We start from the raw sequence: 144,179 nt of genomic DNA, 5'->3' as shown, positions 1-144,179 counted from the left end.
CTCCTTTCATTTGTTCTACCCGCGTTATCCTTTCTCCATGCATCATCCATACACATACGTCATCTTCACACTGCTCCTTTCATTCGTTCTACCCATGTTATCCTTACTCCATGCATCATCCATCCACATACATCATCTTCACACGTTCCATTCACTTAACTGACGCTATTAGGCACACTTCTATAACTCATATTGTCTGGGCAAAGCATCATGCATCCGTATAGGCCAGGTAACTTATTGAAGGAACCTCTACAGTGTTTGCATTCTAGGAAAATTGGTTCTGGGACAAATATACAATTGTATTGGGTGTTTCACCTGTAAAGGGTCTGATTTCTGAACACTAAGGCCATTACTTTGACTCACTCTCTTACTCTGCATATTCCTCTTGTCATGAGAACACGTTCTGTCCTGTCTAATGGTGTCTAGCACAATAGAAAATGCCCACATCCCAGGGTCAGTTGTCCTTACATTCAGAAATCAGTCATTAATACAAGAGAAACGTGACGTCTAAATATATTCTCTTCGAAAAGCACCACACAACTTACATTGGCCATTACAAGTGGGGATGGGCATGGGGTGGCACCATAGATGATTATGTCTGGAACACACTTTTAAACTCACTTGAAGGAAACTTGTCTCGAATAGCTATGGCCAAAACTGCTGTTCGGGGGATGGGGGGGGGAGCTTCCGGGAAGGGGCGGTACACTTGATGTATCATATGGCTTCTGTAATTATGTGCACACCCATCAGCCTGAGGTTGCAGTTATCGATGTCAACCATGATACCCTGACCAGACTGCGAGTGATAACAACACACACTGCCTAGTTCTATCCATTCTGTGCATGTACAGCGTTACCTCACAACAAAACATATAACAGGTGCAGAGGAGCATGGGCATGATCCCCAGAAAACTCATATAAGTTAAGAATGGCAAGGAGCTAATGAAGATGTAAGTTCCATATAATCTTGAATCGAAATGGGGGTGGTGATGCATGACAGCTGGCACTCAGGGGAAGTACCTGGCTAGCCCTCAAATACATTCATGGAACTGATTTAATCGAAGATGCGGGCATAGCCCATTGCCACCAGGGAATATCACTTGTATGAGAGTAGACTGTGATACAAGTCCATTAGCTGCCTTGCTTCATGCCCCGTAGAGTGTGTGCATGCAGGAGTATGGCATGTGTATTCTTCTATGTATGGGTATGTATATCCCTATCTCCATTCAGTTTAATGAATGGCACATGATGCACAGTAAATTCACCCATGGGCCCAACTCCTTACCTGACTTTATACATGTTTCCCTATGACACTGTGTAAAGGCAACCAGAGCATGTTCGTTACCCATGCACAGTCTGGCTTTCACTCACCCTGCTGGTCGTGAAGTTCTTGGATAGTGTTCAGGGTAGGCACAGACCGGAGAGGTCCAGACAAGCGGGACATCTGACATGGGTGTGCAGAAATCTCCTCGGCGGCTAACTCCTCTAAAGAATGATTCAATCTTCTGTGCACCCAAGAGAAAGGGCATGCTGCCACCACTGGCCCTTCGGCATCTCCGGAGCGGTGCAATAAACTAATGGATCCTTTTGTGCTTAAAATTCATGAGATCAGGGACACTATTGAAGACAAATTGTCAATTAGTCCTCCCCCTGAGACTTAAAAATATACTGAAAAACCACCAAAAACAGAACGGACTTGATCCCACAAGTAGAAAACGTTGTCCAGGGGCTTAAAGCTACCCATTGTGCAAGTGATATCTGCCATGGTGGAATTGTTAAAGAATGTTCCCTGTGCTTGGTCAATGCGATCACTGCCATTATAAATGGGACCTTTGCCACCGGTCCGATACCAAACTCACTCAAGGAAACATGTATTGCACCTCTCATCAAAAAGGCCTCACTTGATCCAGATGATCCAGTAAACTATCACCTCATTGCTAATCTGAGCTTCCTTCTAAAAATTCTAGACAAAATTGCGTATCTTCAAATGGAACATTTTGTTGCCATGCACAATTTACTTGGAACATATCAATCATGCTAGATACCCAATCAAATATTCTTAACACACTTGATGAAGGCAAGGCAGGGCTGCTAATGTTTCTAGATCTCTCAACCATCTTCGATATCCTTGATTACAATATCCTTATGGCGCACCTTGCCTCTGATCTTAACCTGAGTAAACATTCATACAATTGGGTTGACTCTTTTGTGTGAGGCAGATATGCCTTGGTAGTGCTGGGTCAATCATCATCTAAAACTCACTCTACCTTGCAAGGAATTCCACAGGGTGCATGTTTATCCCCGCTGTTTTTTTTAATTTGCATATCAAGCCACTAGATGATATGTTTCTGAAAAGGAAAATCTTACTCCAAAACGATGCCAATGATACCCAATTGTTGATCACATTGTATGGCAACAAGGCTTTGGACAACTGCCTGATTAAGGACACGTTCAATGTAGTCAGTGGCTGGATGAAAGCTAGCTGGCTCTGTTTGAATGACCAGAAAACTGAGCTTTTGCTGATGGCTACTCCAAATAGAATCTTACTCTATTCCACTTGTGAAAAGGGCCAAGTCATTAGGCCTTATCCTCCATCCATCCAGAGATGAGAAAGAAGGCTTATAGCTCTGCCCCAGTTAGTGTCACTATTCCCTTTGGTTGTTCCTATTAAGCCCTTCATCATGGATACCAATGCTGCCATCTTTGATAGAAAAATTATCAGGAGTAAACTAGACTATGGAAACACCCTGCTGTTAGGGGATCCAGCCTATGGGGTGGTTAGACTCCAAGTAGTGCACAACTCGGCTGCTAGGATAATGGCCAACGTTGCTAGATGCTCTCAAATCACTTCTGTACTAAAGACACTCCTTTGGCTGCCATTCGCACAGTGAATCAAGTTTAAGAATCTATCACCCGCAAATGCCTGTTTGGCGAAGCACCAGTTTATCTTAAAGAACGCATACAGTGGTACAGCCTCCCCCGTGTCATGCATTAAATGTTCCCAAGCAGATGGTAGGTCATTTCAATTTCTCGCACCTGCCTTATGGAATACACCACCAATGTGTGTCAGATCCGACACCATTCTGTCTTCTTTTAGGAAAAGCCTGAAAACCTTTCTCTTTCGCAAATCGTTCACATAGGTGTACTCTGGATCCTGCTGTTAGTCGTCTTATTTATTGACCTCTGGTGGATTGTCTTATGTTTTTGGTTGTGTCTTCTGTGTTATCACAGCGCCTTGATGCCTTTGGGTTTTAAGTACTGTATAAATAAAAAAAAATACATAAATAAATGTGGCCTGTTACCTAACCAATCCTAGCCTGATTGGAAGGAGAGGGCCTTACATGCAAATTTAAAAACAATGCGTTCTCAACATTTTTCATCAAGTGGGGCAGTTGTGGTTTGTTATGGAAAAGCCTGTAGATTGTGAATAGTTACACTCTCTTCATGGCAGATAAACACCGTTTGACATTTGAAAGGGGGCAGGGATATTGGGCTGCGAAATTGGGAGCTGTGCGTCTTGTGAGGCATGTGCAGGGCATGGGAGTAGGACTGGGATGAGGAGGAGTAACAAGGTGGAAATTAGTGATGATTCATGCTGCGGCAGAGAGATGATAGGATGTGTCCTTGGCATGTGACAATTAGAGGTGTCATGGCCCAAATTTCGAGTACGCGCCTCATATGCACTTAATTTATCAGGTGCGGCTCCATGCCATGGGGCTTGCATGGTATGCACATTAGACGGTTTATTGTATATGCATGGTTTTTGCATTGCATGGTTTTTGTGTGGTTATGGTGCAATGTTCATAGCTGCTATTCCCAAGCCAGAGATCCATATGCAATTGCATGAAGTAAAGTTGCATGGCAGAAGCATGTATGTAGCATATTTCGATGTTCTTCTGGAACATGATGTGCTCTGTGTAGATGCCCTATGGGATGGATATAGGATTGGTCCATTAGCCTGTTGCATGAACCGGTGGATTTTTGAGGTGCATTGAAGATGGATTGTGCCCTCTCTGGGTCAATGGCGTGTGGTTTCATATGAGGTGTGTGAGGAATCCCGAGCAGAGGAGTTGGGGACATGCCAATCTACCAGCACAAACTGCCATGCAGTGAATGATGAACATCCCAACAGCTTTTAGGCAATTGTGAGCAGGCATGATGATTCATCCACCTCAGACGATGTTGGAAGTGATGTATGAGCTGACCAACCTGGAGGAGGAGGGGTTGCTTCTATTGGTGCATGAGGCTAGTTCTGACAAAAACACCCAGGCCAGCTTGGCCTTGGTTGATGGTGCAATTCCACAAGAAATGGCATAGGTTGGCAGTACTCACTTTACTGGGGCACACGCGAGGCAAGACACAAATATGTCTTGTTCAAGTGTGTCCACATCTGCAGGGATACACACACCATCAGCCTCACAGCCTCACAGACTACCAGCAATAGCTGCTGAGGCTGCGGGTGGTGTGTGCCGTGCCACTGGACTCCTAAGTGTTGCGAGGCCCCTGTACATCTAGTACAGTGCAACATCCAAGCTCTGTTGGGCCATTACAACATTGCAAAGCATTTCCACTCAGGCGGCATATGCCCTGCAGAAGTAGGGGCTGCTTTGCTGCCAGGCAAGCTAACTGGAATGAGGAGTTGCAGCATGAAAGCAGCAGTCAACCAAGGCTCCTAAAGGAGTTGTCAGGGACTATCACCCAAATGCCACACAAGGAGGTACAGGGCATTTGTGATCTTCCGCAGGGCATTGACAACTGTTGGCAGGAGCTGCACACATTGAGGGAGGACATACACTATGACATGGTGGCAATTGGTGAGATTGTACATGTGTTTCTCTCTCACAAATAGCTGTATCACTGGAGGTTTAGGCATTGGTGCTGCATGCTTTAAGGGGTCACCCAGGCCAGCATGCAGAAGAGGAGGATGAGGACCAGAGACTGCACACATGATGTCTCTCCTCGGTTCAATTGCATGTGCCCTTTATGACATTTAGTGGGCCCAGGACGTTTGTTGTTTTTACATTGCTGTTGTTGAGCGAGATGGCTATTGTTGAGTTTTTGGTTTGGGCTGGCATTCCTCACTCTCTATGGTTTGGACTCCTCTATTCATTGTGTGTGGTCTGTATGCAATTAGTTCTGCTTGAGGTAATTTCACTCATACTTGTCATGCACTTCTGTACATCCTTGGAAGTGAAATGTTCTGTGTGACAGGCATGAGCCTAATCTGCACCCTGCTGCCAAAGGTACACATGCTATGTTACAGTAATGTTATTGTCAGACCACGAATAGGGGTCAACATGATGGGATTTTGCAACATCTGTTAGGATTGCAGGATCCTCCCAGTCATGATTAAATATTAGTATCTGACGAGGGTCAAAAAGCATGTTCATTGGCCCCTCGCCGGGTCGTTAGCAGCCAGCCAAAGCCTTTGTCAGGCCGGTTGCATCCGTGTCTTGGCCACAATGGAAAGTGAAAAGGACTACGTGTAGTCCCCTCTCTCCAACCTTTGGCATCCATCTTTTTGGTTTACTTTTTTCAATGACCACCATGGAAAGGGAGAAGGGACTACGTGTAGTCCCTTCACCCCTTCCATGGCCGCCATTGTGTTTGTTTGCTTTTAATTATATATTTTTCATGGCCGCTATGGAAAGGAAGAAGAGACTACATGGCGTTCCTTCTCCCCAATCCGTGGCACCCCTTTTTAAAAAAAAATTCTCTAGTTGAGAAACGGTTTCAACAGCGTTTCTCAAGTCGAGGAAAATGAGATTACCATGATTTAAACAAATTAGACATGTTCGAGGGAGAAAAAAATGAAAGTCATTTGAACGAAAATGACTTTCGGTTTTCACTCCCCCAAACATGTCTGATAACCCGCTTCCCGACCCGCTTAATTAACTGTGGAGAGCACACCTCCTTGTGTTCCACCGTCTCCGGCATCTCTCTGCGATGCCGGTTCCGTTCACTTCCATGCATGGGAACCAGCGTCGCAGGGTCCTCTTATTTTCTTTAATTATTATTATTTTTAACTTTTTTAAACTCCTGATGCCTTTATAGTGAACAAGGGTGTGGGGTACACCCCCGCAACCCCTGCTTCCCTTGTTCACTATAAAGGCAACGAATGGTACATTTATTGAACATTTTCGGGTGTTTTTTTTTCACACAGACGAAATTTGAACAAATATACAATTCTTTTTTTTTTGTGTGAATAAATCTGCGGAGACCGGAAAAATGCTATTACTACCCCAGTACGACATGCCAGGGTACTAATAGCAATAGAAACCTTGGAGGGGGCCCTAGATGTCATTCATGTGTTTTGAATGTTAGTGAAGGACTCATTCATGTGGTTTGGGGGTCACCTTTTTTTTGGGTTTGTTTCTGGCATGTAGTGGCAGGGGACCTTGCATTGTGTTCCTTTTCCAATTGTGCACACACTCTTTATCCCACTTGGACAGGCATTCTGAGGATGTTCTATTAGGCATACAGATATTGGTCTCTCCCATCATTGCAACCCGTTATCGATGGGGATGCTCACAACACACTGTGTGGTTCATGAGAAGAATGAATGTACCACATGGTTGCAGGTGACATCTCCCTGCATCCACTAGCCAGGTAGAGGTATGGTTAGAGCACATGGATTTGGCTGCAAACCCTCCTGCACTGCCACAGTTCAGCCATGTTGGGTTGCAATGTTATGCAAATCACAAATAGAGAGTATTATCTTGAACACCACTGTGGTGTGTAGAGGAGCAGACCACCTGAGAGAGCCAGGCACCAAAACCGTGATTTAAGCACACCCATCATGTGTTCAACTATGTCTCTAGTGGCAATGTGTGTAGCATTTGACATGTTTTTTGGAGGGAAGGAAGGATTCCAGTAGGGTGACGGTGGGAAAGGTGGGAGTGGGTATGAAATGCCCTTCCCCCCGATTCATATAAAAAAATATGTGATTCAAGCTCTCTCTCAGTATGTTTGTTACAGAAGCTGGATCTTAGGTGTGAGGAATACCGGGAGGAAATAAGACCAAAATGAATGTGGTTTTCACATATAAAATGCAAACTTAACTTAATGCACATGGTCTTCTGGTTACACAAGCAAAATGTCCAACTGTCCGACAAATGTACATACTGTAATAGAAGCGTTGAAGTAATGCTTAATGTTACTCTGCCCCCTATATCTAGACATCACGAAAATGTAATTAAATCCAAGGATCCATGCTCTCCGCATATGGACAGTCACCCAAGCAATTGACGTATGTGGAAAAACAGGAGATGGGTCCATGGAGTTTGAGGTGGCAAAACACTTGCATAGACTTTGGCTCTGAAGAACTACTTTTCTCAAAGAAATGATTGAATAAACACCATGCTTAGTCTGCAAAGAACTAGAAATATGGTAGCGGAGGTTGTCTTCCTGATATTAGTGACGTAACACAAAATGTGGAGGCCACCCTGCGAGCCATGCTGAGGGCCACCCCCAACTCAGCAACACATTTTGGATCGTGCCAGCCTAGATTATCACGCTTGCACAATACGCACGAACGTGCTGCTGAAGAGGTGAGCTGCGCGCTGTACTAAGAGAAAGATATAAATAAGTGTTTTCATGCAATATACAGCACACTTTATGGGAATAATTGGCTAAAAAGCCAGAATGTTTGCAATTGTTTTGTAAGGTAACACCAGTCCAATACATGCAAGTCACCAACACTGCCCAGGAACATTAATGCTTTGCTATTAAAAATGCCATGCCACATTGAAAACATGTCCCACTGGCTGCACAATGTAGACCAGTGTAGACACATAATAACATTATAGTAAAGCATGCTAGGTCACATTTAGACATACCTAGACTGGTTGCACCAAAATGCCAGTCAAGGCAATAACACTCGTCAAGAAGAGAGCGCACTTTCAAGCCCGCGTCTCTGCAGCCTCTAACAACACGGCTGAAACTCTTCAAAATCTGCAAGGAACTGGTCAATCCTGTTTCAGTCTCTACCTCTCCTGTGCCTTCCCAGGCCCCACTGTATGGCTCTGCCACTCACTTCTCTGCTAAAACTCACAACAGCCTGTCCTCTATCTCGTCTTCTTCTTCCTCTCCAGGCCCCCCTTTGGCCATCTCCTCCCCTCCTCCTCCTTTCTCCTCTTTCTCTCTGACAACACCAGACAAGGTTTCTAGACAAGTTCGATCTATGAAAGTGTTGCCCAACCAGGTGCTCCCCTGCTACTCCAGAACCATCAAGGACCATATTGACACCCTCGCTCCAGCCTTAGCTAATGTCTTCAATCACTCTTTCACCATTGGAATGTTCCCCTCTCTCCTTAAGCACTCCCTTGTGCATCTACTCTTAAAGAAGCCATCTGCCGATCCTACCTGACTGACAAACTATCGTCCAACTCCATCACCCCTTTCCTGGGCATTATCTGGAAAAGCTGGCCATCTCCCAGCTTAATCCCCACACTGAGGGCCTCATTACAACCCGGGCGTTGGACCATGGTGCTATTAGCACCATGGTCCATGCCGGATTCCGCCATGGTGGATGGCGGATTTACCGCCCCATTCCAAGGTTGGCGGGCCGGTAAATCCCCATTCACCATGGCCCCTTCCCCATTCCCATTTTTGGCCCATAGGGCTCAATGGGAATGGGGAAGGCGCTAATTACGGCACCATAAATTACGGTGCCGTTTTTAGCACCAAGGTCCCTTAGCGGGATGGACTTTAACGCCTGCAAAAAGCAGGCGTTAAAGTGTGAATCTGGCGTTAAGGGTTTAACGGCACCGTTAACCCCTTAACGCCAGGGTTGTAATGAGGCCCTGAATCTGTTGTCTACATTACCATTAGTCTGGCTCCAGAGCTGCCATGGGCACGGAAACTGCTCTCCTGAACACCCGTGAAGATCTGCTCTCTATCCTTGATTCCAGCATTCCCTCTGGCCTCCCTACCCTTCTAAAACTTGAGCGGCCAACCTGAAGTTTCAGAAGCAGTTCTTGGATGTACTTACTCAAAGCATTACTGCCCTGTTTACCCCTACCCTCTTCCTTGCACTTCCTCCTCCCTTTTCCCTTGAATTTCTCATTCTCGCACTTACACGATCTGAATGACACAAGGCGTAGTACGATAGTTTGTCTTGTCCTCCCTCTATCTTCCCTACCTTGTCTTGTTGCACCTAGAAACACCTGTGTACAGGCATTTTATTAATGACTTATATAATATCATATCATTTTATCACAGATTCCCAGAAAAATATGCAATGCAGCAGTAAGAACTGGCTAGACTGGCAGCCCCCAAATGCCAGTCTATCCAGGTAATTATTCTAAACAGAACGGCTTTATCAGAAATGTGCAGTTAAAAAAAAGTCACACTAAACTGAGGAATTACTAGACTGGCTGCACCAAAATGCCTCTCTAGCCACTAATACCACATATCATGCCTGCTTAGCCTGGACAAGGACAACCATGATGGTTTATCGCACAATTCCAGCCCCTCTCCCTCCTACCACCTACCCCAAACTCCAAAATCAGCTCTTTGGCCACCCAGAATTATCTTCATGTCCCTCTTCCTTTTCCCAGATATTACGTATGATATGATAGGTTATTTATAGCGCGCTTAATACCCAGAGGTTTCTAAGCGCGGACCCAGAGATCAAACCTGTGTGGCTGTGTGTCATCTTGCTTCCAAGGCGATCACGTTGCCCCTGAGCAATCCTCCTGAGACTCCTACATGGCTACACGACAAGAGGTAAGCAACCCCTTAGTTCACAGTACCTTTAGTTAGAAGAAAGTGGTTCCATCTGGCTTCTGTTCCTGTGTAGGTCTGCAGATCCTGGTGTTCCTGGGCCTCAGTCATGGGGACAAGAGGGAGGATGGCTGGGGGCTCCTGCACTACGAATGGAAGGTCAGCAGCAGCAATGGGCAAACTTCAGATCAGTGGCACTTCGCAGTTTCAGCTCCTCAATTCTCTCACAAATAGCACCACTGCGTTTCTCGGATACCACTCTGGACATTCCTTGTATCTGGGGTCCAGCACTCTGTTGTGGCTCAGGCTTGGTCAGTCCTGCTTCCTGAAAGTCCGGAGGATCTTCCTGGAGCTCGGGTCCAACTTAAAGACACTCACTCTATTCTGGTTTCCTCTCCGTGAAACTTGGTTCCTGCAGCACCAATGGAAGTTTAGCCAGCTCTGAGAGGATGTGAAGATGAGCTTGTCTTGAGGGCGATTGGTCCCACCAACCCAATGGGAGGAGCCGTCCTTTGCAGGTCTCCTCTAGTCGAGGCAAATTCAGAAGAGGAAGCACAGGGTGTTCCACAGAAGTACGATCAAATTTGGAATGCCATGCAAGGTGGTGTTTGCAGCATACATATTTCAGCTACCAGCAATATTGGACATGGTGAGGGACTGGGAGCCTGATTTAATGGCACACATCATGCACTCGACTGCCATAGACTACATGTGAAGGCCTTAGTAGCCTTGCATGTTTTCAACTCTCAACCCACACAATACACATGTCAACATCAGGTGCTGCAGTGCATCATTACAGGCCTCCACAACCACACTGACATGACCTGCATTGTGCAGGCAAGGCAAAAAGTCACCCAAGACATCTGTGCTGCTGCACACTTCCCCAGGGTCATTGAAGTGATTGATTGCACATATGTGCCACTACAACCCCTCCTCCCCCCACCAAACCAAGTACATCTAACCAAACAGGAACCATTATCATCTACTAGTGCACAAGTAATCTGTGATGCAAAGGGTCACATCATGCATGTCAATACAAATTACCTGGGATACACGTAAGCCATCCTTATCCTATGCCCCACATTCATGACATGTAGCCAACCAACACGTTCCCTCTCTGAACAATATTCCACATTCTTTCCCACACATTACGTTAATGTGTGTATGTAAGAATGCCAGGCGTTTGCAGAGATACATTATAATTTAAAAGAAGGATGCATTTTCAAAGACCTAATTAAAAATGCCACTGTAAAAAATGTAATCCGTATTTGATTGTGTCAGGCAATCTTAAAAAATGTCCTTGTCTTGATCTCATTCATCACATCTTAGATTGTGACACCTGATTTGCTGACAATGTGACTGATTACATTGTTTCTGACACACATATGTGTAGGTCAGAAATTGGAGGTGAGGAGAGTGTAAGTCTGAAGGCATTCCGTAGCAATGCTGATAAACTGGCCCACTGTTGCAGTGGTCAGTATTAGGACATTTTCCTACTGGTCTTTTTCTTTATTACAATCCCCTATGAAAGCAATGGATTCACCAAATCATATACAGTTAGAATTAATAAGGAGCCTTTTTAATTATACGATGCACAATAATTAATCCATGCCAAATATTGTATGTCTCAATTAATGCATTATCCACCATAGCTGAGTTAATCATAAGCATGACAATTTACCAATCTACTAATAGCAGCATACAAGCAAAGAGGAAGGGGGTGGGGGCCTAGGTTGATTGATAACTGAAGCAATCATATTATCTTATTCACTTTAACAACAAATAAGGGAATCATTTGGGGTCGGCAGTAAAACCCGCCAGTAGGTGGCGGGTACCACAGAACCTGTAACACTGTTTCCTCTTCCTGATATTCCGGTGCTGCCGGGATATCCTGGGCGGCGGCGGAAAATGTATTTCCCATTCCTATGGAGTAGGACTCCATGGGAATGGGAAACCTGAAGCACTGTCACCGTTAGTAGCGGTGCCAGTGCTTCAGTGCAAAGCCTGCCGGTAGGGGCCTGAACTCCCAGCAGGTACCATTATTTCCAGACCGCCAAACTTGTAATGAAGCCCTAAGTGTATGCATCTGTTAGACACTCTGGAACCAGTGCAGTGGCACATCCTAGAGGCTTATTAACTTAATGTATGCATGTGATGTTTTATAACATGCGACGTATGATAGTAAAATGACCGCACTGCTCCTGGGATCGGGCAACAATGGAAAAGCTAATAAATGAGGCAAGTTGGTGTCAGGACCATCCAAAGCTAAGCCTTACTGACATATGTCAGAATGCCGGGAACAAAAGACCGACGGTTCAAATTCCAGGCTGAGAAGGCGGCACCCACAAGGTTGGTCTTTTGACCTCAGACCCCACCACCCCCCACCCCAGACTCCATCGCTACTTTCATGATTCAGTCCAAAAGGAAAGAAAGGGCAGTCTGTTAATTGCCAGCTAAGCCTTGTGGCTGCATTCCAGATTCAGACCAATGAATGAAGAGGGTGGAGGAAACATAGGGTATTATGTATTTATTTGTGTATTTCTTTTTTTTTTTTTGCATTAAAATAATGGTAAATTGCTATAAATAAGTGATTCAGAGTGAGAGGAATGGAAAAGGAGGACCTTTACAACAAGGGCCTCATTAGATGTGTGCTGGTATCCTAGCTGTAATACTGACAGGATACCTGCCAAAAGTGATACCGTTACTGGTGCCTGATCTGCCACAATGACCCGCAGATTACAGGTGCCAGTAAGGGCATGGAAATGCCAATTCCGTGGAGTCATATAGGACTCCATGGGGGGATTGCCAGTATTACCGATACCAATAATACTGCTGCCGGTAATACTGGCTGTTTTTTGCCAGTGAGGTGCCTGACTTTCCTCCAGCTCATGGCTGGAGGTAAATCAGGCCACCCCACCGGCAAACTTGTGGAAACGTGCCGGTAAATGGAGTTACCAGCACATTTATTCCGGACTGGCAATTTTCTAATGGGGCCATAAGTGTTGTATTCCAGGTCGTGACATTGGAAGTAGAGTGAGAAGAGAGGACAAGATAAGGGTGAGGTCAAGAGACATTTTCAGCTAAGGTGTATGCATGCATTTATTTATTTACTATATTTATTTTCTGTTTTTATGCATCACATTCAAACAGGATTCTGCCCATTTCTTCATTAAAAATACACTAAACAAAGAAACTGGGTGGGAGAGAGGGAAGGAGAGTAGAAGGGCGACCCAGAGCGATACAAACATGCATTTCTGAAGAGGTACTATATGTTAAAAATCCTGTATGGAATGCTGGGGTGTATTCAAGCATCTGAGATATACTTTCAAAGATTTCTGTTAACTATAATGTCAGTATCCTCAGTGCAGAATTTAAAAATGCCACTGTAAAAAATGTAATCCGTATTTGATTGTGTCAGGCAATCTTAAAAAATGTCCTTGTCTTGATCTCATTCATCACATCTTAGATTGTGTCACCTGATTTGCTGACAATGTGACTGATTACATTGTTTCTGACACACATATGTGTAGGTCAGAAATTGGAGGTGAGGAGAGTGTAAGTCTGAAGGCATTCCGTAGCAATGCTGATAAACTGGCCCACTGTTGCAGTGGTCAGTATTAGGACATTTTCCTACTGGTCTTTTTCTTTATTACAATCCCCTATGAAAGCAATGGACTCACCAAATCATATACAGTTAGAATTAATAAGGAGCCTTTTTAATTATACGATGCACAATAATTAATCCATGCCAAATATTGTATGTCTCAATCAATGCATTATCCACCATAGCTGAGTTAATCATAAGCATGACAATTTACCAATCTACTAATAGCAGCATACAAGCAAAGAGGAAGGGGGTGGGGGCCTAGGTTGATTGGTAACTGAAGCAATCATATTATCTTATTCACTTTAACAACAAATAAGGGAATCATTTGGGGTCGGCAGTAAAACCCGCCAGTAGGTGGCGGGTACCACAGAACCTGTAACACTGTTTCCTCTTCCTGATATTCCGGTGCTGCCGGGATATCCTGGGCGGCGGCGGAAAATGTATTTCCCATTCCTATGGAGTAGGACTCCATGGGAATGGGAAACCTGAAGCACTGTCACCGTCAGTAGCGGTGCCAGTGCTTCAGTGCAAAGCCTGCCGGTAGGGGCCTGAACTCCCAGCAGGTACCATTATTTCCAGACCGCCAAACTTGTAATGAAGCCCTAAGTGTATGCATCTGTTAGACACTCTGGAACCAGTGCAGTGGCACATCCTAGAGGCTTATTAACTTAATGTATGCATGTGATGTTTTATAACATGCGACGTATGATAGTAAAATGACCGCACTGCTCCTGGGATCGGGCAACAATGGAAAAGCTAATAAATGAGGCAAGTTGGTGTCAGGACCATCCAAAGCTAAGCCTTACTGACATATGTCAGAATGCCGGGAACAAAAGACCGACGGTTCAAATTCCAGGCTGAGAAGGCGGCACCCGCAAGGTTGGTCTTTTGACCTCAGACCCCACCACCCCCCACCCCAGACTCCATCGCTACTTTCATGATTCAGTCCAAAAGGAAAGAAAGGGCAGTCTGTCAATTGCCAGCTAAGCCTTGTGGCTGCATTCCAGATTCAGACCAATGAATGAAGAGGGTGGAGGAAACATAGGGTATTATGTATTTATTTGTGTATTTCTTTTTTTTTTGCATTAAAATAATGGTAAATTGCTATAAATAAGTGATTCAGAGTGAGAGGAATGGAAAAGGAGGACCTTTACAACAAGGGCCTCATTAGATGTGTGCTGGTATCCTAGCTGTAATACTGACAGGATACCTGCCAAAAGTGATACCGTTACTGGTGCCTGATCTGCCACAATGACCCGCAGATTACAGGTGCCAGTAAGGGCATGGAAATGCCAATTCCGTGGAGTCATATAGGACTCCATGGGGGGATTGCCAGTATTACCGATACCAATAATACTGCTGCCGGTAATACTGGCTGTTTTTTGCCAGTGAGGTGCCTGACTTTCCTCCAGCTCATGGCTGGAGGTAAATCAGGCCACCCCACCGGCAAACTTGTGGAAACGTGCCGGTAAATGGAGTTACCAGCACATTTATTCCGGACTGGCAATTTTCTAATGGGGCCATAAGTGTTGTAGTCCAGGTCGTGAAATTGGAAGTAGAGTGAGAAGAGAGGACAAGATAAGGGTGAGGTCAAGAGACATTTTCAGCTAAGGTGTATGCATGCATTTATTTATTTACTATATTTATTTTCTGTTTTTATGCATCACATTCAAACAGGATTCTGCCCATTTCTTCATTAAAAATACACTAAACAAAGAAACTGGGTGGGAGAGAGGGAAGGAGAGTAGAAGGGCGACCCACAGCGATACAAACATGCATTTCTGAAGAGGTACTATATGTTAAAAATCCTGGATGGAATGCTGGGGTGTATTCAAGCATCTGATGTCAGTATCCTCAGTGCAGAATTTAAAGGGAATTCGAAGAAAACCCTGTAGTGAGAAGATTTCCCAAGACTGGAGGAAAGCTTTCCTCCGGAGAGATGTTTTTAGGAATATCCTGAATTAAAGTGGTTAGGTTCCAGACTTAGGGGGTAATTCATAGAATCCAGCGCACAAGTGGCGCACGCGACTGGGGCACAGTGTGCGCATGCGACAGTCTGCGCCAGCTGCGTGCGCCAAAATCCATTTCCGCGCACAGCATATTCATGGATTTCAACATCCATTACCACCTGTGGCGCAGTGGCGCAGCGACCCTGCAGCAGCTCCAGTCACGCCCCCAACCCCTCCCCATGCGCCATGCACAGCACCCAAATCCCGTACATGGCGCACAGGCCAGTGGACCAGCATACAGCCCCCCAACCAAGAAAATACCTGTAAAACTCCCTGCGCACCCCATCCGAATACATGTACACCCCTGCGTGGGGAGAATCACACGCGATTGGGCCTGTGCGAGTGGGGTACGTGTATTACTGGGGTTCGCAGGGAGTTTCACACGCGATTGGGCCTGTGTGAGTGGGGTATGTGTATCACTGGGGTTCGTGGGGAGTTTCGCACGCGATTGGCCCTGTGCGAACGGGGTACATGTATCACTGAGGTTCATGGGGAGTTTCACACGCGATTGGCCCTGTGCGAGCGGGGTACGTGTATCACTGGGGTTCGCAGGGAGTTTCCCATGCGATTGGCCCTGTGCGAGTGGGGTACGTGTATTACTGGGGTTCACAGGGAGTTTCACACGCGATTGGCCCTGTGCGAGCGGGGTACGTGTATTACTGGGGTTTGCGGGGAGTTTCACACGCGATTGGCCTTGTGCGAGCGGGGTACGTGTATTACTGGGGTTCACAGGGAGTTTCACACGCAATTGGCCATGTGCGAGCGGGGTACGTGTATCACTGGGGTTCGCGGGGAGTTTCACACGCGATTGGCCCTGTGAGAGCGGGTTACGTGTATCACTGGGGTTCGCGGGGAGTTTCACACGCGATTGGCCCTGTGCGAGCGGGGTAAGTGTATCACTGGGGTTTGCGGGGAGTTCCACACGCGATTGGCCCTTTGCAAGCGGGGTACGTGTATTACTGTGGTTCGGAGGAATTTCACACGCGATTTCACTGTCAGACCGGGGTACGTGTATCCAGTAGGGTGCGCGGGGAGTCCCACACGTGAATTGGCAGTGTGGGTCCTACCAGGTGTGTCCACTACCCCCTCCATGGCCCCTGCAGGCAGCCCACACCACAGGGGACTACCCTGCACCCATGGTCATGTCCCACACGCAGCCCATCCACCATGGGCATGCCCGCCAGCCAGCCCACATGTCACCTTGCATTAGTGATCACCAACTCATGTCCCCCAGCATCCCCACCCACCCAGCATTGACGGGCACCTGCCAGCAGGCCCCGACTCATGTCCCCCAGCACCCCCACCCACCAGCAGTGAGGCTCAGGCCCTGACTCATGTCCCCAGCACCCCCACCCACCCAGCAGTGAGGGGCACCTGCAAGCAGGCCCCGACTCATGTCCACCAGCACCCCCACCCCCAGCAGTGAGGCTCAGGCCCTGACTCATGTCCCCCAGCACCCCCACCTCCCAGCAGTGAGGCTCAGGCCCCGACTCATGTCCCCCAGGACCCCCACCCACCCAGCATTGACAGGCACCTGCCAGCAGGCCCCGACTCATGTCCCCCAGCACCCCAACCCCCCAGCAGTGAGGCTCAGGCCCCGACTCATGTCCCCCAGCACCCCCACCCCCCAGCAGTGAGGCTCAGGCCCCGACTCATGTCCCCCAGGACCCCCACCCACCCAGCATTGACGGGCACCTGCCAGCAGGCCCCGACTCATGTCCCCCAGCACCCCCACCCACCCAGCAGTGAGGGGCACCTGCAAGTGGGCCCCGACTCATGTCCCCCACCACCCCCACCCCCAAGCAGTGAGGCTCAGGCCCTGACTCATGTCCCCCAGCACCCCCACGCCCCAGCAGTGAGGCTCAGGCCCCCGACTCATGTCCCCCAGCACCCCCAACCCCCAGCAGTGAGGCTCAGGCCCTGACTCATGTCCCTCAGCACCCTCACCCACCCAGCAGTGAGGGGCACCTGTCAGCAGGCCCCAACTCATGTCCCCCAGCACCCTCACCCACCCAGCATTGACAGGCACCTACCAGCAAGCCCCAACTCATGTCCCCCCAACACGTCATCATGATCCACAATCATGGGCCTCATGGCCTCCCAAATTCCACCGCACGCCACCCCTGTGCAAAGACCCAACCAAGTATCCCATCCACCCCACATTGAGATGCCCATTACATGATACAACCCAAATGGCAAGAATGTGCATCGACACATGTCTGTCACACACACAATGGGTGCTGGTGATTGTGAAAACCTACACCATGAAATGCGTGAAACCCATGAGAGAATACCACACATCAAAGTAATAAACCAAAATGTATTGAAAACAAAAAGAATGTAATCAAATGAAAACATGAAAAAAATGTTTGAAAAAAAGATGAAATGCAGCATGTCCAAAACACAAAAAGAAAAACATGAAGTCTGAATCCAAATAAATCGAAATGAAAATGTGTCCAAAGTCTCCGGCCACCAAATCAAACCCAAAGGAAACAGAAACAGTAAAATCCATTGCTCCATGGTGAGAAAAATAATAATAGATAAATCCACTGTTCAACTATGTACAAAGAAGTAATCCAGGGTCCATGAGTCCAACGAATGAAATGAAACCTAACAAAAAAACGACCTAATAAAGAATTATATACAAAAAGGCGGGGCATAGTCCAAGCGCCCCAAATGAATGAAAAAGATAAAGGAAACCTAAAGCTACAAACTATATACAATGGCGGCGGGCTAGTCCGACGGCTCACTTCCCGATTTCCCGGTCCAGGGCATCATCGAACTCCTGCTCGATGTCCTGGAGGCGGTCCTCTTCCATGGCCCGAGGGTTCGCAGGAACGATGCCATGTTGGACTCCAACTCCCTGCGAATGGCCTCGAGGCACTCGGCCCACCTCAGTGCCCTCTGCATGGAGTTCTCGGCCCTGACCATTCTGTCCGCCGCCGCTTCGCATCTATACGCTGGCCCAACCGCAGCCACACGGAAGACACACCAATTCCAGGGTTCTCCTGCCCTCTGGCCGATGCCTGCCCCTCTGATGTCGATGGCCCCGAGCCATCATTGCTCCCACCTAGAGCCTGCTGCTGCTGCTGCTGTCCATGTGCCCTGTCCAATGATGCCTGCACATCCTCCATCAGCTGGTCTCCAGTTGTTGTGGTGTCCACCCCTGCTAGACCGCAGACTCCCGACTGTCGCAGGGATGGGATCTCCACAAAGCTGGCTGTGTTGGTCAGGCCATGTCCACAGGGGGCCCTGGTGGAATCTGGGCTGGAAGACGGCAGGGAGAACGACTTGCGCATAGTCTCCACAGAGGAGGAGAGGTCCGCCAGAGTGTGCGACACATGTAGGAACCCACTGACCAGGGCCCCTCCCAACAGTGCCACGTCGCGACGCTGCTGTTCGTGATGGCGTGTGTGCTCCACGCAGGAAGCATGCACGTCATCACGAATGTCATGCGTGCGCAACGCGACACCAACCAGGACGGAGCCCATACAGTCGTGGGACCCCTCGTCCGCATGTAGTGGAGAGGCAGATGACGTGGCACTCCCTCCTACCTGTGGACAGGCCTGGGACGGGGCATCCCTGCTAGTGCATGGTGGTGCAGTCACAGGGTCAGGGACAGCGACATGCACATGCCCCTCCGCGGTGACCTGTGCTGCCTCCTGACCCTGGCCCTGGACTGCACCACTTGCACCAGTGGTACTACTCCCACCAGGCCCCATGTGCGGCTCAGTAGCAGGCTCCTCCTCCTCTGTGGAGACCACCAACCTGGATGTCTCCACACCGTCTTCCGCCATTGCAAGCCCCTGTAGGGGCTCACCTGGCCCTTGCACTACAGCCGTAGTGGCAGACGCGGCACCAGTCCCCTCGCTCCCGGATGATGGCAATTCCTGGGAGGGTGGCAGTGCCTTGCGTCTCCGCCCGGTGGAAGCATCCCCACCGCTTGGCTCCATAGCGTCGTCTCCGCCCTCTTCTTCACTTGACGCTGCGTAGGAGACATAAAACACAAGCATCAGGGTACAGTACAATATTCCCCTAGACAGGAAGCAATAACACATGAGTGGCTCTGTCAAATCTCACTTCCATCCTGTCCCTCCACAATACATGGGTGAATGCACGCAACACACATGCAGAAACAGGCACGGCGCCTGCAATCAACATCAGCATCCATGTACAAGGGCCTCTTTTAACCAAAATGTTGCCTTCAAACTCACATGCATCATGGCTCACACTGATCCCATGCACACACATCACCGGAGGGTCATGCATCATGGCTTGTACACCACAGACACAGTGGATAGACACAGTGGATACAACGGTGACCGCACTGCATGAGTGAATCTACACATCATCACGGACATGTGTCATGCATCCATGGTGTTTCAAAGTCACACACACACTTCTCAGACACACACACATGTGCACCATACATGTACATTAGAGCAGCACCCATCCCTCACCCCCCTCCATGTCCAAGAACAGAGACTGGCATGCATTCATGTGTGCATTCCACATACAGTTCCCCATGTTGCACTGGAACACATGCACCATCCATGTGGTTCACACATTACTGGTCTCACATGCATGACTATGATGTCCCTGCACACACACATCCATACATGGCCTATGTCACACATACAGGCAAGTATCAGACTACCAGCACACTGCAACATGCCCTGTCTCACACAGCAATGCTTGCCCACTTACCGATCAACTCCAGAAGGATCTGCCTCCGAAGGATCTGGGTGTGGGGCGCTGGGCCTACGCGCTCCAGGACCCTCATCTGGATGTTGCTCATGCTGACCCAGCCCCCCTCCGCGAGGCGCCGGGCCTTGTAGAGGGTCCTGGACCTGAAGTCCTCCCAGCGCTTCTGGACGTGCTTGATGTCACGGGTTGCCACCCCCTGCACATTGATGGCAACCACTGGGTCCTCCCAGATCCTCTCCGGTCCTTCCTTGTTGGCGCGTGATGTTCCGAAGAAGGCATCATAATGCCCCAGGACTTGCTCCACCAGGACACCAACTTCCTTCTCACTGAAGCTGGTGGCCCTCTGCCTCTCTTGCTGGGGATCGCCAATGGTCTCAGATGGTGTTTGCCCCGAAATGGCGACCCCCGAGGCAGGCGTGGGTGGGCAACTGGGTCCTGGGGCTGGCTGTGGAGCGATGGTATCCCAGTCGGGAGTCTTCTGTTCCAGCAGGGGTGGACACAGCAACTGGACCCCTGCAGATGGCTGACGTGCAGGCAGCAAATAGCAGGGCACGTGGGCAGCAGGCAGCAGCAGATGGCTGGTGGGAGAGTGCTCGCGGCTCTTGGGGGCAGGAAAATGGCTTTTTGGGCAGGAGCGTGGTCTTCCGTGTGTTTTCGCGTGGCCAGCTTGATACGGAGTGATTTGGCACGTGAAAAAAGTGCATGTCAGTGTGAAATCCGAGGAAAGGCCCTTAGCGCATATGCGCGTATGTGACGTTATGCGTGCGGACGTTCCCCACAACACGGGTGCATTGTGATTCAGCATGTGAGAACACTGCACGTCACCCCTGTTATTGGAGGAAAGGGCCTTAGCGCGTAAGTGACGTTGCACGTGGGGGCTGGCTTAAAAGATACGAGTATCATGCTATTTTCTTGTATGTGCTTTTTGTGGAGAGCGAGCAGGTGTTTCTTGTACTTCTTGACGGTTCACACGCGATTACTTCACAACGTTTCCAGTTCGTACTCCCTGTTTCCTCAAACTGTGTTCTATTCTTCTTTTGGCGGGGGTGTTGCCAACGTGCACACGTGCGTCTTTTTCATGTTCTTTTTCAAGGCAGATGGTGAGTCGCGCATGTATATTCCAACTGTGATTGCCCTGTGCGTAACGTACCCCAGGCTGCGTGTAACACGCGTACGCTTATTTTTGTGTTTCGGGCTGCCACAGTGTAGTACGGGTTCATTTTTCCACGCACGTGGTCTACCAGGGATTGCGTGCACTTTTACTTTTGTTTTTGGGTTGCCTGTGTGTTGCGTGACCCGTCATCTTCCCCCAGGAGTTACATACAGCCTTGCTAGAGCACTAGGGTATGAATTCCATCTAGTACCCTACCCATTTCACCCCAATTGCCCAGGACAATTGTTTACTGCAACTCCCATACGCACAACAACATCAGTGCCATGGTTGGGAGGCGACCAAGCAGTAAGGGAGGCAAAGGTGGCCGACCTCCAAAAGGTGGGCATGGTGGGCGCGGTAGGGGACGTGGCCAGGATTTGCAGGGTGCCCCTAGAGCCCCGGGTGTGGAGGACCAATCAGTAACACCTATGCCCCTCCAATGGTTGTGGGAAACGTAGCTGACACCATCCCAGCTCAGCCCTTGTTGGACCGGCCCATTTTGTCACCTGAACCGGCACAGGATGACTACCAGGCTGATTTCCAGGTCAGCAAGTCTAATCCACGTGTGGTGGTGAAAGTTGCTGTCACCAGGCCACGTGGATCTGGGGCAGCAATGTCATCTGCCGCACCAAGTAGCCTGGGTGGGGAGGCTGCAGGGGCAGGTGCAGCTCAATCCACCCCAGCTCCGAGTCTCCCAGACGGGACAGTGTTGGTCCAGGTCCATCACACTGACGTTGGCCCTGCCGACATCACCCTGCAGCCAATGCCTGCACCAAGACCTATGGTCATTGTGCCTTTACAGGCTTCTAGTACCCAGTCCACCTGCGCTTCTGCCCCTACTGACCAGAGCGGCGTAAGCCACTCAGGATCCGCACCACCTTACTAGAAGAAGAAGAAGGGTGCTCTTGCACTACAGGCTGAGAACCCAGACACGGCTACACACTCCGGCACGTCAAGGAAGCCGAGCTTCAATGACGCCGAACTTGATGCACTTGTGGCCTATGTGTCGGCAAATAGCCACAAAATGTTGGTGTCTGCAGGCTGTAAGACTATGCCTGCTCAACGTAGGGCCGACTGGCAGACCATTACGGACCACATTAGTGCCCTTGGATTTGTGAGGTGCACAGCTGATGATTGCTACAAGCAGTGGAATGACCTGAAATGCAGAGCAAAGAACAAGCTGGCTTCCAATCATGCCTCTACTCTGGTGACTGGCGGTGGGTCTCCACCAGAGGACGACCAACTCACTGAACATGAGTCTGTTGCTGGAACCTTCATCACAGAGGAACAGATCCAAGGCATGGGAGACCTACCAGATTATGAGGCATTGTCCGGTGAGTGGCCATGCGTGTGTGTAATCCATGTGTATGTTTCTTTGGTGATTTGTAATGATTGAGTGCCAGGTGAGGGTGTGTACTCCTGAGTGGTATGGGTCCCCCATGTGCTTCCTCCAAAACATTCACCGGCCTTGGGTTTGGGTATGACAGTATCCCTTCTGACCAAAGTAGCAATTAGCACCACATTACTGCAGTTGCCCTTGAACTGCCATCTTGCAACAACATTGTTCTGATTTTTCAGTGTTCATTCAGCCTGATTGTTTCAATCCTCCTTTTTTTGCAATGCATTTTTGTGCCCTAATGCCACATATGTGACATGCTTCTGTCATAGATTACAACCCACATTGGCCCACATTTATTACCTTGTTATGGGAATGATTTGACCATTCAGGCTGATTGAGTAAGGGCCTGCTCACATTAATTTCTGGGCCCTGTTTGAATGTTGAACATGACTGGTGTGTTCTGTCATGTTGAAGTGACCAATCACTGATGTATCCATCTGCCTGCCATCACTGTATTATTGAACACTGGATGTGTTGCAGTGTGTGGCACATGCATATTTTGTCACACTATTTTGCATTTTTCATCTCATCATGTCCATCTCACATGGATGGCTGACAGTACTCATTCACTGACATATGGCTGTACTTGTCAAATGTACCATGGCTATGCTACGTGCCATCTATGTGCTGGCATGTGTCATGTGTGTGGATTGCCCATGCCACTCACAGGCTAATATGTGATGCCAGTGCTATCCAGCATGCAGCACATGTGTTGATTTTCCATCTTGGAGTCCTCAGTGTCTGCTTTTTGCCTCTCCTTCCAAATCATTGACAGTGCATGCATGCCAGGGTTATGGTCGTGTGGGACATGTGTTATTCATGTACTGGATCTCTGTCTTGTCAGGCCTATGTGTTTGCTATGGTGCTCATGCCTGTTTCCATTTGTTGTCTTTCATGTTTTTAGAGGTGATGACGCACTTGATGCTGTTGAGGTGGAGGAGATGGTGCAGACCCAGGAGGAATCTGAGCCACGACCAGGCACCAGTGGAGGATGTGGTGTGGTGGTGGGTGAAAACCATATCCTCCTGTAGACCATACTGTCCACGGGTGTCTCTGGGTGCACATCCCCAGACCTCTATGATACAGGTGCTGAATCGGACACTGGGATTTATGTGCTGTCGAAGGTGAGTGTTTCTGGCAGGGATGCTGTTCTGTCCAACCCACCTGCACAGGGGGTAAGCCCCTCTATGGGGATGTCAGTGTTGGTAACTCCGCCTTTGGTGGTTACGGATGCAGGGTCACACTCCACAACATCTGATCCTGTTCCTGGGCCAGCAGATCAGAGGGGGAATGCAGTCCTCCAGCCTCAGGCAGTGCCAGCACAGCAAGGTGCAGATCGCCTTGCCGCAAACAGGTGTGTTGCCCGCCAACGCGGTGGCCGTACACCACCAGGCAATACTGTATGGGAAAACTCCATGTACAGTATAGCAGCATAACAGGGAGCATTGGTTGAAATGATGGCTCAGGCAATCGAGAGCGTGGCCACTTCCATTCTCCCCCCTGAAAGGCAGATGGAGCAACAACAGCAGGCAACAGACTCCATTTTCCAATCACACAGGGAAGACATGTTGGTGTCCAACAGGGACCAACGGGCGGCATTGGAGACTCTGTGCAAAGCCATATCTGTAGAGTCCCAGGGCCACAGGGAAGCCCTGAGGTTAGATCTCCATTTTCTCAGGGAGACTCTGGGTGAACTTGAGGCTTTCATGAAATTTTAGGTCAGAACAACAGCTGGAGCTGCAGACAACTCGTGAGGAGATCCGGGCATCACGCGAGGCCATGCGTGCAGAAATGCAGGCAACCCGTGAGGTGCTGCATGGGGATCTCCGTACTATCACCCTCCAGAACCAGACCTTCAACACCTGCATGCTTGCTGCCATGGAGGACCATACCAGGGCTTTGCGTGGGCTGCCTCCCATAGCACTGCCACCTCCTGATGTAGCAGCAGAGGGCGAAGAGAGCGACAGCAGTTCTTCCACATTGGCGTAGCCGTGCAGGCCATGAGCCTATGGAGGTATTTTTTTTTCCGCAATATCCACGCAGGTGTGTGTTGGTGTGCACCCTGTCCTCGAACTTCCTGGGTGGCCTCCCCCCCCCCGGTCCACACATGGCCATTTTTGATATTTTCTTTTTTTTTTTTTTTTACAGTGTGTTGCCTTGTGTGGCTCCCATGGGCATCTACTGTGTATTCCAGCTGGGCACATGCAGGCTTGTCCTGTCTTTGGGTTAGATGCTTGCGTTCATGACACACACACCCCTCCTGCTTCCCCTTTCCATGGGCTTGCAAAGGGTTTGACCAAGTGACAGTGACTTACACAGTGACATTTGGCTCCCATGAGCTGTGTGGGCAGTCTGTAGTCAAAACTGTGTGGACATCCCTAGTGGGGAATGTTGTTGTATTGAACACTGCATGGTGTATTGATATGTGCTTGTGCATCCATGTCTTCCTCCTTATTCACAGGTACCTTCTTCATGTCTTCACAAGGCCGTCTCCTTTGCAGATGCAGTTCATGTTGTATGCAGTACACTGATGACACATTTGCCTGACAGCAACACTCTGCAGTTGGAAGGGGTCGATGTGCTGGCTTATTCAGGTTGTAAGACTTGCACTACTTTGATTTTGTACTGTCATATTTTGCCACTGTTTCATCCTGTGTTGCTGTATTGTGTTGCTGGTAAGTATTTGTTCATGTGTGCTGTTTGTTATTGATTACTGGGAGCATATTGTCTTTGACCTGTTTCCATATGGGACAGTGCACTTTGTATCACTTGTGTCATGTGTTGTGCATTCATTTGGTTGCTTTCACATTGCATGGCATGCCATGGTGTGTTGGGTAGCTGAGATGGGAGGGGTTTGGTGACATAACACTATTTTCATGTTGTATTTTGCAAGGGGCTAGTCATTCATGCAGCATAAATGTGTTTCTTTTTGTGACACAGCATTGGTTGTCTTTCAGTAGGTACGGATGCACAATGTAACACTTCCAGGTGACCAATCTCAGGCTGCTATGGTTGTCACAGTTGACTGTCCCTTATGTCATCATCAATGATTGTCAGCTGGTATGTGCCAGGGTGTGTGCACTCCACAGGGGTGTGATTTTAGGTAAAGTAATTAGCCACCAGCTGCGTACGGGCTGCCTCACCACGTGCCCTTTCCCCTCCCATGCACAGCGGCCGTGCATGTGGTTGGGGATGTGGGCGCACCACCATGTCCACCCGCAGGCCCCGGCGGGTTGTAACGTTGTGCAGGACACATGCTGCCACTATGAACGCTGCACACTACTGGGGGCGCGTATAGCAGCTGGCCACCAGAGCAGTCAAGGGAGCGAAAGCGTGACTTGAGCACTCCGAATGTGCGTTCCACTATGCCCTGGGTTGCAATATGGGCTGTGTTGTATCTTACCTCGGGTGGTGTGGTGTGGTTCCGAATTGGCGTCATCATGTGGGTGCTCAGATGGTAGGCACTGTCCCCTGGGGAGGTGATGATGGGTATCATTAGTGGGGTTGTGACATTATTCAGTATCTGACATGCATGCATGTGCAGAGGCATTTATACTCACCAAGCAGCCATGTAGCGCCATGCCGCCCAGCTTCTAGGTCCCGGTTTAGGGGTGATATTCTAAAAATGAAACTGTCATGGGTGGACCCTGCATAGTTGGCATATATTGAGGTGATGATTCCCTTGGCATCACATACTACCTGCACGTTGCGTTGATGGAATGCCAGTGCTTGCGGTTTCTATAGATGTGCTCAGTTGCCCTGGGAGGACATAGAGCCACATGGGTGCAATCAATGGCACCTAGCACTTTGGGGAAGTGTGCCACCCCGTAAAAGTCCTGGACGGCAGCCTGCCTTTCTGCAGGTGTTCTGGGCATGTATATGTGCCTGCGGACTGAAGAGCGTGCAGTCATGATGGCCAACACCTGGTGTAGGCAACGTGACTGCGTGGCCTGTGACACCCCCCCCCCACTATGGCACTTGTCCGCTGAAATGAACCAGTGGCCAATAAGTGCAGTACATTGAGCACCTTTTCTAAGGGGCTCAGTGCTTGGGACCACAGGGTGGGTGATGTGAGGTCATCCTCCCACTCACTCACCAGGTCGAGTATTATGTGTGGTGGGAACCTGTACCTCCCATACACCTGGTCATCAGGTATCCCAAAAAGGCTGGTCCTGGGTGTAAAAATGCTGGGCCTGGCTATCCTCCTCCATGGTATATTCATCGTAGCGTCTGAGCTTGTTTGTTGTTTGCGTGCACTTTTATGCTGCGTGGGGCCGTGTACGCCTGCTTCCTGCTGGCGTACGTGTTTCCGGATTAGCGCGTCTTTTTGCGTGCACGCGTTTCCCCTGTTCGATTCCATGAATATGTGTTGTAGGCGCGCATGTGGGCGTTCCGTGCATTTACCTCCTGTACTTCCCCCGTAACGCCCACATTTTCAGGCGTTGTTCCCCATTACGCGTGTTACGCCCCGTGTTCCGCCCACTTTTGTTGTGTGTGCCGCGCTGCGTGCGTATTCTCAGTGCGCGTAGCACACGCCATTTGATGACGTGTGCGCCCACGTGCGCCACGCAGGATTTTAGCACACCTCCCAGGATTTACACGCGCACGCACTTCCATGAATCGATGTGCGCGGCTTTCGCACACGTGCGTGGCAATTTTCTCGCTTGCGCTGCGATTCGCACGCTTTTGCATGCTTGTGCGGCGCACATTAATTCCATGAATCAGCCTGTTAGTTTCAGGGATAGGGTTTTTCATAATAAAGGACATTTGGTGATCAGTCTTTTCCTCACAATCTTTTTTCAGTCAGAAACGTGTTTGAATGACTCCACCTGTTGAACTCGATTGCAGGCCTCTTGTGTACATGGCACCAACTATCCAAATGGATTCCTGGGTGATGCATGGTATGTTGGCTACCTTGTGGTGTTGGATGTGCAGAAAATTGAGATTCTGAAGGACTCTGATAATTTTGCTGCATTCATCATAGAACCAATGTTACTGCTGATGGAGGAAATCACATTACCTTTTGGAGCTTGCTGTCCTATATTATGTGTATACTTCTTATGACTCTTCCCTATTATTTGCTAAACAAAAGTATTTTACTGATCTCTTAAATTCATCTTCTTCTCATCTGCGGCATCTGTTCCCTGTTGTTAACCGTATTCTCTTTCCCCCTATGCTGAGCCATGCATATCTTCTTCTTCTTTCTCTGCTGCTGATTCCGACACCTACTTGGACTCAAAATTGACTCTTCTATGCTTTCCCGTCTCATCTATGTCTTGTTTCATGAATCTGAATTCTCTCCCTCCGTAGTGTATACCATCATGTCCTCCTTCCACCCTTTCAGTATTCTGAGCTCTTGGTATTGCTCTCTAAAGCTCATCCTACTACTGTCCCTTTCACAATAATTCGTAAGATCTGTTCTTTTCTCATTCCTTATCTCACTTTGATACTTAACTCTTCTCTACTCACTGCTACTTTTGCTTTTTTTTTTCAACACGCCTCTATACTCCCTATTTTGAAGAAACAGGTTTTTTACTCTACTCTCCCCTTTAACTATAATTCTGTATCTCTTCTCCCTTTTCTCTCCAAACGCTTGGAATGTGTTGTCTACAACCAAGTCTCTACCTCCATAAATCACTCTGATCTTATTCGTCTTTATCAGTCGGTTTCTGTCCGCTCCATTACATGGAGATTTCTGTTTGTGATTCTCTTCTTTCTGCTACTTATATGAAACATCCATTCCCATACTTCTTGATTTGCCTGCCACTTTTGACAATGTTGATGGTGCTATTTTACTTAATTCTCTCAGCCTTCTTGGTTTTCAGGGTCCTGTAGTCGATTGATGTCACTCCTATTTGACTTACTTGCACTTACTTTGTCTCATGGGCTGGACACTCTTCTTCCATTTTCCCTCTTCACTTTGGTGTTCTGCAAGGTTGTATTCGTGGTCTCCTCCTTTTTTCCTCATACACTATTCCTAAGGTCTCTATTATTTCATCCGTTGGTCTTTCACGTCACATCTACGCAGATGATTCCCAAATCTATTTATCCACTTCCTCCTACTCTGACACAATTCAGTTAACTTTATCTACGTATCTTGGAAATATAATCACTGTCTTCATCTTAACCCATTCACGACTGAGGCTCTTTTCTTTCCTGAACGGTGTTATTCCTCTTCCACTTCCTCTATGTTCTATCTCTTTTCCACCTGCCTCTGCCCTTATTTCTACTATAGTCTGTAATTTCCGAGTCTTCTTTGACTCCTCATTATCTTTTGCCTCTCACATTTCCTCAGTGGCCACTTCCTGCTGCTTTCATCTCCATAACATCTCCTGGGCCCGTCCCTTTCTGTCCTGTCATTGTACTAAAATCCGTATTTCATCCCTTATCTGTTTTTGCTTAAGTTACTGCTCCTCACTTCTGGTTAGTCTCCCTGCATATCAGTGTGATGTTGCAGATGAGACCAATAATGTGAAGGGCATGCCCCCACCTGTTCCCAAGTGACAGCCAACATATAGAATAAGGGAACAAGAATAAAAGTGCCATTTTGTATATGCCGCCCCATGTAGAATGTAACACAAGTAGTAAAAACTTAGTTTGCCACAATATAAGCATATAGCTATACTGTAGCATTATAGGGAGGATTAGGTTGCTGAATACACAGAGAGGGAACATAGTGAATGGCAGTATGCAAAGTTAGGTATGGCACGTATAGGAAGCAACATTATAAACTTAACATTATAAATGACGAGAAACACAGTTTTTCCCATTGTAAAGCCAGCACAGCACATGGTTTTAAAGCACAGCATATTAGTTTAAGTAGCTTAATAGGGATTTCTTTTGGTGCATGATGGTGTCCAGACAGCTGAAAGCATCAAGGCTGAGAGAAAAAGGGAGGATAGCTGAAACTGCACAAATAGGCTTTTCCAATGTTTCCAGCTTAGATAAGCAACAATTGAGTTTGTTTTGTGCAAAGCAAACACAAATATATATGTTTCCATTGCCAGGTGTACAAAGTAATGTTGCGAATAGCACACTAGCAAGATACGTCCACAGCGCCTCCAGTTGAAAACTGTTCAACTGACGCACAAAGAACACATTAAAAGGTTGAATAAACTGATGGACCAAAGTCTCATACTCTGGCCTCACACTAGAATGAATAGGCTACGTACATCCAGTCTCAATTAGATCAAACACCTCCAAGCAGTAGTACGTGTCAAAGGCAGTACGAGATGAGCTGCAAGCTGCAAGTGAGTTTGATAGGTCTTTGGACAAGGCAGCATTTCAATCTCTCCTTTCCCACCAAATACATTGGACTGTTGTGGATACGGATAACATCAGTAACAGGCACCAGTATTTTAACAATGTCAGCATGATGTGGTGCCAACCAGTTAGGAAAAAATATGGGAGATAGAGGCGGGTCTCTTGGGTTAGGAAGGACTGAAAGGGGAGATTACTTCCAGTGGTTAAAAACAAATTTAATCATTAAGCGTTTCAACATTAAACTGAAGATATTAGATTTCACGAGAAATGGTCTAAAAACCAATACGTAAATCGGTTTCTCATTGGTTAAACACATTTCCAAATTACCACGTGTGTGGCCAGTGTAACTTAACAATATCATTTATACATTTAGTTGTGTCCTAGTTTTCAAGCATATTGAAACAACATAGGGTTTTTTGCATACACTTCTGTAGTTATTTGCAATTGTATTGTCTAATTTGAAGACAGTGTTCAACCAGATGCAATGAACTATCAACACTGAGTTGCACCGCGTGCCTCCCCTTCGCAGACCGTCCATGACCGATTATCTACGAGCACATCCAGGACCAAATCTGCTGCCTCGATGCCTTTGTTCCCCATTTCTTCGAGGGATGTTGACGATCCATGGCTCCTGCCTTAAAGGGAGCCGCTCAAGAAGGACCTGTCGATGACCCGACGTCCAACTCTGCTATTCCAGGTACATTGGGGTGGTAGAACTTTTATAGAAGGAAATAAGACTATTGTGAACAATATATGGACTGGGCTTGTATGATCTCTTTTTTTACAGGTTGCCCAGGTGGGGGGATCTCCACACAGAACAATGTCTAGAGGTAGGGGCCAGTATTCTGCCTATTGTTCTAACCAACTTCTTTTCCTCCTATGTCTTTTGTTGGTTTACTTTATTACGTGATTTGTGTGACATTTAAACTAAGTATATTTGATTCACTTTAATGAAATCTAATAGTAATTGTTATACATGTAGAACTGTGTATATACTTGCCATTGTAGATAAGTCTAAGCACAAAGTGTGTTATTGTGATTGTGTATATAACATTGAACCTTATTTATATAAAGACTGTGTTATCACTAACACAGTGTGTGGACATTCCTTTGTGGGTTCTTGGGGACTACACCGTACTTAAGAACCAGCCTGCATCACCTCCTGAGAGCTAGGCCTTCATTGCTCGACCACGTTTTACCAAATAGAGAATCTTGGCTGGGGTCCTCTGGGCCTCTCCTCTGCCATATAGAGGTCAGGAATACAGACACCCCCTCCAGTCTTTACACTGGTGGCAGCAGTGGGATGCTTATGGTTTTAAGAACCAGTGTGTAACCTTGCCACTTACAAAACATCCACACTTGGTTAAACTGAGATTTAGTTGTGTACAAGATAACTACATTACAAGCAATGTAGTCTATTGCAAATGGTAAATTGACTAGGATGATCTTAGAGGCTCTCCGGAGTGCTTGTGAATCTAGGGAGTTAGACTTTGAGGATAAGTCTAGGGCTGAGCTGATAGTTGCCCTGGTGGACTACCAGACTCATTGTGAAGCTCTTGAAAGGGGGAATGCAACCCATGAGGACTCTGCCTCTGGGGCTGCTATTGAATCTGATTCTGGGAATGCTACCACTCCTGCAGCCTCTGTTCCGACCTCCAGCAACGTTTCTTCAGGGAATTCCTTGGAACTTGAATTATTAAGGATGAAATTGGCCTTTGAATATAAAAAGTTGGAAACAGAAACTGAATTTAAGAAAAAGGAGTTGGCACAGCAAGTGATACTCAAAGATAAGGATCTTGAACTTAAAAACAAGGACACAGAATGTCAGAAAATCCAGAAAATCCAGCTAGAGAAAGCTCGAGTGGAGACTTCAGCAAAACCAGTTGAGAGTGTCAGGTCCCCAGCCACCAAGTTTATGAAAGATTTGGTTGGTGTGTATGTCGAGGGTTCTGATATCCTCCAGTGGATTGAAGTGTTTGAAATGGCTTGTGCAATTCATGATGTTGATAAAAGATATTGGGCTAATTGTTTGTTAAGCAGAGTGCCTCAGACTGGGTATGACTGGGTATGACTGTATTCTGAAATTGAGTGTGGAATAAAGGGGTCACTATAAGTGCATGAAGTCTGCTTTGATTGCCAAGTTTGGCAAGACACCTACCCAATACCTTAAAAGGTTCAGGGAATTTAAGAAAAGGGAGAATGAGTCTTGGATTGACTGGGTGAGTGTTGCACATATGAACACGATGGGGTCGATTGATGGTCACAAAGTGAAAATGTTTGTTGAATTGTCTCACCTTTTTTGAGCATTTTTCTGAAGCCTGTTCACCAGAGCTGCGTCAATGGGCCTCATTCCGACCCAGGCGGTAAGTTACCGCCTGGGTCGTACCTTTACCACCATGGCGTAAACTACGTTTACGCCATGGTGGTTGGTGGACTTACCGCCCCATTCCGAGGTTGGCGGGGCGGTAAGTCCCCAATCCCCATTTTCCCTTCCCCATTCCCATTTTTGCCCCATAGGGCATAATGGGAGTGGGGAAGGCGTTAATTACGCCACCGTAAATTACGGTGGCGTAATTAACAACAAGGTCCCTTAGCGCCATGGATTTTAACACCTGCTAAAAGCAGGTGTTAAATCCTCCATGGCGCTAAGGGACCTCGGAATCAGGGGGTAAGGGTCGGCGCTGTTTACGCTGCCGTAAACCCCTTACCGCCTGGGTCGGAATGAGGCCCAATATGTTGCTGACATTTTGGATCCCTTTAAGCTGGCCGACTGGCTGACAAGTGGGTCTCCCACCGGGTGTCCCCTAAGGACTCCAGTGGGAAGGACAAGGACAAAGAAAAGGGGACTTCTCAGAAGTCTGAAGAGTCCCAGAAGCAATCACAGTCGAATAAACCAAAACCTTCCTCTCATAAGACCCACAAATCTAGTGGGGATAAGTCCTATGCGGGTGGGAGTAAGAGTAGTGGTCCACCTGCTGCAAAGCAGTTTCCCAGTGGTTCCAGTACCATACCCCGCATTCCTGGCACTTGTTGGGACTGTGGGGCTCTGGATCACAAAAAGGGTGACCCCAAGTGTAAAGGTAAGGCACTTGGAGTCCAGGCTGTCAGCCAAACCTACCTTTACCCCATGCCTGAGGCGGAGGCCACTGTCCTCCCCTCCTTTACAGGGATCACATTTGGTGCTCCTGTTGATATTTCCCTAGTGTCCCTTGGGGCCTGGGACCAGTATGCAGAAGTACTGACTACTATCCCACAGAATACCAGTAGGTTTTTGAGAAGTGTCCTCTTGAATGGCCAGCCTTCTACTGGCTTGAGAGACATGGGGCGAGCATGACAGTGGTGGACAGGACTATGCTCAAGCCAAAGAACTATGCAGGTGCTCCTCTCTGAACCACCAGGTTAGCTGGTGGCTCCCAAATTATCACCTGTAGCCTTTGTCCACATTACAATTGGAGACAAGACAGCAAGGCTTCCTGTCCTGGTTCAGGACAATGTCCCTGCTAACATGTTGTTGGGTAATGATCTAGTAGAGTTGGGGTTGATCTGTGATGGTCTCCCCATGACTGCTGCTGCAGTCACTAGGTCATAGGTGACACTGGGTCTGATTGAGATTCAGATACTCCAGCCAAAGGCGAGGCCTAAGGCAAGAAGGTGGAACAAGAAGGCCACCTCTGTGAAGGGGGCTCCTTCTCCTCCTGCTGTTCCTGCAGCACCCATTGGGATTCATGCTCCGGAGGGGCTGGGTCCAGTGGTAAACCCAAACTCAACTCCTGAGGGTGAAGAGGCAGAAGGCCCTCCTGCGGGAGAGGTGCTCAACCCAGAAGACCACCCCAACCTTCAATGCCTGTTGGCTGAAGGGGGACCATCCCGGGCAGACTTCTGTAAGGGTCATAGAGAGTGCCACTCTCTCGAGGGTCTGAGGAATCAGGCCCTGTCCCAGGCACAGGGAGAAGTGCCTAGGACATTCCGGATATAATGGGAGGGTGAGCTCCTTGTTAGTGAGCCCACTAAGCCTGAACATGGTGCCCTCAAGAGGTTGGTGGTACCCCAGGTTTACAGACCCTTCCCACTGCAGTTGGCACATGAGGTGCCCTTGGTTGGTCATCATGGGACCAAGAAGACAAAGCAAAGGCTTGCTGCCCATTTCTACTGGCCCGGATGGGAGTAGAAGTGGAGTCCGCCTGCAGGACCTGCCCAACTTGTCAGTTGTCTGGCAAGACTGGAGGCAGTGTCATTGCCCCACTGCAGCCATTGCCAGTTGTTGGCAAACCATTTGGGAGGGTGGGCATCAACATTGTTGGTCCCCTTGACCTCCCACTTCAGGTGGACATCAGTTCATCCTGGTCTTGTAGATCATGCCACTAGGTACCTTGAGGTACTGTTGTAAAGTGACTTCCAGGCTTCTTGGGATTACTTATATGTTTATTACAAGTACTTAAGTCACAGTTACATGAAGTTATATACATAAGTGGACAGGACATAACACTGGCTCCCATCACCCAGGCTGGGGAGCTCTAACTGGCTGGGTGTGGAATCCTTGGGTAAACATTCCGACATTCACAAGGCAACACTCCACATGAGGAGCATGAAAGTATTTTGGAGGTAGCGCCTCCGCCAGAGTAATTGGAGGTAGCGCCTCTGCCAGAGTAATAGGAGGTAGCGCCTCCGCCAGAGTAGTTGGAGGTAGCGCCTCCACCAGTGTGATTGGAGGTAACGCCTCCGCCAGAGTATTTGGAGGTAGCGCCTCCGCCATTGTAATTGGAGGTAGTGCCCCTCCAGAGTATTTGGAGGTAAGACCTCCGCCAGTGGAATTGGGTAGCGCCCCGCCAGGGTCCCAGTGTAGTTGGAGGTAGCACCTCCACCTGTGTAATTGGGGGTAGGGCCCCACCAGATTATGTGTAGGTAGCGCTTCTGCTTGTGTTTTGGGGCAGTGTTGTCCTTCTTTTCCAACTTCTTCCTGCACCCCCAGCAGCAGGCTTCTTCCACTTTCTTCAGTTTCTTGCTCACATGTTCTTCTTTTTAAGACCAACTCGTCGCCAATGTTGTAAATTGACTTCCAGGCTTCTTGGGATTACTTATATGTTTATTACAAGTACTTAAGTCACAGTTACATGAAGTTATATACATAAGTGGACAGGACATAACACTGGCTCCCATCACCCAGGCTGGGGAGCTCTAACTGGCTGGGTGTGGAATCCTTGGGTAAACATTCCGACATTCACAAGGCAACACTCCACATGACATCACCAGCTTTCACATACAGAGACAAGCACATCACAGCATATACCCCTTCGGACTATTACTGCCAAGGTGGTTGCCAGGGCTCTCAGGGGCATGTTCACCCACGTTGGATTCCCTAAAGAGGTTGTCTCTGACAGAGGATTCAACTTCATGTCGAGTTACATGAAAACCATGTGGATAGAGTGTGGGATAATGTACAAGTTTACCAGCTCTTACCACCCCAGACCAATGGTCTGGTTGAGACATTTAACAAAACTCTCGAGGGCATGCTAGGTACTAAGGAGGAAATGGGGTCTCCTCCTGCCAGGCCTGCTGTCTGCTTACAAAGAGGTGCCTCAAGAGGGTGTTCGTTTCAGCCCCTTTGAGTTACTCTTTGGACTTCCCCTGAGGGGGCCTCTTGCCTTGATCAGAGAAAGTTTGGAAACCACCCCTCCCGGTCCTGCCAAGCAAGTTAGGGACTATGTGTTAGGCCTCAGACGGCGGATGACACAGATGATGGTTTAGGCGACAGGGAATCTCAAGGCCAGCCAGGAATGGAACAAGTATTGGCATGACCTTAAAGCATCACAAGTGGATTGGACTTCAGGACAGGAGATCCTTGTGATGGAGCTCACCAAGCCTAGGGCATTGCCAGATAAGTGGACTGGACCCTTCAGGATAATCTCCAAGATGGGCAAAGTCAATTATATGGTTGACATGGGAGTCCCTGGGGTAGCCCCTCAGGAATTCCATGTTAACAGGCTCAAGCCATCTCCATAGGTGAGCCGAAGTCTCATGTCTCTTGCTGGCTTCAGAGCAAGAAGAGGATGAGAGTGAGCCCCTTCCTGATTTTCTGGATAGCAACCCTCAGGATGGCTCAGTGGAGGGAGTGCATCTCTCTCCAGATCTTACATCAGAGCAGCAGAGGGCCTGCAGGGCTTAGCTCCAGCAGTATGCGCCTCTGTTCTTGCTGACACCAGGCTTCACTCCATGGTGCAGGCACACAATTGACACTGGTGACAGCGTACCTGTCAAAAGCAGATGCTACAGGATGTCAGACACTGTGAAGAACCACATCCAGGCTGGGGTCGCCAAGATGTTGTATCTGGGTGTTATTGAACCCTCAACCAGTCCCTGGTCCAGTCCAGTGGTCCTTGTCCCCAAGGCAAGCTCCCAGGCAGGTACCAAGGATTGACGATTCTGTGTGGACTACAGGGGGGTCAATGCTGTCACCAAAACGGACGCGCACCCATTGCCCAGGGCTGATGAGCTTGTGGACACCATAGGTGCTGCCAAATTTGTGAGCACCTTTGACCTTACCTCAGGCTATTGGTAAATAGCTCTGATGGACCATGCCAAGAGAAAGACTGCATTCTCAACACCTGAGGGTCTCTAGCAGTTTAGAGTCATGCCTTTTGGGTTGAAAAATGCACCTGCCACCTTCCAGAGATTGGTCAATCATGCGCTCAATGGGCTAGACGCCTTTTGTGTGGCCTACTTAGTTGACATTGCTGTCTACAGTTCCACCTGGAACAGCATTTGACACATCTGGATAAGGTGTTGCAGGCCTTGAAAAGGGCTAACCTCACTATCAAGGCCACCAAGTGCCAGATAGCTCAGGGGAAAGTCATGTATCTTGTTCATGAGGTAGGAAGGGGTCAAATCCAACCTCTCCCTAGTAAAGTACAGGATGTACATGACTGGGAGACTCCCACTACTCAAACCCAGCTGAGAGCCTTTTTGGGCCTCACTGGGTATTATCTCAACTTCATGGCGGACTATGGAACCATAGCTGCCCCTCTGACAGCTCTGACTTTGCCCAAACAAACAAGGAAGGTTAATTGGACAGAAGACTGTCTGATGGCCTTTGTTGGCTTGAAAGAAAGTCTGTGTAGGACACCTGTGTTGTGTGTGCCTGGTTACGGCAAACTCTTTATCATCCAGACGGATGCCTGCAACACCGGAATTAGAGCTGTCTTGTCCCAGTTAGATGACAAAGGGAGGGAACATCCGATCATATTCATCAGTAGACAACTCAGGGGTGGAGAACTTAGGTGGGCTACTGTTGAAAAGGAATGTTTCAGTATAGTTTGGAGCCTTAGGCAATTTAGGCTCTACCTTACGGGGTCTACCTTCATGGTCCAAACTGACCATAAGCCCCTGAAGTGTCTTATGCAGCTGGAGGGTGAGAATCCGAAACTGTTCAGGTGGTCCATTAGCCTGCAAGTGCTAGACTTCACCATAGAGCATAGACCAGGGAAGAGTCACCATAATGCAGCTGGCCTTTCCAGAAGGTATGTGGACCATCTGGATGAGGGTGTCAAGGACCCATGGGTGGGGGTACAACCCTGTGCCCCTAGTGTATGTTTTAAGGAACCTGTGTGTGTCCCACAGAGCAGGGTATGGGCTGGTGGCAGCTCCATGCTGAATTTGACAGGTGCTCTGAGTATCCTCCATTTTGGGAATAGCCAGGCTCTGCCTTTAGAATCAGTTGATTCCTGATAGGAAACTAGATGGCCCCTGTGGCCTCTTGCTTTCCATTGCCTGCTACCTTGTGTTTCCAAAGTCCTGTGAAGCCCTGACTCTGTCCCTTCCCACTGACTGGCTGTTGGGTGGAAGTTCCATATATGGTATTGTGGGGATGTCCAGGCCAGACTGGCTGGAGCCTTCCCAGTGAATGTATGTTGTGGGTACACCCTTGAGGTGGGACGTGGGTGAATCGAGTGTGTGACCAATATGCACTTCTTGTTATGGTTTGGTTTCTGGTATGTAATACAATGAATGAGACAGCCCTGCCTGAAACTGGTATGAATGCAGTGTGGACTGCTGAACGGCTTGGTACTTGTCCCAATACACATTCCTTGTTGTGGGTGTCTGGAGGGAAGAGAATGGCCTGAATGCCCTGTTAGTCTGATTGGCTGCCTGACTGCATGAATGGGACTATGAATGATTGGTTGCCTGAGTGTGACCCAGCAGAATGAATGAGAGACAAAACAGTATATCTGGAGGCCACTCACTGCTAGAATTTGTTCAGAAGCTGAAGTCGAAACTTGATGCTTGATTTTGACCACCAAGCCTGAAGAAGAAAGTTGACTGCTGTTACCTTCACCGCAATCTGAAATCCGCCATGACGCTGAGACTGATCCGAGAGAGGACCTGGCTAGGAGACCTCTTCCCAAGCTACTAGGGACCATCATGCACCGCTAATCTTCGACAAAGCTCCCTGGAAGTCAGACCCTCGACAGGCTGTCAACCACAGACAGGGACCACCGAGAACAAAGAGAAGCACCAGACAGCCATCCACCATCGCCAACCAGGGTTTGCAGGTTTGCTATATCCTCTGGAGGCCCATCGAAGCCGTGTTACCCAGAAGCAGGAACCATTTGACGCTGAGGCGCCGACGACCGGAGCTGCAACGCTCCATCGATTAAGACAATGTGAATCCAAGGATGCTCTCACCTGCATCGTCCACCGCTTTCCCCCACCGGAGAAAGTCGAGGCCGCAAACACACCGAGGAGCATCGGCCAGTGGGTTTCCCACCACTCGTAGACCACAGAGATGCCGGATGACTCGACGGCCTTGCTGTGCCAAAGTTCTTCATAGACTCTTTGCGGCAACAAACTATTGACGCCGAGGTGTACCGCACGCCTCATCTTCGCAGGACATCCACAAAGATGCTGCCACGATGCCGTTGTTCACCATTTCTTTGAGGGATCTCGATGATCCGTGGCACCTGATGTAAAGGGAGCCGCTCAAGAAGGATCTGTCAACGACCCGACGTCAAACTCTGCTATTCCAGGTACATTGGGGTGGTAGAACTTTTATAGAAGGAAATAAGACTCTTGTGAACAATATATGAACTGGGCTTGTATGATATCTTTATTTATGGGTTACCCAGGTGGGGGGATCTCCACACAGAACTGTATCTAGTTGTAGGGGCCAGTATTCTGCCTATTGTTCTAACCAACTGCTTTTCCTCCTATGTCTATTGTTGGTTTACTTTATTACCTGATTTGTGTGACATTTAAAATAATTACATTTGATGCAGTTTAATGAAATCTAATAGTAATTGTGATAGCACGGAGAACTGTGCATATATTTGCCATTGTAGATTAACCTGAGCACAAAGAGTGTTATTGTGATTGTGTATATAACCTTGAACCTTAGTTATAGAAACACTGTGTTATCACTAACATAGTGTGTGGACATTCCTTTGTGGGTGCCTGGGGACTGCACTGTACTAAAGAACCAGCCTGCATCACCTTCTGAGAGCAGAGCTAGGCCTTGATTGCCTGCCCACATTTTACCAAATAGAGAATCTTGTCTGGGGTCCTCTGTGCCTCTCCTCTGCCATATAGAGAGTAGAAGTACAGACACCCCCCTCCAATCTTTACAACAGGTGCTCACCTGGCTCTTCCTTGTATTACTTGCAGAATACGCACAGTATGCCTTTATTAGACCGTTTTCAGCGTGCATGCTTTGTTTTGTGTTTTTTTATGAAGGCTGGCAGGTAATTTTTCTATTGGGTGCTTCACTTTGATTGGATCGGGGCCTTTGGTTACACACCACATGCCCCTCCCCGGCCCTGTTCTTCCAATATTCCTTTGTGGAGAAGAGCACAGCAGAGTGGGGTTTCCATCTCAAGAGCCTTTTCTTATTATTCTCATATTTTTCTTTCGGTTGGAGCCCGACCAGCTCAATTTCCTTCATTAGGGAATGTCCACTCCAGACTATATTCCATATTTGGGTTGGGGGTGTAGAACGGCACCCCCTTTTTTCCTTCTTTCCTGGGTTCTGGGGGTCCTCCCTGGACTGCCCTCTTGCTTTCAGGCTGGAAGTGAAGGAAGCTAATTATCTAGCAAATAGAACAAATGAGAAGTTCAGTACTTTTTACACAACATATTTCCCCAGATTATTTATACAGAATTGACAAAAAAAGGCACACCATTATAACACGAGAAATGTTCACCATTTCACAAAACAGTATTTATTTATTTTCTTTTGTCTTTACAATGAGCACAACTCACTGTATGTATATGCATGTCTTAGTTTCCATCCAATTGTTCATCCTTCCTTTTCATTCCCCAGATGGTTCCTTTGCTCGACTTTCATTTGGTTCCTCAACCAGTCGTAAAGCTTGTCTGCGATGACAGCTTTTCAACTGATTGATGTGGACCCATTTTTCTTCTGTTCTCCTTTTAGGATGCTGATCTTGTAGGCAACAGGTGATATTTTATCTATAATTTGAAAGGCACCATGCCAAGGCGGGAGAAACATCCGCTCCTTCGTCTGATCCCTTGAAAACTGTACAGCTAAACCTTGTCCCCTACTTCATACTCTTTCTTGGTGGTCTTTAGATGAAAATGGGCCTCATTACGAGTCTGCCGGTCCGGGAACTACATACCTGTAAGTTTGCTGGTACCATAGTTTCGAGACCGGCAGATTGTGAGTTGTGCTTGCGGGTGCCTGTGTGCCTGCCAGGTCAGACCTGGCGGGCACACAGGTACCAGCGAGCACAACGCGTTGGATGCACCGGCACCATTCACGGATGGTGCCTGTGCATCCGGCTTCCCCATTCCCATTGGCTCAATGGGAATGAGGAAGAATTATTTCCGGCGCCCTGGAATGAGCAATTACCGGGTCCGCTAGGGTTGTAATACCCTGGAAATTACCCATTCCAGGGCACCAGAAAAAAAATGACTCCAGCGGCAGCCGGCCTGTATTACAGCCACACCTGTATTACAGGCACGTCTACCGCCAGGGTCGTAATGTGGCCCAATAGGTCTTCATTCCTGCAGTCAACTTTTCTAAATTGCGCTGAGTATAATTAAAAACATGCTGGTGGTGCTTTACTTAGATTTTCAATTTTCTCCTGAGTAGTGGACACATTTATCAGTGTCTCTTCCTGAATTCTGTAGAGCAGATGCTGAAGTAACACCATTTTTCATCCGGTCATGTGTTCAAATGGAGACATCTTTGTTGCAGAAGATAGTGTAGACCTAATAGCTACCAAGACAAGAGGTAATCGATTGTCCCAACTGGGTCCAAAGTCTGCCACAAACTTCTTTAAGATACTCAAGTGTTTTGTTGTATCTCTCTAACCGCCCGCTGGAGGCCAGGTGGAAGCACTGCGGAGTTTTCTTTTTACCCCTAGACTCTCCCACATCTTCACCATCACCTCACTGTGAAAACGGCTTCCTCGGTCTGACCCAATCCTTTGCTGGAGGTTGAAACAAGATTAGATGTGGTTGATAATTAGTGCAGCAGCTGTATCCACCTTACAATTCGGGACATGTTGACATTCTGAAAAAGCATGTCACAGTCAACATGTACTTTTTTCCTCTAGAGGAGCGAATCGCCGGCCTGATGAATTGAAATCTGACCAAGGCAGTGTCATTCTGTCACGCCGCCCGTCCTGGGGTCTCCTTACCCGCTACGGCGCTCCCCGTCCTGGAGGCTGTATCCTCGTTTTCGGCTTCGGGGTCCGGGGGTGTCCTGGGTCCCGGGCGCTTCCGGGTCTCCTACGCGCAATACTTTGCGCATGCGCGGGCGCCCGCTCTCCGCTCTTCGCGCATGCGCAGTGCGCAGGATGCTCGATTCTGGAGGGTATGCGGCTCAAGCCTCGTTGTGGGGTGTCCGATGCCTGGGAGACGGCACGGCTTGCGTTGCAAGCCTCCCAGGTGCTGGCGGGCCTATTTAAGGAGCCCTGATCCTTTTCCAAACCGCGTCTCAACGCGGTTTGTTCGGATCGTGTCTTTGCTGCCTTGCGTTGTATCCCCGTTGCCTGTTGCCTTCCACCTTCCCTTGTTCTGCTTGGGGGACCCCTGCCTTCCACCTTCCCTTGTTCTGCCTGGGGGACCCCTGCCTTCCACCATCTCCTGTCTCCCTCCTTCCTTCCTGCTCCAGAGGTTCCGCTCGCCCTCCTTGGTTCTGGTCCCAGCTCAGTCCTTCCTGTTTTCTATTCGCTCTGAGTCTACCCCCACAAGTTCCGTGCTCCTCTCCTTACCAGCCTGCTCTTCTTGCTTCCTTGTCTTCGTCCCTGGAGGGACCGTTCTGCTTCCAGTCCCCAGACCTGCCTTCCGTCGGAATCCTACTAGGACCCCGGACCATCTACTCAGAGGCTCCCCCTGCCAGTGCTTGCACTGTCCTGACGCCACTCAATCAGGGGTGAGCCAACCCGTGGCGTTGGGAGCCGGCTCACCTCCAATCCGGTTCCATTTGGGCTGGTGTTGGGCTGGTTCCCCGCGCCATCAGTCACGTCTATCCGGATCATCTGACAGCCTGGCCTCATCACCAAGGAACCCAACCGGACGAACAGGTATGCAGCGTTCTCGTGACGCTATTTACAACACATTCCCCTTTTTGTAGGGGAGCTCTGTGTGTGAGTGAATTGGGTTGAAATTGGGCACACACAAGACACCTGTTTAGGTAAATGTTGAGGGGTAAGTGTTGAGGTCCTGGCCCATGTGTTCAGAGTAGGCAACCTCGGGCAAGATTTCTAATGTTATGTGAAACCTCCTATGACCACAATGGTCGCTTCATGGGCGTGGTTCAACAACTGACTTCGGAATTAAGCAGGTACCACCCACTGGTCACAGCATAATAGGGCCCTCCTTACCAACAAACCGTCTTGGATCCGGAAAATCTTCATCAACACCCGTAGATCATCTTTACTGGTATAATCTGACTCTGTTAGAGGAAAACACACAGGGTTGTGTTTATAGAGCTGTACAATGATCGGGTCCTATTTCTGTGCAGTGATCAATTCGGCATTGTGGTATCTTTACACCACTGGGTAGTTGAGAGTTCACTATTCACACGTGTTTGTGACATGGTGACAGCGGGAACTTGGATTTCCCCCAGCAGGGAATCCATTTCTATGAAATCCCCCTGCAGGAGTCAGGTTTTTGACAGCTGGTCGGACAGGTCATTTGCAGTTTTATCTCGTCCCTCTATTTTGGAATGACTTCTTATCTTCTTCCAATAGATGGTCATCTCATTCGAGGTCACCAGCTCATCAATTGACTGGATCAGTTTGTCATGCTTTGAGGGTTTATTGTTGGCACAAAGCATGCCTCGATTCTTCCAGTTAATCAGGTGCTCCACAAACTCATTCCTGACATTGTCTGAGTCAGTGATGATTACCAGATCATTGAGTTGGTAGTCCACTGCAGTGAGGATGGCTTGCTGAACGGCCATGAACTCTGCAACCTGACTACTTTGTGGTCCTATTTTGTATCCAGAAGAGGGTTCCAGAGTATCATTCTCCCAGGCATTCCCAATGCCAGTCACTAGTTTATAATTGTTATTTTCCCCATTGTTATCAATATGGTGGGAGCACCCATCCACATAAACTGTGGGTATCCTCTGAAACGTGTCTTCTTCATAGACCTTATGTGAGAAGTTAAGAACGCCTCCCTGTTTTCGTTGGTCATTAGACTTTTGTCCTTGAGACAGTTTTCTTGAGCACAATCATGCAAGTCTGCCAACCCTTGCGCTAGGGGACTCTTCCTGTTTTGGCCACATCTGACCTCCACAGGGAAGCCTTGCATGGGCAGAATCCAAGAAGTAATTCTGGAATTACTGACATTCCCCACCAGGATTCTGTCACTTTGGAGATATTGCAAGGGTTAGTGAGGAGTCTCGACAATGATGTGCTCATTCTGGATGAGTGGGTAATCATTTTTCAACGCTCACACCATTGCCAGGAGTGCCTTCTCTCAGTCATTGAATTTTCCTGCAAAGAGGGCAAATTCCTTGCTCAAGTACGAGATTACTTTGTTGACCTTGTCATGCTTTTGGTAGAGCACCGCTATTGTGCAAGTATCTGAGAACCCTGTCTCCATTAAATTCTCCATTGGCTTTATGGGGTAAGCCAAACAAGTAGCCAGGGAAAGGCTTAGTTTCAGTTATTTAACTGCCTCTGCTTGTTCCGGACCCTACTCCCACTTGACCCGGGCCTTTAGTAAATGATCGAAGGGTCGAGTGACCTCTGCATAGTCTTCAATGAACTTATATCTATAATTAGTGAGTCCAAAAAGGCTCCTTAATTCTCACAGAGAAGTAGGGCCTTTTAATTTCATTAAGGCTGCCACCTTCTTCTGCCTGGGAGTTAAGATCCTCAGGCATGATCTTGTGCCCTTAAGAAGTTCACTTGGGTTTTACACAACTCTACCTTATGAAAGGACTGTTCAGCTCTGGCTTTCTGCAGCTGGTTTAGAACATAGCAGATCTCTACCACAGGTTTCCCCACAGTTGAGCTATTTATCAGAACATCATATATATAGGCCAGGTTTCTACTTTCCACAAAGTCAGCATGGCCTTATGTATAAAGATGTTGAACTCATTGCCGGAGTTTATGTATCAAAAGGGGGTTAGGGTCCATGTGTACTGCTGCCCCCAAAGTTGAAAAGTTTGTACTAGTCTTCCCTACTCATTGGTACTGTCCAGCAGCCATTGGTCAGGTCAATGACGATTTACAACTATGATCCTTGGATCTAGACCAGCCCTTGATCGATGTAGGGAAGTGGAAATCTTGACATATAGACCTGTTTGTGCAACTCCTTCAGGTCTGCTTATAGTGTCTATTGGCCATTTGGTTTGAGTATCCCAATACTGGATTGTTGAGGATCAGACAAATTATCCCACATGATTCTAAATTCTTAATATTCTCTGTAAGTGATCCCATGGATGCAAGAGGTATACAGTATTGTTTCACAAATACAGGAGACATCTCAGGGTTTTTTGGTATGCTGGTTGAATGAATAAAGGTACGTTCACAGTCATATTTGATTTGATTTCTCTTTTGATTTGATTTGATTTATTTCTTATAAAGCGCAACACTCCCCCATAGGCCTCAGTGTACTAACCTAAAACACAACATAACAAAAATCCACAGGATAACATAAAATACATGTTCTAATCAGGCAATATAAGAGTATCAGAGACAAAGAAGTTAACAAGAAGAAAAAAGAAAATATGCGTAATCATAAAGATCATCAGTTCAATATAATTTTTAACTTGGTAAAGGAAGACATGTTCTGCAGATTTATGCTTTTGTTCACAAATGAGGGTAGACTACTTAAACCACATCCAATAATAATACAGTTTGGAATTGTCCAGAAAGCACCAGTTATTGATCTGTATTCTTCGAAGGACTCTCAGATCTTGAGTTCTGATACAGTTATGACCCATTGTTTAATTGAGCCAGGTTAAATTTTTATTTTCAAGTGCCTCCCTGGATTCATATTCCCTCGGCTTGTCCACATCGGTCATAATGATGTTTTGGGGATCCATGGCAAAGTCCCTTAAGAGAGGGTCAACAATTCTTGTCATGGATGACTTTTTAAGACGAATATCCTTCAAGGGTGGGAAATCAGGTAAAATAACCGGTTTAGTGGATAAAAGAGTACCACCCATGAAAAGTTTATCAGATGAGTCAAAAACCGGTTTTGTTATAGCAACCAGAGGATGCATTCCTTTATGAATAGACCCTTCATGACACGTGTGTGGGCCTGGAAGATTCCAAAGCTGGGTATGCAAGGTTTGGCAATACTTTTCTTCACCACTGGGCTCAGATTGAGAGGATTTATCCACAGTTAGTGGATGTTGCAAAAAGGTTTTAGAGGCTAAGGAGACCCAATCATGGAAATCCTCGGCATTTAGACATGAAATGAGTTCCCGCATAATTTGTTCCTTGAGGAGCAACCAGTTTCCTTGAATGTTAGGATCACCGGACCCTTTGTCGGAACCTTCAGAGGAGACTTCTCCTGTCCATTTCCCTAACCTTGCCGACCGGGCTGGAGCTGTCGCGGCACACATAGACACCGGGTCTCCAAGTCAACAGGTCCCCCACCCTCCAATGAAACCCCATGCACCCCTGCATAGGCATCCAAAGGGGCTAGTGCCACATACAATGGCTGCATATATATGGGTATTTGGTGGGGGCACGTTTATGGCTACACTCTCATTTACTGTTTTTATAGAGGGGAAAGGGGCTTTATGAATTCTTTGTCTCCTTTTTCACTTAAGGCCAAAACTTCCGCCATGTGGCTGCTACTCCTGCAAGGAGACGTAATCTGTAAGGACTGTAGACATGATTCCACCCTTCCTGAGGCAATATGTGGGTTGGAAAACAGCAGTATCCCAAGGGCAGATCCCGTAGGCAGGTCTGAGTTATCTCCCATGTTATTCAGGGTGTAGGACCTTGTGAGATGAACAGCGTTGGAAAAGGCACCCGCTCCACTTACCAGCAGCAAAACGCAGCATTCACTTTTTTTCTTATAAAGGAGCTGCAGATTTTCGCTCCTGCTTGCCCAAGACTTAAGCAAGTACTCTGAAGCATCAGTTCCAGCATGCAGTGACGGACGTACCACATTTGTGGCCGGAGACATCCTACCATCGGAGGGTGGAGGCGCAATCGACCGCAATGGTAGGTCCAACACTGTTACTTTTGGTTACCTGTGTTTTTAATTGAGATAAGCTTCACTTAAATTGGGCCGCCGTCTGAAGGATTGTTCTTAAAGCACATTGGCTATCTGAACATTTTTGCAAAGGAAGTGAGAATCTTTTCTCTGGTGAGACAGCAAGCCATTGTCAGCCATCATATAACACAGTATGTCTACGCAGAAGGACAGGGAGAACGCACGTAAAGAGCAAGCAGTGTTTTTATTTTGTGAGACAGAAGCCTGTGTTGCTGCAGGCAAGCCGAACAACAAACCGCCAGACACCCATTGTAATGAGGAAGTGAGACTTCTCAGAGAGCTGGAAAAACTCCAGAAAAAGGAGATTAGTAAACGGTGGGAAGAATATTCGTTGCAAAATTATATCGATGTGGGACGCATTCCAAGAGGCTTAAGAATACTAACTACACCAACTTTTGAGGAGCAGGACCCGGCCATGCTGGAGGAGTGGGGTGAATCAAGTAACAGATGTTCTGTCACATTCCTTAACATTCTGATTAAATATGCAAAGATTGCAAAAAAAGCACTGACTAAATTAAATGAGATTGAAGAACAACTTAACAAGTCCAATCCAAGTGAAGAAGGCAAAACCATTCGAGCAAATATAGAAAAGGGACTGAAAACATTTGAGGAAGAGATAAAACAGCGTAAACAACGAAAATTTCTCTGTGACAAAGAGGACTATGAAAAGGGCAGAGTCCTCACATTTGCCAAAAGATTTGATACTTTGCGGAGAACATTTCCAACAACAACATCTCAGATTGAAAATGCAGCATTAAGTATACCATCTTCCTCTGATGTAGATTCCACGGAAAATGAACAGCCCCAAAGAAAATTAAATTTTTTAGAATAAATGAGACTCTTAGGGATGGATGGCAGGGGCGGAACCAACAAAAAGACAAGAGGACAAGGACGGGGAAAGTCAACAAAGTCGTGAGGCACAAGAAAACGAGGAGGAGCAACCGCCTCAGACACCGGAGCAGTGGACAAAACAGACAGACAGACACGCTCTGGGACAAAGAATTGATGATGACACAAAACACATCAACAGATATGTCAATTGTAAATTTAACATCACATACTTTTTCGTTAAAAGAACAAGAGGTGCTTAGACTTGGATCGAACTTTTGCCCTTCAATGTCATATAATTACGCCAAAACAAGAATAGATTTTGACAAATATATGCGTAAGATCCGCCTGAAGAAATTCTTTGCTGTCAATCCACCCAAGATCAAAGACGAGGAGCCCCGATCGGGATATACTCCATTGATAATAGAAGATATGAATGTTTTACGAGATCTCGTTCATCTAGAAACCGAGTAGCAGGACGACGAAGACATAAGCGACCCCCAATGGGAACTTATGAACATTAGCACTGACTGGCCTAGTAAGAGCAATTTGAGACTTAAATCACAATTTAATCCCATGTTCAATCCTGGTGGTAACATAGAGGCTTTTCAAGATCTGGTGATAACTGACCTCAAAAAGATAAGGACAACTAAAATCAACATTTCTAAAAATAACTTAACTCGACAAGAGCAAGAGATCCTTTCGAGTATTAAAAAACTGGATGATTATATCATCAAACCCTCTAACAAAGGTACCAACATTGTCATTATGAATAGGTCTGATTACATTACTGAGGCCAATAGACAACTGAGGGACCAGAAATGTTATAAATTGCTGGATAAGGATCCATCATTAGAAATCAATGATCAACTTTTTGAGTTGTTGATGAAATGGAAGGAAAAAGGTCTTTTGGAAGAAGATATTTGTAAATATTTGCATCCAAGATTTCCAATGACACCCACAATTTACTTCTTGCCAAAAGTTCATAAAAGCAAAACAAGACCTCTGGGGAGACCCATAGTGACTTTATGTGGGGCACTATTCGAAATGTGTCTAAACTAGTAGATGAAACATTGATAAAATTTGTCACAAGCTTGCCGTCATATCTACAAGACACAAAGGATTTCCTAAACAAAATAGACGGCATACCTTGGGAAAAGTCATATCTACTAGCCACATTAGATGTTGTCTCCCTGTACACTTCGATCAGACATACAGATGGATTAAAGTCCTGTGAGCATTTTTTAAACACCAGATCATTGAATTATCTCGAACATGGAAAGATGATTTTAGAAATGATCAATCTCTGCTTAACAAATAACAGCTTCTTATTTGACAATAAGTACAGTCATGGGCACTACGTTTGCTCCCACATATGCAAATCTAATGATGGGATGGTGGGAAAAATCTGCAGTGTGGGTCCCCTTCAACAGTCACCTAACAGATAAGGTGGTCTTGTGGCTGCATTATATAGATGACTTATTTGTAATATGGGACGGACCCGCAGACGAATGGTTGGAGTTTGTGAAGTTACTTAACATAAATGAATTTAATCTTCAGTTCACAGAGTGCCACAGTAAAACCACCATTGTCTATCTGGACATACTTGTCAATGTGAACAACACCAGTTTGGTGACCGAATTGTATAGAAAACCAACTAGCTCCAACACACCATTGCATGCGAAGAGCAACCACCCCACGTCATTGAAATGGAGCATTCCCTATGGTGAATTTATCCGCATCAGACGGAATTGCTCGCAATTGGAAACTTATGATAAGGAGTGTAGACTGATGGCACAACGATTCCAGCATAGAGGTTATCCAAAAAAAGTGTTGGAGAGAGCCTTTCATAAAGTACGGCAAAAGGATCGCTCGATTTTGCTAAGGCCCAAGGTTCATATTGAAAATGAAACAGAGGAACAAGACACATGTCTCATTTTGACATACAGCAAAACCTCCAAGAACATTCGCCAAATAATAAACAAACACTGGCATGTACTTAGGCAGGACGAGCATCTGGGCTGTACCTTGGGGCCCAAAATTAATATTACCTATAGGCGTTCAGCCTCTTTGAAAGATAATTTGGTATCGAGCTGTGTGAGCCCTAGAACTGCACCTGTGACTCTAAGATGGTTAAGTACCAACCCAGAGGGTTTTCAAAGATGCACTAAATGTAAGGCTTGCAAATTTGAAAAAAAATCAAACAATACCAACATCCTGTTCTGAAAAATAATGTGATCATAAAATCTAGAATCACTTGTGAAACAGAGTACGTTGTGTATGTCCTTACCTGCCCGTGCGATAAGTGGTAAGAAAGGGAGTACGATCGGCAAGTTAAAACTTAGAATTTTGCAACACATCAGAGCAATCAAAAATGTTGATCCAACATACCCAATGGCCCTACACTTCCAAGAAAAGCACGGAGGAAAACTTGACGGTTTTGGATATTTTGGAATACATGCTATCCAAAAAACAGCAAGGGGGGAAACCGAGAACTCCTCTTGCGACAAATGGAAACCAGATACATCTTGGACTATGAGACAAAGAAACCCCAGGGCCACAACCTAGATGAAGAATTATACACATTCCTAGGAACTTGATAGGGCTCAAGAGCAATCTAAGCAAAACATTGATCTGCCAAAGATGATCCCAGACTGAGGCATGCTTAGTTGGGTTCCTGTTACCTCAAATATTATGCGTATTCTAGACTTTCCTCTTTGTTTAAAATATATTGCTTTTTTATAATATATTGCGTCTATAGGATTGCGTTAACCCACATGTAAAATGTATCTGATTGTTATCGGTTTTTGGTCTGTTTCAAACATGGGTGTTATGTTTTCTCACAATCACAATGATTAGAGGGTCTATTTACTTTTTTACCATTCCGAGATCCACAAGAATTCTAGACCTCTCTAGTCTTTTAGTTTTTACTCTTTCACTTCTTTGTCTTGTAAGGGCAACCAACGGATATTCTTTGTTGAAGTATTAAAGCAACACAATGGAATAACAGTTACATGCACATTTTTCTTTATTTTCAATCTGTCTCTTACTTCTACTGGTCTATATTATTGTTTTAGGGTTATCTACATTATATGGGGCTTTTTGTAAGTGAGGTTTTATTATGTGTAGGCAATTGCCCTAACAAGGATTTGGGTTAATTGTTTTTCATTCATGCAAGTAACAAATGATTCAAGTGTAAAATACATCTGTTTTTAAGGATGCACTAAGCACTTTATCATGTTCCGATATAGATATAGATATAGAATTATGTCATGAGGCTGCTAAATGCACTAGGCACTTTATAAACTGTAAATTGAATTTTCATGTTATCAAATGCACATAGCACTTTAACAACATCTGTTGTACTTTGTTAAAGGGACGTTATGGTTAAGTTGCGCTACTAAAAACCTATGAAAATCAGTAAAAAAACTTTGTTGAAGGGACGTTATGGGTAAGTTGCGCTACTAAAAAACCTATCAGATTCAGTAAAAAAACTTTGTTAAAGGGACATTTTGGTTCCAAGTAAAACCCCTGAAATTCGCCAGTTATGGTAAACTAAGCAACCATAACTCGCACCACCACTGTGCACTGCTAAGACTAACAACCAGGACATCAAAGATGACATCACAAATGTCATTGATGACATCACTGATGACATCACATGTCTGGCTCCCCCTTTTTTCCTTTACTGACATATCTAGTCCACATGGTTTTCTTCAGTAACAGTCAGGAATTAAAAGTGGAAAAGGTAGTATATTTGTAGACTTATCCTTCAAGTATATTCTTACAATAATTCCCTTAGGGTCCAGTCATATCATATGAAACATATACATAGGGGAAGACACAAGCTTGAAAGACAGCAATCCTTTCTGTGCATTAAAATTATCAGTAGAGTTATCAACACTTTCTGATAGTTTTGATGTGTTTTTATTACTGTACTTTCCCTGTATATGCTCATATTTTTATATGTTGTACTCACACTATTTTCCTTAGGGTCCAGACACATCATGTGATATATATAGATAGGGTAAGTAACAGCTTTGAAACAGAGCAATCATTTCTCTACATAAATGTAATCAGGTTATGAACACTTTCTGCTACTATTGCTGTTTTTTTTCTTACTTCAATTCCCTTATATATATTCATATTTGTATGTGGTGTTGTTTCTTTGTGATTTGTCTGTAATAATGCAATTATGTAGTAAGTGGGTTTTATTACCTACTTATCACAAGTTTCACTGTACGTAAAACCCTAATATGAAAACAGTTATCATTTCACTATTCAACATGGCAAGCTTATGAATATTGCACCTCCATCATGTATGCTGCACACAATGCCTATGTTTCTACATGAGTACCTTAGTATACTGGATTGAAGTTAATAATAGAATGCTATTTATATCAATGCATATCTTAATGCACTGATTAGCACTTGATATTTATTCCAATAATCTTTGACACTTTTTTTATTAACATTACACTAAGAATCCCTTGTATAGACTTTTCATGAAAGGTAAATGCACATGTGATGTCATCAGTGATGTCATCAATGACATTTGTGATGTCATCTTTGATGTCCTAGGTGTTAGTCTTAGCAGTGCACGGTGGTGGCGCGAGTTATGGTTGCTTAGCTTACCATAACTGGCGAATTTCAAGGGTTTTCGGTTTTACTTGGAACCGAAATGTCCCTTTAACAAAGTTTTTTTACTGAATCTGATTGGTTTTTAGTAGCGCAACTTAACCATAACGTCCCTTTAACAAAGCTTTTTTACTGAATTTCATAGGTTTTTAGTAGCGCCACTTAACCATAATGTCCCTTTAACAAAGTTTTTCTACTGAATTTCATAGTTTTTTAGTAGTACAACTTAACAATAATAACTTTGACTTTATGTTCATGTAATATGGAACATACTGAACCCTTTCTACTGAATTTGACGGTCCGCGGACATGTTCGGACAACAGTACCACCACCTAAAAACTCTGGGGGGGTATGTGTAATTGTATATCATAACATAGGAACATTTAACAAATTCACAAAGCAGCACACATACAAAGTATATGTAGTAATACTTAAGACATGTAACCCATATATGTAACACACTAACCATTCATTTAAATACAATATTTTTTTAAATGGAATATACCAAAAGAAGATAACGTGGCTTCCAACATAATTACCTCACAGACATTCCACAACTAACAGCAACACCAGACGTACTGATTAAATATTTTACCAGAAATAGTAAGTGCACTTCATTTTACTCATATATTTAGAAACTTTCTATATTAGAAAAAAAACCACATACTACTTTTTTGTTTTCTCACAGAAATGTGTAGTACTCTGGACTGGCTAGAGGAGCACTTCCCACGAGACAAAATGTTAGAAGATAGTCCACCTAATGGTACACACTTTACTATATAAACCAATTAATAAATATTATTTTGTATACATTCAACATATACATTTTTTTTACAGACCATACAAAAATTGCAACTTCCAAAGAAAAAGAAGCGGTTGATAACACTCTTGAACACATTACCCACAAAATGGACCAATTTATGGCAAATTTTACGGATTTAAAGAACTTTGTGGAAGATCACCTAAAACCACCAACAACATACCATTGTCCCACCTAAACTTGTCCCCCCTCACCATATCCCATTCATTTAACCCCAAACTCTCTCCATGGACCACAAAGTTTTGATGAGATTTCCAACCCTTCTTCACCTGATCCCACTTATATTGAAAGCCCTAATTCTCCTGTTTTTGTTTCTGCCCCACCTTCTCAGTCATAAATTGTTTATATATGTTAAATAAAGTTACTTTTTTATATTGTGTTGTAATTACTTTCAGTTATTTGTGGTAAAACCAATTTAGGTGTTCACTGAAATGTAAATAAATATGTAAGTGTCCTGAGGACACTATATCTGTCCGTAATGTTCTCATGCAAGTTGAAAATGTTCTAAGAACACTCGTAGTGTCCTGAAATGTTCGTAAATAAACGAAAATGGGGATGTCCTTAAGAACAATATGCCTGTTCGTAGTGTTCGCTAGCAAGTTGAAACTGTTCTAAGAACGCTCGTGGTGTCCTGAATTGTTTGTAAATAAACAAAAATGGAGGTGTGCTTGAGACGCTATGTCTGTCCGTATTGTGCACAAGTAAATTAAACTGTGCTAAGAACAAACGGCTGTCCTTAACTGTTCGTTTTACGTGTGATGCACTTTTAATTAGTCAGGACCCGAACACTGTCCGTAAAACATCAACACGCATGCGCAAAACAATGTCCGTACATTGGGTGTCCTGCGGACGGCTGCTACCTTAGCGAACATGCTCATGAAACAATCATGTGACCGCGCCCACGCTGATCCTGTGTTCTGAATGCGGACACTGTTCGTGTCCCCGAACACTTTAAAAGTACATTTCCAAGTAATCCACAATATTTCTCATTAAAAACTCAACATACCACAAATCCCACATACTAATCCTAAGTTCCTAAGTTTCCACATAGTTTTTGTGACTTTTTGAACCTTTTTTGGTGTTCGATCTGTCTTGCAGACGGCGCGCATGTCCGCGAACCGCGCACAAGCACCCCTAATAAATACCACGCCCTAGAGCTCATTCTCATTGTGTTTCTGGCTATTCCACAGAGCACAATGCATTTTGCTGCATACTTTGCAGATTTTGAGATTTCCATCTCCAAGCCGATGACATCCATGGCTGCACTACTGCCACCTGGTGCTACATCTGCCTCAGCACCACCCCGACCCCCTCCACCACCACCATTTCCCCAAGGGCCTGAAGAGGGGAACAGGAGTGAGGATACAGAGGAGGAAGAAGAGCATGACGAGAATGAGGTAGAGGAAAACCCTACTACCCGCCCTCGGCGTGATTCTTGGGTGTGGCGGTTGTTTAACATTCATGGGAATGGTCCTAAGGCTCGTGCGAACCGTGTCATCTGCAATGAGTGCAAAATGGTACTCAGTCACGGGAGGCATGGTTCGTATAGCTTTGGGACTATGACCATGAAGCAACACCTGAACTCATTCCACACTGGGGCCATTCGCAAGGTTGTACCTTGTGAAGAGCGTAGTAGGTTGATTGCCTCTACTTCATCCTCCGTTTCTGATCCTGTCACCACAAGGAACACCTCTGTGGGACAGCGTCTTCCTCAAGCTGCCTCACAGGCCATACAGAATTCTGATGACCCTTACCTTTCGAGGGTCACAGTTGTATGTATGTACTGTGTCACAGTACTCTGCAGGGGGGAGCGACTTTGCAGTTCTTTTGAGACTATCGTCTCAGAGCACGAGAAGACCTGCTCACTACCCAAATAAAACCCACTCTACATCTTCCTCTCTCAGCTCGCCCTTTCTTATCCCTGTGGTTGGTGTGCTCCCCTTTACCCTCCTTTCCCCTTCTCTCCTAGTGTGTCGTGTGTAAAAAACCAAAAAAAATACAAAATAACAAAAATCAAAAAAAATAAGGTTCTTTTCAGAGCCGCCTTCCACAGTTAAAAAACAGAAGTAAAGATAAATAACGCAGGGCCCTTTGTATTTCTTGAAAGTCCGCAGACAGTTCGCGAACATAAAAAAAATTGGGATGCTACCCTATTGTAACCATTGCATTTTTCTCTGGGAGGAAGTGGTGGCTCTGAAAAGAGCCTTTGGGAGGTGTTTGTATGTCAAAAATTATAAATACTTAACATCTACTTCAAAATGGATGCTCATTTCTAAAAAAGGTCGCAATGCATTTTGTACATTTCTCAGAAAAATCTGATTGCCAGCATAGGTAAGATGGACTCCATCTCTGCGAAAAATGTATGTACTACGAAACATAATATTTTCATTGTGAAAAGAGGACATGCCAAAATCTCTTAGGAAGGCACAAACAGCCTTATTGACCATTACGCCTTGCTTTCTCCATTTGTGGACCACATGAGAAAGAATGAAGCCACATTTGTCTCTGTGCAATCCGTGAAAAAATTACTTTGGAGTTTGGAAACATGTCCATGATCTTTTGAAGTCCTTCTTTCATTGCAAATTGCAAAGAGATTCCAGACACATGTCTTAAACTGTTCCCTCCACAATGAATAATAATAATGTCTGCATGACGCTGGTTCACCAAAGTAGCACAGAGAGGTACCAAATCCAGCCACTCATTCCATGCACTCCATGCCAGTGCGCATCCACATGAGAGAATCCAAGATGTGCAGCCACTCCACAGCGATCTGCATAAACCTCTTACCAATTTATTGACAAATCTCCCAAAATCTAAACAATCTGCTTTCTGAAATACACAGCCATGGCTATCTGCTCTTCTCTCAGGAAGAAGACCTACTGACATACTCTCTCCTTACACAACCCAGTAAACCTTATTAACCAATCCCTTGCTCTACTCAGTCTCATTTGCATGCCTCTCAACCCCAAAATCTCTGTATGTAATACGCGCTGCCCGCGGACAACCGCGGTGTCCATGGACAAATCAAAAAATCTGAACTCGAGAATGAAAATTTAAATAGTGTGCCCCATTTCACCTTTGAGGTTGTCTCTGAAAAGAGCCTTTTTTTTTGCAGATGCTTCAGCAACACCTTTTATTTTCTATTTTTTGTGGCCGTTTTTCTCATGTCCTCCAAAAGCATTCACATTAGCTTCTCAAAGCAACCCTTATGTTCCAAAACAGCATGGCATTTCCCATAAAAGATAAATAAATGCCATCTTCTTTAAAATAAACAACATTACCAGAATCAATGTTCTCATTATTACAAAAGAACATACCAGCTCTAAGCATGAGAGCTAACATGCCTCGGTTGATTGCACATCTAGCAATATTTTTCTGAGGACAAAAAACAGAACTATTGTCCCATACTGCCCTAGGTAACAAAGCAGAAAAAAATAACCTTGGCATTTGGATGGACTTTCATGACTGCCTGAACCAAGTTTTGCAGATCTTGCAACAAAGTAGGGGCACTGACATAGCCCAAATGCACAACACCACAGTGCACGACAACTACATCTGGACTATTGAACCTAGCCATATCCTGACAAACTTCCAACATTGCCTGCAAATTAAAACCAGGCACAGTACTCCACACCACCTTCACTCCTTTTACATCAAAATTGTTTGCCACACTACATTTAGCATACTTCTACAAACTATCAAGAAACATATCTCTGCACACCAACACCCTGACTTTCTCCACCTCTGCCATCTTCACTACACACATCCTCTTTCAATACAAACCGCAACCTCAACACCTTATTGGCTGATCCCTACAGTCCTATTCCCATGCCAGATATGTTGAGAAGTCCCGGATGTGGCACGCCCTGCCCACGGACAGCTGCGGCATCCGCAGAGCACGTAACACTCGGGCAGTCCTTCTACCCTTTCCACTTCACTCTCTGCACCATTTCCTCATTGGCTACTGTTAAGCAGTCACACAATCATCCACCAATCACATCCAAGAACTCTACATCTAACTCTATCATCACAGATCAGCACTTTAGATGTACTATTGATCACTCTCAGTACAATTGTGCTGTGACTGCAAAGGACCTACAACAACAACTACTATAAAACTCCCCACAATTTCTACTTGCATATTCATGCACATCCACATGCATGAACACAGACTACAGGTATGAATATTTTCTACACAGTACATGTAAAGCTCTTCTAGGAATACATATAAACAGAGTAACAGCCACTTAACCTGTATAAACCGTCAAATGAACTTACTGTCATTTCTCCCATCTGCTATGATGAAGTGTCAATTGGAAACCTGTCTGCTCTCCAAATTTTTGTTTACACACGCAGCTACCTAAAAAAATGTTATTTCATATTATCATATTAAAAGATGGGAGAAATAACAGTATAATTATAATAAAGGCTGTCCAGTGTGTTATAAAATTACACACAGCCAGGATGAGTGCATGCATCTTCATTCAAGCACACACACAGACAATATCTTTAGAAAGGGTCCCAGCTCAAACAACACCACTGCCTCTATGTGAAATCGTTATGCTTTTTATTCCCCACACCTTCACAAATGCATACATTGCATGCTTTTCTGTACAATCACTGCCATTTACCATGTAAAAATAGCAAAACATGCATATGATTATTTCTTCTATCTCTTAACATCCAATAACATAATATTAAAAAAACAAGTGTGCTCTATATGTTTACTATTATACTCATTTGTAAAACATATTCAACTAACAGATTCTAAATAAAATATACAGAATGTGCATAGGCAAAGGAAAGTGCATGTGCATACTATGCTCAGTTATAAGAAAATACCTACTATAAAAACAACAAAAAATGTCTACATTAACGAAAGTGCTACAAACACACATATTCATTAACTTCTTTCTTTTACAATTGCAGTGAAGACCAATCTCCTGAAAAGCAGCAGTGTCTGAAGTACGAACAAGAACTTAGAGGAAACCTACTCTTTCCATACAAAAAGTAAGTACAATACTACCATAATGTTCTAATTGTTACTCAAACACACTAGCATTTTAGTATTTTGAACAAACATGTGTATTTAACCTCTACCATTAGATGTAGTATTAGTGCTTCCCCTCACCAGCTGCATACTTTATATTGTGATCTGAAGCCCAGCCAGTATTGTAACATACAAATACAAGAATAGCCATCCCAACTTGATGTAGCTGCCCATTGCACAATCACACACCTCCACAATCATCCTTACCATCATACTCAGACACTCATGCACAAAGCATGCATACACTGCATAACAGCCCAACCCACACTTTCTTTTTTTCTCCAACAGAGCCCAAAGAATGTCTACCAAAAAGCAACTCCGTAGAAAGTATGCAGAAGTAGAGCAAATCAAAATAAAATTGTCCAAAATAAGCATCCATCTCTAGCAGATTTTGTGCAAAAAGTTCAAACAAAAGTGCTAATACAGTCATTAAGCAAAACAAAACGAGGTTCCAGTCCAGAAACTTGCCTCCTCTATCAAAATGTAAAACGAAACAGAAAGTGATTAACAAGACTTCAGCTACCACTACTGCTAATTCTGCACCTATAAATCTTGATGTAGTGGCAAGTAACCATATCAAAAAAATATTTAACAAAACATTTTCCACCACAGAGTCCTTCAGAACCTTATAAAAACAGGAGAGCAATCATGCACAACCCTTAAAACCTACCGTAGAAAATTAATCCTAGAAGCTCTCATAGACAGTGCAATCCTTCTCAAAAGGAAGTTATTTATTTTAGTTTTAAACAGAATGAAACCACTAACAAAACTAACTACTAAACTACAAAAAAGACTTCTCAATAAACAGAATATCAACAAAAATAGCTTCTTAAACATCTGTGGAGGTGAATGGAGTCACACCACGAGCACAGAACCATATTTTAATGAGGAAGCATATAAACAAAAGCAAACAAACCGATTGCCATTCATAGCAGTGGACGAGGGTATGAAAAACTTAATAACACCATTATGGAACAAGAAACTCTGCTCACAAAAATATCCCCAGAAAACTCAGCATCACCTCTCCATTCTACTGAACCAAAATATCTAGTGACAAATGGCTGTGAACATCAATGTGTAACATTGCCAAATAATCTTTCAAATCTTTAGGCCAGTTCCTCAATCAGTATGTAAAAAGCAAAGACAAATTTGAAATGAAACTACTACGAAATAGGAATGCCTGTCCAGTGTGCAAATACACAGGACTACAAGAACATTCATTAGCCTGCATTTTAGGACCTATTTGCAAAAGCACCTTCCATCATATCAAAATGATATCAACACATCATTCAACTATAAGAAATCTGGTCCATAAGCTCTACTATGCTAAAAGTCCTGCTTTGGCACTAGCCAATTTAAATAACAATCTTCTACATGGTACAGCCAAACAACTGCTCCAACAAAACAGCATATCCAGAGAATTTATTTTGGAAGGGAAAGCCACTTACAAAATGCAATAGCTTTACAACAAACTAGCAACTACTGTACAAATAGCAACCTTCTATTAAACACATACAAAAAAGAAATACTAAAGTTTAAAAGTACCTCAGTTGAAGTACCAAACCATGTGTGTGTGTGTTGCCGCAGGACTTTTTATAAATGTAGCACAAAAACTGTAGACATAACATACAAAATAGAAGACAATGAAGATTCCAAATGGTTCCAATTAGCTTTCCCCCTTATAGCAGAAAACAAATACGAAATTACTGACCCTTAATACTTTGCAATTACTGCACTGAAAACTTGACAACAACCAAACACCTTCACGTGCTGTCACAAATAACTTGGAATTATTTCCACTACAAGATCCCCTGCAACAACTTACAGGCCGATTCATGGAATAATTAGCGCGGCGCAAGTGGGCAAAAACGTGCGAATCGCAGTGGAATAGCGAAAATCGCAGTGCAATTGCGAAAATCGCACGAAAAGCAGCGCACGTCGATTCATGGAAGGCCGTGCGCGAGAAAACCAGCGGATGTGCGATAAAAAAGTGCGCGGCGCACGTTGGCGCACAGGCCATCTAACAGCGTGCGCCAGGTCACAGCGAAAATCGCACAGGCCACAGCGAAATTCGCACATAGCGCGGCGCACGCAACAAAAGTAGGCGGAACACGGGCGTAACACTCGGAATGGGGAACAACTTGTCAAAACGTGGGCGTCACGGGGGAAGTACAGGGCACAAGTACGCGGAACGCCCACACGCTCGCCTACAACACGTATTCATGGAATAGAATAGGGCAAAAAAGCGCACGCTCAAACCAGCGCACAGGCACAAACACGACCGCCACAAGAAAGCAGGCGGTAGCGTCTCTGCGGCTGTAAGAAATGTGCGCCAAAAGGTGCGCCAACAAATAGCACCTATATACTGCCATGATGAATGTCCCATACTGTGGCCCTCCAGGAAAAATGACGTGCAAAGGGGTACCCACAAACACGGACACCCGCTGACAAAAAATACGTGTGCATGTATACCGGGGTGCGCGGGAAGTCTAACACGCGATTTCAGCAGGGTACGTGCATCACAGGGGTTCGCGTGAAGTTATTCACGCGATCGGGCCTGGGGGAGTGGGCTACGTATATTTCAGGGGTTCGCGTGAAGTTTCACATGCGATCGGGTCTGGGGGAGCGGGCTACGTGTATTACAGGGGTTCGCGTGAAGTTCCTCACGCGATCGGGCCTGGGGGAGCGTGCTACGTGTATTTCAGGGGTTCGCGTGAAGTATCACACGCGATCGGGCCTGGGGGAGCGGGCTACGTGTATTACAGGGGTTCGCGTGAAGTTCCTCACGCGATCGGGCCTGGGGTAGCGGGCTACGTGTATTACAGGGGTTCGCGTGAAGTTCCTCACGCGATCGGGCCTGGGGGAGCGGGCTACGTGTATTCCAGGGGTGCGCGTGAAGTCCCACACGCGAATAGCCTGGGCGCGTGTATTTCAGGGGTGCGCGGGAAGTTCCACACGCGAATAGCCTGGGGGCGCGTGTATTCCAGGGGTGCGCGGGAAGTTCCACACGCGAATAGCCTGGGCGCGTGTATTTCAGGGGTGCGCGGGAAGTTCCACACGCGAATAGCCTGGGCGCGTGTATTTCAGGGGTGCGCGTGAAGTTCCACACGCGAATAGCCTGGGCGCGTGTATTTCAGGGGTGCGCGGGAAGTTCCACACGCGAATAGCCTGGGCGCGTGTATTTCAGGGGTGCGCGGGAAGTTCCACACGCGAATAGCCTGGGCGCGTGTATTTCAGGGGTGCGCGGGAAGTTCCACACGCGAATAGCCTGGGCGCGTGTATTTCAGGGGTGCGCGGGAAGTTCCACACGCGAATAGCCTGGGCGCGTGTATTTCAGGGGTGCGCGGGAAGTTCCACACGCGAATAGCCTGGGTGCGTGTATTTCAGGGGTGCGCGGGAAGTTCCACACGCGAATAGCCTGGGGGCGCGTGTATTTCAGGGGTGCGCAGGAAGTTCCACACGCGAATAGCCTGGGCGCGTGTATTTCAGGGGTGTGCGGGAAGTTCCACACGCGAATAGCCTGGGCGCGTGTATTTCAGGGGTGCGCGGGAAGTTGCACACGCGAATAGCCTGGGCGCGTGTATTTCAGGGGTGCGCGGGAAGTCCCACACGCGAATAGCCTGGGCGCGTGTATTCCAGGGGTGCGCGGGAAGTTCCACATGTGATTTGACAGTGTGGGTCCTCCCAGGTGTACCCTGTACACCCTCCACGGCCCCTGCAGGCAGCCCACACCACAGGGGACTACCCTGCATCCCTGGTCATGTCCCGCAGGCAGCCCACCCACAATGGGCATGCCCCCCAGCAAAGGCACATGTCTCCTTGAACTAATAAACACCACCTCATGTCCCCTTGCACCCCCACCCCCCAGCACTGTGGGGCACCTGCCAGCAGGCCCCCACCCATGTCCAACTCATGTCCCCCACCACCCCCACCCCCCAGCCACCAGGGGCACCCTCCACCAGGCCCCCACTCATGTCTCCCATCACCCCCACACCCCAGCAGTGCAGGGTCACCCTCTACCAGGCCCCCACTCATGTCTCCCACCACCCCCAACCCCCAGCCACCAGGGGCACCCTCCACCAGGCCCCCACTCATGTCTCCCACCACCCCCACACCCCAGCAGTGCAGGGTCACCCTCCACCAGGCCCCCACTCATGTCTCCCACCACCCCCACACCCCAGCAGTGCAGGGTCACCCTCCACCAGGCCCCCACTCATGTCTCCCACCACCCCCACCCCCCAGCCACCAGGGGCACCCTCCACCAGGCCCCTACTCATGTCTCCCACCACCCCCACACCCCAGCAGTGCAGGGCCACCCTCCACCAGGCCCCCACTCATGTCTCCCACCACCCCCACACCCCAGCAGTGCAGGGGCAGCCTCCACCAGGCCCCCACCCATGACCCCTATCACCCCCAAACCCCAGCAGTGCAGGGGCAGCCTCCACCAGGCCACCACCCATGTCCCCTATCACCCCCACCCCCCCGCCACCAGGGGCACCCTCCACCAGGCCCCCACTCATGTCTCCCACCACCCCCACCCCCCAGCAGTGCAGGGGCAGCCTACACCAGGCCCCCACTCATGTCTCCCACCACCCCCACCCCCCAGCAGTGCAGGCTCAACCTCCACCAGGCCCCCACTCATGTCCCCCTGCACCCCCACCCCCCGGCAGTGCAGGGGCAGCCTCCACCAGGCCCCCACTCATGTCTCCCACCACCCCCACACCCCAGCAGTGCAGGGGCAGCCTCCACCAGGCCCCCACTCATGTCTCCCACCACCCCCACACCCCAGCAGTGCAGGGTCACCCTCCACCAGGCCCCCACTCATGTCTCCCACCACCCCCACCCCCCAGCAGTGCAGGGGCAGCCTCCACCAGGCCCCCACTCATGTCACACACCACCCCCACACCCCAGCCACCAGGGGCACCCTCCACCAGGCCCCCACTCATGTCTCCCACCACCCCCACCCCCCTGCCGCCATGTGCAGCCCCCACCAGGTCCTCACAATCCCCAATCATGTGCGTAATGGTCAGCCTCCACAGCCAAAAAGCCCTACCAAGTAACCCATTCACCCACATGGAAATGGAAATCACATGTTACACCCCCAATGTACATGAAGCAAATGAACCCATGTCCGTCACACACATATTTTCCAATTGAATGGGAAAACACACAACATGACATGCATGAAACCAATGAGATGAAACCACACAGTGAACAATGGAAAAAAAAATGTATTGAAAAAAATACGAATGCCAAAGAAAGAAAACTAACTACAATGTAAATGTGAAAAAATAAGCTGCATGTCCGCATAAAAACACAAAACTAGAAAATCAAATCAAAAATTTTTTGTCCAAAGTGAAATGTAAAAACTCTCCATGCAACAAAGAACTATGTACAAAAATAACAAGGGTCCATCATCACAACTGAACTAAGGAAACCTCCTAAAAAACCTACCTAAATATCAACTATATACAAAAAGTGGAGCAGTGTCCGTCGACTCCAAATCATAATAAGAACGAAAGGAAACCTAAAACTAAAGAACTATATACAAAGGCGGCGGGCAAGTCCAGCGACTCACTCTGTGGTGTCCCGGGCCAGGGCATCATCGAACTCCTGTTCGATGTCCCGGAGGCGGTCCAGTTCCATGGCCCCGAGGGTCCGCAGGGACGACGCTGTGTCCTCCTCCAACCCCCTGCGGATTGCCTCGAGGCACTCGGCCCGCCTCAGGGCCCTCCGCATGGAGTTCTCCGCCCTGACCATTGTGAGCCGCGCCTCTTCCGCCCGCCGCCGCTCCGCACCTATGGCGTGGCCCAACCGCTGCCACACGGAAGACACTCTCTGTCCTGGGTCCCCCTGCCCTGCGGCCGATGCCTGCCCCTCCGATGTTGAAAGCCCCGACCCTTCATGTCTCCCACCATCTTGCTGCTGCTCTGCCTCTGCCCGTGCACTGCCTCCTGCTGCCTGCACATCCTCCGCCGGCTGGGGTGCACCTGTTGATGTGGCCACCCCTGCTGGACCTCCGACTCCCGACTGTGGCAGGGATGCCTCCTCCACCAGCCTGGCCGCACTATCAGAGGCAGCTCCACAGGGCACCCAGGTGACTGATGGGTGGGAAGATGGCACAGAGGACGACTGGCGCGTAGGGGGTCCAGTTGAGGAGGGGGTCGGAGCAAGCCCCATCAGACAGCGGAATCCGGCCTGGGTGACCTGTCCCAGCAGGCTGACGTGGTCAACGAGCCATTCGAGATGACGTGCAGTCTCTCCATGAAAGGACTGCAGGTCACCTCGCATGGCCCGTTGACGCAACGCCACACCAGCCAGGACAGGCTCAACCCGGACCTGGATGGCCACGTCCGCAGGCAGAGGAAGGCCAGTTGACGTCAGCTCATCCCCTGCCTGAAAACGGGTCTGGACGTAGGCATCCCTGCTGGTGCAAGATGATGCAGGGACAGGATCGGGGACAGGATTGCAAACAGGCACCTCCGCGGCTGCCTGTGCTGCCTCCTGTCCCTGGTCCTGCACTGCACCACTAGCACCAGTGGGATCCCCACCTCCAGACCCTGTCTCTGGTGCTTGCGCGGCCCCCTCCTCCACCAAACCCCCCACCAACCTGGATGACTCTGTGCCATCTTCCCCTGTTGGGCCCTGTGGGGTCCCAGCTGCCCCTTCTGCTGCCGAGGAGTCCAACTGCAACCTCCGCCTCTTGGACCTCCCCCCAGCAGCTGCGGCCTGGGACGCGGCACCGGACTCCTCACTCCCCGACGAGATGACAACACGGGAGGGGAGCCGGGCCTTGCGTCTCCGGCTGGCGGTCGGATCCCCGCCGCTGTGCTCCACAGCACCTTCTCCGCCCTCTTCATCAGTTGACGCTGCAGACAGGGAGAAACAAAACACAGGCATCAGGGCACTGTACAATGGACACATACACGCATGGCAGTTGCACATGAGTGGCATTGGCAAACCTCAGACATGTCATCACAATCCCCAACACACATGTCATTGCAACTGGCACACATGAGCCATACCACAGCCATTTTGCAACTGCCACCACCATCCCTACACATACAACAGCATCAGCAGCCAAAGGGGAGCCAGACATCACATGCAACACAGGAAGTGCACCACACATGTACACACACTACCACACTTGCATGCATGTCTACACCTCTGCCAAGTGTTGCACTGTTCAGACGGGCATCCATGTCACATCTGCCAATCAGGCTTCCACATACCGCTGTCACATGCATCCATGTAGCATCACTGTTGCACCCTTGACAAATACACACACATGCACATGTACACAGTGCTCATACATGCAGCCGAAAACAACATACATGCCTGACATCACGGACATGTCTACTTACATACACATTCATCCAAACATGTGTGCACGCACAACTGCATTTGCCATGCAAGCCCACACACACAAGCACCATCCATGTCTCACACATTACAGCCCTCGCATGTGTCAGCCCCACGGCCCTGTACACCCCCACCCATACTCCACCCCATACAAACAGATGTGCAACCGGCACAATGGGGAATGATCACCACACGCCCTGCTCACAACCCGGATGCATGTACACTCACCGCTCGACTCCAGACGGCTCTGCTTCTCTAGGACCTGGACGTGGAGCGCTGGGGATATGCGTTCCAGGACCCCCATCTGTTCTTCCGACAAGTGGCCCCGGCGCCCCTTGGCATCCGCTGCCTTCAAGAGGCGCCGGGCCTTGTTCAGGGTCCTGGACCTGAAGTCCTCCCAGCGCTTCCTGACATGTTGTAAGTCCCGGACTGCCACCCCCTCCGCGTTGATGGCAGTCACGATGTCAGTCCAGATCCGAGTCCGTCCTTCCTTGTCGGCGCGGGAACTTCCAAAGAGGGCATCATACTGCCCCAGGACTTGCTCCACCAGGACACCAACTTCGGTGGCACTGAAGCTGGTGCCCCTCTGCCTCTCTGGCCGGGGGTTGTCAGTGGTCACAGATGGTGTTAGCCCCGACATGACAACCCCAGAGGCAGGAGTGGGTGGGCAACTGGGTCCTGGGGCTGGGCTGTGGAGCGATGGAATTCCAGTCGGGAGTCTTCTGTTCCAGCAGGGGTGGTCACAGCAACAGCACCCCTGGCTGATGTGCAGGCAGCAAATGGCAGTGCACGTGGGCAGCAGGCAGTCAGGCAGCAGCAGATAGCAGGTGGGAGCGTGCTCGGGGCTCTGGGGGGCAGTAATTCGGCCTTCTGGGCAGGAGCGTGGTCTCCCGTGTGCTCACGCGTGGCCAGCTTGGTACGGAGTGAATTGGCACGTGAAAATCCTGCACGTCAGCGTGAAAACCGAGGAAAGGCCCTTAGCGCGTAAGCGCGTCAGCACGCATACGCGATTCCATTGGACCAAAGGCCCTTAGCGCGTAAGCGCGTCTGTGACGTGACCCGCACGGGTGTTTCCCACACAGCACGTGATGACAGAGCACACGTGGAAAGACTGCACGTCACAGTCTCATCGCGTGTAATTGGACAAAAGTGCGTGTACACCCGATTGGCCTATGTACGTGTATATGAGGTGTGCGCGGACACTTACACACGCAAGTACGTCAGCGCACCTGTATCCCGGTGTACGCCCATTTCCACCAATCACACGCAATGAGACTCTGACGTGCAGTCTTTCCACGTGTGCTCTGTCATCACGTGCTGTGTGGGAAACACCCGTGCGGGTCACGTCACAGACGCGCTTACGCGCTGAGGGCCTTTGGTCCAATGGAATCGCGTATGCGTGCTGACGCGCTTACGCGCTAAGGGCCTTTCCTCGGTTTTCACGCTGACGTGCAGGATTTTCACGTGCCAATTCACTCCGTACCAAGCTGGCCACGCGTGAGCACACAGAAGACCACGCTCCTGCCCAGAAGGCCGAATTACTGCCCCCCAGAGCCCCGAGCACGCTCCCACCTGCTATCTGCTGCTGTCTGACTGCCTGCTGCCCACGTGCACTGCCATTTGCTGCCTGCACATCAGCCAGGGGTGCTGTTGCTGTGACCACCCCTGCTGGAACAGAAGATTCCCGACTGGAATTCCATCGCTCCACAGCCCAGCCCCATGACCCAGTTGCCCACCCACTCCTGCCTCTGGGGTTGTCATGTCGGGGCTAACACCATCTGTGACCACTGACAACCCCCGGCCAGAGAGGCAGAGGGGCACCAGCTTCAGTGCCACCGAAGTTGGTGTCCTGGTGGAGCAAGTCCTGGGGCAGTATGATGCCCTCTTTGGAAGTTCCCGCGCCGACAAGGAAGGACGGACTCGGATCTGGACTGACATCGTGACTGCCATCAACGCGGAGGGGGTGGCAGTCCGGGACTTACAACATGTCAGGAAGCGCTGGGAGGACTTCAGGTCCTGGACCCTGAACAAGGCCCGGCGCCTCTTGAAGGCAGCGGATGCCAAGGGGCGCCGGGGCCACTTGTCGGAAGAACAGATGGGGGTCCTGGAACGCATATCCCCAGCGCTCCACGTCCAGGTCCTAGAGAAGCAGAGCCGTCTGGAGTCGAGCGGTGAGTGTACATGCATCCTGGTTGTGAGCAGGGCGTGTGGTGATCATTCCCCATTGTGCCGGTTGCACATCTGTTTGTATGGGGTGGAGTATGGGTGGGGGTGTACAGGGCCGTGGGGCTGACACATGCGAGGGCTGTAATGTGTGAGACATGGATGGTGCTTGTGTGTGTGGGCTTGCATGGCAAATGCAGTTGTGCGTGCACACATGTTTGGATGAATGTGTATGTAAGTAGACATGTCCGTGATGTCAGGCATGTATGTTGTTTTCGGCTGCATGTATGAGCACTGTGTACATGTGCATGTGTGTGTATTTGTCAAGGGTGCAACAGTGATGCTACATGGATGCATGTGACAGCGGTATGTGGAAGCCTGATTTGCAGATGTGACATGGATGCCCGTCTGAACAGTGCGAAACTTGGCAGAGGTGTAGACATGCATGCAAGTGTGGTGGTGTGTGTACATGTGTGGTGCACTTTTTGTGTTGCATGTGATGTATGGCTCCCCTTTGGCTGCTGATGCTGTTGTATGTGTAGGGATGGTGGTGGCAGTTGCGATATGGCTGTGGTATGGCTCATGTGTGCCAGTTGCAATGACATGTGTGTTGGGGATTGTGATGACATGTCTGAGGTTTGCCAATGCCACTCATGTGCAACTGTCATGCGTGTATGTGTCCATTGTACCGTGCCCTGATGCCTGTGTTTTGTTTCTCCCTGTCTGCAGCGTCAACTGATGAAGAGGGCGGAGAAGTTGCTGTGGAGCACAGCGGCGGGGATCCGACCGCCAGCCGGAGACGCAAGGCCCGGCTCCCCTCCCGTGTTGTCATCTCGTCGGGGAGTGAGGAGTCTGGTGCCGCGTCCAAGGCCGCAGCTGCCGGGGGGAGGTCCAAGAGGCGGAGGTTGGAGTTGGACTCCTCGGCAGCAGAAGGGGCAGCTGGGACCCCACAGGGCCCAACAGGGGAAGATGGCACGGAGTCATCCAGGTTGGTGGGGGGTCTGGTGGAGGAGGAGGCCGTGCAAGCACCAGAGACGGGGTCTGGAGGTGGGGATCCCACTGGTGCTAGTGGTGCAGTCCAGGACCAGGGACAGGAGGCAGCACAGGCCGCCGCGGAGGTGCCTGTGTGCAATCCTGTCCCCGATCCTGTCCCTGCATCATCTTGCACCAGCAGGGATGCCTATGTCCAGACCCGTTTCCAGGAAGGGGATGAGCTGACGTCAACTGGCCTTCCTCTGCCTGCGGACGTGGCTATCCAGGTCCGGGTTGAGCCTGTCCTGGCTGGTGTGGCGTTGCATCAACGGGCCATACGAGGTGACCTGCAGTCTTTTCATGGAGAGACTGCACGTCATCTCGAATGGCTCGTTGACCACGTCAGCCTGCTGGGACAGGTCACCCAGACCGGATTCCTCCGTCTGATGGGGCTTGTTCCGACCCCCTCCTCAACTGGACCCCCTACGCGCCAGTCATCCTCTGTGCCATCTTCCCACCCATCAGTCACCTGGGTGCCCTGTGGAGCTGCCTCTGACAGTGCGGCCAGGCTGGTGGAGGAGGCATCCCTGCCACAGTCGGGAGTCGGACGTCCAGCAGGGGTGGCCACATCAACAACTGCACCCCAGCCGGCGGAGGATGTGCAGGCAGCAGGAGGCAGTGCACGGGCAGAGGCAGAGCAGCAGCAGCAACATGGTGGGAGCCATGAAGGCTCGGGGCATTCGACATCGGAGGGGCAGGCATCGGCCGGAGGGCAGGAGGACCCAGGACAGAGAGTGTCTTCCGTGTGGCAGCGGTTGGGCCATGCCATAGGTGCGGAGCGGCGGCGGGCGGAAGAGGCGCGGCTCACAATGGTCAGGGCAGAGAACTCCATGCGGAGGGCCCTGAGGCGGGCCGAGTGCCTCGAGGCAATCCGCAGGGGGTTGGAGGAGGACACGGCGTCGTCCCTGCGGACCCTCGGGGCCATGGAACTGGACCGCCTCCGGGACATCGAACAGGAGTTCGATGATGCCCTGGCCCGGAACACCACAGAGTGAGCCGCTGGACTTGCCCGCCGCCTTTGTATATAGTTCTTTAGTTTTAGGTTTCCTTTGTTTTTTCTTATGATTTGGAGTCGACGGACACTGCTCCACTTTTTGTATATAGTTGATATTTAGGTAGGTTTTTTAGGAGGTTTCCTTAGTTCAGTTGTGATGATGGACCCTTGTTATTTTTGTACATAGTTCTTTGTTGCACGGAGAGTTTTGACATTTCACTTTGGACAAAATTTTTTGGATTAGATTTTCTAGTTTTGTGTTTTTATGCGGACATGCAGCTTCTTTTTTCACATTTACATTGTAGTTAGTTTTCTTTCTTTAGCATTCGTAATTTTTTCAAATACATTTTTTTTTCCATTGTTCACTGTGTGGTTTCATCTCATTGGTTTCATGCATGTCATGTTGTGTGTTTTCCCATTCAATTGGAAAATATGTGTGTGATGGACATGGGTTCATTTGCTTCATGAACATTGGGGGTGTAACATGTGATTTCCATTTCCATGTGGGTGAATGGGTTACTTGGTAGGGCTTTTTGGCTGTGGAGGCTGACCATTACGCACATGATTGGGGATTGTGAGGACCTTTTGGGGGCTGCACATGGTGGCAGGGGGGTGGGGGTGGTGGGAGACATGAGTGGGGGCCTGGTGGTGGGTGCCCCTGCACTGCTGGGGGGTGGGGGTGGTGGGAGACATGAGTGGGGGCCTGGTGGAGGCTGCCCCTGCACTGCTGGGGGGTGGGGGTGGTGGGAGACATGAGTGGGGGCCTGGTGGAGGGTGACCCTGGTGGCTGGGGGCTGGGGGTGGTGGGTGACATGAGTGGGGGCCTGGTGGAGGCTGCCCCTGCACTGATGGGGGGTGGGGGTGGTGGGAGACATGAGTGGGGGCCTGGTGGAGGGTGCCCCTGCACTGCTGGGGTGTGGGGGTGGTGGGAGACATGAGTGGGGGCCTGGTGGAGGGTGCCCCTGCACTGCTGGGGTGTGGGGGTGGTGGGAGACATGAGTGGGGGCCTGGTGGAGGCTGCCCCTGCACTGCTGGGGTGTGGGGGTGGTGGGAGACATGAGTGGGGGCCTGGTGGAGGCTGCCCCTGCACTGCTGGGGGTTGGGGGTGGTGGGAGACATGAGTGGGGGCCTGGTGGAGGGTGCCCCTGCACTGCTGGGGTGTGGGGGTGGTGGGAGACATGAGTGGGGGCCTGGTGGAGGCTGCCCCTGCACTGCTGGGGTGTGGGGGTGGTGGGAGACATGAGTGGAGGCCTGGTGGAGGCTGCCCCGGCACTGCTGGGGGGTGGGGGTGGTGGGAGACATGAGTGGGGGCCTGGTGGAGGGTGCCCCTGCACTGCTGGGGGGTGGGGGTGGTGGGAGACATGAGTGGGGGCCTGGTGGAGGCTGCCCCTGCACTGCTGGGGGGTGGGGGTGGTGGGAGACATGAGTGGGGGCCTGGTGGAGGGTGACCCTGGTGGCTGGGGGGTGGGGGTGGTGGGAGACATGAGTGGGGGCCTGGTGGAGGGTGACCCTGCACTGCTGGGGTGTGGGGGTGGTTGGAGACATGAGTGGGGGCCTGGTGGAGGCTGCCCCTGCACTGCTGGGGTGTGGGGGTGGTGGGAGACATGAGTGGGGGCCTGGTGGAGGCTGCCCCTGCACTGCTGGGGGGTGGGGGTGGTGGGAGACATGAGTGGGGGCCTGGTGGAGGGTGACCCTGGTGGCTGGGGGGTGGGGGTGGTGGGAGACATGAGTGGGGGCCTGGTGGAGGGTGACCCTGCACTGCTGGGGGGTGGGGGTGGTGGGAGACATGAGTGGGGGCCTGGTGGGGGCTGCCCATGGTGGCAGGGGGGTGGGGGTGGTGGGAGACATGAGTGGGGGCCTGGTGGAGGCTGCCCCTGCACTGCTGGGGGGTGGGGGTGCAGGGGGACATGAGTGGGGGCCTGGTGGAGGTTGACCCTGCACTGCTGGGGGGTGGGGGGGTGGGAGACATGAGTGGGGGCCTGGTGGAGGGTGCCCCTGCACTGCTGGGGGGTGGGGGTGGTGGGAGACATGAGTGGGGGCCTGGTGGAGGCTGCCCCTGCACTGCTGGGGTGTGGGGGTGGTGGGAGACATGAGTGGGGGCCTGGTGGAGGGTGACCCTGGTGGCTGGGGGGTGGGGGTGGTGGGTGACATGAGTGGGGACCTGGTGGAGGCTGCCCCTGCACTGCTGGGGGGTGGGGGTGGTGGGAGACATGAGTGGGGGCCTGGTGGAGGCTGCCCCTGCACTGCTGGGGTGTGGGGGTGGTGGGAGACATGAGTGGGGGCCTGGTGGAGGCTGCCCCTGCACTGCTGGGTTGTGGGGGTGGTGGGAGACATGAGTGGGGGCCTGGTGGAGGCTGCCCCTGCACTGCTGGGGTGTGGGGGTGGTGGGAGACATGAGTGGGGGCCTGGTGGAGGGTGACCCTGGTGGCTGGGGTGTGGGGGTGGTGGGAGACATGAGTGGGGGCCTGGTGGAGGGTGATCCTGGTGGCTGGGGGGGTGGGGGTGGTGGGAGACATGAGTGGGGGCCTGGTGGAGGTTGACCCTGCACTGCTGGGGTGTGGGGGTGGTGGGAGACATGAGTGGGGGCCTGGTGGAGGGTGACCCTGGTGGCTGGGGGGTGGGGGTGGTGGGAGACATGAGTGGGGGCCTGGTGGAGGGTGACCCTGCACTGCTGGGGGGTGGGGGTGGTGGGAGACATGAGTGGGGGCCTGGTGGAGGCTGCCCCTGCACTGCTGGGGTGTGGGGGTGGTGGGAGACATGAGTGGGGGCCTGGTGGAGGGTGACCCTGGTGGCTGGGGGGTGGGGGTGGTGGGAGACATGAGTGGGGGCCTGGTGGAGGGTGACCCTGGTGGCTGGGGGGTGGGGGTGGTGGAAGACATGAGTGGGGGCCTGGTGGAGGGTGACCCTGCACTGCTGGGGGGTGGGGGTGGTGGGAGACATGAGTGGGGGCCTGGTGGGGGCTGCCCATGGTGGCAGGGGGGTGGGGGTGGTGGGAGACATGAGTGGGGGCCTGGTGGAGGCTGCCCCTGCACTGCTGGGGTGTGGGGGTGGTGGGAGACATGAGTGGGGGCCTGGTGGAGGGTGACCCTGGTGGCTGGGGGGTGGGGGTGGTGGGTGACATGAGTGGGGGCCTGGTGGAGGCTGCCCCTGCACTGCTGGGGGGTGGGGGTGGTGGGAGACATGGATGGGGGCCTGGTGGAGGGTTCCCCTGGTGGCGGGGGGATGGGGGTGATAGGGGACATGAGTGGGGGCCTGGTGGAGGCTGCCCCTGCACTGCTGGGGGGTGGGGGTGCAGGGGGACATGAGCAGGTGTGCAGGGTAGTCCCCTGTTTTGTGGGCTGCCTGCAGGGGCCGTGGAGGGTGTACAGGGAACACCTGTGAGGACCCACCCAGCCTAATTGCGTGTGATAATTCCCGCACACCCCTGTAATACACGTACCTGGCCAAATCGCATGTGAGAATTCCTGCGCACCCCTGTAATACACGTACCCAGCCGAATCGCGTGTAGAACTTCCCGTGTACCCCTGTAATACACGTACCCAGCCAAATCGCGTGTGATAATTCCCACATACCCCTGTAATACACGTACCCTGGCCAATCGCGTGTAGAACTTCCCACGCACCCCTGTAATACACGTACCAAGCCAAATCGCGTGTGATAATTCCCACGCACCCCTGTAATACACGTATCTGGCCAAATCGCATGTGAGAATTCCCGCGCACCCCTGTAATACACGTACCCAGCCGAATCGCGTGTAGAACTTCCCGTGTACCCCTGTAATACACCTACCCAGCCAAATTGCGTGTGATAATTCCCGCGCACCCCTGGAATACACGTACCCAGCCGAATCGCGTGTGATAATTCCAGGGCACCCCTGGAATACACGTACCAAGCCAAATCGCGTGTGATAATTCCCGCGCACCCCTGTAATACACGTACCCAGCCAAATCGCGTGTGATAATTCCTGCGTACCCCTGTGATACACGTGCCCTGGCTAATCGCGTGTAAAACTTCACGCGTACCCCTGTAATACACGTACCCTGGCTAATCGCGTGTAGAACTTCACGCGTACCCCTGATATGCACGTTACCCGCTTTGCGTTCCTTGTTTGGCAGCCCTGTGGACTGGTCCAGGGTTAGCGCTGCCCTTTGCGATGATTTAGCGATTTTGATGGCTTTTCCTTGCGCGAGGGCGTTCTTGGGGGCGTTACTGGCGCTGCTGCAGGGTCGCTGCGATACTCTGCACCACGGCTGGTTTGGGAGCCTGAAATCCATGAATACGCTGTGCACGGAAATCGGTTTTAGCGCACGTGCCTGGCGCAGACAATCGCACGCGGACACTCTGCGCCAGCCGCTTGCGACACTTTTCTGCGAAATTCTATGAATTACCCTGTTAATGTATATGAGAGCATCATAATGCAAACAATGCACCCATTTCAAGCAATAACACTCCTTCAACCAAAAACAGCAAAATTTCCTCCCTCTGAATTAGTGAAAGGCATTCGTGGCAAAGTAGTTTATTTAACATTAGATCTCAAAGAAAATGTACATACTCTAGGAGTGCAACGGCCAATAGATCAATCTTTAATTATCTTAGTAAATGAGGTACCTACAAAAGACAAAAACATATGGCAACAACTCATAGACTTACAAAAAGTAAGACAAGCCCTGCAACATCTAAAAAACACCAATGAAGGCTACAAAGAAATTAATATTGAAGAAAACCTGAGAGAAACCATTGAAATAATTCAAGAGTCACCAGAAACTGGTCAATTTGAACTTCTAAATCCTGCTACAGCATCCAATATTTTAGAACATTATACAATTCATTCTTAATACTCTAAAAACACTATACATGATGCACTGGAAACGTACCAAATGTGACAAGCCAAAGGATTTCCAATCAGCATATGGGAAAAAAGTATAGAAGCACGGGCCTTTCCTCTACTCTTTCCTACTGGAAAGGAGAAAGGTACGATAATAGACCCATACAGATAACAGCATCAGAATATCGCTCTTTACGAATGTATTCTGACAACCCCAGATTCAGACAAAACGTGGAATACATATTCCACCTTCTCTTTGAAAGTGAACTAGCAACTCTATGCTACGGAGTTGCACACACATTAAAATCAGGTACCCCTTTTCAAAATATGTCAGCTATGAACTTATTACAAAAAGTGCAAGAAAAAGATGAGGTTTTACAGTCAAGTATTACAAACTATTTAGCAAACATGCGCGTTACAAAAGAATACTGGTTCTGATGTCACAGAGATGTACGCTGTATGATAAGAAACCTTGGCCCACCCACTTGGTTTGTTACATTAAGTTGTGCAGAAAATGCATGGGAAGATTTACACAATTTCCTATGCATAGCAAACAAAAAGAAAACAAACATAGATATTAAAACACCAGGAGAACTCTGCTCTCTAGAATCTTTAAATGTATCAAATGAATCAAGATATTTCTATCATCGCTTCATTGCTATGCTATACTTTGTTTGTAATACGACTGTTCCTCCCCTCGGAGAAGTTCAACACTTCTTTTGGAGAAAAGAATACCAAGCCAGAGGAGCACCACACATCAACATGCTATTATGGATTAAAGATGCTCCTTAATTTGGTCAAGACAGTGATGCCACTGTTTTGCAGTTCATCTAAAAATATGTCACTTGTGGAATCCCTTCACAAACAACACATAGTGACCTTCATGCACAAATTTTACAATTTCAAAGACAGAAATGTGGGAAATATTGTTGACGCAAATATTTAAAAATAGGGAAATACTACACCAAATGCTGTTTTGGTTCCCTAAACCAGTTTCAGCAACAGGTCAAGTAAACAACTTCATGTCTTCAGTCAGACATAGGGCCTCATTATGACCCTGCTGGTCCGGAAAGAACAGTGGTGGTAAAACCGCTGCCACCATTCTTTTCGGACTGGCTGATTAAGAGTCCTGCAGGCGGGAGGTGTCACTCCCACCAGGTCTGACCTGGCGGGTTTAACACCACCCGCCTGCAGGCAGACATGGGAACACCGGCACCATTACAGCATGGTGCCGGTGTTTCCACTTCCCCATCCCTATGGGACTTCATGGGAATGGGGATTAACAGAATTCCGCCTCTGGAATTACCGGGTCACTGGGGTTGTAATGCCCCGGTGATTCAGGCAATCACAGAGGCGGAATGGTAATACGAGTCCAGCGGCAACCTACCGGAATTTCCGGCACAGTTACCGCCGACTCGTAATGAGGCCAAAAGGGTCAAAGGTAAATCACCTAAGAACACATATTGCATAAAAAGAACAGAAGAATAAAAATACATCGATCATTACAATGCAATCATTGCCCTCCTATGGAATGCAAAGATAGATGTGCAGTATATTGCAGACAATTCCACTGCATCTGCACGATATGTCACGCCTACTTAACCAAAGCAGAGAAAACAGAACTTCAGGACCTCTGGGATGACATATCATCTGACAAAACAAATTGTACAGTTTAGGCATAAAAATGCTCTCTCATAGAGAATGTGGCTGCTGTGAAGCTGCAGACCGTTTAACCGTTACTGCCTTGCAAGGAAAATCAGACAATATAGTATGGCTAAGTCTTTGTCCTGCTAAATCTAGAAAAAGAGTTCTCAAATCATATGAGGACATAGAAACAATTGCCAAAAATGATCCAAACAGCCAAGACATTTTGAAAAACAATTTACTAGACTCATACTACCCACCCAAACAGGAGTACCACTTTGAAAAACATGTGTCTCTACCACATAGCCCAAAACTTCACATACAAAAATAATATTAAACCAGATGAAAAGAAAGGTAGATACAGAGTTGTAAATTGTGAAGGCAGCTTAGTGAAACTTACCAAATGCAGCTTCATTACTCATATCAAATTGTCATTAAAAACTCCTCAACATAAAGAACTGCATTACATGTCCCTGCTACAACTGTTTAAACCATGGAGAAAAGGAGAAGACTTACTGGATACATATGACTCCTATGAAGATGCTTTCAAAGCAAATTAAAGCATTATAACAGACGTAAACTTTACACAGTACAAAGCAATGTTGCATAATGAACAGCAACTCGAAGAAGAACTCCAGGCCCAACTAGAAGTGCACACTCTCGACAGTAGTCAACCTTCTATAACAGGAAGCCAAGAACCACTTGGACAGCCACTAATAGCAAATGAGGCAGAATTAGCCATGACAGCAGTAGAAAACACCATGTGTCAGTATGAACAAGCTACAGAAGACTGTGCTGTACTGAAATCACAACTGAACAATGAACAGTGTAGCATTTTCCAAGAAGTAACAAAACAAACAAACAAACATGGTGTGCAACATGAAAATAAAAACTGTACCTGCCAAGACTACAAACTTATACTGCTATATGTGAGTGGTCAAGCTGATTCAGGAAAAAAACATTCTTAATCAAAATCATCAGCAAGTTCCTCCAACAATTGACAAACAACAAACTGTCAGCTGTTGAAATTGCCCCCACAGATTTAGCTGCCTACAACATAGGCAGTGTCACTTTACACCAATTACTACTCCTTCCAGTAGAACACCAAAACAAATTAGAAAATTACAAACTTTCTACAGAAGCTGAAATGGAACTACGCAGTTTTGAAACAAATGAAAATGCTACTAATAGATGAGGTGAGCATGGTCTCCAACCTAATGTTGGCTTTGATTCACCTCAGATTACAAGAGGTACTCAAAACAGACTACGAAGAGCTCATTGGAGGAAAACACATTATTGTTTTTGGTGACCTTCTTCAATTGACACCAGTGAAAGGTGAACCTATTTTTAAAGCCTTAGGGCACAAACTGTGCCATAAAACTCTTGGCAGCATAGGAAATGTCAACCTTTAGCAACATTTCCAATACAGAGAATTGACAGAAAACATACGACAGTCTGCAGACCTCACATACGCCTACATTTTAAAAAGTATTAGAGTTGGTGTACTATCTCAAGAAGCACAATCAATATTAAACACCAGGCACATCCATGCACTCTATGGCCATAACTCATGTGCTACTAATGTCATGGAACAATTAGCACACGAAAATGTCAATCGTATGTCCTTGATGCCACCTTTTGCAAGCTGTTCAAAGTTCAATGAAACAATGATGAAAAAAGAAATGCAACCAATAATTGAAATTTGCTCCACAGATATAATGGACATACATGGTATGACCCTACCCATGTGTTAACAAGCCACAACAAGACTAAACACCTTAGAAAACTCTATCTACAATACAGCTGGTTTGGAGAAAACATTAAAATGATCTTTAAACTGTAGAGTAATGCTTAAACGTAACCTTGATGTGGAGAAAGGACTAGTTAATGGAGCACTTGGTACAGTTGTTGGCTTTCAAACATACCCACGTGACAACAACGTTCAGTTTGTCAATATTCTCTTTGACAAACTATTAGAAGTTAAAAGGATAGGACACTCAATAGCCTGCTTCCTTCTTTTCAAAGATATGTATGTACGCAGAGAACAATTTTCACTAACTCTAGCATACGTAGTTACCATTCACAAATCACAAGGTCTTACCCTAGATAAAGCATTGATAGATATTGGTAGCACAGTCTTTAAAGAAGGCATGAGCTATGAAGCACTATCATGCTTACGTACACTTGACGGGCTATTTCTAATCAACTTTGATGCAAGTAAAGTAAATGCTGATATTCCTTGCACTCTAGCATATAATAGACTGCATTCACTCTACGCCCCATCTAAAAACCTATCCTGTTCCGCAAAAAGCAAAACGTTGTAATAGAAAACTAGTTCAAACAGAAATGATACAGGATCTCACTGCAATTACTCCAAAGAAAAAGAAGCAAATACTTCATCAAGTACCACAACTAAAGAAGAATCTACTTTTCAAAGTAACTCAACTACTTCTTCAAAGAAGCAACACACACTCTGAACAAATGACTTCAACACAGAACTGTCAGGTCGATTCAAATTTTCAAATACAACTGGTGAAAATTGCTACGCAAATGTTCTATTCTAATTGCCACCAATTTTTTACAACATTTATTTACACATTACAGACCGAATTGTGTTTGCAAATGTTGGTCCTTCATAGAAATGCAACCAACAATCCTTACAATACTTACAGTGTTCAGGGAATAAGACAAGAATTGGACTACTGTGCTGGAATGGTCAAATTCAATATACACTCACAAGAAGATCCACAGGACTGTCTAATGCACTTACAACAAGTAGTGGAAAACAAAAACATACCTATAAATGAAATCTTCCAGATTTCATACATGTGATAACATGCATGCACTGTCTGCAGCAATGTGGTACAGGAACAAGTCCCTAATGTACGCTTTGTGTATGTATCCGTACCTAACTGTGAATACATTCCATTTCAGCAACTAGTACAAAATGCAAACCATGGCAGATTATGTACTACCTGCAATTCAGATAATCTCTCCACCTTACAAATACAGAGACATAGTAAATACGTAATAGTAATGCTTTTACGTTACAATGCAGATGGTACCAAAAACAACTGTAAACTGACGGGATTCACAAATGGTCAAGTATCACTTGGTAAGAAAACCTTCACAACAATAGGTATAATCTACCACACAGGAGCCACAACCAATACAGGTCACTACACTGCATATATAAAAAAGAATTGTGGATGGTTCGAATGAGATTACCAGCAAATCTTGTAAACGCTTACTTAATATTCTTAAAACCAACATTTAATACGTAATCTGCATATGAACAAAAGCAAAACTTCAACTTCACAACTGTGCACAATTAGAGTACTCCAACATGCATCTAACTGCCCCAAGATTATGAAACAAGCAAACAGATAAATAAGTACCACTAAAATGTAACAAGAAATACACAGTGGGAATACGCCAACAGGTATCTAACTGCCCCAAAATTCTGCAAAAAGCAAACAGAAAAATAAATACCACTAAAATTAAACAAGAAAATTACAGTTAGAATATGCCAACAGGTATCTAACTTCCCCAAAAAATCTGCACAACCCAACAGATAGATGAATAGCACGAAAGTAGAAATAAACAATTAGAATACACCAACAGGTATCTAATTGCCCCAAAAATCTACAAGTCAACAAATAAAAGATTAGCAAAAAACAAGAAATAAACAGTAAAACAATTAAAGAAATATATTGTACCACAACATAGCAGGATTTTTTTGTTAATCCAGCATGGGTTTTTTTCCCCACAGACCCAATGATTTAGAAAACAAACTCAGAAACTGCGCAAATTGCGAAGTACACTGGTTTGAACGATAGTACTTGTAAAGTTCTAAATATGAGGGTCAAAAGAATACCAAAATGTCTATTATGCAGTGCAATAACTTCTTATGAACTACCTAATCTAACATATGATCTTTTCTTTTATCACAGAGATCGAAAAAGTATGTCTGGTCCAATTACCCATGTCATGAAACAACTGCATATAACCACAAACAATTCAGCGAGTAAATATAAAATAAATGGACTCACAAACACTGCTGCATAACACACCCATTAACCAAACATCTAACCATACACCACAATCCAAAATGTTTACTTCCATGGTATCTTATGACGCAGTCCTTGTTACAAACTCTACAATCTTAATTGCATAGCCTAGCCAAAACTTCACATACAAACTCTACAAATGAAGCAGTACTCAAACGTTTGGGTTGTGGCTATTTGATGCGTGTGTTATGCTGCGGGGGTTGTGGCCAGGGCCTAGAGTCTTGGGTGCATGGCCTACGCCTTTGGCCATGCGCCCAAGACTCTATGCCCTGGCCACAACCACTGCAGCATAACGCACCTATGCTACCAAACATTTTGACTGTGGTATGTGGGCTGCTTATAGGGGATATTAATTACCATCAATGCTCTACTAACAACCCAAAACCAACATCATACTAAAGTAAAATAGCTAGTAGTGCACTTATTATGTCCGCAGACAGCCGCGATGGCCGCGGACATGGCAAACACATCAGGGGTACCTGGCACCTAAATAAATACAGTATTTGACCCATCTGTTACTCCCCAACCCTCCCCAACCCTTCCCAAGCACTCTTGCACACCAACACACTCCCAAAAATTGCATTTTGCCTCTATTCTCCACCGCGAATCCAAGATGGTGGATGCATCGAAACAATGTGACGCACCTCACGCCTCACTCCAGCCAATCAGCGACCATGTTGCGTGTCTGCGGACATGATGCAAGCCGATTCACCAATCGGTGTCCTGTCCACAGAGCGAACAGGGAAGTGTGTCTGCGGAGCGGACATAGATATCAGTAAATTGTTTGCCTTATATTTTGGTCGTTTAAAAAAACTACTGGACAGATTTACACCAAATTAATAAAAGCACGCTTTCGAGACTAAGCCGCAGCTCCTGCCACAAATTTGGTGGAAATCCATCCAGCTAATCAGGGGGGTTTAATAATACAACAGCACATGTTACATGGCCATTTGGCAATTTTCTGCCATTTTTACAAAATGCATAATAGTTTAGGAACATGTATTTTACTCCCAACATTGCTAATTTTACCCTCCACCAGCATGTCAATTCTCAAATTTGGAACATGTTCAGAGTATACAGGAACACCATTTAGCTGGTCATTACAATTTTCTAAGTCGCAGGTGAAAGAATTACTCGGAAAATATCTAAAAAAAATGACACAAATATGAAGGAAGTACGACTTATGATTGCTGAGAAAAATGCCTAAATGATAACAGTTCTTTTTCATTAATAGCAAATCTTCCTGTTATGCACATTGTAGCTCTCTTGGCTCCAGGCCATTTTCCACTCGGGCCAGCCTGTGATCAGAGTTTTTAAATATCCGGGATGCACCGGCCAACACAGAGATCCCCCACTGCAGGCATCTGGCATACTGTCCTCTTACCAGAAGGGGACCACCATTTCGATCTAGAAAACTTCTATTTTCCTGTATTTATTTATTCAGAGTTCAGCCTTGATTACAGCCCCTGTTTTCACATGTCCCCCCTACATTCCAGTCATACACTGGCTAGGTCAACTGCCCCACAAAGAAATTAGCTTTCAGAGACTCCCAGTCTGGGAGAAGTTTGTTTTCAACACCTTTAGAGGCCACACTTTATTGCAGGAATAAACAGATGGGAATCAAGCCATGCTTTCAGTGGGGGAAGGTGGGGGTCCTTTGTGACATGTGGCCCACCACAAGCAAAAGGCTCTTCCTCTTGCCTACAGGAACTTTTCATGGAAACAAAGTGGGCTTTTCTTTTCAAATGTAGCTGGTATTTTGCATGCAAAACATGAGATACATTACATCGTGTCAATACACAGGGCCTCATTATGAGGTCGGCAGTAACCCGCTGGTGCTACCAGCGGGTTGCCACCAACCTCATAACACCATTTCTTCTGCATAATATCCCAGTGCCACCTGCATATAGTACGAGTCCCAGCGGCCCGGGATGTCAGGTGGCAGGAATTGTAAGTCCCCAGTCCCATGGAGTCCATTAGGACTCCATGGGAATGGGGAAAAGGAAGCACCGGCACTTTTGATAAGGCACTGTTGATAACGGTGCCAGTGCTTCCATTGAAAACCATGCCTGCAAGGGCCGTTGCTCCCGGCAGGTCAGACCTGCCGGGAGCACTGGCCCCTGCAGGCATTCTCGTAGTCGGGCGGTCTGGAAGGGGTGACAGTACATTGCTACCGGCACCCTTATTTCCAGACTGCTAGACTTGGAATTAGGCCCTGTGTCTTTTCTCTGACATTTTTATGTTAGAACGGGAACCATTTTTATGTCTTGCTTTAAACTGCGAAAACACATTCAAAGTAATTTTGGTGTCAATGTTTGAAACTCCTGCTTTTTATTTGAAAGGGGCCTTTGAATTTCTTCTGCCAATTGTGAATTTAAATGATGCTTTTTTTAATGACAGGTAGGCCTTTTTCACTTGGTGCTTCCTTGTATTACTTGTAGAAACCGCACAGTCTACCTTAATAGGCCTAATTTCAGCCTGCAGTCTTTGTTATTTTTTTTTATGAAGGCTGGCAGGTCATTTTTCCAGTGGGCCCATCAGTTCTGTTGGATTGACGCTTTTGATTACACCCGACAAATGTTTATTTATTTTTTTACATTGTTAAAGCGCTCACACAGCCTGTGAGCATCAAGGCGCTGTTATTGGAATTATTTGTTTTTAGTTGTGTAATTGTATTTGTTTTTGTCTTAGTTGTGTATTTATAGCATGCTTAAACACCCAGAGTTTTCTAAGTGCAGACCCGGGGATCTTACCTGTGTTGCTTTGTGTCATCTTGCTTCCAAGGCGCGCAAGTTGCCTTTGAGCTATCCTCTCGGGACATGTTGTCCTTGATAGTTCTGGAGGAGCAGGGGAGCACCAGTTTGGAGGAGACTTTCATAGAGAGGACTTGCCTAGAGAACTCTTTAGGTGCTCGGGCGAGAAAGAGGACAGTAGGACGGATGGGAAAAACTTGAACTGCCCCCCTCCCTTACATGAGCTTGGTACAGATGTCTAGTTTAGTAAGATGAATGTCTGTCTCTGATGTGAAGTTCTAACAGTTGTTCTCAAGCATCAGCAGCCCTTGGGGCAGATCAGTAGCAGCATCAAAATCAAATATTCCGAAGAACACAAGAATGACTCAAGTTGATGGCGTTGTACAATTGGAAACTGTGCATCGTTTACTTATTTTAAGAGTTACAAAAGGTGACTGAAAAATGAGTGAACAAAAATCAAAATAAGTGAACCGGAGCATATGCACTGTGTTGCCCTATCACTGTACTTTAAACACATTTTTGTTCAGCTCTCATTCAACAAACTGGGGTTCTTAATAACCTGAGCATGTGCAACTAACTGATTACAACAATTGAACCTCTATTTAAGAATAGAGGAACAAGTAGCGTGCAATTGATAACCAACAAATCTTTCAAGAGAACCACAAACAGTACAAGCGTTTGCATAATAAGAGCTAATACTCCACCATGTTCCAATGAGACGTACCTAAAGTATAGCGCAGGAAAAAGGAAGCTACCTTTTTTATGTCCAGGCACAATCTGGTATTGTATTATATTGTGACACATAGTATTTGTATTACATCATTGGAGAAATTGTGTTATATATATATATTGCAGAAGATTATCCAAGGGAGGTCATTTCATATGTTTATGTGTGATGTAAAGAGATGTTTTCAAAGTGTGAACATGCAGGAAAGGGATTATACGGAGGGTGTGTTAGTGCACTGAACAGCTTTACCCCACAAGAGAAGCAACATAACACCTGTTGGGTGCCCTTGCTTCATGTGTTACCATTATATAAAGTGCACTCTCTTAGTGTAGAGACCTCGGTGTGCCAAGGGCTCAGAGATATTGCTGGAAGGATTTGAGGAATGGATGAGGGAAATGACAAAATGAACACCCCAGAAAGACAGAGAAGCTTTCCTCAGCCACACACAGTCTTGGAAATTTAAGGGCCAGGCCAGAATCGCTCACAGAAGGGCTGTTGAATTTCCCATATTGACTGGAAATCTTAGGACTTCAATAACTTATATTTTATAACAAGGTTAGTCATTTGTTACGCCTGCACTGTTTCTCCTGTAAGATTTGCTTGAGAAAATTGCATTTCATACGCTTCCTTTGATTTCCATATATCCTTCATTTCAGAAGTGAATATAAGAATAATGATGATCTTAAATGTACAGGACAACAGTTTGGGGCTCATGAGACACGTAGCATTACTTTGCACATACAGATATGATTGGCCTGGAGAATGGAAGGAGACAGTGGGCCTCATTATGAATTTGGCAATCCGGTAATAACAGTGCCGGTAAGGCAATACCGGCATCCATTACTGGGTCGTAGCATTACGACCCTATACACCGGTCATACCGACATCGACAAGGACCCGCTGTGGCCGTGCACCACTGTACTGGCATGTGCGGATGCGTGTGGGTGCTGTGCCTGTAATACCGGATGCTGCAAGGAAGAAGACATCACGAGTTGCACGGACATGCACATACCGGCATCCAGATGCCGGTAAGAAGGGCCACCATGATGCCTTCAATACCGGCATCGCGGATCACCCAAAACTGCTGTGCACCCAACTGCCACAGGTGCTCACAGGTGCTCACAATCAGCACAGGTGGAGGCAATGGAGCCAGGCCCTGCAAAAAAGGAGCACACCCACACACCACACCCCTTCCAAGACCAAAATGATGCCACTTGCACACGCCATACTGGAGCTGGAGGACATACCTGCACTGCTACTCCATGAGCAGGCAGTACAACAGGCAACACAGAGGAGACACAGGAGGAGAAGGAGGGTGAGACTGGGCTAGCAAATCCCACCAGTGCAGGCAGTTGTACCCCACACGCAGCCACCAATTTCACGTATTAGGGCCAATCCATTCAACTTAACCCCAGCACAGATCCACACCCTGTACCGCATGGACAGGGACACCATCACCACCATAGTGGAATTAATACATAAGGACTTGGTCAGCCTGATCAACATCCTCACTGCCATCCCCCCTCTTCTGTAGGTGACATCTGTGCTCCACTTACTGGCCGCAGGCACCTACCAGTACACAGTGGGCCAGCTGCATGGCATCTCGCAACCATGTTTCTCTGGTGTGCTAAACCAAGTGATGGATGCACTCCTAAAGCGCACAAGGGCCTACATATTCCTACCACGGACAACACAGGAGTCGAATGACACCAAAATAGCATTTCATGCACTGGCAGGCATGCCCAATGTAATTGGTGCCCTTGACTGCACTCACATGGAGTTGGTAGTCCCACATGCCGTGGAGGTGGTGTACCGCAATCGGAAGCTATAGCACTCCATCATTGTGCAGATGGTGTGTGATGCCAGCAAGATAACACATTGCTGTGCCAGATACCCAGGATCCACGCATGATGCTATGGTGCTGCGGAACTCCTCACTACCCCGCTACATGGAAGGAGATATCGTACAACATGGTTGGCTGCTGGGTGAGTCTGCCCTCTGGGCTATGGGAGAGTGTTGGGGAGCGTACATGCATGTGCAAGGAGACTGCCCTTGGGCCATGGGAGAGTGTTGGGGAGATGTACAAGCATACACAAGGAGACTGCCCTCTGGCCCATGGGAGTGGCCTCAATGGGGTGTCTGGACACTGCGCATGCTGCCAAAGACCATTACCATAATCAACCAAATATGATGCATGACACAGACAATGGAGTCTGACGCACACTGGCCGCACACCAATGTGTAAATGTCACACACACAATCAGCACACACCCTTGAACGTGTCCACTGGACATCACCTGACCATGCCCTCAGCACCATAACACACTATCACATGTCCACGAAGCTGAATACACATGACCGCATTGACGCACCTTGCAGTACAAGCATCCACGAGTGTGCAGTGTCAATTCCACCTCAGGTATGTCCGCTGTCAATGCCCCTCCCGACAGCAACAGCATAAAACCATGGCAACATGTGCAGATGAAAACAAATATCAGTACACAAGCAACAAGTGTAAAAGCAAAGACAAATATCGAGGCTGAGTACCAAAAGGAAATACACCAATCACAGGCTTATAAAGATTCACAGATCTTTATTCAAATAACTGTACAGTTTACAAAGGAACAAAGTATCAGATAGCTATCTGGCCCTCCGTACATCACAGCGAATACCAGCTCTTTCTGTGTGAGAAGTGAGAGGTACTGGACGTCTCGACATTTACATCTTTTATACATTTTCCAATCGTAATGTCCAACCCCTCTGCAAGTTAATAATTCTCGGTCTAGGGTTTGTGCCGAGTTCATTTCTAGTTTGTCCAACTATATGCATGTGGATTATCTTCAGTTTGTACAACAAGTCACAATGGCAACAGTGTATCTTCGGATTTAACATTAAGCCTTAATACACATCCTATACAATGTAGTTCAACAAGTGTTCACATTTAGTATTTACACTAACACTAGTATTGTACCTCCCCTCTACTAAATTCATGTGAACACCTTTCCATCAAAATGCAAACTAACCCCAAGAACACTATCATCCTGGAACTTATATACAGACCCCCTGGCCCCACAGGTACCTTCGAGGAAGACATAACCTCCCTTATAGCAGAGAAATCCAAACCTCTCTCTCAGAATATCATTCTAGGTGTCTTTAACTTGGGATACAATGATCCATACGATATCCATGCAGCCTCCCTTGCCAATGCCCTCTGCGAACACAACTACACTCAACTTAACACACTACCTACACATCAGAAAGGCAGAACCCTAGACTGGCTCGCTGCCCACAACTGTAACATTACCTGTAAGGACCCACAACCACTTATATGGACCGACCACCTCCTACTATTATTAGACATCAGCACGAATAACCCGCACAACATACAGTGCCCCCCCGCACCAGCATGTCTGACTAGAAATAAGCGCAATATTAGCGCAGAAGCCCTCATCCCACTGGTTCTACCTACCCTAAACAGGATCCCTGACACATCGGACCTTAACCTACTAGTAGACACCTACAATAACGCCATGACTAAAGCGATTGACACAGTTGCCCCACTAAAATTACGTAAAGGTAAACCTAGAGCCCATCTTAACTCGTGGTACACACCTAAACATAAAATATTAAGAAATAAGAAAACAAAAATGGAAACCCTTTCGAAAATGAATCCATCAGAGGAACATAAAATTAATCTTACAAATGCATCCTCCCTCTATAAAAAAGAAATAATCCGAGCTAAAAAGGAAGCTTACAATGTAAGAATAAGCAATGCCAGTTCCAGTGCTAAAGAATTATTTACTATTTTGAAGGAGCTATAAAATCCTAATCCACCAAAGGACACGTCTGTGAAGGACCAACTATGGTGTACGAGCATCCAAGATTCCCTCGCGAATAAAATTACTGGCCTACAAACGAAAATTGAAAACAAAAGACTACAACTCTCTAGTAACAATCCCCCCCTACCACTAGCCTTCCCACTACCTCTAACACCAACCACGGCTTCACCTTCAAAAAGGTAACTACACTAGAAGTGCAAAACATTATAAACTCTCTCAAACCAGCTAACTGCAAAGGGGACAGCTGCCCCGCACAGATTATAAAAGATTCAGCAAGAGACCTCTCCCTATTCATTTCCAAGCTTATAAACGTGCATTCTCTACTAACTCAGTACCTAACAATTTGAGACAGTCTTCGGTCTTCCCACTTTTAAAAAAACAGACCCTAGACCCAGCCATTCCCACTAATTACAGGCCTATCACCACCGTTCCCTTCCTGCTAAAGATCCTCGACAGAGTTGCTTACTTGCAAATCCAGAATTACTTAAAGTCCAACCAATTACTTGGACTGCGTCAGTCTAGCTTTCGACCTCAACATGGAACAGAAACTACCCTTGTTGACCTCAAAAGTCAGATTGACGACATTAAAGACAAGGGCAAGGCTGCTATCCTACTCCTCCTAGATCTCTCAGCAGACTTCGACCTGGTTGACCATGAAATACTCTGTAACCACCTTTCTTCTGCCGCCCATTTCTCCTCTTCTGTTGTCATGTGAATACAGTCCTTCTTGGCCAACAGAACCCTGAGGGTTTTCTCCCCTGTGGCAGCAGCAGACCCTATCCCCATCACCTGTGGTGTCCCACAAGGCTCATGCATTTCCCCCACCCTCTACAATATCTTTACAAAGCCTCTCTTTGATAAATTGGATCGTCTGGGTGTCATCTACACAAAATATGCAGATGATACCCAGATACTCCTCACCATCTCTGGCAATTATAACACTGATGTTACCAGGATCAATGAAATCTTCTCCGTCATTCAGGCATGGATGGCCACACATGGCCTCTGCCTGAATGACGAGGAGACCGAACTGCTCATTGTCGGTTCACCGAACAACTTACAAAAACTAAGTTCCAATTACTCCAATATCATCATCGATGGCAACACCATCCCTGTCGCCAAAAACGTGAAAACACTTGGCTTTTATCTCGATGCCAATACCAACCTCACTAAACAAGTCAACTCTACCGCCTCAGCTACCGCCTATACAGGAAAATTAATTAGAGCCTGCAGACCATTTCTTTCCACTAACAACTGCCTTACGCTAGCTAGAGCTCTCATACTATCTAAATTAGACTACTGCAACAGCCTCTACCTAGGTGCCAACCAAGCGATAATCAGTAAACTCCAAGTCTTGCAAAATAATGCGCTACGAGCTGCACTAAACATTCCTAGGTGAGAGCACATTTCTGCCACCAGAATCATTTGTAAATGGCTCACTATCCAACAAACAATTGATCTAAAAACCCTCTGCCTCACCTATAAAGCTCCCAACCACTTAGCCCCCCCCACCTCACCAACAAATTCACCATGAATCCCTCCATCAGAACTACTAGATCCTCCAACACCCTTTGTCTCATGGTGCCCAGATTTACTTCCAAAAGAGCCGGAGGCTCGAGCGTCACTGTCCTCGCCTCTCAACTCTGGAACTCCCTGCCACTGAACATCAAATCGTCCAAATCCTTCCAGTCTTTCAGGAAACTCGCCATTGGGTGGCTACTGGCAAAAAGTCAACCTTTAAGTTAGACCTAGCTACTACCTGTATATATTGTACATGCCTCACCTATGTCACTACTGGATGTATTTACCTCCACTGTCTGTATATTCTGTATATAACCTTTGCTAAGGTATCACTGCTAATTACCATGTACTGTGCCTTGTAACTTGTACTAAGCGCCCTTTTACTCCCGGTCCGGAGCGCTATATAAATAAAATAAACAAACAAAACAAAACAAACAACATTGTATTTGATGTATGTCCGTGGATCGGACTTGTTGGCTTGGGTAATCCTCGATCTACAGGTCAAAAGTAGGACAAGGTCTCATCACACGACCCTAACATTTGGCCTATGGGCAGTTTAGACATTAACTTTTGTGCGAAGGTCAGGACGGCTAGGTTACACGCGGGAAACACTGTCCACCATTTTAGAACACAAAGTGACTTTGAAAGGGAAATCAAAATGCGGATTGTCATGGGTTTTGACCCATGTTGAATCAATAGACTGGGTAGATGTGGGGATGAGCTGTTGCTGCCCATTATTCTATCCCAGAACAAACTAAATCAATAGACTGGGTGGATGTGGGGATGAGCTATCGCCGCCCACATTCACGCCAGAATAGGAGAACTGCGCAGTTGGCACGAGACTACTTCAAAGATACAACCTTCTTGTGGGTAATTCATTTTCTTAATCCCAAAAATGGTTGCATTACCAGTACTCACCACTATCAGAAAGCCGGCGTTTTAAAACCACCAGACTTTTGTGTAAAACTGAACAAATGAAACAAAACCAGACCAAGGAAAGACTTGCTAAGAGGTGGATACAATGTAAAACTATATTCTGAAATGGCTTGAAGGGAGTAATTATGTAATGTATAGGTACAAATTGTCAGTTTGATTTGAATGTAGAAAACTGGGAACAAAAAGTGACATTTAGCTGAAACCTGGCTTAATGAAACTGAATTCTGCCTGACAACTACCCCCGACAGGAGTTGATACTGGATCAACAGCTGTGTTCCCAGGCCTGGCTGCCAGGCCTGGCTGCATCCTGAGGTCACATGGCCCTGTTGATTAGATTAGGGGTGGAGCAGCTGGGGACTACAGGGAGTTGAACAAAGGCCTGTCCTGGACTCAGGCAAATGTTATATTGGGGGCGTCGTAAAAGTGGCTTCCTCTTAGGGGAAACTGGGAGGGGCAGTGCCTCTGCTAGCAGCTGAGCTTGGGGGAAGTGGATAAACCAGTTATTCCCCCTGTGATGTGGGAAGAAACACCCCTGTTGGCCAGAATATGATTTTAAGAAAGATGTATAACTCATGGTGATACCATAATTCTTGTGATTTTTCTGCCCACATTTTAAGAGGCTTTAGGACCCGGTGGTATGATCTGGGGGGTTACGAGCGGAAAAGAGGTTGTCACTCCAAATGTCTGCATGTTAAAAATCTGACACTTCATCAATTAATGTCCATACTCCTTGCGCACATGTGTGTAATTTTGGGTAAAAGTCCGATATTGCAAAACCAGTTAAAAAGCGCCAAATGTTGTCATTTTTGAATGCAAGCCCCCAGGAAGATCAGAGGCGGACAAGCATGGACCATAAGGAATATATAATGTGCACATGTCATTTCAACAAATTGTATATCTGGAAAAGATGTATTTGGATCAAATATAGAGTTGTGTGTAAAGATGACAGGGGAGGGCCCTCTGGCCATAAAACCTACAGCATCACTCTGACTCACATTTCCTTCCCCCAATCATGGGAGAGGGGAGAATTGGGCCAATGACAAGTGAGAGGGGCAGGTTTAGTTATGACCAGCGCACACACCCACTTTCCAAAACACATAAAAAGAGACTGCTGGGACAGGTAGAAACATTCAATTCCTTTTGCTGCGGAGCATGCTGACTGACGACTTCACATCCAGAATCCAGAGAGGCTAGACCAGCAGAGCAGAGCTGACCCAGATCACTGTGAAGTGCCGAGACCAGACCCGGAGTCCAGTCCAAAACCTGACCAGATCCGTGGCGAGGCCTATTTCAAATTTATATTGTGAGTACCTAGCAGAACTGTGCAGAACCAATCTCTTAGTTAAAATAATCTATTCCAAACTATTTTAACCTAAGTAGAACTGGCTCCTAGAAATCGTATCATCTGTCATTTTTAAAGCTGCACAACTGTCACCTGTCAATTCTGCAGCTGCAAGCTGTCACCTGTCATTTTGAGTTTACTTTAAATCCGAAACAATACCTTTATTTAATCATCTGTATCTCTGGAACCGTTTGGGCTAGGAACTTGGTTTAACTTTCCTCTGAAAGCTTAGAATCTCGGCTTTCCAATACCTTATACTTTTGCTGTAAACGCGATTCACGCACTCGCGAATTTTACCGCGATTTGCGGTTTGGTTAAAAATCCAGCCACGTGTAACCATCAGCAGTCGTTTCTTTCCTTGCTAAAAATTTGTTTGCCTCTTAATCACCATCTCTGAATCATTGCTAAAGTGAGCCTGAACTCATCCCAAGTATCTCTCACTCACCCTGAACCTCCTAAAGGGAATTAAAAGCATTTTCAGCATATTTCTCACTTCATTGCCACCACATTCAAAGCACTTGGGCCTGTGTTTTAAAACTCATACCGGTTTTCTCTAAGCTTGCTGGGGTGGGAATTGAATTTCGTATTGTCTTTGATTGCATTCCTGAGAACTGTGTGCTCCTCTTTCCATCTCCTTCCATTTCTTAGATTGCATAGGGGAGGGGGGTGAATTGCCAGAGAAAAAGTGATTATTTTATCTTTTGCTAAAATCATATCAAGTATTTCTGTACTGCATTTTATTCCTCATTGCTTTTCCCTTGAAATCATAAAAGTATTTTTGCTACTTTATCCATCCTACACCAACTCCTCATTGATTATAAAGAAGTGTGCTAGTGTTAGATTACCCATTGTTGATTAACATTATATTTATAAGGGCGATATCGATTATTAATTTATTATAAAAGCGTGGTATCTATATTTTGTTTTATTTCTCAAATAAACCTTTTAAACTTGCAAAACAGAACTACTTCTTGGCTCAGTTCGGTCAGGGGGATTCTAAGAGAGGGGTGTTATATAGGGGTAGTCATCCAGAACTCATGAACTGGACATAACAATATATCAATAAGGGTTTCCATTCAGTATCCCAGACTAGGCATTGACTTAGCTGTAGTGTTGAATTGAATCCTCTTACAAATTGGGGGCTCATAGCCGGGGATTCCGGATTAGATCTATCACTTGTGCAGATTAATACAGTGTGCTAACTGACAAGATACATACATCTGGTCGGATCACCATGCTGTGTTACGCTGTAAAGCACTCCTCAAAGGAACGCTCTAAGGAAACGGTCTGTTTTGCAAAAATAAAATACAAACTTCTGTAAGTCAGGAAGGAACTCAAAGTCCAGAATGACAACACTGGTAGACATCAAAATAGCCAGAGAGCACTTCTTACATAAGCTATTTGTGAGAGGTGAGTGGACTCATCAGGACCAAACGGTCTGGTTGCAGGCAATCGCGCAACAGGTCACTGAAACAGGGTCAGATAAATGGGGAAATCAGGGTCCCCTACATGTGGCCCTGAGTGAACTATATATGGCCCCTAAAGCCAAAGATGAACATAATAAGATTGCCAGAATAGCGGCATATTTGTATCTATATATGGGAGCCATACAGGACAAATGTGCTGAAGACCAAGATCTGGCAAATAGGCAACAGATGGCGTTAGAGAAGGCCCAATCTGATCTGGACTCTTCTGAGCAGAGGCTGCTCAGGAGTCAGGATTCAGAAAAGGACAGCAGACAGTACATCACTAAAATAAAGGAGGATATGGATGTGCTGCAACAGGAAAAGGCGGACCAGGATACCAGATTTCTGGCCTTGCAGAAGGAGTACCAAGAAGTTTTGGACTCCCTACTGCAGAGCCAGAAAAAGCTGGAGCAACAGTTAGACTTCAATAGGGCATGTGCTGAGCAGGTAGTCACCCTGCAAAGCCACCTAGATAGGGAAAAAGAGGAAAGCAATAAATTGATTCTGAAGGACCTGGATACCCAAGCAGAGTTTGATCAGGAGCGCCAGAAAGCTGGTGCCTTCCAAAGGCAAAGGGACGACCTGGCGGCACAGATACAGGCTCTTAGTCAGGAAAGGGATACCTTAAGCCAGGAAGTCTGCCACTTAAAAAGGAAAATGGAAGAAAATCACCTAGCCCTCCAGGGACTGGGTGACCTCCAAAAAGAACACCAGAACTTGTTAGAGCACACCAGGAGGGTGGAGGAGGCTCTGGCAAGAAAGGAGCAGGCCAGTAGGGATGGGACTCAGGAGGTAACCCTCCTGCAGCAGAGACTGGCCCGGTACTCCAGGACCAATCAGGAGGCACAGAGAGAGAATGAGGCTCTCTGCCAGCACAATGATAGGCTCCAGCAACAGGTAGCGATGCAGGAGAGACTGATAGAGTCTAGTAAGGCCTTAACTGAGGAACTGAAAGCGCAGGCTCTTGCATTGCAACAGGGAACAGGGGCAGATACAGATGAGGTTCGCTGGGAAAGAGAAACTCCTGAGCATAACCTCAGGAGCCCTAATGCCAGAGGCCTTCACCTCTACCAGTCCCTGGACTCTGCCACCCCCATGTTCCCTGGCGCACGTGAGCACGGGGCCACAGGGATGGCAGATTACTATCCAGCTAAAAGTATGGGGCTCATAGGCCAGTACCACCCAGGAATGGAGGGGCGGGCATCCGGGTATGGGCACCCAAGCACAGTGCAATTTAGTGGGGAACCCCAGGAGAGTAGGCCCATTAAGGGAATCCTGAAAACCTCTGCCCAGTTAGGTCAGTGGGGGGGAGGTACCCATCAAATCCTGGCAGCAAGGAGGGATCTGAAGACTCCTCTGAGCATTACAGGAGACAGGAGACCAGGTCCCCACATTCTGCCAGCCTTTCCCAGGCTCGCAGAATCCGGGAAAACCTGGAAGATCAGACGGGCACCTCTGGGAGCAGTGCTTCTGAGTCGGAGGATGAATGGACCAGGGTCACCCAAACCAAAAAGGCCAATAAGGCCAAAAGGGCCTTGCTTAAGGACCCATTGAAACAAATAAAGGCAATCAGGAGTGTCATCACTCCTTATCATAAGAACGCCAAGTATTCCGTTTGGGAACACTTGGAGCTCTATGAGCAAATGATGGAGACTTTCCATTTGAAGGACAGCAGTAGCTGCATCCCGTACGTCAAATGGACTTTCTCCCCAGAATACTCCAGTTACTTTGCGAGGCTGGAGGACCAAAATAATTTAAGATGGTCCACCTACAGGGCGGCCATCTTGAAACATTTTTCTGTGCACAGAAATCCTCAAGAGGCTCGCAAGGCAGCCTACAATTTGCAATGTGGGGAGGATCAGGCCCCGGAAGAGTTTGTGCAAGAATTAAAGCGTGCTTTTCCGCTGACCACCAGAAGGGTGCGCACGGATAGCAGAGAATTTATCAATACGTTTTTCCATGCCTTACCCAAATACATAATGACCCAGCTTGTGAGAGATTTTCATGAGAAAAGATCTTTAGACTGGGTCATTGAACAGGCTACCCGGATCTATGAGGTGCAGAAGCCTATCGAAAATAAAAATAACGCGCCGAAAAACCCCCAAACCAACAGCACCCCTGCTGCTGCCAAGGTGGCAGAGGTAAAGTTTGCCCCTGTTTTAGATTTGGAAATGGGGGGGCCTAAAAACCTGCCTGCAGCAAATAATTCACAGCCCAGAAGGCCCTCGGGCCAGTCACAGACAGGGAGTCGAGGAGGTAGTCCCACAAATGGGGTCCCCCGCACCCCTGACTATGTAAGTCCCCGCTACAAGGGAAACCGACCAATCCTGGGTTATGTGTGTACTCCTCCAGCCCAAGTGGGGGGGGATCCAGCCAAGCACCTAACCCAGGGAACTTCCCTCCCAACTTCCCACAGGAGGGCAGAAATTCTCCAAATCCTGGGCAGAACTTTTTCCTCAGGTATCCACCCAATTTCCAGCCCCAAAATCATCCATCCTTCTTTCCCCAATTCCCTGAGCCCAGACAACCTAATCCGGGAGAGAGGAGGCCAAGGGTGGAGGGGTACCAAAATCTTCCCAACCAGGGGTACTACCAGAGAAGGGATAGCTACCCTTCCCGGGATCAGCCCAGGGGAGAAAATAGAGCCCCGTATCAGCCTGAGCGGGTTTCACAACTTGAGCGCCAGGTCCAAAATATGGCACGAGATCTGGGTCACATATTGAGGGCTCAACAGAACCCTCAGATGAGCATGCCACCGCAGAATGCCCCAAACTCGGACCTGGTGCTCCAGAACAATGGCGGGGGCAGCACCCCGATAACCCACCGGTTCCCAGGGAGGAGGCAAAAGGGGAAGGGGGGTGTAAAGCCTTGGAGGAAGCTTCCTTCCCAACTTGTAAACAGCCCCTGGAAAACCAGGAACCGGAAACATAATCTCCTGCCCCTGAAAGCCTGCCTCCCAAGGAGCAGAGGGGGTGTAGGAGAAACAAAGGACCCAAACAGACCCACTTTGTGGAGGAGGTACAGGTCTTCCAATTTGAGGGAGAGGGATCCTCAGAAGATCCTGGCAAAAGGATCTTCTCCTTCAGGGATGGGGGAACTCCTCCCAAGGAAAAATGGGTCCCAAGGGATGCCAATTCAGACTGGGGAGATGTGGAGACTGAGCTACCGCCGCCCATCATCTCATCCCAGAACCAACAATACCAAAATCCTGTGGGTCAAACCCATCCTGAGGACTGCCTCCAAAAAGGGGGAGGTGGCCCAGAACCTGAAACCATTTCCAGTTGCCAACTTTTTCTTTCAGATTCCCCAGGCTCTCCACAGAATTCTGCCCAAATCTCTTCGCTAGCAATGTCCAAAACCAGAAAGTTAGCCCACCAGTTGTCCAAAAATGTGCATTATCTGTGCCCCCTTGAGGAGAGGGAGGGAAGATACTATGCCCCGGTACAAGTACAGGGGCAGGGTACAATTTTGGCACTGGTGGACACTGGATCCCAAGATACCCTTCTGTCCAAAAGGGCCTTTGAGGAACTAAATGCAGGAAGGGGGGAGAATTACCGAATTCCTCTCACCTCTCTTCCTGGACAACTGCAGAACTTTGACGGGAAGGAAATTCCCGTCGAGGGGACTGCAGATTTGGACATTAAAATTGGGCGACACAAGGTGAAACACCCGGTCATAGTAGTGACTCCAGAGGGCACCCCTTGTTTACTAGGGAATGACCTCCTGAGAAGGTTGTCACCCCTAATAGATTGTGTAAACAAGGTCCTCTGGACCCAGACTAGCCGACCAATAAAATTAAAACAGAGTGTCAACCATGTTAGTTTAAATGGCACATGCAACATGGTTGAGCAAAAATCTGACCAAGTAGAATTTCACTTCCAGAACAACCAGATTCCAGATGTGACAGTAATAGCAGTAGGACAACAGACTGATGGGGGGTCCTCTCTATTTCTGAAAATCAACCTTCCTTCCAGTTTAAGGTGGTATTCCACACTGGAAGGAAACACCCTGAAATTCTTTACTAATCCACAATCAGAAACTCCCACTCCTATAGTCCAGAAATATGTGAAATCAGCTCAGAGCCTGGCTGATATTCAGCAAATTGGAGAGCAGTTGTTCATCCCTGTTCAGTTAAATGATGGGAAGGACTCTGTTCTCGCTCGAGTGTGTGTGTGAACAACGGTAAGAGCTTCATCAGCGAAGCCATGTTCCGCCAACTCCCAAAAGATCCAGCCATTCCCACATTCAAACTGATAGACAAATGGGAAATGGACCTGGAAGCACCTAATTCCAAACATCTCCTGCCAAGCAGGTCTATGCTCAAAATCTCCATTGGCAACAAGAGCATAGTCCATAATTGTTGGGTTGTGCGAGACGTCACTGCCGCCTTTTACTTAGGCAGTGACATTCTCAATCGCTTTGCCATTAGTTTGGACCTAATAAACCTCAAAGCTTGGTCCCGATTAGCGGATAATCCCATGGGCTTTGATGATCCAGAAAAAGCATTTAGGTCAGCTCAATTACTACCTTATGCAGTTGAAATTCAGATCAAAGAGGAAGTCACCATCCCAGAAAGGACCCGACAATTCTCCCTGGAAGTGAAAGTTAAAAGAGGACAACATTTGAAAAACCCTGATGCTTACATACATCTAAATGCTTCTCTCCAACAGCAAGGGTTAGGGGTAAACCCAACACCATTAGTCAACATAGAACATGACACCATTCCAATAGAGGTGGATAACAGCAACTTAAAGAGTATTACTCTAGCCGCAGGCACCATTATTGGAATCGCGGTTGATGACCAACATTTTTCCATTGATCTAGGAAATGAACTGTTAGGACCAATCCCCAAGGATTGTTTTGACAGTGACAGTGAGGACAATACAACACCAGACAGGATATTCACCCGACATGGGGGGAACTTCCTGGTGTACACTTCTTGCCCTTATGGTAAGGAAGATGTGACTTGTGACTTCAGGAGGGATGAGGTGATTTTCCAGGTCCATGAGGGCTGCCTTTCCCACCTGAAGCCTCCAGTCCAAATCAGCACTCTGACCAGGGACTTCTCCACCCAGCTGGAGGAGGCCGCTGAGATAGCCAAACCAGAAGTCTTTCCAGGCTTCAGGCAGATGGTGGAAGAGAGAGAGTCAACCTAGCTGATGCCTGTGTGACTCTGGAACAGAAGCAAAAGTTGAAACAAGTTTTCTTGGATTTCCAAGATCTCTTTGCGGTAGACTCATATGATTGTGGTCACACCGACATCCACACCACAACAATTCCCACGGACCCTGGAATGACTCCAGTGTTTGTGAAGCAATATCGCTTGCCTCTCGCATCCATGGAGTCCCTTACTGAAATAATTAAGAACCTTGAGTCCCGGGGAATAATCTGTCCAGTCCACAGCACTTTCAATAATCCAGTGCTGGGAATATTGAAGCCAAACTGCCAGTGGAGACTCTGCACTGACCTTAGGGAGCTCAACAAACGGGTCCATACTTCCCGATGGCCTCTGCCCTACATTGACCAAGGGCTGGCCCAGATTCAAGGGTCACAAGTATTCACTGCAATAGACCTGACCAATGGATACTGGACCGTGCCTGTCAGTAGGGAGGACCAATACAAACTGGATTTTACCTTTGGGGGCCAGCAGTACACCTGGACCCGGACTCCCTTCGGATACCTCAACTCCGGCAATGAATTCAACATTTTCTTACATAAGGCCATGCCCGACCTGGGTGCGAGGGGCAACCTGGCTTATGTAGATGATGTCCTCATCAAAAGTTCATCTGTGGAGGAACACATAGCGGAGATCCGTTATGTTCTGACACAGTTGAGGGCCGCCGGAGCAAAACTTTCCTTTCAGAAAGCACAGTGATGTAGAACCTGTATTAATTTCTTGGGGCATGAGATTACTCCTCAGGGTCTCTGTCCCCAAGAAAAGAAAGTGGAAGCACTCCAGAAACTGAAAGACCCCACAACTCTGCGGGAACTAAGGAGCTTCCTTGGACTGACTAATTACAGCAGAAAATTCATTGAAGGCTACGCAGAGATCACTAGACCCCTGATTCATCTCTTGAAGGGGGGGTCAACTGGGAATGGGGTCCAGAACAATCCGAGGCAGTAAGACAACTCAAAAGAAGCCTCTCACAAATGCCTTGCCTAGCTTACCCTGTCAGAAACAAGGAGTTCTTCCTGGAGACGGGGTTCTCTAATACGTGCTTGATGGCAGTATTATACCAAAAGCATGACAAGGTCAATACAGTAATCTCCTATGCGAGCAAAACTTTATCCTCTGTGGAGGAAAAATTCAACGATTGTGAGAAGGCACTCCTGGCAACGGTGTGGGCATTGAAGAATTACCGCCCGTTTATCCAGGGGGAACACATCATAGTGGAGACTCCACACCAGCCTCTGCAATATCTCCAAAGTGACAGAATCCGGGCCGGAAATGTGAGTAATTCCCGAATTACTTCCTGGATTCTGTCAATGCAAGGCTTTCCTGTGGAGGTCAGATATGGCCAAAACAAGAAGAGTCCCCTTGCGCAAGGTCTGGCTGACTTGCATGATTGTGCCAGAGAAAATTGTCTCGAGGACGAAAGTCTAAAAATCAAGGACAACATGGAGGCATACCTTAATTCCCCACACAAAGTCTTTGAAGAAGACAAGTGTGAGGGAATGCCCACTGTCTATGTGGATGGATGTTATTACCATGTTGACAACGACGGGGAGAAAGAACTGGTGGCTGGCGTAGGGAATGCATGGGTGAAGGAGTTCCCAGAACCCTCCGCTGGATACAAAATTGGTCCCCGAAGTAGTCAGGTGGCAGAGTTGATGGCTGTGCATCAGGCCATCCTCACTGCTGTCCAACATCAACTCCACGAACTGGTCATAATCACCGATTCAGATTATGTACGGAACGGGTTCGTGGAGCACCTGGTTAATTGGAAAACCAGAGGCATGTTATGTGCTAATAACAAACCCTTGAAACATGGGAAGGTAATCCAAAACATTGATGATCTGGTCACATCGAATGGGATGACCATCTACTGGAAAAAGATCAAGGGTCATTCCAAAGAAGAGGGACCAGACAAAACTGGAAATGACTTAGCTGATCAGCTGGCCAAAACCGGGGCCATCCAAGTGGATCTAATCGAAATAGAGTCCCTGTTGGGGGAAATCCAGGTCACCGCTATCACTAGGTCCCAGACAAGTGCTCACAATGATCTTTCAACTGCACAATGGAGTAAGGAGACCCCTGATGCTGATTTAATTACAGCTCAGAAGGGGAATCCAATTATTGGTAAGTTTTACCAACACCTTGAGGACCCTGAGAACTTTCCCCTGACGGATACCGATTACATTGGGAAAGAGGACCTAAGAGTGTTGATGAAATGTCCAAAAATGTTCCGAATCCATGACGGTTTGTTGGTAAGGAAATCCCAAGCTGACCATGATCAGTGGGTGGTTCCTACCTCATTCCGAAGACTGATGTTAAGTCACGCCCATGATGTGGCCACCGCGGGTCATAGGGGGTTTCACACAACACTGGAAATCTTAAGAAAGGTTGCATACTGGCCACACATGGGGCAGGACCTCGACCAATACTTGAAGGGGTGTCTTGTGTGTGCATAATTTCAGCCATCATCCCTCACACACCGTGCGCCTCTCCAAAAGAGGGGGATGACACTGCCATGGTCAGATTTGCAAATCGACTTTGTAGGCCCTGTGATTCGTTCGTCTAGAGGAAACAAGTACATGTTGACCGTTACATGCTTATTTACCAAGTGGGTGGAATGTCTCCCAGCCCCAAACTGCAAGGCAGAAACAGCAGCTGCCCTGATGATTAACCACATTTTTTCCCGTTTTGGTCTACCTCAAAGGATTGAGTCAGACAGGGGTAGCCACTTCACCAGTGAAGTAATGACAAAGATGTGGGAGATACTGGGGGTCAAAAGAAAGCTACATATTGCTTACCGACCAGCTTCTTCTGGAGCAGTGGAGAGATATAACCGAACCATTGTGAGCATCTTAAAAAAGTTTGTGGCAGATTCTGGGCCAAGTTGGGATATCCGATTACCTCTGGTCCTAATGGCCATCAGATCTACCCCTTCATCTGCAACCAAAAGTCACCATTTGAGTTGATGACTGGACGCAAGATGGTGCTTCCCCAGCATTTGCTCTACAGAACCCAAGAGCAAACGTTGATAAATGCCTCCACAACTCATGAGTATGTGGAGAATTTAAGGAAACACCTTCAGCATTCTTTTGCCTATGCTCAGCGGAATCTAGAAAGATCAGCCGAGAGCATGAAGACCCACTATGATTTAAAAACTACCCGAAAGGAATATAAGGTGGGTGATCGGGTCTATCTATACAATTTCCAAAGGAACCAGGCCAAACAGCGAAAGTTTTTGCCTACATGGAAGGGACCGTTTGAAATTATAGACAAAATCTCCCCTGTGGCCTACAAGATCCGCATCCCCAAAGGCGGTTTGGCAGAGGGGGAAGACAAGTGGGTCCATATTAACCAGCTAAAGTGTTGCCATCCCAGGCACACTTTGCAGCAACTGGAGGAGTCCTCTGCAATACCAGAGGGGACCGCTCCAGATTAATTCAGTTCCAACCCTAAAATATCCCACATATAATCTCTAAAATATTATACTCTTGTAAGCCACTGTCTTTGAATGATAACTTGTATCTCAAAAGTAAAGTGTTAGATATGTTAAAGTATAAAATGTATATGTCTGCTACACCATTAGTAGTGATGGAAAAATGTCTACGAATAGGTATTGCCGCTTTTCCTTTGTCGTCCTAGGAGAAAGAAAACCTGGAGACTGACCAAGGAGGACGACCGGGGACCGGGAGCAGAGAACCAAGGGGCCCAGGGTACCGCCCAATCCTCCCATCAGGACCAGCAAGGAGAACTGATTGATCGACTGGAGGGAGGAAAAGATGCTGAACTGTGCCACCTACAGGATTGGAAGAAGATAATGGGGACATACCAGTGCAAGGGCTCAAAACCTCCTTTGCACCCGACTTCCCCTCGACTTGAATCAAAGGGCAGTCGGGCGGGGGGATTTGTCATGGGTTTTGACCCATGTTGAATCAATAGACTGGGTAGATGTGGGGATGAGCTGTCGCCGCCCATTATTCTATCCCAGAACAAACTAAATCAATAGACTGGGTGGATGTGGGGATGAGCTATCGCCGCCCACATTCACGCAAGAATAGGAGAACTGCGCAGTTGGCACAAGACCACTCCAAAGATACAACCTTCTTGTGGGGAATTAATTTTCTTAATCCCAAAAATGGTTGCATTACCAGTACTCACCACTATCAGAAAGCCGGCGTTTTAAAACCACCAGAATTTTGTGTAAAACTGAACAAATTAAACAAAACCAGACCAAGGAAAGACTTGCTAAGAGGTGGATACAATGTAAAACTATATTCTGAAATGACTTGAAGGGAGTAATTATGTAATGTATAGGTAAAAATTGTCAGTTTGATTTGAATGTAGAAAACTGGGAACAAAAAGTGACATTTAGCTGAAACCTGGCTTAATGAAACTGAATTCTGTCTGACAACTACCCCCGACAGGAGTTGATACTGGATCAACAGCTGTGTTCCCAGGCCTGGCTGCCAGGCCTGGCTGCATCCTGAGGTCACATGACCCTGTTGATTAGATTAGGGGTGGAGCAGCTGGGGACTACAGGGAGTTGAACAAAGGCATGTCCTGGACTCAGGCAAATGTTATATTGGGGGTGTCGTAAAAGTGGCTTCCTCTTAGGGGAAACGGGGAGGGGCAGTGCCTCTGCTAGCAGTTGAGCTTGGGGGAAGTGGATAAACCAGTTATTCCACCCTGTGATGTGGGAAGACACACCCCTGTTGGCCAGAATATGATTTTAAGAAAGATGCATAACTCATGGTGCGGACTTGTCAAAATTATCTAAATGATACCATAATTCTTGTGATTTTTCTGCCCACATTTTAAGAGGTTTTAGGACCGGTGGTATGATCTGGGGGGTTACGAGCGGAAAAGAGGTTGTCACTCCAAATGTCTGCATGTTAAAAATCTGACACGTCATCAATTAATGTCCATACTCCTTGCGCACATGTGTGTAATTTTGGGTAAATGTCCGATATTGCAAAACCAGTTAAAAAGCACAAAATGTTGTCATTTTTGAATGCAAGACCCCAGGAAGATCAGAGGCGGACAAGCATGGACCATAAGGAATATATAATGTGCAGATGTCATTTCAACAAATTGTATATCTGGAAAAGATTTATTTGGATCAAATATAGAGTTGTGTGTAAAGATGACAGGGGAGGGCCCTCTGGCCATAAAACCTACAACATCACTCTGACTCACATTTCCTTCCCCCAATCATGGGAGACGGGAGAATTGGGCCAATGACAAGTGAGAGGGGCAGGTTTAGTTATGAGCAACGCACACACCCACTTTCCAAAACACATAAAAAGAGACTGCTGGGACAGGTAGAGACATTCCATTTGCTGCGGAGCATGCTGATCGATGACTTCACATCCAGAATCCAGAGAGGCTAGACCAGCAGAGCAGAGCTGACCCAGATCACTGTGAAGTGCCGAGACCAGAACCGGAGTCCAGTCCAAAACCTGACCAGATCCGTGGCGAGGCCTATTTCAAATTTATATTGTGAGTACCTACCAGAACTGTGCAGAACCAATCTCTTAGTTAAAATAATCAAATCCATACTATTTTAACTTAAGTAGAACTGCTTCCTAGAAATCATATCATCTGTCATTTTTAAAGCTGCACAACTGTCACCTGTCAATTCTGCAGCTGCAAGCTGTCACCTGTCATTTTGAGTTTACTTTAAATCCGAAAAACTACCTTTATTTAATCGTCCGTATCTCTGGAACCGTTTGGGCTAGGAACTTGGTTTAACTTCCCTCTGGAAGCTTAGAATCTCAGCTTTCCAACGATCCTAGAACCGACTTGCTACTTTTGCCGTAATCGCGATTCACGCACTCGCGAATTTTACCGCGATTTGCGGTTTGGTTAAAAATCCAGCCACGTGTAACCATCAGCAGTCGTTTCTTTCCTTGCTAAAAATTTGTTTGCTTCTTAATCACCATCTCTGAATCATTGCTAAAGTGAGCCTGAACTCATCCCAAGTATCTCTCACTCACCCTGAACCTCCTAAAGGGAATTAAAGCATTTTCAGCATATTTCTCACTTCATTGCCACCACATTCAAAGCACTTGGGCCTGTGTTTTAAAACTCATACCGGTTTTCTCTAAGCTTGCTGGGGTGGGAATTGAATTTCGTATTGTCTTTGATTGCATTCCTGAGAACTCTGTGCTCCTCTTTCCATCTCCTTCCATTTCTTACATTGCATAGGGGAGGGGATGAATTGCCAGAGAAAAAGTGATTATTTTATCTTTTGCTAAAATCATATCAAGTATTTCCGTACTGCATTTTATTCCTCATTGCTTTTCCCTTGAAATCATAAAAGTATTTTTGCTACTTTATCCATCCTACACCAACTCCTCATTGATTATAAAGAAGTGTGCTAGTGTCAGATTACCCATTGTTGATTAACATTATATTTATAAGGGCGATATCGATTATTAATTTATTATAAAAGCGTGGTATCTATATTTTGTTTTATTTCTCAAATAAACCTTTTAAACTTGCAAAACAGAACTACTTCTTGGCTCAGTGTGGTCAGGGGGATTCTAAGAGAGGGGTGTTATATAGGGGTAGTCATCCAGAACTCATGAACTGGACATAAAGATATATCAATAAGGGTTTCCATTCAGTATCCCAGACCAGGCATTGACTTAGCTGTAGTGTTGAATTGAATCCTCTTACAGGATGGACCTAAAATGGCGGCTAAGTCAATCTAAGATTGGAACTTTGCAACGCGGTTTTCTTCGCAGAGCGGCAGGGCTTGGGCCAATATATACAATAAAGGAGGCACAATATCATATCCCGTTTAACAAACCCTCCTTTTGGCCTAAGCCAATCGCTAAACTACTTCTAGTCACTTTATGAGCAACTCCACGTCTCAATGTCCATACATCCTGAATCACTATCGGAGATATCAATTGCCATGAGGTCAGAAACTGAGATTTCCTTTAGCACAAATTTGTTAGATATTTTCTCTGGGCCGTATACCTTGTGCCCTAATGTATTCATCGCTTGTGCACAACATCCTCCTAACATCGAACACATACCAGGAAGACATTGTATACAACAACAGAAAAACAACAGAATACCTAAAATAATCAGCAAGACTGAAAATAGCTTCCATCCCCATTCTCGTAGGAGGTCCCAGAACCAAGCACTAAGATCCCTGTTTCCCATGGGAACATGCACTTCTGAACTGAGACCATGCAGATTTTGAGTCGCCCTAAAGATAGTTGGGGAGGAATCTGGCACAAAAACACAGCAAGCAGACCCCACTAATTTACATACCCCACCAAGCTCAGCCAGGATGACATCTAATGCCATCCGGTTCTGAAGTTCCACTAACCTTATTGCTTTCTGTTCTAACGTCATATTATAAAGCATGTCAGTGGTCCGGTTGATGGTCTTTTCCAATACTCTCGCTAGTCTCCTGATATCTTCTGAGTTTAGTATTTGTCCCCAAAATGGCACAACAGATTTAGCTACATTGCCCAGAATTTGCGCAGAGGTATCGCCCTTCTCGTCCCGCCATGGACAGGCCTTTGAAACTTCTATAGTGCTAGCAATGAATACCCCGGGTAACAGAATCCCTAAATAACAAGTTCCCTGTCAATCCCTGGGTAACCATGGAAATGCTACATTACCGCTAACAAAGTAGACAGGTTCGCCTACATACAAAGGTCTGTCCTCACTAGTCAAATTCGCAACATTGGTGCAACCCTTGAAGTCAGCCATTGACTGAGTACCATTCCTCTGTATGCAGAAAGAAACTGAATCGGGGCTGTGGTTGACAGTATAAGAAGGTGGTGTGGCATCCCTATTGCCTATAGGAGCCATCTTGAAAGAGATCAAAGATTGAAAAGGACGGGACAGTCTGTCAGAAGGACTAATAGAAGCAACATTAGGGTTGCTCCTATTTGCAAAGAGTGAGCATCCCAGGGGCGTTAGAACACGTTTCTCAAAATCATTCAGGTTAGTTCCATCAAAGTTCCCTGAGACGCTATCGTTCCATTTGCCAAAGAATAGTGCTCTAAGAGAAGCATAGCAAGCAGTTGTCAAAGGTAAAGGGTGAATATACCAACCCAGCCCCTTATCCCTTTGTTGCAGTAAATGCGAACAGACCCAACAATAGGACTTGTTAAAAATGGCATGTGTAGCATTCATAATGAGTAGTAGCGTGTTGTTGTGGTTGCTGCTTCGTGATCGTTGGTTACAGCATTAGTGAGGGGTTCTGTGTCTTCTGTAGCCTGTGGCAAAGGGTAAGGAATTCTCTTTATGTGGGACGCGTGGATCCAGTGCTTCTTTCCTGTTACCCGCACCGCCGTCTGTGTGACCAGGAGAACCTGATGGGGGCCCCACCAACGAGGTGCGAGGCAAAAGATTGCTCAAATGATTTTGTGAGGACCCAGTCTCCTGGCCGTATGCTGTGACCGGGGCCCTCGAACCTGACAGGTCAAGCCTCTTGCACCTAGTGATAAATAAAATACAGATTTTTAGTAAACTGGCCACAGTAATCAGAAAGAATACATTTTTGACATCTCGTAAAGAAAGGGGCTCAGGGACATTCCAAATGTTAGCTGGCCTGCCCATGACCAGCTCAATGGGAGAGAGCCCAGTCTTAGTTTGAGGGGTCATCCTCATGGACAATAACACGATCGGGAAGGCGTCCGGGCATTTTAGCTTGGTGCCGGCACACGTTTTAGCAAGCTTGTTCTTAATGATGCCGTTGTGTCTTTCTACTAGTCCAGCACTCTGTGCGTGTGTGGCTGAATGGAACCGTTTATCGATCTGTAATCCTGTGCATATCTGCAGAATTACAGCAGCGATAAAATGTGGACCATTGTCCACCAGATGACTCTTGGCAAACCAAATCTTGGAAAATATTCCTTCAGCATGGTTTTTGCCGTGGTCATGGCTGTGGCATCTTTGACGGAAAAAGCTTCGACCCATTTGCTAAAGGCACAGATAACAACTAGTACGCATTTGAAGTTATTACAACGCTCCATTTCTATGAAGTCAAAATTAATTACTTCAAAGGGGACAGAAAGTGGGCCAAAACTACCTCTAGGACTTGGTGTACCCTTTCCCACATTATGTTGCAGGCAAATCATACACCCTTGAATGAAACGCCAGCTACCTTCGGGATTTTATCATTTACCCACACATTTTGCAACATTGGGGTGACCTTAGGAGCACAAATATGGGTGGGACCATGAGCCATAACAACAATCATCATAATATACGCGTCAGGCAGTAACTATTTCCCTTCAACTTTGTCCACCCGACAACCGTCATCATCCAATTTCGCCAAACCATCAGCCCACTTCTTAGATTCCTCTAATGTGGCATCGGCTTGAATGTTCTTTATGGATTCGATACCCTCATTCAAAGTACAGGCAATTGTGGCTTCCCTTGAAGTATACATTTCTGAAGAGAGATCAGTGGCAGTCTGTTTGGCTATCTGGTCAGTGAAAGCTTTCCCTTTTCCTACATTATCTACGATCTTCTGATGTGCTGCAAATTTTACAATTGCTAGCTGAGTAGGGAGTGCAAGCTCTGAGCGTAACCATACTATCAAGGTGCCATGTTGGATTTTAGTGCAATGTGAGGTCAAGAAACCTAGTTCTGCCCAAAGTCTATGGAAGTTGTGAACCACCCCAAAGGCATACTGGCTGTCAGTATATATGTTTTATGGTAAGCCCTTCAGAAAGTTCACAAGCTTGGGTCAATGCTATTATCTCTGTGGCCTGCGCAGAGCTATGCGTGATTCTTTAGGCTCCACGACCGTGCTCAATGTGGTGATTGCATAAGCAGCTGTGGATGTACCATCCGGAAGTTTGAAACAGGAGCCATCACAAAACAGCTTCCCTTGTGGATTGTTCAAAGGAATGTCTCTTAGATCGATTCTGCCTCTGGTCTCTTGTTCTGTAGTGTATAGGCAGTCATGTGGCTCTTTGTCACTGCAAACAGTACCTTGCAGGAAAGGTAAAAGTTCAGCCGGATTCAATACACAACACCTCTTTATTTGAATATGTGGTGCAAACAAGATCAATTCATATCTTGTTAATTGTGCGGAAGTGAGGTGTTGTGTTTGTGTTCTGTTTAATAGAACATCTACAGAATGAGGTACCATCAGGGTTAAAGCATGGCCTAAGACCATTCCCTTGCTCTGTTTTACGGACACAGCAGCAGCAGCGACAGCTCTCAAACATCTTGGCAAAGCCCATGCTACAGGATCAAGGGCGGAAGAAAAGTAGCTGCACAGCTTATTCTTCCCTCCATGTTCCTGCATTACTACAGCCAAAGCACATCCATCACATTCATGTACATACAACACAAAGGCCTTTTCATAGTTTGGTGTGCCCAAAACTGGTGCCGAGCACAATGCAGTCTTGAGCAGATCAAATGCTCGCTGGTGTTCCAAGTTCCACGGCAATGGCAAAGAAATGCCCTTCTTCGTCAAAGCCAACATTGGTTTAATCAAAGCTTTGTGTCCATGTTGTGTTAGGTGGATAAGCAACAACACGGTGCCCTCCTTACAAGCACTCTCTGAGTCAGCAGCTAAGAGAAGATCATCTACATACTGGAGCAGTGTACAAGTAGTGGGCAACTCAAGTGTGTGAATCTGCTCTTTCAAAGCCCTACTAGATGCTAGGATTCTCTGAGTAACCTTGCAGTGCACGGGTAAAGGTAAATGAGCGTCCCCCTAAGGTGAACGCGAACAAGTATCTACTGTCTTTACGTATATGGATACTAAAGAAGGCATTCTTTAGATCCACCACACTAAAGTGAGAAGCTGAAGCCAGAATCATGTTTAATATTGTCGTTACATCAGGCACAATGGGAAATTGTGGAGCAACGATCTTATTAATGGCCGGAAGGGAATCGCATTATCGCCTTTTTTGTACACGGGCAAAATCGGACTATTGCACAAACTACCTGCAATTTCCTCAATCACCCCACGGTGCACAAAATCGGAGACGATGCATTTCAAAGCTTGCTCAACATCGACCATGATCTTATACTGGGGGATACGTGGCAATTTTACTCCATGTTTCAGAATAATCTTAATGGGCTCAATTTGAAAAACACCAACATCATTGTCTTCAATTGCCCACAAACACATCCAGAACATTACTTAATTCCGGCGGCAAAGGTCTGGTTAAGAATTGGGAGACAGAAAGTTGCTGTGGTGAAATCGTCAAATGCACTCCATCAGAAGAATAATGAATTACTGCATTTAATTCTTTCAAGAGATTCAACCCCAACAAATTCTCTCCGCAATTCGTGGTCAAAAGGAATGGACAGTGGTCCGTAAATGGACCCAAAGTAATAGGTACCGGCGAAGAAACCAGACAGACGACTGGTGTGCCAGAAAACCCCACAGAAACATTGGTATGTCCTGACAATGAAATGTTTGGAACACGTGAATGATCAATGGAACACTTCTGTGCCCCTGTATCTATCAAGAATAGTTGTTTCCTATTTCCCACTATCATTTCAACATAGGGACCTTTCTGATTAACGGCAATAGGTGTTGGTTCCAAACCCTGCTTCGGGCAATCCTAGCGAAACAGAATGTCATTGAAAGGAAGTTCTTCAGAGAGGTAAGCGGCAGAAGGATGATGAAAAATGTTTGAATTGTCCACACTTGGTACCTGATTGTCCTGTGAAAAAGGTTGCTGTGAATCCTGTGAAAACTGACTTCTACCAGGACCCCCTGACCCTGGGCGGCCTCTGGATTGTCCACCCATATTCCCAATTGCGTTATTCGACTTCTGCTGGAGGATTGGCATTGTGCACGCCAATGACCCTCTTGTCTGCAATAAGCACACTGGTTTATGTTTACAGGACCCAATGGTGCATTTCCCTGTGGAACATACTGACCTCTAAATTGTGAAGTACCCCCTCTAGGGCCTCTAACATTTTGCTGCAATAATACTTTTGTCTTTAAGTCACCTTTTCTCTTTTCAACTCTTTCCTTTTCGTTATTGACATGATTCTCATAGTACTGAGCCATATGCAGTACTTCTGACTAAGACTTTGCTTGCCAAGCGTTCTCTGAGGACATAATTTGTGACTGGATGTCAGACAGCAATCCACGCACAAATTTGTCCATGAATAGTCGTTTCCCAGAATCTGTGCTTAAGTCTTGCCCACTGAAATCTGAAAATACTTGTTCGAACCGGTTAAAGAACTCGGTAGCACCAACAGACTTCCCTTGGACACAGGCCATCAGCTTGTCCCAAATAATCCTTCTTTCAGGAATTATAGCTTTGAATTTTGTAACTATTCTATCAGGCAAAGTTAGTATTACCTATGGTGGTCTCTCACCAGCTGGCCTTTCTCTATCGAGTCTAGCCATAGTATCCCATGTATCTCCTAACCCTGGTACATCATCTACAGTCCTAATCTGTTTCCATAGATCAACAGGCAGGAGTACTGGAAATAACAAATCAATATCACTTAAGGTGAATACTGACAACTGTAAAACAGACTCTATTTCTTTGCAGAACCCTGTCGGATTCTTCCTAATATCGGGAATAGATTGTTTAATAGTGTTCACTTCCTGTCTCCAGAACGGGACGTGAACGAACTGCGACAAATAATGTGCAGGAATATCTTGAGCAGGTGTACCTGCTGCAGGGTCAGCGGGAATCTCTACTTTTGGGAAAATGTCGGAGGACGCTCTCTCATAGGCAACTGAGATGTAGGCAACTCCGAACGCTTACTAAGAAAAAGAGCTAGATCGAGCGCTAAAGCAGCCAAAGAAGTGTCAAACAAAAAAGCCCTCTTATAAATACTCAATAACTCTGCGGAACAAAAAATCTTTCTTTTTATGCATTCATCCTGTAGGTACTCTACCATTACCTGTATCACTTTCCTCTGCATTTCGGGCGTACTTACTATACATGTCATATACTTCAACGGGAATTATCGACATGTCTGAGATCCACCTAATCGCATCTTTTGTACATATTCGTGTTTCCTCATTAATCGATTTACGACAAGGAAATAATCGTTCCTGTACAAACATACCGTCCAAACTATTATCATCTACATCTTCGTTCCTTAACCTTTCCAACTCCCTTCTATGCACAAAAACCCTCTTGACATGCTCTTGTACTTTCTCTGCAGTATCTCTAGAGATTTCTAAAGTATTCAGATCCCTTAACCCTTCTGGGAGATCTATATCATTTAGCCTGTTCCACATTACACATACATGAATTCCTAATCCTTCAATAAAAACGTTTTTCTCAGGAAAATTGTCCAAATTACGAAGTGTGGCAAGAACATCAGCTTGTTCACCCTTCTCCATGAAATGTTTAGCCCATGCAGTCAATTCATGCTTTCTCTCCGAAGACACAGTATTACTAGTTACAACCCTTGATCCCGCTCCCCGATCTACTACAAGCGGTGTAGAACCACTTGGAAGAGGGAGAGTAAGCAAATTTTGTACATTCGGAAACAGAGGTACTATCACTGGCACGGCAGGCAAACCCACCCGACCCGTAAAAGCGGAAAAAGGTGGAGGAGCAGGTGGAGGAGCGACAACAAGAGGAGGAACAACAACCGGAGGAAGAGGAACATTAAGAGGAGCAATAGGAGGAGCAGGAGGAGCTACGGGAGGAGGAATAACAGCAGGAAGAGGCACACACGGAGGTGGTGCAGAGGCACCAGGCCTTCATTCATTTAGAAGTTTGTCAATAAGTTCATCAGATACATGAAATTCTTTGGAAGGATAGATTTTCTGGATACCAAGTGAAAAAGCCCTATCCATATTCCTAACTGACTCAGACTGTTTATTCTGGTCATATAACAACGCTTTTTCGGCATTCGTCATATGATGGTGCAATGCTTTTCTCTACTCTTAAGCTGCTGCATAGCTTCTTTCCTCCAATTCTGTAATACATCGAATGCCACAGGTCTAGCCTTTTTCTTCAATAATATGGATTCTAAGTATTCAATACGAGGAATTTCAAAACTACCATTGATTGGCCACTGAAGTTCGGAATCGGAAACATGTCTAGTTTGTCTGTGCCAAATATCATTAAATACTATACTACCAATGCTGTGCTTATAGTACATAGTACACGCCGGCGACCCCTCCATTGCCGCCTGTCGGCCAAATTCCAAAGATTGTCCTTGAGGAATAATGCCCTGAAGCAGGCAGACAATTTCACAGGCATATCAGAATACTGGTGTTACTTGGTCAATAATTGTACTCGCGAGTGCAATACGCCAAAACAAATTATAAGGATACTTAAGAATCGGGTCACGACTCACCTGATCAAATCCTAACGAGGTCCGATCGGATTGCAAAGTTCTAACTAAGGTCCCATGTGGTTGGTGATTTCGGCAAATCTGCCCGCCTTGATATATGGACCCTCGTCAAGATGCTGACTAGGACCGCGTGCTTACCGTCCAGGGATCGGGTCATGCAGCGCTGCTGAGGTGTCACGTCTCATCAAAGAAAGGGGCCCCCTTTTACACCGTCCATCCCGGTCCGATAGCCGCATCAACTTTCAACGAGCTGGCATCAATCCTGAGGGTCCCTATTTGGGCGCCATCTGTAAAAGCAAAGAAAAATATTGAGGCTTAGTACCCCAAAAGCAAATACACCAAACACTGGCTTATAAAGATTCACAGATCTTTATTCAAATAACTGTACAGTTTACAAAGAAACAAAGTAAACAAGAAAAGTGGCAGAAAAAAGACCCTGGAGGGTACAGCGCATGGGTGGCAAGTACAGGTGCTTGCTGGTGGGCTGCGGATGAGAGCGATAGTGGGAACCTGCCAAATTACCCACAAAGTAAACAATGAAGGAAGACTGGGTTTGCTCTCACACGGCACACACAAGATCAAAATAGAAGCATGATTTGCTGATTATATTGAGTGATTTTAATCAACAACGTTGCAGCCTGACACGTGTTTCGAGCTTCATGCTCTTCTGCTGAAGCTTAATCCTGGTCAATCTGCAAGTCTCGTGCAGGTATTGAACCTTAAATAGATTTAAATAGTGTTACGTGGGCTCCCAATAACTTGCAGTTGCACGGAGAACATTTTTGGTCAATCAGAGCAATGCAGCGTGTCCGCTGCTAAATGAAATTAATGGAGCCGGTTCAGGCTGCAACGTTGTTGATTAAAATCACTCAATATAATCAGTAAATCATGCTTCTATTTTGATCTTGTGTGCGCAGTGTGAGAGCAAACCCAGTCTTCCTTCAAAGAAACAAAGTATCAGATAGCTATCTGGCCCTCAGTACATCACAGCGAATACCAGCCCTTTCAGTGTGAGAAGTGAGAGGTACTGGATGTCTCGACATTTACATCTTTTATGCATTTTCCAATCATAATGTCCAACCCCTCTGCAAGTTAATAATTCTCGTTCTAGGGTTCGTGCCGAGTTCACTTCTAGTTTGTCCAACTATATGCATGTGGATTATCTACAGTTTGTACAACAAGTCACAATGGCAACAGTGTATCTTCGGATTTAACATTAAGCCTTAATACATGTCCTATGCAATGTAGTTCAACATGTGTTCACATTTAGTATTTACACAACATTGTATTTAATGTATGTCTGAGGATCGGACTTGTTGGCGCGGGTAATCCTCGATCTACAGGTCAAACGTAGTACAAGGTCTCATCACACTACCCTAACATTTGGCCTACGGGCAGTTTAGACATTAACTTTTGTGCAAAGGTCAGGACAGCTAGGTTACAAGCGGGAAACACTGTCCACCATTTTAGAACACAGAATGACTTTGAAATGGAAATCAAAATGGCAGATGGACCTAAAATGGCGGCTAAGTCGTTCTAAGATCGGAACTTTGCAGAGCGACTGGGCTTAGGCCAATATATACAATATAGGAGGTACAATATCATATCCCGTTTAACACAAGGATGCAACAAAATGAACACATCAAGTAGCGAGCAACACCTACATTGGTGCAATAGGCATGGACATTGCCCACAGCACATGAGTACCAGCATGCAAACTGACACCATGCGTCATCTAAGGTACTCTACCCAACACTGGCGGACACTACCATCATTCACATTGTGCCATTTAATGTGACAAGTGTGTAGACGTCAAGAGTCACGTGCATAGCATCTACAATGACCCATATGCATCATAGTCTGAACAAGTAGTACAGCAGCTTAATGCATCAAACATTGCCCAACATGCATCTGGAGTCATCCCCTGCCACACAGCCCTCACATGTGTGTACATCATGGACCTTGTCAATCCATCTGGGTGGCTGGTGGTTCCAATGTCAAAGCCCCTAAATCATGTACGTCACCCAACGCCAGCACCATGGATTGGCAAGTACTGTACAGGACAGATAGTTTTGCAGATGTGAAGTCAATAGGTGCCATCGATACTGCATGTGAATATGAAAGATGTATGGGCTGAGCACATATGAAAACTGAGCAGTATCCTTAAACATACCTTCTTCTGCTCCCATGCAGGTGATGCTGGCTATCCCCTGAATGCGTGGCGCCTCACCCCTGTCAGGAATCCAGGGTGGCATCCTCATTTACGGGCCTGAGAAGGTGGGTTAGATCATCATGGTATGTGCCATGTTGCACAACATGTGCATCCGGCTGGAACATACCCCTGCCACTTGACATGAAACAACCACCAACAGGTGAAGTTGAAGGAGGGGAAGGTGTAGATGTTGGACATCGGCCATGATGCAATACACTTGAGGGATGTGCTGTGCGCCAATCGGTCATGGACTAATCATTCTGATGTACTGGGATGCAGAGGGTGCCATGTATTTGGGACTCTGGGCACTGGGCGTGGGGGTATATGGGCACAGTGCACTGTAAAGCAATAAATTGACACACACCAAAGAAGCAATGTCCACTAATGTGAGGTTTTTTACATAACGGGTGTATTTAAGTGATGATTGGTACAATGTGAATGAACCCCCACCCACCCTCCCCAACAGCCCCCAAAAACCCCCACATACCTCCACATACCCTCCACCCCTTCACCCTCCCTCCAACACCCCCCAGCATCCCCCACACACCCTTCACCCCCCTCTGCCCTCCCCATCCCCCAACAACCCCCAAAACCCCCCATACAACAACTCCCCCCTCCACCCTCCCCCCTCCACCCAACACCCCAGAAATCAATGGCACACCCTGTGTCTGGATGCGGTGTAACTCAACATGTGCAGAGTGCCCCTTCTACTGTGGACCCCCCATCGGAGGAGGGGGTTGCATCTCTGAGCGCCGTGCACTGCACAGGGACCTACGCACAGGGCTGGTCCGAGTGGAACTTGCTGGCATGGTAGATGCAGATGATGTGGATGGTTGTGTCCCCGAAGCCGCTGTTTGCCACTGCTCCATACTGTTTGCAATCCTGGTGAGGATCGGGCCCACAGCAGCAAATCCATCGTGGACGCGCTTTATGTTCCGGTTGATGGCCTTGATAATGGCCACAGTGGTGTCTTGCATTGCACAGTGTGTTGCTTCACCTTCTGCAAGGTACTGTTTCACATATCCATGCATCTCCTCCTGTCGGCCCTCCGTCCTGGACAGACGTCCTTCGAGGTCCCGTATTGTGGTGGTGAAGGTGGATGGTAGGTTTGGTGGTGTGTCTGCAGCCAATACAGGGCTGTGCAATGTTGGAGACCACTCTCCATGGCTACCCTGTCCTACAGATTCCTGGTGAGGGGTGCCCTGTGGGGTGACCTGGGGCCTTGCGGTTCGACCAACATCCTCTGCGTGGAAGACTCCTGCATTAGTGTCATTGTCATGGACCCCTTCCTCATCGGCACTATGCAGTGCCGATGCTGCCATCTCCCCTATGGACCTTGTGGCAGCGGACTGTGAGCCCTCATGGTCATTTTCTGCATATGTGGCCTCAGCCTGTGTGGGTTGTGTCTCCAGGGGTGCTGGGGTAGGTGTCTGCTGGTCCTGTGTAGGTGGCTGCTTGGCTGGTTGGTCACTGGTTGCTGACTTGCATGGCACTTGAACCATCCTTGATCCCCTCGACGTGGATGGCCTGGTGCCATCATCTTGGCCCCTGGTCCTTTTGGCTGGTGTTGTGGCTTGTGCTGTTCCATCACATTCTTCAGTGTCTGCACCTGCACCTGTGTGGTACAGAGAGAGGCAGGGCATCAGTTTGTTTGTTTGTTTGGTTGTTTATTCATTTGTTAAGCGCACCAGACTCGTGAGTAAAAGGGCGCAGTTATATGGAGATGCAAGACTTACAAAGTTGCGTATACACAGGTTACAAAAATTTACATAATAGCAAAATATACCGTTTTTTACATGAATACAGGATATATACAATGTACAAAATAAGACAAAGAAAGAATAACCAATGAAATAAATAATCAGTAGACACTGTACAGAGGATAAATGTGCCACGTGGGGCCCTTTGCAGGATACTAAGCTCCCGAGTGGATCACAATGCGCAAGGTCTTCAGAAATTAATGCAAAAGTCAAAATTAGTACAGTAGTCCGCTGTTGCTGCAGGATGACCAAGTCACTAGGGAAGTGAGCAAGTCCTCTGAGGGTGGTGGGAGACTAAGGATCCGTAGCAGTGATATATTTTATTAAATTTTTCCTGAAATGTAAGTAGGGTTGGTCTGCTCTCAGCTCCTGAGGCAATGAGTTCCAAGTTTTAGCTGCCTTAACAGTGAAGCTGTTACCCCCAATGGTGGTGAGCTTATATTTAGGTATAGTCAGACAATTAGTATTCCCAGTTCTAGTAGGTCTGAGAGATGATCAGTGATGGTGGTGCTTGCATTATGCATGCACTGGTCTTTGTGCAGTTGGCGCCATGTGATTAGCTGCATGCCTGTTTTTGTGGTGGGCTGGCTACGTGCAAGGTTTGGGGGGTATTGCCATCCCTCAGGTGTTCACATGTTCACCATGGTGTCTGCTGCGGGGCCTATGGGTGTGTTGTGTCTTGCGTGCTGTGTGACATGTGCAGTTCATCTGTGTGTCAGGTGTGTATTTGTGTATGGGAGTGGCATGCAGCATGCATTTGCATGTGACAGTGATGGAGCCAGCATCTGGACAGGGATATGTGTATGTGTGTATAATGGGCCATGTCTTGGCTCCCATTACTGTCACATGCGTTGGTCAACTGTGTTCATTGGTTGTCAGGTGTTTGTAGTGACACTCACCCTCATCCGCCGATGATGGCACTCCAAACTCTGCTCCACCGACTCCTTCGATGGACTCGGCATCTATCAATGTGCTGCATGTTTCCTCCCGCCTTGCCAATTTAATAGGTGAGTGGGCACCACCACCTGTTGCCGATCCCTGTTCCGATTGCCCGACAGGCTATTCCTCACTCTTAGCCTCAGGTCATCCCAGCGCTTTTTGCAGTCTCGCACTGTGCGTGGGGTGGTGCCAACTGCCTTAACTTTCCTTGCCACTTCCTCCCAGATCTCCTTCTTCCTGAGCTGTGCTGGACGCCTGAGGTCAGCACAGAAGACCACGTCCGCATTCTCTACAAGGGTATCTGCTAGCATGTTGAGTTCCTAATCCCTAAATCTTGGTTTCCGCAGGCAGGCAGTGCCTTTCTGGTTTGCCTTTGACATTTTCTCTGGGGTGTGTTTGGAGTTTAGCCTGAGAAGGTCCAGTCTTTGGAAAATGGCAATGGATTGTGTTTTTATAGATGGCTGCCGGAGCATTTCTCATTCCGACGCAATGACGTTACTTCCGGGTCCGGTAATAACGGACAAGTTTATACCACTATGTTAATACTGGTACCGCTATTTGGGGGTTGCCGATGGTGGAGGTGTTATGTGCGCATTACATGATGCCGCTATCTGCCGGTTTGAGGGTCGTTACCGGCATGCCGCTATGGCCGTTATCAGCATGCAGGTATGCGCATGCTCGCACATTCATGATCAGCCGCTGTTTGCGAGATCGAGGCTACAAGGAGGGTTTAAGTGACAGTATTACTTTTTCCATCTCAGGAATGGAGACTTTGGAAAAGCTGAAGCGAGTTAAGGGGTTGGATGGGGACATAGGGGGAAGTAGGGGAGGGTGCATGGTAGAGAGAGGCTTTTTTTTTGCAATTTTGTCTTGAAGGGTGTTTATTTTGTTGGCTAAGGCAGACTGAATGTTGGTTCACCATGGTTTATCCTTTATGCAGGTGTCTTATACTGGGATTGGGGTTTATAATTCTTTGAGAATTATAAAGAGTTCCTTCATGCTAGATTTGGCCTGTGATATTCGGTTGTTGTAAGATTCACGTTTCGCCAGACAGATTTTTTTTTTTAGAGAACTGATATCTTATTGAGATTAGTTCTGTTTTCTGGGGAAGGGAGTAGTCTCCAAGTTGTTTCACATCTTCTTTTCTACAAGCATAAAGCTTTCAACTGTGGTCTAAACCTGGAGTTAAGGTGTGCTTTAGCTTTGCTATGTCTCATTTTAAGGGGGGCAATGGAATGAAGAGATGCTGTCATAATTTGATTGTATTCTGCAACTAGCGTGTTGGGGGTCCAAATTGTCTGGTAGGGCATTAAGGGTAGGAAGAATCAGAGGCATAACAGTGTCCGTAGTGATATTCTTTTTATTCCTTGTTAAAGTTGGAGGGGCAATGATCCCATTTTTGGGTGTGGGTTTGGTGGTGGCGAGGTTAAAGGATATTAGGTGGTGGTCCATCCAGATGTGTGGGTTGATGGCAGCAATAGTGGCCTTGTAATTATAGTCCACCACCCAATCCAGTATTCTGCCTTTGTCGAGGGTTGGTACATTAACTTTCTCTGTCAGTCCTAGTTCTGACAAAGTGAGGGCCATGCTTGATGCATGCGTATAAAGGGGGTCATCAAAGCCCAAGTTAAAGTCTCCTAGTAGGAGAATTTGTGATGTACTTTTTAGGTTGTTTGAGAGCATGGAGTATAGGTCTTCCTCGAAGGACCTGATTGGGCCTGGAGGACCGTATAGGAGGTGAATTGTCAGAGTCTTTGAATTAGTAATGGGGAGTTTGGCTGTGAGGGCCTCGCAGGAATTAGAATTGTGGGGATGAGTCAATTCTTATAGACAGGCTAACTTTGGCAATGAGGGCAATACCTCCTCCTTGCGTCGTGCATCTATCAGCCCGTAGGATGGTATAACCATCTGGAACAGCCAACATGATGGCTGGGCCTGCTGCATCATGTAGCCAGGTTTCGGTTATGGCCAAGAAGTCATAGTCTTCGACCAGAATCAGCTCAGATATCTCTACAGGGTGTACGACTAAGGATCTTGCATTGATTAATGCTCTTTTAAGATCTGAAGTGGGATGGTCTGATGGGTGTGGAGAAGCAGGGTTGGTCGTCACATCAGGTGACTGTGGGTCAGTGCTAGGGTGTTTGTTTTGTGGGTGGTTGTGCATATGTGAGTTATACTTACTTTGCTGAGGTACACAGTTGTGGGTGTATTTGTCACTAGACGTAGTGAGGGGAAGAGCTGAATTAGTTCTGTTGGTCTAACATCTGATGGAGGATCTAGCTGGGGTATCGAACAATTTGGCTAATTTTGAGCGAATCCTAATGTTCCTGGCAGCTGAGTCGCACGGCCTAGTAAGATAGGCTGGAATTATGATGTTAGGGCTTCTTAGCGCCAGAGTACAAAGCGAGTTGCTAGGGTCATGTAGCATTGTATTCTGGTTTCTGTTCATGTTAGTGGAGTTAGAATGAGAGGGCATAGGAATATTGGAGGTAGACAAGAGTTTAGCTCAGAATCCTACTATAAGTATAGTGCCTAGGGTGGCCATAACGGGTGCAAGGGAAGGCATAATGTTGGTACGAGCCGTTGTAAGGATAGCATGTGAGCTTAGGGCATGGTCAGGTGAGCAGCAGTTCTGAATCAGGTGATCAGGGTGCAGGTGCACACAGTGCCTCGAAAATGTAATGGATGCATGTATGTTTCTATGCTCTGTGTGGTCATTCCTGCCATATTTTGCTCACACAGTGGTTATCGTCACTGCCCCTTCTTAGGGTATATTTGCAATATTGGACCATGGTGGGGCAAGAGCTCTGAGTGACATGTGCATCTGTCCATTAGCAGGGGGAAGGGCAGTACCTATTTGACTACCCCTTAACATGCTCCCTCTGATCATAGTTTTGGACCACACCCTCCTTATTTACCCTCCCCCACATGAGGTATTTTATGTATCCCTATCTTAGTCACCCCCCTATCTTTCATAGTACCTTGCTTGATATGGGAGCTGATATGACAAGCACTCCTACAGATCTATAGCATCTCCTATCATTGTATTTTCTTGTATTTTAGTACATCAGTATATCTTATTACGTTTGAGATGTTGCATCATTTGCCTTCTTTTATTATTTACATATCATTTATTTATTATTATAGTTATTTCTACTTTCCCATACCCCTTACATAAGTAAACCCCAGTTACCATGCAAAATGAGTGACGCCTGCCACCACAAGTATCACAACTGTCTTTAAATGACATTTAATCACTTTAGTGGTGACCCAACAGCCCATTGTTAATTCCTCTTCTATTTCATCATCTCTCACCCTCTTGTCTTCCATTGTATTTGACTTTAACTTGAAAAGTTGTTTTTTAAAGAGGTATCTTCTCCTCACCCCCAACATTCCTTTCCTTGTCCATGTCCACTTCGCCATCTGCCTGGATGCTAGGCATATTTTTGTAAAACACATCTGACTGCCAATTTTGCAGGAAACTCTGTTGGACCATCTCCAAGTAGCTTCAAGTCGAGGAGCCTTTCATCAGTCCAATGCTCCTTCAACAAATTCAGGGACCTCGTTATTTGTTTGAGAGCCCTACTTTGAGAAGTTGGATGCTGGGCAGCAGGATATTCAGTCAAGGGGACAATGCTTTGATGAGTGACACAAGGGGTGGGGAGTACCAACAGAGCAGCATGTCTTTTTTGGCAGCAGTTAGGTGACATTTGGGTGTTAGCATGTGCCCCACAGTCCCACAGGCCATATTATCGATGCAGGCCCTTCTATCCCTGCCCACCATTTCGGGGTTGCGTTTTCAGCCAATGCACATTCCTCCCTCAAGTGGTTGTTAAAAGTCCCCTTGTATCTGAAACACAAAGAACATTGGGTGAGTTTCTCGAAATGTAAATACATTTTATTATTTTCACTCTCTGATAAGGCCTTGATACTTCTCATCCATACTACTACCTCTTTAACAACTACTACTAATGTTCTTTCTTTTCATTTAGTTACTCCTTCAATCTAATTTGTATTGTACGTGTGCTTACTCTTTATTCATTATGGCAATACATACTCTTCCTACTTAACACATAAACCTGTAGGCCCATTGGCGAACAGCTGTTCCTCCTCTTACTGTTACCTATTTTAATGCTACTTTCTTGTAACATGCTTGTGTGCTTCTGCGATTTGTGAGGCGGGAGAGCACACACATCATACGTTGTGTTCCCACTCCTTCCCCACCCTCTTCACACGCCGACACTGCACTTTTCCTTACTTAGCACTGTACCAGACCAGCCTTGACTGTCATCTCCAGGCAAACATATCCTTCAAAATCCTCTCTCCTGTTCCTTTTTTTCCCACAATATCATTGTAATGTGTCACATTATTAATTCTACTGGGGATTAATTGTCCCCCTTTCCTTTTAAAAATGTGGGAAGAGAGACAAAGAACGAAACACAAGCAACAATAATATGTATTTTATTTAATCGTTCCTTCTTCGCCACTTCTGCCCCTTCCTTCCTTGTATCTCCAGGGGGAAATTTTATGTGTTTTCTGTGGAGACCAAATAGGAACAACAAGTGATGGTAAAATGATAGGTCAGACATTATGAGCTTTCTTTTCCTCTTCCGCATGTGGGGCACTGGCCTTGTCGCTGTGGATTTCTTTGAAGTAGCGGAGCTGGCAACATCTACGCTCTTGTGTCCAGTAGCTGAAAGTGGTGGCTTAACTGTTGTTTCCATTCTCTCGAACAACACTGAACTTTCTTTCTCTGTTTATGTGTTGGTAGGCCTGTGTGGATGATCTTCTCTTTTGTTTTCCTCTTGTTGCTCTATATTACGCGGCATTGGCCCCAACCGTTGTTGTTTTCTGCTGTGATTGTCCTGGTAAAACATAACTTACAATTTCTGTTATTCCCCTAACTTTTACCTACTCTGACACACCTACCCGTGATGCTGAAACAAGCGTATGTGATGTATGTGTCCATGCGGGTGTGACATATGAGCATACAAGTTTGCCTATCACTTTTATAATATAACACATTCTGTCCCTTTTTCTAAGACACAATCAATACATTTTCCCCTCATCAAGCATTTATATATTTTAAAGATCTAATATAAACATGTCATGCCATACCAAAACATATTACTACACTTTTTCTCCCAATGTCTCCTTAATTTTCTGCATCTGATAGAAATAATTCACCTATAATGTTGGATGGCCACCTTCTAAATAGCATACTTTACCTGTGTAAATTGTAATATACTAAACATACTATTAATTTAAAACCACTATACTCCTCATTAGCCTTTTACCTTTATTCACTTGTGTCTCCCTTCCTTCAATAGAGATTCATAATTATTCATTAATTATTATCATTAATTAAAATAATTAATAGAGACCAAAAGAGAAATGCTCACACTCCCATTGTTTTCACTATTAACTACCTTTTATCTCAATTCACTTCTCCTTCGCATCTACAAGTACTTATTTTTTCTTATGTTGTTCCTTCCAAATACATTAATAAACTATATTTTAATAAGGCCATGTAAGAATATAGTACCCTTTAATCCAGGATAGAAAACATTGTTTCTTCATGTATACAAAATATTTTGTTACTTACTCTTATATGTTGCTTCCTTGTGCTAGCAGATGTATCTCCAACCTGAATATTGCTTTTTCACACAGCCCCTCATTGCAGGCCCTAACAACTGAATATTATACTGTGTGCATTTTGTTTCTTGTATCCCCTACTCTGTGATTTCGAAATGCTTCAAATATACTATATGTGTCACATTTATTCTCTCTCCATGTGCCCTTATGTTGTGCTAGCAAGGCATCTGGTTACTGTTACTTAATATGGTGCTATGCTTGTATTGTAGTACTATTGTCTGATATTGTGGTAATATATATATGTGTGCATTTGGTGTTGCCTCCCCCATCTGTGGTCATAACCTTGCTAAACCATAGCATTATATCCCTCTGCGTCCATATATTCAATCATGCTTCCCTCTCTTTGCACATACCCAACATTATCTCTACTCACTCTGGGTTTACTTCTCTTCACTCTTTCTTCATATTACATGGCCTGCGGTAGCGGCCATGTAGTTATGGTTAAGTTGCTCATCCCATAGGAAGAACACTTTTTGGGCTGCTTATTGCTTCGCTCCCCCTGGAGGAATCCTCACCAGACTTTGCAAAAAAAAAGTATATGGCCCACTCTGAATTTGTTTGCAAAGTTTGGTGAGGTTTGGTCAAAGGGGGGCAAAGTTATAGGGGGTCCAAATATTTCTTTTTTCCCCATAGACTGAATGGAGAAAAGGTTCTGTCGCGCTTACAGCCCAAACCGCTAGATGGATTTTCACCAAATTTGCGGTAGGAACCGCGTCTTGGTCCCAAAATGGTGCTTTTATAAATTTGGTGAAAATCCGTCCAGTCGTTTTTTTTTAAAACAACCAAAAAGTAGGTCTAAAAAAATGTGTGATATCTATGTCCGCTTGGATAATCGGATTGTGTCATGTCCGCAGACACACGACGTGTTCGCTGATTGGTTGGAGTGAAGTGTGAGGTGCATCAGATTTTTGGAACCACCCGCCATCTTGGAGTCGTAGACAGCGCCGGTGTCCGCACACATCGCGGCAAAAACATATTAAAAAACACAACATTGCACTTGTCAAAGTTATCAAATAATCTCGGGGGAGGTGAGGGGTGATGCGGATGGGATGGAATATGGCTGCAAGAAGCAAAAAATAGGTATGTTTTTGCTGTGAAAATCTGTGAACAGTCTGGATGTTCTCAAACGGTCCTGTGAAGTTTGCAGACACCTCTGCATTACAGGGTTGGTGAAAAGCAGTTCTTGGATGGCTTATAACTTTGGCGTCACTTAATGAAACTGCGTGGAATTTTACAATTTTATTTCTGACCTGACCCCGAATGTGTTTGCAAAGTTTGGTGGGATTCTGTCAAGAGGGGGCAAAATTAGAGGGGGGTCTCAAAATAAATTAAAGGCTTATAAATGAGGTGCCATTTGACGAATCTGCACTTGATTTGGCAAACTGATAATACACATAGATATAAATGTTTTTGCAAAGTTTGGTGGGATTCTGTCAAGAGGGGGCAAAATTAGAGGGGGGTCTCAAAATAAATTAAAGGCTTGTAAATGAGGTGCCATTTGACGAATCTACACTTAATTTGGCAAACTGATAATAGATCTGGATATAGATGTTTTTGCAACGTTTGGTGGGATTTTGTCAAGAGGGGGCAGAATTAGAGGGGTATCAAAATATTGTAAAAGCTTATAAATGTGGTGCCATTTGACAAATCTACACAAAGGTTTTCAAAAAGATCATAGATCTAGATATAAATGTTTTCGTAAAGTCTGAATGGATTTTGCCAAGTGGGGGCTAGTTTATATGATGATTGTATGTGCATACATTTGACACTTTTGAAAAAATGAAACATGGGTAGATTTCCAGAAAACTTGTGTAAGGAGCATTGAGAAGGACCTGAAAGCATGGTTTTGCAAATGTGCCAGTGTGTTGATTTTTGACAGGTGTCATAATGTAGGGACATAAAATAGTGATATACCTTTGGTGACTGAGGGGTAGCCTGTAGCCATGGGCAGTGGCCAGATTGTGTGGGTCATGGAATAAGGTCATGATCCGGAAAATCTGGCTACTGGCCATGACCACGAGGGACAAAACATGGTGATAAAGTGGCCATGTCTACCTGGGACTGGCTTTGTGGTAAAGTTATTCGAAATTGGGATCGTTTTGAAAAGGAAGAAAAATTTGCTTGTGGTAATATGGTCATAAAGTTCTCTTTTTGCCTTCTGCAGGCTCCCATGGAAAGTGAAGAGGGGCCCTGTATGGAACCCCGCCTTCCGTTTCCATGGTGGCCATCTTGGAAAAGGATTTTCCTCCCTACACTGGGACGTTGCAGGCGTCCCGGTGTAGGAAGGAAAATTATATTTTTTAGCACCCCGGATTCCCGCTTTGGGAACCTAGGGTGCTAAAAGCCTTCATCACCCATTACAGGGGCTGGAATGGGGGGATAATGGTCCAGCGACCTCATTATCCACCCTTGCTTCGCTTGGGCTGATAACTTGGGCTGCCGGGCTAGTTTCCACTTTTCCAGTCCCTGGAATGGAGGATGAAGGCCACAATATTCCCATTAGTATAACACAAAATGCAAATGGAAATGTTAGAAAAGCTTATTGAGTCTATGTACTTTACTGAGAAATATAAAGTAGATGGGGTCTATACGTTTTTTTCAGTTCTATTTTTTAACTGTGAAAGGTGGTTCCTAAAGGAACATTTCTTTTGTTGTTTTTGGATGTTTGTTTTTTTTTTGGCAGGAGAGATAAGAACAAAAGGTGGGGAGGAAAATGAGGGAAAAGGAACCAAACACTAATATGGAGGGCTAGGTGGACATGGGAAAATGTTGCCTGAGTGTTATTTTTAAGGTAGGGGGCAGTGTTTCTCATGCTCCTTGATTAAAGCAGTGGTGGTGGCTCTTGGGGAGGAGGGATGGCATTAGCTGATGCCATTTTAAGATAAATAGCAGTTTTGCTAAAAGTATGTTCTGTGTACTAGATTGTTAATGGATAATGAGTAGGAATAGGAGTTGGAGCTGTGCAATGGACATTTTGAAGTTAAAAGTTCCTAGATCAGCAGAAAATGCAGTTCTGAACTTCCCGCAAGGCATGGATCTTATTGTGAAGTGAAAACCGGTTCTTGGACACGCCATCATTTCGCGTGCCAGTGTATGGTCATGTGGCACTGTCAGGAAGGTCCGCAATGAAGTCAGATCGTAGACATCTACAGATGCAAAACTAGTTTAAATAGTTGCAAAACGTGTATAGAAGTGTTAAAAATGATTCTAGAAGGTTGGAAATGGCAGTGTTTTAAGGTGACACTTTGTAAATTGGACACAAATATTGCTATATTCGTTAAGTATGATATTAGTACGTTGTAGGAAAATATCATGCACTGGTAAAAACCCATGAAAGGCATGGAAAAAACTTTGTTAAAGGGACGTTATGGGTAAGTTGGACTAATACAAACCTATGAAATTCAATGAAAAAACTTTGTTAAAGGGACATTATGGTTAAGTTGCACTAATAAAAACCTTTGAAATTCACTGAAAAACTTTGTTAATGGGACGTTATGGTTAAGTTGGTCTAATAAAAACTTATGAAATTCAATGAAAAAACTTTGTTAAAGGGACATTATGGTTAAGTTGTACTAATAAAAACCTATGAAATTCAATGAAAAACTTTGTTAAGGGGATGTTATGGTTAAGTTGTACTGATAATAACCTATGAAATTCACTAAAAAAAACTTTGTTAAAGGGACATTATGGTTAAGTTGGACTAATAAAACTCTATGAAATTCAATGAAAAAACTTTATTAAAGGGACGTTATGATTAAGTTGCACTAATAAAAACCTATGAAATTCAATGAAAAACCGTTGTTAAAGGGACGTTGTGGTTACAAGTAAAACCGAAAGACCCCAGAAATTTGCCAGTTATGGTAAACTAAGCAACCATAACTCGCGCCAACATCGTGCACTGCTAAGACTAACACCCAGGACATCAAAGATGACATCACAAATGTCATTGATGACATCACATGTGAAATACATTTTTATGAAAAGTCCCCACAAGGAGTTGTGTTTATATTGTTTGTAACAAGATGTCAGGGGTGATCGGGAGACCTATCATGAACTACTTAATCTATTAAAGAATGTGCTCATCTAAAACCATTGTAATGGAGTGTTGTTGTTAATACAGAAACCTAATCATATATAAACATAGGCAAGGACTGCAACATGCACCATAGAAGTACACTATGTATAATCTTGTAATTTTGGATAGTACACTAATGACTGCTACCTTATCAGAGTTTTGAGTAATGTCAAACATTTAATAACTAGCTAACAATTCAAGATGATCCGCTGCTCAAAAGGAGGGTGGTAGGGCACCCCAAAAATCCACAGCCCTTAACTGAACTCTGATACCAAATGAAACCAGAGGTCACAGGCCAAATAGCCCTCTTACTGGTATTTTTCAAAAAAGAGACAACACAGAGTGAGAGTAGTATGCCAAATGCAAGGTAACCTGTTAACTACAATAGACTGGGGAAAAAGCAAGATAAAAGCTAAGCTCTCACTCCAACATTCTCCAAAGTTTGAACAGAAAACAGGAGTTTAGTTATGAAAACCTATTGCTCCTGGTAATTGGCTCCCTCTACTAAGCTACATATGGAATCTTATATGTGTACAACTACGGAGTGGACAATCCGTATCCAAAATCCCACCCATGGACCTTCCCCTAAAAGGTGCTACCTCATCATATCTGGCAATTAAATGTAGGCCCTAAATTACTTCTGCAGTGAAAAAAGAAATATGTGCTTCATCGGTCAGAATGTGGTCACACTATCCAGGACCTGGCTGCATGATGACACATTTATGAAGGTGAGAGAGCGAGAGAGACAAGTCCATCGCCTTTTTGTATTAAATCTAATAGTTCATATTACCTCCCGTGCCATGAGTCGCCGAGGTTAAAGGCCTTGTTCGCAATCTGTTATCGCCATCCTGCTCTTGACATATTTATGAATAATTATTTTGTCGGTCATCCTGCTTTTTCCCTGCTAAGATCTTATCACTGCAATTAGTTGTTTTTTTCTTTAGTCACTTCTTGCTTCTTCTGTCATGCCTTAATCTGCCAACTCCTTCTAACTTCCTGGCATGCCCAGTTCATTCCATGAACTTGAAACAGTTAGCTGTTTCTCTGCAAATCCATTTATCTGACAGCTGACCACACACAATAATGTCTTGTTCCAACGCCCTTGGGCTGTTGACATTGCTTTTAATGTAGCTACCATTTAGCCGGCTACAGCATTTTCCCCGATTTGTTCAAGCGTGCTTAACTGGGTTTTTCTGAAAGTAGCAGCACTCAATTCTCTGCTGCTGGTGCAATTTAATATGGCAACTTCTGTTCCTCTGCAGGACCCATTTGTTCTGCATTTATTTGCTGCCTACCGATGGCTGGTGCATGCCTGGCACATAACATTTTGACATATGGGTACGCTGCAACATCATCACTAGCTACAGAAATACTGCCCTACCAGTGTCTTGAGTCCCTCCTCCTTGGTACACACTAAGATGCCACCTAGTCTATTCTATTTTCAAAGACACACTAATTGTGAAAGCTAATGCCTCTTCTGTCCCTAATTGTGTAGCAAAACCAACTATTCTTTGTGCCAGCTGCGTTTCCAGGAGATTTTAAGGTGCAGTTTCAAATGTATTCTTTCTGATTGCGTAATTGTGTTTATTCTTGGGAAGGCAGGGGGGCACCTGCTCTATATGTCAAACTGGATATTAAATTATGCCTCCTAGTGTGAACAATTGTATGTATATTGGCCTACGCCAAGTCGCATAAAACTGTACGCAAATAACTCTCTACGGCAAGGTCTTGACCTTAGAAATTGATGTAAGTCGCCATCCTGAATCAAACCGCCATTTTAGGTTCTCTTGCTGTGTAAAAGTCACCCTGAACATCAAAATGGTGGACGATGCCATTCCGAATAGAACCTGGTCGGCATGACCTCCGTACAGCTAATGTATAACTTGCCTGCAGGCCACTTGTTAGGGTCGTGAACTGAGACCTTGTCCTTCTGTTGACCTGCGTGTAAATGGATTACCTGTATCAACGGAACTGATCTATGCACATACTAATGAATGAATTAGAGTTGACCTGGCAGAGACCCTAGACCTGTTACACATGGTTAACCCATGAAGGGATTAGACAACAGGCTGGAGAAATGTATAAAAGCCTAAATGTCCCAATGTACAGTCTCTCACTGAATACATTGAACCCCGTTGAAGTTCGTTGTGTTGCACTGAGGGCCGATAGCTATCTGACCTGTCATTTGACTTTGTTACTGCTTGACCTTAAAATTAAGTACTTTGTATGTTCCTTTGTAACCAGTGTTTGGTGTGTTTCCTTTGGGTTCCCCGGCCTCATATTATTTTTCTCTTTTCACAGTTGGCGCCCGAATAGGGACCCTCAAGATTGATGCTGGAACATTGAAGGTTGACGCATGCTATCGGACCGGGATCGGAGGTGTGATACTACGCGCCCGACTGAACGAGACGCGACACCTCTACAGCGCTGCACGATCCGAACCCTGGATGATAGTAGTGCGGTCTGGGACGGCATCTTGACGAGGGTCCACTTTTGAGGCGGGCAGATTTGCCGAAATCACCAAACACAAGGTAAAACTTTTTAGGTAAGTTCTTTGATAAACCGTACGGTCCTCCTTAGGTGTGGTCAGGTGATTTGTGACCCAACTCTTAATTTAACCCTGACAATTTGAATTTGGCGCATTTTATCTGCAGACACAATTATTGACCAGGTTACACCAAGTTTTTGAGAAATGCCCTGGATATTGTTTAGCTGCTTTAGGGCATTTTTTCGCAGCGATCGACAATCTTTGGAATTTAGCCGCCCGGCACCACAGGAGGGGTCGCCGGCGTTTACTATGTATTGGAAACATGGCATTGGAAGTGTAGTATTTAATGATATTTGGCACAGACAAACCAGACATGCCTCCGAACTTCAGTGGCCAATCAATGGTGGTTTTGAGATCCCTCGTATTGAATATTTAGAGTCGTCTTGTTAAAGAAAAAGGCCAGACCTGCGGCATTTGATGTTCTACAGAATTGGAACAAAAAAGCGTTGCAGCAGCTTAAGACTAGGGAAAAAATGTGCGCCGTCATAAAACGAACGCTGAAAAGGCGTTGTTATATGATCAGGACAAACAGTCTGAGTCAGTTAAGAATATGGATAGGGCTTTCTCACTCGGTATTCAGAAAATCTATCCTTCTAAAGACCTTCATGTTTCTGATGAGTTTCTCGACAAATTGTTAAATGAGCGAAGGCCTGGTGCCTCTGCACCACCTCCGTATGATCCTCTTCCTGTTGCTTTGCCTCTTCCTGCTGTTATTCCTGCTCTCCCTGCTCAACCTGTTGTTCCTATTATTCCAGCTGTTGTTCCTCCGCCTGCTCTACTACCTCTTCCCATTGCACCAGTAATAACACCTCCATTGAATCTGCCTGCACCTCCACTCCCGAGTGGTTCTGTACCGACTATAGTTGATCGGGGTGTGGGGTCAAAGGTTGTTACTCGTAATACTGTCCCTACAGATAAAAAGCGGTATTTGTTTGCATGGGCTAAGCATTGTATGGAGAGAGATGATTGAGCTAATGTTTTTGCCACACTGTCTAATATGGATAACTTTCCTGAGAAAAATGTTTTTATTGAAGATTTAGGGATTCATTTGTGTGTAATGTGGGATAAATTAAATAATGTGGATCTCCCACAAGGGCTGAGGGATCTGAATACTTTAGCACTATCCAGAGATACTGTGGAGAAAGTACATGAGCATGTCGACAGGTTGTTTGAGCATAGGAGAGATTTGGAGAAGTTACGGAATGAGGATGATGAAGAAGAGAGTATTTATGTACAGAAACAATGTCTTCCGTGTCGTAAATGGGCATCTGAGGAAGCACAAATTTGTACAAGAGATGCGATTAGATGGATTTCGGATTTATCGATAACTCCGGTTGAGGTATATGACACATATAGTCAATATACGCTAGAAATGCAGAGGAAGGTGATTCAGGTAATGGTAGAGTACCTGCAGGATGAATGTGTGAGGAAGAAGGTTAGTTGTCCCCCAGAGTTACTAGGTATTTATAAGAGAGCTGTTTCACTTGACACTTCTTCGACTGCCTTAGCGCTCGGCTTAGCTCTGTTGCTTAGTAAGCGTTCGGAGTTGCCTATATCTCAGTTGCCTATGAGAGAGGTACCTCCGACATTTGTCTCAAAAGTTGAGATTGCCGCTAATGCTGCAGCAGGTATAGCTGCTGTGGTCATTCCTGCACATTATGTATCACAGTTTGTTCATGTCCCATTTTCGCGACAAGAAGTGAACACTATTAGGCAATCTATTCCCGACATTAGGAAAAATCCAACAGGATTCTATAAAGAGATAGAGTTCGTTTTGCAGTCCTCAGTGTTCACCCTAGGCGATATTGACTTGTTATTCCCTGTACTCCTGCCCGTAGATTTGGGGAAGCAGGTTAGAACAATATATGATGCACCTTGGTTGGGAGATACGTGGGCTAATATAACTAGGCTTGACGGGGAAAGGCCAGCTGGTGAGAGACTGCCTCAGGTGATACTAACTTTGCCTGACAAAATCATTGCGAAATTAAAAACTATAATTCCCGAAAAAAGAATTATTTGGGACAAGGTTACGGCCTGTGTCCAAGGAAAATCTGAGGGTGCCACCGAATTCTTTAATCGGTTTGAACAAGTATTCTCGGACTTCAGTGGACAGGATTTAGGCACAGAATCTGGGAAAAGGTTATTTGTGGACAAATTTGTGCGTGGTCTGCTGCCTGACATCCAGTCACAGATTATGTCTTCCGAGAGCGCTTGGCAGGCAAAATCCCAATCAGAAGTACTGCTCATGGCTCAGTACTACGAGAACCGTGTCAATAATGAAAAAGATAGAGTAGAAAAGAGAAGAGGAGACTTAAAGACTAACGTATTGTTACAACAAATTGTTAGAGGCCCCAGAGGGGGTAGTTCGCAGATTAGAGGTCAGTATGTTCCACAAGGGAATGTGCCCTTGGGTCCTGTGAACATTAACCAGTGTGCCTATTGTCACCAGGAGGGTCATTGGCGTGCACAATGCCCCGTCCTTCGACAGAGGTCGAATAAGGTCGCCCCGGGGTTGGGGGGCCCTGGTAGAGGTCAGTTTTCACAGGATCCTCAGCAACCTTTTTCACAGGACAATCAGACTTCGAGTGTGGATATTAGAAACATATTCGATCACCCTTCTGCTGCTTACCTCTCTGAGGAGCTTCCTTCTGATGATATTGTGTTTCGTTAGGATTGCCCGAAGCAGGGTTTGGAACCTACACCTATTCCCGTTAGTCAGAAAGGTCCCTACGTTGAAATGGTAGTGGGAAATAGGAAGCATCAGTTCTTGATAGACACTGGAGCACAAAAGTACTCCATTGATCATTCTCGGGTTCCAAACATTCCACTGTCAGGGCAAACCAATGTCTCCGTAGGGTTTTCTGGCACACCAGTCATTTGTCCAGTTTCTTCGCCGGTACCTATTTCTTTGGGTCCCTTTGCGGACCATTGTCCCTTTCTTTTGACTTCGAATTGTGGAGAGAATTTGTTGGGGTTGAATCTGTTGAAGAAATTAAATGCAATAATTTATTGTTCACCTGATGGAGTGCGTTTGACGATTTCACCACAGCAGTTTTCTGTTTCACAATTCTTGACTAGACCTTTGCCACCAGAATTTAGTAATGTCCCGGCGTGTTTGTGGGCGGCTGACGACAATGATGTCGGTGTTCTACAGATTGAGCCTGTTAGAATAGTCTTGAAACATGGTATTAAGCTGCCACGTATTCCGCAGTATAAGATCTCGGTTGAAGGTGAGCGAGCTTTGAAGAGCATTGTTTCTGATTTTGTGCATCGTGGGGTGATTGAGGAGATTACGGGAAGTTTGTGCAATAGTCCGATCCTACCTGTGTACAAAAAAGGCGATAATGCTATTCTGTTTCATTTTATAATTGATTTGCGTGCCATCAATAAAGTTGTCGCTCCACAATTTCAAATTGTGCCTGATGTAACGACGATATTAACCATGATTCCAGCTACGGCTACTTACTTTAGTGTTGTGGACATGAAGAATGCTTTCTTCAGTATTCCTATACACAAGGACAGTAGATATTTGTTCACGTTCACCTTAGGGGGACGCTCGTTCACATTTACTCGTGCATCTAAAGGTTACACCAAGAGTCCTAGAATTTACAGTAGGGCCTTGAAAGAACAGCTTGATACTTTTGAATTACCCCCTACTTGTACACTGCTTCAGTACGTTGACAACTTGCTTTTAGCAGCAGATTCTGAGAGCTCTTGTAAAGAGTGCACTGCATTGTTGCTCATCCATCTAGCTAAGCATGGTCACAAAGCTTTGCTTAAAAAGTTTCAATATTGTTGCCAGGAGGTCGCCTATTTAGGCTACCTCCTGTCAAAGGAGGGAAGAAGATTGACACCTGAAAGAATAAAACACATTTCTGGCATGTCTGTCCCAAGTACACAGAAGGAAGTCAGAGCCTTAATAGGTATGGCTTCTTACTGTAGGTTATGGATCCCAAACTTTTCACTAGTGATAAAACCGATGTTGGCTTTGACAAAGAAGGGCATTTCTTCGCCATTGCCATGGAAATCGGAACATCAACAATCATTTGAGCTTCTCAAGACTGCATTATGTTCTGCACTGGTTTTGGGTACACGAAATTACAACAAGGCCTTTGTGTTGTTTGTGCATGAATGTGATGGATGTGCTTTGGCTGTATTAACGCAGGAACATGGAGGGAAGAATAGGCCGTGCGGCTACTACTCTTCCGCCCTTGATCCTGTCGCATGCGCTTTGCCAAGATGTTTGCGAGCTGTCGCTGCTGCTGCTGCATCTGTAAAACAGAGTGAGGGAATGGTTCTAGGCCATGATCTAACCCTGATGGTGCCTCACTCTGTAGATGTTCTATTGAACAAAACCCAAACGCAACACCTCACTTCCGCACGATTGACGAGATATGAGTTAATTTTATTTGCTCCCCACATACAAATTAGGAGGTGTTGTGTTCTTAATCCGGCTGAACTCCTACCTTTCCCGCAAAATACTGTTTGCGGTGATGATGAGTCACATGACTGCCTGTATACTACTGAACATGAAACAAAGGGCAGAATTGATCTTAAGGACACTCCTTTGGATAATGCGCAAGGAGAGCTATTTTGTGATGGCTCCTGTTTCAAACTTCCGGATGGTACATCCACAGCTGCTTATGCAGTCACTACATTGAGCACGGTTGTAGAGACCAAGCGAATTCCACATAACTTCGCGCAGGCCACAGAGATTATAGCATTAACCCGAGCTTGTGAGCTTTCCGAAGGGATAACAGTGAATATATATACTGACAGTCAGTACGCTTTCGGGGTGGCTCACAACTTTGGGAGACTTTGGTCAGAGAGAGGGTTTCTAACTTCACATGGGACCAAGATTCAGCATGGCCCCCTGATAGTACAATTGCTCTTGGCGCTCGCGCTCCCTAGTCAGTTAGCGATCATGAAATGCGCAGCGCATCTCAAGATCACAGACGATGTAGGAAAAGGGAATGCTTTTGCTGATCAGATAGCCAGACAAACTGCCACAGATCTTTGCACAGAAATGTATGCTCTAAGAGAAATTAGGGATGTCTATGTGATTGCCGAGGATATTGGGTCTGTGCGGGATATCCAAGTGGATGCCACAATGGAAGAATCTAAGAAATGGGCTGAAGGCTTGGGGAAATTAGATGATGACGGGTGTTGGGTGGACACAGTTGAAGGGAAATGGTTACTTCCTAATGCTTACATAGTCATGATGGTTACTATGGCACAAGGTACCACACATGTGTGTGCTCAACAGATTACGAAAATGTTAGAGAAAGTCTGGGTTAATGATAAGATTTCGAAAATTGCTCAGCATTGTGTCCAAAATTGCATGATTTGCCTACAGCACAATGTGGGGAAGGGGACGGTAACTTCAAGGGTTAGCTTTGGGCCTCCTTCTGTCCCATTTGAAGTGATACATTTTGATTTTATTAAGATGGAGCGGTGCAATTGTTTAAAATATGTCCTTGTGGTCATTTGCGCCTTCAGTAAATGGGTTGAGGCTTTCCCTGTCAAAGATGCTACAACCATGACCACTGCAAAAATTATGATAAAAGAGTACTTCCCGCGGTTTGGGTTGCCAAGAGTCATCTGGTCGGACAATGGTCCACATTTTGTTGCTGCTGTAATTTTACAGATATGTATGGCACTACATATTGGTAAGCGATTTCATTCAGCTAGACATCCTCAAAGTGCCAGGTTGATGGAGAGACATAACGGTATCCTAAAGAACAAACTTGCTAAAACGTGTGCCGGTACCAAACTAAAATGGCCGGACGCCTTACCGATCGTGTTATTAGCCATGCGCACTACCCCTCAAACTAAGACTGGGCTCTCTCCATTTGAGGTGGTGATGGGGAGACCTGCCAATATTTGGGGTCTTCTGAAACCTAAAGCACTGAGAAATGTTGAGAATGTATTGCTTTCAGACTACTGTAACCAGTTGACCAAAAATCTGTATTTCATTTATCATCAGGTACGATCAGCTTTACCTGTACGTTTTGAAGGCCCAGGACACAACATTCAGCCTGGAAGCTGGGTCCTGGTGAGAGCATACGAACGGTCCTCTTGCCTCGCGCCTCGCTGGCGGGGACCATTTCAGGTCTTGTTGGTCACCCAAACGGCAGTGCGGGTGGCTGGAAAGAAGAACTGGATACACGCGACGCATGTCAAGAAACTTCCTCACCCGATGCCGCACGTTACAGAAGAAACAGAACCCCTCGCTAACGCTGCAATCAATGATCCTGAAGCAGCAAATAGCACTGTGAGTGAATTGGAGAATCTCTCTGAGCCCGTGGGGCTTGGGGAACCGTCCATTTTGTCTCCACACTCTTTGGAAAAGTCATTTCCGGAAGCCATTGCTTCAAATTCTGCAACTTCCTTTGCCTCTAATACGTTGCTTCCCCCAGGGAGTGACGTTACCTTATTTCCGGATCAAACAGTACCGGGAACCACCAGATATAATCTTTGACAGAGAAAATAGACCTACAGCACAGTTCGACTATGCATTCGAAAGAAAGAAAGAATCGTCAAGGGTTTGCCTTTTTGCCCAAATTTGAGAAAGGGGGTTCTGACGGCTAGGGTTGGGGAAGGACTAAGAATCCGCGCGACCGGGGGGTCGCCAGCAACGAACATTGGGGTTTCCATCCGAAAACTGCGATGCCTGCCACCACTACTGCCCGTATTGGACTTGTAAATAAGGGGGTGACCAACTTGGACAATGAACAATGTGCCTGGGCCCTGAAAACGTATTACTGTGTTTTGATGTTAATAATTGGGACTTTTATAGTAACTGCTTTAGGATTCTGGTACATCGAGGAGATTTATCCTCTAGAGCCTTTTTTGCCAACTGAAATTGCACCTACTGTTTTTACTCCTTTTGTACACCTGCATACTCTGTCACATAGGGACTCTCAGCATAGACAGAAGTATCACAATAATACTATAATGTTAATTATGAATTCAACACATGCCATTTTTAACAAAACCAATTGTTGGGTCTGTTCACATTTACCGCAACATGGGGATAAGGGGCTAAGTTGGTATATTCATCCCTTACCTTTGACGACTGCTTGTTATGCCTCTCTCAGAGCACTGTTCTTTGGCCGATGGAATGATAGCATCTCAGGGAACTTTGATGGAACTAATTTAAATGATTTTGAGAAGCGTGTTCTGACTCCCCTGGGATGCTCGCTTTTCGCAAATAGGAGCAAACCCAACGTTGCTTCTATTAGGCCTTCTGATAGACTATCCCGTCCTTTCCAATCTTTAGTTTCCTTTAAAATGGCTCTGAAATGGCAATAAGGATGCCGTGCCTCCTTCTTACTCTGTTAACCATAGCCCCGATTCAGTTTCTTTCTGCATACAGAGGAATGGTACCCGGTCAATGGGAGATTTTAAAGGCTGTGCCAACGTTGCAAATTTGACTGGGAAGACAGACCTTTGTATGTGGGCGAGCCTGTCTATTTCGTTTGCGGTAATGTAGCATTTCCATGGTTACCCAGGGATTGGCAGGGAACCTGTTATTTAGGGATCCTGTTACCTGGGGTATTCATAGCAAGTACTTTGGAAGTTTCAAAGGCTCGTCCACGACGGGACGAGAATGGTGATACCCCCGCACAAGTGATGGGAGATATAGCGAAATCAGTTGTGCCATTTTGGGGGCAGATAGCAAATTCCGAAGACATCAGGAGACTAGCGAGAGTAATGGAGAGAACCATCAACCGGACCACAGATATACTCTGTAACATGACATTAGAGCAGAAAGCGATAAGATTAGTAGCACTCCAGAACCGAATGGCATTAGATGTCATTCTGGCTGAACATGGTGGAGTATGTAAATTAGTGGGGTCCGCTTGCTGTGTTTTTGTTCCAGACTCCTCTCCAACCATTTTCAAAGCAATTCAGAATCTGCACGTCCTTAGCTCAGAAGTGCATGTTCCTGAGGGGAACTGGAATCTTAGTGCTTGGTTTTGGGATTTCATGTGATCTTGGGGTTGGAAGGTACTTTCAGTTTTGTTGATCATTTTGGGAGTTCTGCTATTCCTTTGTTGTTGTATCCAAAGTCTGCCTAGTATATGTTCGATGCTAGGTGGATGTTGTGCTCAGGCGATAGGTACGATAGGACACAAAGTATATGCCCCGGATAAAACTTCCAAGGAGTATGTGTTAAATGAGATCTTAGTGAACGACCTGATGGCCATAGATATCTCTGACAGCGATTCAGGGTGTATGGACGATGACGTATGGAGTTACTTGCAAGGAGATCAGAAGTAGTCTTAGCACTTGGCATAGGCCAAAAGGAGGGTTTGTCAAACTGGATATTAAATTATGCCTCCTAGTGTAAACGATTGTATGTATATTGGCCTATGTCAAGTCGCATAAAACTGTATGCGAATAACTCTCTACAGCAAGGTCTTGACCTTAGAAATTGATGTAAGTCGCCATCTTGAATCAAACCGCCATTTTAGGTTCTCTTGCTGTGTAAAAGTCACCCTGAACATCAAAATGGTGGACGATGCCATTCCAAATAGAACCTGGTTGGCATGACCTCCGTACAGCTAATGTATAACTTGCCTGCAGGCCACTTGTTAGGGTCGTGAACTGAGACTGTGTCCTTCTGTTGACCTGCATGTAAATGGATTACCTGTATCAACGGAACTGATCTATGAACATACTAATGAATAAATTAGAGTTGACCTGGCAGAGACCCTAGACCTGTTACACATTCATGCAATGGTTAACCCGTGAAGGGGTTGGACAACAGGCTGGAGAAATATATAAAAGCCTGAATGTCCCAATGTACAGTCTCTCACTGAATACATCGAACCCCGTTGAAGTTCGTTGTGTTGCACTGAGGGCCGATAGCTATCTGACCTGTCATTTGACTTTGTTATTGCTTGACCTTAAAATAAAGTACTTTGTATGTTCCTTTGTAAACGGTGTTTGGTGTGTTTCCTTTGGGTTCCCCAGCCTCATATTATTTTTTCTTTTCACATATAGTCAACAATTGCCCCATTACAGAATTATCCATACATAAAACAGTCATCAAATCAAAAGGGGTCAATAACCCATACACTCCCGTACTTCTTCTTAAATAGAAATCCATTATTCATTCATCAATTATAGGTGCCATATGGACAAATACAATGTGTGGGAAAAATCAAATAATATATTCTCTTTTCATCTCCCTTGCTTGTTTGAAAACCACCTAATCTCAAATTCCATTAACTGATGCTTGCAATCCAACCGTCACCAAAGGTGGCATCCACTGACAAAAACAACTTTATTACTCATATATTTATAAAAACGTTGATAAAGGAAGTCAGTTCGATGAGCCCAGGTTCAAGGGCAATATTTAGATACTGCTAGGGCTGGGCCCTTGCCCACTTAAAGCCCTGCGTGACTGATACATTTCTCAAAACATGTCATCACAACCATTCTTAAGTCCTTTTTTCTTCTATATCTACAAAATACACTTTATAAACACACACACACCTATGCCAGCTACTCACTATCTTGTTACAAATCCATTGCAGAATCCAACCCTTACTACATCTTACCTCTGTGCCACTGTCCTGTCCACATTACTCGTCCATGCCTACAATCCTACTTCAAAACCTACAGCCCATCCATCATGTGCTTCAACCCTCCCTTGTACACTTCCCAAACTACTCCCTTCTTTTTTTGTGCCGAAGATCACACCAAATAGCAAAAGAAAACAAGGGATACATCATCATTTTATTCACTATGTCAATCCTTCTGCTGTCTCTGCATCTAAGTCACCAGCCACTACCTATCACCCAAAACAAGCACACTTCATCACTTCACATTATATCTCAATATTAGCCAATATAGGAGCTTTACATGGCTCGTATTTCATGCATTATTGTTACCCAATCAAAATCGGCACTCACAAAGAAAAGCTCTCCTCATCCTGTGTCCACATGTGTCTGTGTGTATGGCTTCTCAAATAGCCTTGCTGGTCATCTAAAACACTGACTGCATCTGTAAGCATACCAACTTCGTATGTGTTATTTCAAGCATACTTAAGAACAGTCCAAAATAAAACAAACATCACATTTCTATAAATAACTCACCTTGCTAATAGCGTTTTACATTATGTTTCCCAAAGATGTCCACAAATATTCAACTGACATCACCCCAACCCTGCTAGCCTTTCGAAGGCAATCTCCCCAACAAAACTATCTTACCTTCCAAATCTCCCAACTAAAAACTTTCTTAAACTTGTCAACACCTTTCTGTGCCTCCCACACATAAAAATGTATTGACTTTTCATTACTTTTCCCACCACCATTCACAAATGTTCAACTGATCTGCCCCAGCCCTACTATCGGCTCTAAGACAATGGGCCTCATTACAAGTTTGGCAGTAGCCTTGCCGGTAAAACCGGCAGGAAGCTGCCAAACTTACATTTTTTTGCGGCACCCATGAATGGGCAATTACCGGGTCATCATGGCCCCGCCAGACCCGGTAATTACCCATTCACGGGCGCCGGAAAAACATTCTCCCCTTGCGCATTGAGCCCCAGAGGGCTCAATGGGAATGAGGAGGTCGGATACACTGGCACCATTCTGAATGGTGCCGGCGCATCCGACATGCTCTGCTTGCGGGTGCCGGTATGCCCGTCAGGCCAGTCCTGGCAGTCGGGAAGGCACCCACGAGCAGAACTCGTATTTTGCCCATCCGGTAACAACGGTAATGGCAAGCTAACGGGTACCATTGGTACCGGACAGGCAAGCTTAGAATGAGGCCCATTAGCTTATAAAGGGGCTGGCCTCATATACCATATTTCAATTATGCTACCCATGCAATAACTGACTTCTAACCAGCTCCTCTTCCTTTTTGGGAGCTCTCGAACAAGGCAAGCTTTAATTATAAATCACATGCAACAAACCCAAATAAAAAGCTATATAATTTGAAAGAGATCTCAGCTACGCTTTTACAAAAAGAGACTTAAATAGCCATGCATGCATTAACAATAGTTTAGACACGTAGACTATACTGACTGGCTGAGTTATTTGCATTGAACACCCACTCCACCCATTGTCTAGCATCCTACTTTGACGACCCCCTCCGCTCTTATTGACATTATCGTTCTGACCTCCGAAAATTAGCTTTGGGAAAACACTGGTTACCGCCAGATATGATTGGCCTGGAGAACTGAAGGAGACAATGTCCAGTAACAAGGTCAGTTAATAGTAAACCATTATCTCACCTCGCTTCTGGTTGGTTGGCATGTATTCCCAATCGGTTCCCTGCCTTGTGCCAAATTTTTGTTTAAAAAAAAAACCTTTGCAAGGGCACTGCTAAAATGTATATTCCCTGCTAATTAATTATTTTTTGGTATTATATTTTAATGTCATTGTTGGCATCTGGCTTACTAAGCAGAAGTCCCCCTCCCACGAGGCCATTCTCTTCCTTGCACCCCACCTTTGAGGTTCAGTATTGAATCATGTTATGTGCTAAGCAAGCTTTTCCAATGTGCCTGTGTTTTGTGAATTCAGCCTTGTAAGGTGTTTTTGAAGCGTGGAAGTGCTAGCTGGTTCTGAGCCATTCTGTGGTGTCCATTTTGGATTAGATGGCTGCTCAGAACTGTCACGTTTATAAGTAGCAATCTACAAGCATATAGTCTTTGTTGTATACTTCAGCGTAGGCATCACTTAGGTTATTTTACTTCTACGTGTGTGCTTGCACAGATGTTCTTCATGTATAAATACACATTTGACCTAATGTCTGTGTATCTTCATGGTGAATGTATATGTGCTTCATGGCTAATGGGTGTTTGTATGTTTCTACGGTCTGTGTGGTCATTCTTGCCATCTGTAGCTCACACAGTGTTTATCGTCCGTGCCCCTGCTTAGAGTATTAACAATATTGGACCGGGGGAAGGGGCAAGAGCTCTCAGTGGCATTCCACCTGTCCATTAGCAGGGGGAGGGGCAGTCGCTATTTGTCTATCCCTTAACAGTCATGAGGACAGGGTCTGTGAAAAAATGAAAAGGGAGGGAATTGAAAAGAACCTCAGTTGTTCAGCAGGTTCTGGGAGACCAATTTAGGTATTTGGCATGAAATGTAATGCAGAAGCCCCCAAGAAAAATATCTTGGAGCATGCTAGCATTAAGGTTAGTGTGTCGGACAGTAAATCGTGAAGTTGATTCAGTGTTTATTCAACAACGGTTGTAATGAGTTCATTGGTAGGATATGTTGTCCAAGTGTTTAATGCAAACTTAAGTCAGACCACGTAGTTTGGTTGCTCTGTAAGTTACCCCGGTGATATACTAGTATCATCATTTATATGTAATTGTAATGCCCAAGGTGGTGCATAAATATTTCAACATCCACTCCTTTCTATTGGGGTAGATGTTTGCACAATATTCAGGTGCTAAGCATCTCATTTAGGGACCACATATGAGGTAGGTGATCAAATAAAAATATGAAACATTTGAATGATTTCCCATTTTTTAAATACCACTTAATTATGAACTGGGATCACATTGGATATCTACCAAGGTATGTACAATGAAAGTACTACATGGGCTAAAGAAGTCCTATTTACCCCATGGTGCACTTTTTAATGTATTTTATGAGATTCATATTCAATTTGAACCCGAATCATAATTGCGTGGTATTTAAAATAAAAGTGACATAGATACCATGCTTTTTCTGTTCCCTCCATGAGTAATGTCATATGTGATATCAGTGATGTTATTTGCGAGGTCATCAGGGTGCTCAAGGGCTGCGCAATGTGGGCCTCATAGTTAAGGTGGCACAGCTTCCAGCACCTGCCAAATTTCAGTGGTTTAGTGGCATTAAATTAGCACCTTAACTTCACTTCGACTGAAGTGTTCACGGAATGTCAAGGGCTTCATTGCATCAGATTGCTTCACCTTACTGGGCTTCATTGCATCAGATTGCTTCACCTTACTGGGCTTCATTGCATCAGATTGCTTCACCTTACTGGGCTTCATTGCATCAGATTGCTTCACCTTACTGGGCTTCATTGCATCAGATTGCTTCACCTTACTGGGCTTCATTGCATCAGATTGCTTCACCTTACTGGGCTTCATTGCATCAGATTGCTTCACCTTACTGGGCTTCATTGCATCAGATTGCTTCACCTTACTGGGCTTCATTGCATCAGATTGCTTCACCTTACTGGGCTTCATTGCATCAGATTGCTTCACCTTACTGGGCTTCATTGCATCAGATTGCTTCACCTTACTGGGCTTCATTGCATCAGATTGCTTCACCTTACTGGGCTTCATTGCATCAGATTGCTTCACCTTACTAGGCTTCATTGCATCAGATTGCTTCACCTTACTGGGCTTCGACTCGTTTTTTTTTACTGAATATATGTAATCATGAAGGTGAATTATCTTCTGCAATGTTCACGACTTGGCCATGTCTGTATATTACCTGTAAGTACTTTATAATAAAAGCAACGTTTGTTTATATTTAAAGCCCAACATATTCTAGGACTGGCATCATTAATAATTATATAAACAAACTCCAGTTTTTAGCTGTGTGGGGAACGTGCTGGATAGCGGGAAACAGGTGTGCATTTCCACATGCTGCAGCCATCAGTGTATTATCTTGGGGTGGGGTTGCAGTGCAGGGCTGGTGATGTGGATGCGGGCTAGCTGCTGCTATATTGCCTAGAAACAATCCTGAAATGCGGGTAGACAATCAGTGAGGGAGAGGAGAAAGTTCTTATTTAGGCAATGTGACCCGAGGAGGGGTGCCACTACCGGTTAGGTAATGCCCCCATGGCCATAGTTAGGAGCCTGAGCGAACTGAGGGTTTTAACGAACAGTGATGGACCCTCTATGAAGATCATATTGCCATTAGTACCCCGGCACGCTGTACTGGTGTACTAATTGCAGTTTTTCTGGAGTCGAGAAACGGCGCTGCAACTGTGTCCCGACTCGAGAAATAAAAGCACAAAAAATGGCCTCCAGGGATCGGGGAGAAGGTACTACACATAGTCCTTTCTCCCTTTGCATGGCGGCCATTAAAATCAAGGTGAAAAAAACTTTTTTTTTTTTAAATGGCCACCATGAAAACGTCAAAGGGACTACACGTAGCCCCTTCTTCCTTTTGATGGCGGACAGTCGCGGAAAGAACTCTGTGCGACGTGGAGATTGGATCCTTCTCGTGCAGGTAAGGTCTGGGCGAGGGCCAATGAGCTTGGATTTTACAATCTCATTGGCCATCGGGGTGTACTAATAAACAACAAGGCAGCGTTTTGAAGTCCATATGAGGTAGTAACAGAAGCCAGGTGTCTGAACAGAGTCCTAATTCCTTTTCCATAACATGGACGTTGCTGCGGCAAGGGGCTGGATAGCGAAGACTAGCCCTGCACAGTGCTGCATTCAGAATTTGTGCGGGGTAGGAGGGTGAGCTGCATGAAGGACTCGGCATGGGGTGATGGGGGGCAAAGGTAGGCTGACAAATTGGCACCGTGGTAATAGGCACCCTCCACGACCCCCGAACATGGGTTTGCATTTGTTAATATAGTCTGCGACGTGCGAAGCTGATTGGCTGTCTCACATTCCCTGGGTGCTCATAGCGCATTAGATCTCGGGCCTCTCCCTTCTATTTCAGTGAATTCTTACCACCCCCTGGGCCTCACCAAACAATGTGTGAAGTTCGCTCCCATGCGCACGATCGTTTCTTTCCAATCAGTGGTTGTAATCTTCTATGAGCCAAGTGAAAGTGTTGCTCAGGGCAAACTATACATCACCTCTAACCTAGAATCTGAACAGGATAGTGTTATCTCTATTGTGGAGAGCGCACCAACTCAAAGCGAGCGTCCAGCAGAAGAGTGGATGCATAGGGGTCCCTCACAAACAGGGCCACAGGGGTGCGGCTTGCAGGAGGACTATGGCTAGTGACCGATGCGTTCGTTGTAGGGTTTAATGGGTG

Source organism: Ambystoma mexicanum, chromosome 6q, assembly GCF_040938575.1.
Source record: "Ambystoma mexicanum isolate Mex_15411 chromosome 6q, UKY_AmexF1_1, whole genome shotgun sequence".
NCBI classification, from domain to species: Eukaryota; Metazoa; Chordata; class Amphibia; order Caudata; family Ambystomatidae; genus Ambystoma; species Ambystoma mexicanum.
The sequence above is the reverse complement of the archived record's forward strand: the minus strand, read 5'-3'. Positions refer to the sequence as shown.